This window comes from Gobio gobio (assembly GCF_949357685.1).
Source record: "Gobio gobio genome assembly, chromosome: 12".
In the NCBI taxonomy this organism is placed as follows: domain Eukaryota; kingdom Metazoa; phylum Chordata; class Actinopteri; order Cypriniformes; family Gobionidae; genus Gobio; species Gobio gobio.
In genome coordinates, this window is record NC_137105.1 from 14,528,892 (window position 1) to 14,670,083 (window position 141,192).

The 141,192-nt window shown below is 38.7% G+C and overlaps 5 protein-coding genes across 10 annotated transcripts; 3 read left to right on the forward strand and 2 right to left on the reverse strand.

The window, feature by feature from the left end:
• The first annotated feature begins 44,968 nt into the window (after nucleotides 1–44,968).
• Nucleotides 44,969–47,313, forward strand: cited2 (Cbp/p300-interacting transactivator, with Glu/Asp-rich carboxy-terminal domain, 2). Its single transcript, XM_079831015.1, has 2 exons — nucleotides 44,969–45,102; nucleotides 45,327–47,313. Exon 2 carries the CDS (start codon nucleotides 45,331–45,333, stop codon nucleotides 45,997–45,999), a length of 669 nt encoding a protein of 222 aa, XP_079687141.1. The 5' UTR covers nucleotides 44,969–45,102; nucleotides 45,327–45,330; the 3' UTR covers nucleotides 46,000–47,313.
• A 25,056-nt stretch (nucleotides 47,314–72,369) lies between these two features.
• txlnba (taxilin beta a) lies at nucleotides 72,370–101,058 on the forward strand. 4 transcript variants are annotated; one of them, XM_079831678.1, is made up of 10 exons: nucleotides 72,370–72,566; nucleotides 74,925–75,210; nucleotides 78,237–78,328; nucleotides 78,829–78,999; nucleotides 89,474–89,668; nucleotides 93,156–93,275; nucleotides 95,645–95,719; nucleotides 98,342–98,434; nucleotides 98,938–99,033; nucleotides 99,683–101,058. In XM_079831678.1, the coding sequence occupies exons 2-10, from the start codon at nucleotides 74,928–74,930 to the stop codon at nucleotides 100,841–100,843; spliced, it is 2,286 nt and encodes a 761-aa protein (XP_079687804.1). In that variant the 5' UTR covers nucleotides 72,370–72,566; nucleotides 74,925–74,927; the 3' UTR covers nucleotides 100,844–101,058. The 4 variants fall into 4 exon arrangements, with proteins under 4 accessions (XP_079687804.1, XP_079687806.1, XP_079687805.1 ...); XM_079831680.1 differs by lacking the exon at nucleotides 95,645–95,719 and adding an exon at nucleotides 95,775–95,849; XM_079831679.1 differs by lacking the exon at nucleotides 95,645–95,719 and adding an exon at nucleotides 95,775–95,849 and having other exon boundaries at nucleotides 72,380–72,566; nucleotides 74,928–75,210.
• An 11,525-nt stretch (nucleotides 101,059–112,583) lies between these two features.
• On the reverse strand, nucleotides 112,584–118,595 carry heca (hdc homolog, cell cycle regulator). 2 transcript variants are annotated; one of them, XM_079830344.1, is made up of 4 exons: nucleotides 118,214–118,595; nucleotides 115,454–116,563; nucleotides 113,197–113,351; nucleotides 112,584–113,108 (listed from the first exon to the last, which is right to left on the reverse strand). In XM_079830344.1, exons 1-4 carry the CDS (start codon nucleotides 118,368–118,370, stop codon nucleotides 112,944–112,946), a joined length of 1,587 nt encoding a protein of 528 aa, XP_079686470.1. In that variant the 5' UTR covers nucleotides 118,371–118,595; the 3' UTR covers nucleotides 112,584–112,943. The 2 variants fall into 2 exon arrangements, with proteins under 2 accessions (XP_079686470.1, XP_079686469.1); XM_079830343.1 differs by having other exon boundaries at nucleotides 118,178–118,591.
• Nucleotides 118,596–130,455: 11,860 nt separating this feature from the next.
• Nucleotides 130,456–135,024, reverse strand: abracl (ABRA C-terminal like). Its single transcript, XM_079830896.1, has 3 exons — nucleotides 134,933–135,024; nucleotides 133,313–133,381; nucleotides 130,456–131,893 (listed from the first exon to the last, which is right to left on the reverse strand). The coding sequence occupies exons 1-3, from the start codon at nucleotides 134,991–134,993 to the stop codon at nucleotides 131,709–131,711; spliced, it is 315 nt and encodes a 104-aa protein (XP_079687022.1). The 5' UTR covers nucleotides 134,994–135,024; the 3' UTR covers nucleotides 130,456–131,708.
• Nucleotides 135,025–135,944: 920 nt separating this feature from the next.
• Nucleotides 135,945–140,995, forward strand: slc25a27 (solute carrier family 25 member 27). Of its 2 annotated transcripts, XR_013817582.1 has the most exons (10): nucleotides 136,006–136,240; nucleotides 136,392–136,580; nucleotides 137,340–137,424; nucleotides 137,512–137,634; nucleotides 139,576–139,688; nucleotides 139,775–139,859; nucleotides 139,932–140,024; nucleotides 140,100–140,202; nucleotides 140,279–140,555; nucleotides 140,837–140,995. XR_013817582.1 is itself a non-coding variant. In XM_079830430.1 (9 exons), exons 1-9 carry the CDS (start codon nucleotides 136,156–136,158, stop codon nucleotides 140,348–140,350), a joined length of 948 nt encoding a protein of 315 aa, XP_079686556.1. In that variant the 5' UTR covers nucleotides 135,945–136,155; the 3' UTR covers nucleotides 140,351–140,995. The 2 variants fall into 2 exon arrangements, 1 of the variants encoding a protein (XP_079686556.1); XM_079830430.1 differs by having other exon boundaries at nucleotides 135,945–136,240; nucleotides 140,279–140,995.
• The last annotated feature ends 197 nt before the right edge of the window (nucleotides 140,996–141,192 follow it).

Genomic DNA, 141,192 nt, shown 5'->3' on the forward strand with positions numbered 1-141,192 from the left:
TTAGCCTAGATTATTTGGAATATATTACTTTCCCATTGAGAGGAGAGAGAGAGAATGTGCAAGAGCGAGAGGATAAGAGAGATTGTGAGATCTTCTATAAGCACATATTTTATAAAGGCAGCTTGTGGGTCATAAAAAAGAAACAATTATCTTTAAATGTATAGTTTTCTTATTAAAAATATATTTTACAGATTGGGCAGTTTAAAATGCATGGGTATTTTAGTTTTGAGGTGAACTCCCTTTAAAAGAAAACTAAATAGTTTTGTGTAAGCTTGAGGCCTATGTCATGTCAAACTGGCATTTTACAATTAGGCATACTCCCAGTAATTGGAAAATAGGCAACTGATATGACATTTTATACCTAACCTGGTTTAAAGGGGAACCATTATGAATGAAACTTACTTTACAACAACAGATCCTATATAAATATAACAAATAGAATACCCTCAAATAGTGTATAGTTGCCCGTACACGTCAAGCATTTCTTGCGATTTAGCCGCCTGTTATCATGTGTGCAGAGACTTTTCATACACAAAGTGCGTTCAAACATGCAAATGGTGGCAACACACAACAATAACTTGACGTGCTGATTTATGTTGGCTAACTTTTATTTAAGGAATTCTGTTTACAATAGTCTGTTGAGTTTGGACGTATTGGTTCTGCACTGACAATTGTTTTTAATAAATACGTCTAGGCCTATATTGGTTACCGTTGTCCATTATAGAAGTCAATCTACAATGATCATAATGCAAGGCAAGCACACTGCATATTTATTTCAGCAGCTCTAAGTATGGGATTTGAGTGTTTGATTCATACATTAAGTAGGCTATTCCAAATGGTTCACATATACATACTTTTCCTCTAGGGTGGTTGTTAGACTAGTCGACTATTTGATTACAAAATTACAGTTTAAACGTTAATGAAATTAGTTGTGTCACACATCCCTAGTCTGGAGGCAACAAAAGTGCAGCATACATATACTGCTACAGCATGGATGAGTGAATCCATTTGTACTTTAATCAGAGACTCACTGAAGCTGATACCGCTCTATGACAGAAAGACCACTTCAAAATCAGTGTCCGACACTGAGGGAGGAGTCTACAACTTTACTGTTCTAGACACTGTAGTGACTCTGAACATGAGGTTAATTTCAGTGCTAGCCAATTAGAGGAACTAAAATGTCTGAATTGTTAGCATGATGTTTGACTTAATGGTGATCAAATAGTTTGAGGCTGACTTTTTTTTCTCTACATGAGAAATGCGATGTCAAAAATATTGATATTTCGATATGTATTGATACTGAAATATCTGAAACAGTTCCAATACTCCTTTTCTGCAGTATTGATACACCAATAACAGATACCATTCTTTGCTATCAACAACATGAAGTGCACAACGCGTGTACACTCTGCTTATTACACACACAGGGATGCACAGCAGCACACAAACCAGTGGCGAAGCTACGGGTGGGCCCGGCCCGTTGAATTTGAAAATTGTGAGGAAAATCAATACTTTAAAAGCCTAATTTAGATTTGTACTAAAACGCGCAATTCCCACAACGCACAATAACAGAGACAATTGATTATGAGATCATCCCAGTGTTTAACCAGAAGCCTCTCCTCTCCTACTCTCCTAAATAGCCTTTGTGTAGCACTTCATCTTTAATAACATGAGATTTTGGCCAAATGTCAGAAAAAAAAACTGCCCGCATAGCTACAGTAAACTTAATAACCTGTAATGAAAACGTAATGTACTTACTGCCTCAGATGCAGCTGTTAAGGACGGACAAAGCATGCATCTCTGACATTAATTCTCAGAAATTCTCTGTTCAAAAACCTCACAACTCCATTTGAGCTTGATTTTGGTAAAATGTTAATAATATGGTGACACGCGCAAGTGTCTGACCATATACGTATACATTCATTCATTAATGTATGTTATTTCTTATTTGCTCTTTTGTAACTTTGAACTTGAAACTGCTGTGTTTATTTCTGATAATTTGGCATGCCATTTTCATACTTGATATACGATTTGCCCACCCTGTTTTATGAAGGCCCACCAGTCTGAACATTTCTGGCCTCGCCCCTAACACAAACTAGCCTGGTCTTACCAGACTCTTGTACGTTTAATTTGTACAGAGAGTCTGGCCACTCTCCATTGACAAGCGTTAACTTCCTTGAAGGCGGGTACTCTGTTGAAGTTTAAACCTATTGGATCTGCCCAGAGCCACTCTGGATCTGCCATAACCAATCGCTAACGTTTGGTCGTGACGTATGTCATCTCAAACTAGCGCATGACATCAACGTCATCGTTCTCAGCCACACCCTCTGTTTGCTGATTGGACCAGTTAAAATTTGACCGGAGAAAACCAGAGAATATACCACAATCTCAGACGGAGTACTGAAGAAAAAATGAAAATTGAGCAGAAGAACGTAGGAGGGCGGAGCCAGGCTAGACACAAACATGGCAAATATTAAAAATAAAAGGATTATAATGTAAAAGATTATTATTGTGTATAAAGATAAAAATGCCTATGTCATAATGGATAGTCATTGCATGTATCAGCATTACCTATTTGCAGTAATGACGCATGAAATTGGCTACTTATTTAACCAATCGTGGCAATACACACATGTATTTAAACTGACTCTTAAACTGACTTTTAAAGGGAATAGGAGATGAGACTCTGATTGGTTTATTGCACGTTACGGCCAAAACACACCCATGGCTCATTAAGACTAGATACAAACCTTTTGGACCATGTGTCTGGCGCGCCAACCATTTTGTCCATTGTTAAACTAGCAAAAGCGGATTTCGGACACGCCCTAAGTGCACTTGCGCCATGCCTGTCTGTCTGTCTGTCTATCTATCTATCGACACACATTTATACACACATTATTATATATTGGGCTGTGATGAATGAGTAAGTTAGTATTTCAGCTCTGTCAGTGAAAACAGCTAAATGAAGCCGTATGGATAACCAAATGCATTCTGACTTGTTAAATCCTCCATTTCAGTGCTTAAATTGTGTAGTTAAATCTAATCCTGCAATGAAGAGCAAATAAAATGCTTAAGCAACACAACAGTACAGCTGGCAATCTCTCTCCATTACTCTGCCAGCTTAGAGATTCAGCATTAAGTTGCTATATAGAGATGTTAACACCTCTCCTACTCTGCTATTCTGAACAGACAGGATGTAACAGTAGGACATATTTTGCATATCTAAAGTCCCCAAATGAATCTTTAAAAAAGTGCCAGCAAGCTATCAGAAGCCCATGTTTTATTAAACAGCTGTACAGTTTAAACTGGGACATCTTCATTCTATTCGGTTATTCAGACTCGTACATTATCTCCCTACAAGTTAGCATTTCATATTTTGGCTAATCCATTCATATCTATTTAGCGACTGTAAGATTACAAGGCTCCAAGATGCGTAAAATTACAAGGTTTTTCAATATTTCATTCTGACCCCATTCACTTTCATTGTATGGACAAAATAACACAGACATCTTGTTTTGTGTTCCACAGAAGGAATAGTAATAGGTTTGGAACAACACAAGGGCGAGTAAACAATTTTCTTTTTTTGGGTGAACTATCGCTTTAACTGTCAGTCGTCCTTGTACCCATGCTGAGCGGTAGGAATTTTTTAGGGGGGAAATGCATATTTTATGCACTCACAGTGGGTATCGATCCCAGCTCTACACATTGATTAACATTTGCAGAAACGCAGATCAATACCCAGTAGACTGGGGCCAGTAGTACTGTATCATAGAAAAATGAGTCTGGAGCCTAACTAGTTTATGGTGTATGTGGCATGGGGGAGAGACCTTTGGCCCCTCATCATAAGACAGCCTCCATTAGGTCCAAAGGTGGTCAACATCACATGGCCTGCCAGCCTGTGTTTGTTTACACCATGCTTTTCGTCCTAATTCCAAGCCATGGCAACACAGGAGCAATGGCACAGGGGAGTGCCGTCGTAGCGCAGGAATGTGGATTTTATAACAAGAGCTAGGTTCGCAAAAAAACACCATTGGAATGGGTTTGGAGTGCTGTGAAAACACTGCGGTGCTGCAGCGCTTTGGATACTGACACGCAGTTGTCACAAGGGCATTCCAGGCTGGAAAGGCAAGGGAAGGGGAAAAACAAAGTCAGCAGCATCAGCAGAACCCCCTCCCTCTCTCTTTTTCACCCTCATTCCCCACTCCAGATACAGACAGCTGTTAGAGTCCTTCTTTTAAAGACACAGCATCTTCAGGCAAAAGGGTGCAGGAACTCCAGGCCACACGGGACGGCGATGCCCTTGGGGCAGACTCAACAAGGGAGGAAAAATGGTTCCTTTTGAGGCCTGTTGAAGCTGGAAGATTGAGGGAATGTCAGCCAGGAATTCTGGAGCCAGAAAGGGGGGTTATTGGGTTGGATGAATAAAGCCTTTTCTTCATACACGGAGCAATGTAGACTTAAAAAAAAAGGGTGCTTGATTAGGGCTTGTTTTGCTTTTGTGACCTTTGTGCTTGCAAGGTCTCGATCCCCCTGCTGAGTCCGGCAGTGGCCTGGAGGAGTTAATTTCAACTTTGTTTGGTTGTTTCTCTTTCCAGCAGAGATGCAAAAACATGCAGTTTTGTCTTACGGGTGAGCAAGAAAAATTGCTGTTGCGCATTACAAGATACTTCACGGTATGTTGCAAGAGTAGGTTAGCTGTGTAATTGAAGACCTATTCCAAGCCTGCTGTTTTTTTTTAAGCTTAAAAACTCAGCTTTTTAATGCATCTTGATCGTTTTGATCAACTCTTAACGAGTGCTGAGTAGTCCCTCTAAGGGCGTTTTCACACCTGAAAGTCCACACCAAGGTCCGAACCGAAGTTCATGTTTTGATACATTTTATACATTCGGTTAGTTTTGGTTTCACATTGCAATTATGCGAGCGCACTAAAGAACTTTACATGACACACTTGCGTCCACTCGTCATCATCTATGTGGGCTGCATCTGGACATTGATTGGTTTGTAAACGGACGTGCGTCTGACGTCAGCGTCTTTGACAAGAATGAATGAACGGATGCATATCGTTGCCACTATTGAACAGTGCACATTGCTTGACTATTTTCTTTTCGTTAAGTTTAAAAGTGGACATTTCAAGCTTTATATACACATATTTCTCATGTTTGTGAGACAAGTAGCCTGGTTTATTTGAGACGCTGCTCCAGTTCATGTGCAAAGCATGTGATCGCTCCCGCGATTATTGTCTGCTATAGACTATTTGCTTCTTATTTATTAAATTCAGGCAATTATCTGATGAAACGTTGATTAAAATTGAGATACAATTTATACAAAACGAGATTCACATTAAAGAAAGGCTTTCTAAGCAAAATCATACAAAATTTCTTTCAAAATCATTTCTGACCTTCTGTCTTCTGACAGATTGCGCATCTTTTCACTTTTCATAATCAATGTAGCCTAGATGAAATTTTAAAATAACTTTATAATATTTAAAAATAAACAGGAACTTCCTGTAAATGGTCTGAAAGTACGAACCATACAGAAAATGCTTTCACACTAAAAACGAACCAAACCTTTGTTCAGTTTGATCCGGACCAAGACTACCTCTTTTCGTCGGACCAAATTTTGTCTGTTTGGTCCTAATCGTGGTACGGGGGAGGTTTCACACCTGCAATTATGATTCGGACCAAACTGAAAAGTCAGAAAATCCGGACCAAACAAGGTAGGTGTGAAAGCGCCCTAAGAGTATACAGCCGGCTTGTGCCACCTAGCTATGAAAAGTTTAATAATCATATTTTTTAAACAACTGCCTTGATCAACACAAAATTGGTGTCATATTTACTAACCAGGGAAAATTAGCGTGAGAGCGCAATCCAAAAAATGTTCCGATGGGAGTGGAAAGTTCTGTGCGTGATCTACTGACGATGAACAAATGAAAGAACACAGCACAACTGCATCATTTCCGTAATGACCAACGTAATCTACCAAGAGCAGCGTGCAAATTGTGTAGTTTCAGACATGCTTTTTTTGGATGGTAAATAATGGCGCAAACACCAGTAAATTGATGAGCGCAACCCTTAGTAAAATCACCATGCGTGATTCATGTAAATACTCTCCTCGCATAAATTTTGCATCTGAAAGGGAAACTCCTACAAATGCATATGCAATAAGGTCAGCCACAAAAATAACCGTCCACGCCTTTTCAGCGCGTGTCTTTAGTAAATCCTGACAGTAGTTTTTTAACACCAAAAGAGGGTTTGCGCTGGCGCAAGCTGTTCGTAAATCTGACCCCCTAGAGTCTAATTGTTCTAATTTAATCTAATTGCTAATTGTATTGACTAATCTTGAGCAAGTTTTTGTACACGAAGCCCCCCCAGACCAATATGATAATAACATACCGATGCGGCATTTATGTCACGTTTTCACTCGTAACACATCATTATTTACAACAGATTATCACGATTAAAAAGAGTTTAATTACCATAATCTGTCACTTAGATCTAAGATATTCTCTCATGGAGTTATAATAAAACCCCACAGGCGCACATATAGCCAAGTAAAAATCAAATGTAGCTTGCGCATGGCGTTTACGCTTGTAACTTCATGAAACATGCACAGATCGTAGAAAATGGCACATTAGTTGAAATGAGAAATGAGTCCAAACTCAACATAATCCATTGATCGATCACGAGATATTCCTCACAGAGGAACAACAACTAAAAAAATACCTTCAGAGTGTCAAGGGCTAAGCAAAAAGGCTACCTTGCTTCCAAATGCTGTAACTTTTGATTACTTTATGCTATCACCACAAAATTTGATGCAGCTCGCATGTAGGGGAACTTCAACAACAACAAAAGAATTGTCCTCCTTATTTCCTACCTAAGTTATTGCATGTCAAATAAGAAAGATATGTAAAAATTTCCCTTGAGCACCCTTTTTTTAATGTTTTTTTTTGTTTGGTTTTTTTGAAAAATGTAAAAAGTTTTCTAATCAAACGACACCTACCTTTTGACTCTCCTTGCTATATTTTTTGAGCTATGAGTCTTTACTTTTGTGTATGTCACTCAGAAAAAAACAACTCTAAAAATGCCTTCAGGGCTTTAAAGGGTTACAAATTATTGGCCAATGTGGTAATTTCAATTAAAACTCATTTAGGGAGGCTAAACATATTTGTACTGATTATGAACATGCAGTGTAATATCTAATTGACACAGGTGACATTTACAATCTGTATCATCTATTTACCTAGTTTAGTAGGCTACATAAAGTCTAAGATGGCAAATATGCATATGTAAAATACATGCAGATAAGGTCACGTCTAATAAAAAAAAGTGTTGAAAGCTCCATGTATGGATATAGTGAGGAGGACATGGGGAGAAATAGAGCTCATGCGTGTACACACAATCTATTCTGCCATATACGGTTTTATAAATCAAAAAACACACCAAAAAAATCTGCCGTTTGTAATCGGCATGCAATTTTATACACAAAGCCCCTCAATTTTATGTGGAAGCCATAAAGAATAATTACACAGAGCAATATAGAATTTGAAAGTCAAATGGTTATCGTCGGTGGTTAGCATCCATTTCTCTCAAATGAAGTTTGTCATACCTAATGCTGACAATTTTGTGAAGAGATCACTTTCATGAGCTCTGGCTTAAAGCTAAATTGTCTGAAAGTACTGTCTTTCACCTACTATTTGATGAGGGCGATAAATGACTCATCTGGTAAGTTTTGTTGCAGTAAACATTTGTCATGATGTTCTGCTGCAGTTGCCTGGCAACCTTTGCGAGATGAGAAAGATAAGTATGGCAGGGCAGCCCACACTGCTCTAATCAAGTTGCAGAGATGAAGCTAATTATTGCTCTGGTGAAATTTAAGGACAAAGACAAAGCTCTAATCTTCTCTCTAGCAAGCCAACGGAAATCCCATTTCGGGGTGATATTTCAGGGTATGGTGATATATTGTGAGAAAAACAGTTGGGTATTTAAGTTTTAACAATGTGGAATGTGTTCATTTGCAGCAGTGCTTACGGGCTAGCACAAATGAACGTTAGTTCAATTTGAGCCTGAACAGTTTCACAAATTTTCACAAAAAAAAATAATTTGGGCACTTGAAGGAGTATCATTGTACAGATTTGTAGACTTATACCATATAGATAATACGTTTGTATCATTCATAGTGCATCCCCAAAAATACTGAAAGCAAATCAACTGATTTCTGTAATGGCTTTTTAGAATCCATTTTGTTCATATGCAGATCAATGAGTGTTTGGAGACAGTGAACGTGATTTCACCTAGTAGAACGTGTTCCTCGATCCATGTTCTAGATGATCTTGGAAAAATATTCCAATCAACCAATCAAATTTGAGGGATAGGTTTACAGTTAATGTCAACTTTAAGCTTAAAACAAGGGTTATGGGCTTCTACGCATTTCAGGGCTTGACATTAACGCTTGTCCGCTTGTCCGCTTGTCCGGGACAAGTGGATTTTTTGAAGGGGCAAGTGAAAGAGAATTTTACTTGCCCGACCGGACAAGTAGCCTGATAAAATGTCATTAACAAAAAAATAAGTAGGGAATCACCAAAATGCAAGAATGATTCTGCATTCATTAGAGTAAGTGGCGATCGAAAAAGGAGAAATCGAAACAAATGTGCACCGCTCACACAGAGAAACTCAGTTAACACACTGCCGTAAAAATGTAGAAATGTGGAGTTTATTTATATTTATAACATATGATACAGTTGCAACGTCACATCATCAAGAGTGCTGTTTTCCTGAATAACATCACGACTGAAAATGACACTGATTTCATATGACAGTTCCATAAACTATTATTAACATTAAGTCACTTACATTTTAGATACAATGTTGAGTGTTCTATTTCAGCAGCGAAAATAGTTCCAAACAAAGATCACAGCAGAACTACAGCGTGTCACCGCAACAGCGTGTTAGTGAATGATTCAGCGTTTTGAATGAATCGGTTGAATCAAAGATTCAATTACCTATTCATAAACGACTGCCTCATTCTTAAATGAATTAGCCGTACGAATCGACTCAATGACTCACTCATTAAGACGGTCACGTGCCGCCACCTACTGGCGTTTTAGTTTCATATTTAAACATTCTTTCCAACTTTTCTTATTTGTATATTCAAAAAATATTTAAAACAATCTCATAACATTATTTAATGCAGTTGTAATTTTTCAGTGTAAATTATTTAATTTGACTGGTAACAGCCAGTGTTGTCTTCGAATTTAATTTATTGATCAAATTTAAGAATATAAACTGAAAGCTGAAGCATAGCCTATATTTAAAGGGGTCATAGAATGGTACATGCACTTTTACAAGTTGATTATACGGAAATGTGTGTTGGCAGTGCCTGTACACAACCATCCTATAATGATAAAAATACATCCAGTGTTTTTTTTAATCTCCTTATATATTTTCCCCTGTCTCAAATCGAGCCGTCTGACCGTGTGACGTTACACGGTGTACGCCCCTCCTAAGATTGTTGATTGACAGCAGCGTTTCAACACAGACCCGCCCTGAGCGAGCTGTCATCAGTCCGCCATTGTTGATACGCTGGAGCAGAATGGCGTCTAAGCTATTGTGGTGTTGTGTTGTTGGGTGTAATAACGAACACAGCAGTCATTTTGATGTTCCTAAATCCGAACCGCTGAAGACCCAGTGGCTGCTGAGTTTTGTTTTAGAAGGGAATATTCCCCCGATCAACGTCAATGTTTGCGCGAATCATTTCTCAGCAGACTGCTTTATAAACGAGCGTCAGTATAAAGCAGGTTTTGCTAATAAGCTGCTCTTGAAAAAAGGATCGTGTTCCTGCTGCACCTCAGGAAGATGTGAGTGTAACGTTTTAATAACCTTTATATTAATCTTTGCAAATCGCTTGCACGCTTCACGATGAATGAGGCTAAAGTTTACAGGGTAAGTTACATTACGGCATGCTTTCTGTGTTTATGACGTTCTCAATATAATTCATAATCCCACGTTTATAATGAACAACGCATTATGGTTGTTATTACAAACTGTGTACTCGGGTGATAAAGTTAAAGTGGTAACACTACACTAAGCTTACTTTTGTACATGGTTTATAACGGTGTCTGTTACTGATTAAGAAGTAATGTAAAAAAAAAAATCTTATAACATAACATCAATCTGTCAATGAACTAACACATCAGTAAACACATAGCAACTACACTACTCTGCCAGTACAAAGATAGATCAAAGTGACATGACGTTAACCAACCATTCAGAAACGTCCTGTTCGAACTTCGATGGGTTCGTCATCTGTTCCTGGTCCGACTCCGGTTCAAAATGATAAGGTTGCTCAGATGTGTCTTCAGAGACTCCCGTTGCCATTATTTCTCGAAAATATACCCTCAAATGTTGTCAAGAAAACACTCCACGTGTGTTGTGGTGTTGTGTCGGGTCGAACCGAACCGAACGCCCCACAGAGCAGAGGGGGCGGGGTGAGCAAAGCTCATTATCATTTAAAGTCACATACACTGAAATTACTTGCTGAAAACTGAGCTGGTTTTGACCAGGTAAAATGAGTGTTTTCTTACAATACTAATGAGAATTTTTAATTAAAGTATATTACAAACTTTTCATTTAGACACTAAAGAATCATATTAACTTGTACAAAAATGTCATTCTATGACCCCTTTAATAAGATTAGGGGGAAAATGCCCTTTATAAAAGGTAAACATATCACAAATATGCAGATTTAAATATGTCAAAGCTGATTGAACACTGGTGAGAATATTGCTTCAGAATAAATTTTATTTACAACACACAAAATTTTGTAATTTTTTTCCGGACAACCACATTTTTTACTCGGACAAGTGAATGACAGATTTAAATGTCCGAAGGACAAGCACGTGAACAAACTTAATGTCGAGCCCTGCTAACCTATCATTTTCCACTGGTTTTAGGGATAGGTTATTCGTAGGGTTAGGTTTAGGGGTAGGGATGGCGTTCTGACTATGTATTTAGACAGGAATGTTGTTCCAGGATCAACAAAAGAAGTTGATCCAAAAACATGTCTTGCTTGGCGAAATCACGCAACTTTTTGGGAGCACGCTAATCATGGAAGTGTGTAGTGGTAGTTGGTAGGAGGGTGTCAATATTGACAAAAAAAGGATATCTCTATATTTTCTGGGATTTTCTCGATAATGATAATTAGACGATATTTTGCTGAGTGTTATTGTGCTAGTACCTTGGCAGGTTTAGGACTGCCATGATCAGCTGACTCCTAAAGTTTATGGTATTCTGTGTGGTGGTCAGTTCACAGCAGTGACAGAAATCATCTTTTTTTACCTTTATACATTTATTTTTTAAACCTAATTACATGCATGCGTTATCTTTTGTATCAATTTCATAAATGTAATCAAAATTAATTATAATAATAAGACACAATAGGGCTGTTACCAATCAAATTAAATAAGTATCAACAAAATTCATCTTTGCAGCTGCATCTGAAGTGGCATTTAGATAAGTTACACAGACTGTTTAATGCAGCTCAGATGTGACAAATTAATAACCTGCAGTTATGCATAAATAATGTTTTGATGTTTAAAACATAAAAAGTTGAATAATATTGATATTTGAAGTCTTAAAACATGAAAAGATAGCCTAGAAATCTAGACGTACCCTAGAGGCAGCAAATATAATTTGCAGCCAGGGCGTCTAGCAACTCTCCATTGGCTTGCGAGCGGGAAAAACCAAACTCTAGTCAGGCTAATCACATCGTGTATAGAGTCAGTGGGCAGGCTTAACATAATGACGGCAGAGTTGCGGCGGTTCCGCGTCCTACTTAAAAAAAAAAGCTGGCGAACAGCGGTCTTTCGAATCGGCTTTGGCCGCGACTCTGGAAAACTTGGAGTTAAGCTTTTCTTTGAGAAAAGACAAAGAACGGCCCTGAAGTCATTCTTAAAAAAGGAAGATGTGTTCGGAGTTTTGCCGACTAGATACGGCAAAAGTTTAATCTATCAATTAGCTCCGCTTCACCTTCTTTGTTGCTCTGGTTGGTTGTAGCGCTATCCTATTGCGTGCAGAGGGAATTTGAATGACAACCGTTTATTCCGCCACTCGGATTGAGCCCTGCCAATTGTGTGTTCCCAGACCCAACATCTTAATCTATCTTAGTCATTGAATCATTGACTGAGTTGATTTGTTCAAAAAGCTGATTCATTCAGTATGAAAACACTTTGTCTTCGTTTTGAACTATTTTCGGTGGCAAAATAGAGCAAAAACAGGCAATATGGTGTCTAAACTGCAAATCTCTTAATATTAACTTCTTGTTTTGTAAACTTGCATAAAATCAATATCACATTTGAAAAACTGCTGTGATATTTTGTTAACTATATTATATGATATAAATAGAGTAAATCACGCAGTGAAAGCGTGCACGCTAATGCGCACTAGCACTAGTCTAATCAACAAGACTACTACGTAGGTCACATAGTGTTTGCGTGCAGTCTCTGAGTGTGTGTGAGGGATATACTCGATAATGTCAGATCGCACATGATTCAAACAAAAAATTACGGTATTATCGTAGACGATATATATTGCACACCCCTAGTCGGTCAGGTTTTCTGGTAATGGGGACCAAATATCTCCATGCAGATAAAAAACATGAAATCAGCAACATTGGGGACCAAACAAACAGTCAAAACACAAACCGTCACACCGTGGTGATTGTACGCGTTGAAGGGTTAATGGAGTGCATGTCAGCCAGAGACCAAAACAACCTGAACACTCGCACCAATGCAACCGTCTGAAATTTTCACTCGCACATTATCGGATCTCTGAGCTGGTGTGAGTGAGTGGAGGCAGGGACTAATTTGCATATTCATGCATATTCATTGATCCGCATATACTAAATGAACCATGGGTGTAGAGTTATATTCAAGCTATTTTAAGCCATGAATAAGTTTTCTTCACAGGAAAAAAAAACATGTATTTGTGTAATTTTGGTGATTGAAGATTAGTTTTAAGGGATAAAATTAACTAGAGGGGGACTTTAAGCGGGGGGAAAAACATACTAAATAATAGTCCTTATGAAAATTTGAAAATGCCAAAAAGGTTTCTGTGATGGTTTGGGAAAATAAAAAAATAAAATCAAGTATGTATAATATCAATAGAATTCAAAAGGAAAGTGTGTGCTGTGGGTGAATGTGTTAAAGACAAAGAGAGAGGCAAAATGTTAGCATCATTCAGGTAAGATCTGTCAATCTTACTTTAGTCATGTTTACTGGGAAGATGGCCACCAACCACCATCCAGGAAAGAAATATGGAAATAACAAAAAAAAATTAAGCTTTTCTACAAACAGCTCAGTTCAAGCTCAGACTGCTTAATTTAATAGCTTCAGGCTGCCAATTACATTCAGGGGAGCAAGCAGTACACTGTCAATTTCATCCTGTTGGGTTGAGTATTAATTTCCAATGACTCTTGTTGCTTGGAGACCAGCATAAAGTTGGATTGCTTCAATGTTTATTTATCAGAGTGCTTTCAGCCAGTGGAGGGGAATAATGCTAGACATACTTAAGATGGGAATAATGTCCTCAGTTCAGCGCAGTGAACTCACAGTCTGTACTGTGGCATTTCCAGATTACTGCAATGATGAATTGAATGTAAAAAAAAAGAAGCCAAAAAAGTACAAATCATCACAGGTGTCTCTTTTTTGATCTATGATCTTCTCTACAATAAATACAAATGTAATGTAATTTAAGTACTGGAATGAAAAAAAAAATGTAAATGCTCCATTTTAGGAGAAACGTCACATTTGAAAAATGTTGATGTTAACAGCAAATACTGTAACTTTCATGTCAACAGTAGTGACCAGACCTACAACCACATAACATTTAGTTGAAGGAATGTTCCAGGTTCAGTATATTAATGTTAGTAAGATTTATTAATGTTTGTTCCTCATTTGTAAGTTGCTTTGAATAAAGTCAGTTACACTTTATTTTAAGGTGACCTATACATTGTACTTTACGGTTAGTTACTTGTAACTATGTATAATTTACTGTTATTACTAAGTACATGTATGTAAATGTCACCTTTAGATAAAGTGTTACCTAAGTGTCTTCTATATGAATAAATGTAATGTAATGTTGAGCTTTAGCAACAATTGCGGCATAAAGTTGATTACCACAGAAGATTATTTTGAAAAAAAAAAAGGATTTCGACAAACTTATAGCCCAATTATCACATTGTTTTTAATGGAAAAGTGCTTTAACAAAAACATGAACTTTACTTTTCAGCTTTTAAACCCTCTGGTATTATGTACTTGCCTAACTGTGAATTTTTACTCAAGTTTAACAAGTTAACTTAAAAAAACTAAAGGGCAAGTAATTATGAAATTATATGTGTGTGGTAATCAATATGCCACAGATCCTGTTCATTAAGCTTCACTTGTATTGAAGCCAGAACATTCCTTTAACTTATACAGTAATCAATAAATGTTGGGGATGCAGGCATGATAAAATGCTGATATAACAGCAGCACACAATAAGTGTTGATTCAGAACCGTTTTACTAACACATTACACTTAGTTTCTAGCCTTGCAATCTAATTTGTTAGGCTCAGTGGAATTCTGTTGTTGACCCTGCATTTCTGTTACGGCAGTGTGAAATGAAGCAGAAGAGTGTATGCGCCAGGACGGCGGAATTCCACAATCATTTTGCCACGCTGAGCAGAAGCTCACCAGACAGGATGGCAACTACATAACAGAGAGCAAGACAATGTCATAATATTGAGCAAGTTTTCAAGTGTTAATGGCTAATACTGAGTTACCGTGGTATTTGCTTTGCCAGCTTCTTCCCAACAACGGTTTGTTGTTAACATGCCATTATCACTCCTGTCAATTAATGGCAGGGCCAGACCCAGAGAAAACTGCAGGAAACTGAAAGTACTGGATTAACATTCAGCGAACTTCTAACGTCCTGTATTAACATTCATCTCGGGTAAACTAATCACAAGTGGTGGTCATTTTAAAAAGAGGGTCTGTGATTTCATGACATCCATTACAATGTCAGCGACGTGTTATTGCTTTTTTTAAGTGCTATTTTCAACGTGTACTTCAAGTTACTTTAGCTCATCTCACCACAATATATATCAGAGGCGTGCAGTGGTGTTTTAAAATGAGGAAGCAAAGTCCTCACAGTTTTTTTAATGACACATGTACATTCAAGTCCCTGTTACACTTAATGTTGTCACATTTTCCTGATTGAATAAGCATTACATAAAGACGAAATGCAATTCTATTTAGTATTTTTACTCTATGCAGGGTTTTTCCTGCGGCCGCCTCCGTCAAATTTCGTGCCACCTCCGTCTGTCGACAAAATTCAGACAGGCAGTCACTTGCTCAGATTGCCTGTCGTGATAATTAAATAATCATCAGAAATATATATCGTCACATGATTCTTCAGCAGTCATTATTATATTTTGATTTGCTGGTACAAAGTCATCTAAAGCCATTCCATAGCTGAATGTGAGGGACAGAATAATATTTACATCGTTATGTTAAAGTTCACAGAATCTTCCCTCTGCTGTAGCTGTCAATCATTCTCCGTTCAGCATGCATTCAAACTGCCCGTCGCGTTCGGTTACAACAGTCAGCAGCACGGTAAAACTCTCCAAGATGATATATTCACTGTAATACTTGATCTGTAGATAAGTGGCTGTTTGCATAAAATGACTTTATCTTGCTGGAGTTAATCTAGCGCTTTCTGAACTATGTTGTACTCGCTACCGGGTGACAACACAAGGACTATTAATTAGCATCACAAGCACAATAACTGGAATTTAAAACTGTGAAGAAACAAATAATAAGTAAACTGTTGGACAGATATACATTATAGACTGGGATTTGTGCACTCAACATCTCTTCTCTATGTGCCGTGGACTTTTCAATGCCACTCGCGCTGCACTCAATATTAACCAACTGCAGAACCGCAGAACCCATTTACGTCACTCACAACAGTCTGAGGACAACAGTGCCACGCCACAGTCTCATGCCGGAAGTGGGTGGAGTAGCAGCCTCAGATCGGAAGTGGGCGGAGTTAATGAAAACTAAATAATCGGCATGGCAGAAGAAGAGAACACGGTAAACAGTTGTTTTTGTGTTGTGGTTTTAATCTTTCAAGTTTATTTGTGTTGTGTATTTGATCCATCGTTGTTGTATTAACACTTTATACGGCACGTGGCTCTAATATTTTTTTAAACAAGCTTTACGATGTCTCTTGCGTCTGTTATGGTCTTGCTTTAAGTTACATATTCATTTTTTTGTTTGTGATTTTACTTTGTTGTTGGAGCTGTATTTTTTATTTAATTACCTTTTCTGATACTGACCAATGTGTTTTATGTGGATTTTTTTTTTCTAATTTATAGAGGTATATTACGATTTGGAGAGGCTCAGCTTTACTTTGTTTTCATCAATGCAAGACATTCTGCAACAGTTTTCACTGCCCAGTGTTTTTAAACTGACCAGATGGCACTAGTTGAATGCACACCTTCAAATTCACTTCAAAAAGCAGCTGTCCATGAAGGTATGGATGTTTTGAGTTATTTGTTTATATACAGTGGCAATAAATAGTATTTATTTGTTATCCCTTTGGAATTAGTTGGTTTTCTGCATGATTTGGTCAAAAATGTCATCTCATCTTCAAAGTTTCAAGTATATCTATTTATATAAGCACAATGTGCTTAAGCTAACAAAATACAAATACTATTTCATGTGTTTGAATGTGTCCTATTAAAATCAAATACACAACCAAACATGTGATATGTATTGCCAAATATAGTGTAAACTTCCATCCATTTAGCCCAAAAACCGGATGCTAACGGCTTGGTCAAAAGGAATTCTGCGTGTAAGCCTTTTCAGCACTTTGGTGAAGTTCTCTTAATTTATTGATATCTCATTTTAAATCTGACTCCATTAATAATTTTATCTGACTCCAATTCTATGTGACTCCATAAAGTGCGTTACGTTTAGAGTTTTTCAGCTGATTTTAAGATTAGTTTGCGATTTAATTTAGATCGTTGATTTTCTTTGTATCTTCCTAGTTTTCAAATTCGTTCATCAAGAGACCCAATATCGCAGAGAAGCAGACGCGTCCGGAGCGCGCGTTCACAAGCACAAAATGTTTACTTCTGAGATTAGTCAGAGGATGTAGAGTGAATATCTTACCTTTAAGTGGTTGCACATGCTCACTCAACTTAATTTTAGTAATATCCACAGACTACAACTTGCCAATCCAGCGATAGTCAGAAATCGGAATATCGCGCACGCTGCGCCCCATGCATAACACTAGATTTCGCGGTAATAAAGGAGTCTACATCGATCCATACTAAAATAATGATTTCAGAATAATACAAGATAAGTCAAGATTAACATTTATTTTGGCCAGACAGGAAAAGTAAATAAGTAAACAAGAATCCATGGAACACAACTGATCAGCGTAAAAAACATAGAACACAATTGCAAAGCAATATGAAAATAATTTAAAAGAGTCATCTTGTCTGGCTCATAGGCTACATGCGGTGTGTGTGTGTGCCCCAAAGACACTGACACAGCACCACATGGGGGTTCTGGCTACAGAATTTTTCCCACTGAAAGCTATGTTACCCTCCCTTAAATACTCCAACTAGAACAAAAGGGTTGTAAATATTTAACTATAAACACAACAATATTAAATATAAACACAACCACCTGGTTTTGGGGGAGTGGATCAGATATCTTTGAAGAGACTCCTCAAAAGGAGAACAGAATTCTCATTAGTTTTCAATCTTTCTTATACTACTAGTGACTGCAGTGAAACTGAGACCATTGTACCATTCGCACCGAGACCTTTAAAAAGACACCAAACATGAAAGGGATAAAACAATAGATTTACAAGATACATCATCATTGGTATATCTGGATTTGGTGACTTGAAAACAGGGCAAGGAGAGGGCAAAATGGGGAGGGGGAGAAATGTTTCATCAGGGTGGTGTCCCACAGTTTCTGTGAGATCTTCTCTCAAGATTAGTGACTTTTATTGTTCTATTGCTGGGGTGTGGATCTAAGATTTTATCTTAGCAGCAAAACCGATCCTTACAATATAGATATTGTTAATTTGGATGATGTTCTGAAAGTTTTGTTTATATTCTGAATTTAAAATTTTGTTTTTGCAATGCAGTAAGTGGTAATTTTTGCTTGAGAACAATGAAACTTGGCTCTCTTGTACAATTTTTATGGTTACATTATATATAATATATTTGTTTGATTTTGTTGCAGTAAATTGACAAGCAGACTCACCCCAGAACAGGACAATGGAAGCTGATCAAAAACAAGGTTAGTTTTAAAAGGCTCTCATAAAGACATAAGCTACTTATACAGATAGTGTGTTGTTATATCTGTCACATCTTTTCCAGAAATAACTTAATAACGTTCTATTGTTTTAGACTGTTCCACAACAGTTGGACAGCTCTATTGAATGTGGGATATTCATGTTAATGGTAAGACATTCTTTTTAAAATAAGAGCTTCTCTTCATTAGGATGAAAAACATGAGGGCTTTTCACACTTGAAATAGTAAACCCCAGGTATACAGAATTCGGGTTATCTTGCTTCACGTTTCACACTGATCATCATTTACCCGAGATGAACAATTAATCCTGGGTATTCATATACTACCGTTCCACACTGTACTTTACTAAACCATGGGATAACATCCTTATTTGCAGTGTCACTGATTGGACGAAAACCGCACACAATATGTTTACATAAATGCTCAAGCTTTGCATGTCCTCGCATTACAAGTTTATCCTGAATGGACATTTCAGACTATAAAATAATTAAAATGGTCTTCGCTGCAATTGTTGCGTTTTCTGTCAGCATTTGACGTTTTTCCTCTCCAACGCTGAATTTATTATTTATATAGAATGCACAGTGTTTCAGTGACTGTCCAAAGCACGTAAATATAAAAGTGTGAAATGTTACTTTACCCAGGGTTAAAAGTGTGTTTAGAACGACGATAAGCTCAGTGTGAAAAGCTTGCCTTTGATTTCTGTATACATTTTGAACTGAAAATGGTTAATTAATTTGATTTGTGACAGGGTATGATTTATGTCACAAATATAAACGTGAGGGAAATTGAATTTCAAGACTTTATTATACATGCTACATCCTTCAACACACAAGATTGTTAAAACACTTCCAACATTTCATCCCATTTTTTGTACCCTTCTCTCATGAAGGAGCCACGGACCACAGAAGACCTCTGCACTGCAGTTGAAAGACTGTGGAACTACCAAAGTTTTCAGAGGTTTCGTGGAGGAGCAGTGATTTCTGGAATTGAAAGAGGAAGACCAAAAGCCCTTCAACTTTCACAGGCTGAAATGGTTGACCAACAACTGGCCAAAGAGCCTTTAGTGTTTTTTAAGTGTTTAGTGTTTGGACAAAAGGAGTCTCAGAATTAATTGCATGTTTATAGAGATTTCATTTGATTTAATTTGTCATGTACCTGTGCAATAACTTTTAACCTAGTTCAATTTATTCTCTTTGGTCTGATTGTGTATTTTTTTAAAGCAAACCACAGCTAGTATATGATGCCTTTGGGGAAGTACATTTATTAAAATTAAATAATTTTTGTGTGTTGTTTTGGGATTTGATTAATCTGAATCTGCTTGAATTATGCATTCCAGTGTAGAATTGTGTAATGTGTATTATGTACTATGAAAAAAGGTTCATTCTGACATGCTTGAGTAAAAAATATTTTGTCATATAAATAAATGTTCAAATGCTCAATCTTTGTTTTCATTTTTAGTGTTTTAAGCTTTATGTTCAATTGATCTAATATAATCTTTTAAGACATAATATAAATAGCAACTTTTTACTTTAAAAATCCTTAAAGCTACACTGTGTGATATTTTCCCCCATCTAGCGTTGAAAAGGTATATGACCATCCAGTGAATATTAGTTTCTGTTCCTCTCAATTCCGATTTCGTTTTAATTCCTACGGTGGCCGATTTAGTCCAAGATTAACATGGCTTCCAGCTCGACCTCGTCTACATTCGACACGGTGCCATCGAGTGTTAAAACGTAAAGGCAAAGCTTGAATTTACCGGTATGTCCCTCTTTGGCTAATGTACTTTCAAGATGGAGGGGCAACATGGCGACCTGCATTCGAACCCCTCACCCGTATGTATTTTCAATGGCATATTATAAACTTACGAGAATACTTTATTACTTGAAAGAAGTAAATATACATTAATGAGCACATATTTTTGAAAGAACTAAGTGTTTTTAGCTAAGAATAAACTAAAAAAGTTACACAGTGTAGCTTTAACAAAACTTTGCAATATATATATATATAAACTTGCATTATATATATATATATATATATATATATATATATATATATATATATATATATATATATATATATATATATATATTCAATGTGTAATGTGTGTATTTTTATGATTTAACTATGTACTATTAATGAAAAGTGAGTATATCTTTCTATCGATCGATATCTCTCTTCAATTAGAACGTATTAATAAATACTTGACATTATTAACATGGTTTTAAACTCCAAATGGAGCAATGTATACGAAGATAAATCAACTCCGCCCACTTCCGGCATGAGACCGTGGTGTGGCGCTGTTGTCCTCAGACTGTTGTGAGTGACTTATATGGGTTCTGCGGTTCTGCAGTTAGACCTATCTCGCTGCACTGCGTGCTCTGACTCCATGTTGCTTTAATGGCATCATTCTGCACCCGGGATGCGCATAAGCGCATTGTGCCGCACTGTTTTGAAGCGTTTCATATATTTTCATAGTTTTGTGCGCTAAAAGATTATTAAAAGCCTTAAATCTTGTTCTCTCGTATCTATCATATCTTTGTTGCCCCATTACAAAGCTGCACATTACGTTTACAATAAACATCTTGTAATTTGATATTATTTGTGTAATATAAATTGTTTTTCATAAATGTATTTTATAAGAACACAAAGTTTTTTACCTTTTTATTAACATGTTTAGATTTTATAAAATTAGCCCAAAGATTTTTTTCCAGAATTACTTTGTGTAATTGCAATTTTTTATATATGTTTTTGTCATACCTTATGATTATATATTTTTATTCATTTATTGTTTTCTCTATAATGAAGTAGTGTGTACTTATGTCACGAATTCCACTGAAGGCAAGTTGAAGAACCCAAGTGCAGTTTATTATATACAAAATCCAAACATAAAACAAAGACGTTACAGACTTGACTTGACTTAGAAACAGACTTGACAAAGGAAACACTCACCAACAGCAGGTAACAACATTCAATACTCAACAAAGACACATGGCAAACATGAGGGCTTAAATACACACAGACTAATGACAAGACAAGGGGCACCTGTGAACAATGATGAGACAATTAGCCAATGACATGACACAACACATGAGGGCATGGGAATCACATGACAAAGAACCACATGACAAGACCAGGAAGCAAGGTAATGGGAAAACATAAACGTGAAAACGGAACATGAACCAACTGTGACAACTTACTGTATTCTGGAATGTGTTTAACAAATAAAAGAGTGACCATTAGTTCCACAAACACAGACTTATAGATATTCTATAGTGATAGAAATATATGAATGATAAATTTATAACCCTTTTATTTTGTCAGTTTGTTGTGATTGTTTCAGTTATTTACTGAATTGAATAAATATTTAAAGGTGTTTGCTGTAATCTTACACTGCAAAGTGATAACTTAAAAGGGATTAAATTCATAATTATTATGCCTAATTCATAATTAGGTGGGACAAGTCTACTGGTAAATTTGCTGGCTTTACTGAGGATTTGATGGCTTTGAGCACTGATAACATCCCTGAGGATGCAGTGGGGTCCAAACTTCTGGACAGTACATCTGGGACTACGTTACACTGTCCCTTCCTATATTTAACGGTGAACTCAAAACCTTGTAAGCGTATGGTCCACCGTGTCACTCTTGAAGTTAGTTTGGGATGTTGAAACACCCAAGTCAAAGCAGAGTGATCAGTAATTACCTTAAAGGGTCGACCCTCCAGGTATGGTCTCCATTTTCCCACTGCCCAGATCACTGCAAGACATTCTTTTTCTGAAACGGAATAAGCTTTCTCTGCTCCTCGCAATAATCGGGAAGAATATGCTACTACATGCTCTTCTCCCTCTGCATCCTGTGTTAACACTGCTCCCAAACCAACTTCACTAGCGTCCGTTTGTACTTTGAATGGCTTGGTAAAATCAGGTGGAACTAGCACGGGTGCATTGGTTAGGTCACGCTTGATGTTATCAAAAGCTTTTTGGCAATCATCAGTCCAGGACCATTTAGATTTCTTCTGTTTTAAGGCATGTAGCGCAGCAGCCTTCTCTGAAAATTTGGGTATAAATCGATGATACCATCTTGACAAACCTAAAAAACGTTGCACGTCCTTGAGAGATTGAAGAACAGGAAACTCACATACTGCAGACACCTTGGATGGATCAGTCTTAACCCCTTCTCCGGATATAAGATGTCCCAAAAATGTAACAGATCTCTGAAAAAAATTACATTTCTTAAGATTCAGAGTAAGGCCTGCACTATAGAGACAGCTAAACACTAGATTAAGATGTTCTAAGTGTTTTTCTTCATTTTCTGAGTACACTACTACATCATCAATGTATACAAGACAACATTTTCCTCTCAATTCCCGAAGAACATGCTCCATCAGCGTCTGGAAGGAAGCAGCGGCATTTTTGAGTCTGAAAGGAAGACGTAAAAATTCAAAAAGACCTGCAGATGTAACAAAGGCTGTCTTCTGGATACTCTCTGGTTCCATTTCCATTTGCCAATAGCCAGACTTAAGGTCAAGTGTACTAAACACTGCCGCTCCATGTATTGATTCCAGAATATACTGGATTTGAGGTATTGGGTAAGCATCCAGGTAGGTTTTTGCATTTAAGCGACGGTAGTCTACACATAATCTTGTAATCCTTTTTGGGCACTACTACCACTGGTGAAGCCCATGGAGAAATTGACAGACGGATGATTTTCTTGTCTAACAGCTCTTTGATCTCTGCATCAACAAACTGTTGTTTTTCCCTTGACATTCTATAAGGTCTTTTTCTCTCCGGTACTTCATCAGTTGTAATGATTCGATGTTTGATTATGCTTGACTGACCTACCTCGGCTCTGCCAAGCAGGATTTTACCACCTCCGCCTCATTTTGAGCCAGGAAAAACCCTGACTATGTAATGTTCCATTTATTAAAACCAAGTATAAATCTCATCAAGTTATTGTTTTGCACATGTTTGCATTTATTCCAAAATAATAACTAAAGGCAGTAACAATTGAAACAATATATTTTATTTGTGAACTCATGTTCAACTGTTTTTTTTAATAGTCAACTCATTTCCATCAGTCATCAAGCTCGGTAAACACTGGTCACTGACACGAAAACGTACCTTTAATTTCACCTCGCTGATTGCTTACTAAAAAACCCCCACAGTCAAGTTTTCAGGCCATTTCAAGTTTGATTTTCATGTGACAATAGCCTGGATGCCAGACGAATTTAGCCCCGCCCACAAAATTTGAGCTCGGGAAATTCGGTCTGGACTTGATCAGGAGCTTTTCAGACCAATTAAATTGTCAGGGCGGGCTTTATACGATGATGGACAGATGATAAACAGTAACGTAAGCATTCACGCTTGGGTTGAATTCGTTCTAATGCTAAAAATGGAGAACTTGTTCGTATATGCATTCACCTTTACTATTTCTCTCAAAAAGGATGATCGTGTTGGTAAGTACTCTGTGTATCCTTAAATTATTTTTACAACACCGGTAAAGATAGTTTACACTCATCTTCTTCTTCTACTTCTTCCACCGTGCGTGCAGTTGAGTTCTACAGGAAAGACTCGGGAGAATTATATCGACAATAGTGCATTTATTAATAGCTCAGCAAGCTAATAATATACAAAGTCATTTGGCGTAGGCCCTGTCCGTAGGCATAATCCGAGGGTATCGGATCTGCAATTCCTGCCTGAAGACGAGGGCAGGGGCGCAGCCGACCCCCCGGGAGGTATGGACAGGACCATCCTGGTGGTGGTGGGGAGGATGGGGCTAATCGTCGCTTCAGTATCTGCGAACTCAAACATGTGTAAGTACCGGGCTTTTATACAGTGAGCATGAGAATATAATTGGGTTAGAATGAAGGCAATAAGTGATGTAGTAATTGAGTCTTCCCAGCAGAACTTATGCTAAAGCTTTCATTTCTGTTAACAACTATGCGTCGCTCCATTGCTCCGATTGGTTGTAGGTCTATCTCAATCCAATTGAGGTCTTTCCTGGTTTGGTTGAAACACGCCCCATAATCACAGCCCAATGGAGCAGAATTGTTCTGACTAGAAATGAGTATGACGACGTCAGGCTAATGTGACAAAGCAGTGATATCTAAGTGGGTCACTGTGGGTGAGTTGTTTACTTATTTTTAATTATTCTTCCCATTGACACCATCATTTTCTTCATTCAGGCTGATTTGCGAACACGCACGAAAACAAGAGGGGGGATTTATCGCACAAATCAATCATATCCTATCAAAGAGCGATGGAGGCATTGCCTCCTCTCACGTGACTTTCCCCCATTTATTCTCAATGATCCTGCAACAAACCCAGCGCACGCTTTAGGAGGTCTGTTAAAACTCAATGGGCTCAGGGGAGGCACGAAAGACGCAGACTCCCGTGTGGGTATCGTTGTTGATCTTTGTTACTTTAAAAAACGAAGTGATTTAAATTTAGGTTGTTTTTTAACATCTATTATTTTTTTAGGAGACACTGCCTCCTTTGCCTCCCCGGAGGAAACGCCCCTGATGTATATACACAGATCAAGCATAACATTATGATATTGTGTTGGTCCCCTTTTGCTGCCAAAACAGCCCTAACCCATCAAGGCATGGACTCTACTAGACCCCTGAAGGTGTACTGGCCCTGAAATGTTAGCAGCAGATCCTTAAGTTCTGTAAGTTGCAAGGTGGGGCCTCCATTGATCGGACTTGTTTGTTCAGCACATCCCACAGGTGCTCGATTGGATTGAGATCTGGGGAATTTGGAGGCCAAGTCAACATCTCAAACTCGTTGTTGTGCTCCTCAAACCATTCCTGAACCATTTTTGCTTTGTGGATGGGCACTTATCCTGCTGAAAGAGGCCACAGCCACCAGGGAATTTTCACGAAAGGGTTTAACTTTACATGGTCTGCAACAATGCTTAGGTAGGTGGTAAGTGTCAAGGTAACATCCACATGGATGACAGGACCCAAGGTTTCCCAGTAACATTGCCCAAAGCATCACACTGCCTCCACCGGCTTGCCTTCTTCCTATAGTGCATCCTGGTGCCATGTGTTCCCCAACACACACGCACCCGGCCATCCATGTGATGTAAAAGAAAACGTGATTCATCAGACCAGGCCACCTTCTTCCATTGGTCCAGTTCTGATGCTCAATGTGCCCACTGTTGGCACTTTCGGCGGTGGACAAGGGTCAGCATGGGCATCCTGACTGGTCTGCGGCTATGCAGCCTCATACTCAACAAACTGCGATGCACTATGTATTCTGACACCTTTCTATCAGAACCAGCATTAACTTCTTGAGCAATTTGAGATACAGTAGCTCGTCTGTTTGCTCAGACCACACGGACCAGCTTTCAGTCCCCACGTGCATCAATGAGCCATGACCCTGTCGCCAGTTCACCACTGGTACTTCCTTGGACCACTTTTGCTAGATACTGACCACTGCAGACCGGGAACACCCCACAAGAGCTGCAGTTTTAGAGATGCTCTGACCGAGCCTTCTAGCCATCACAATTTGGCTCTTGTCAAACTCGCTCAAATCCTTACGCTTGCCCATTTTTCCTGCTTCTAACACATCAACTCTGAGGACAAAATGTTCACTTGCTGCCTAATATATCCCACCCACTAACAGGTGCTGTGATAAAGAAATAATCCGTGTTATTCACTTCAGGTCATAATGTTATGCCTGATTGGTGCATATGTATAATATATACACTCAATGCCCAATTGGCACTAAGGGGCCTAAAGTGTGCCAAGAAAACATCTCCCACACCATTACACCACCACCAGCCTGCACAGTGGTAACAAGGCATGATGGATCCATGTTCTCATTCTGTTTACGCCAAATTCTGACTCTAACATCTGAATGTCTCAACAGAAATCGAGACTCATCAGACCAAGCAACATTTTTCCAGTCTTCAACTGTCCAATTTTGGTGAGCTCGTGCAAATTGTAGCCTCTTTTTCCTATTTGTAGTGGAGATGAGTGGTACCCGGTGGGGTCTTCTGCTGTTGTAGCCCATCCACCTCAAGGTTGTGCGTGTTGTGGCTTCACAAATGCTTTGCTGCATACCTCGGTTGTAACGTGTGGTTATTTCAGTCAAAGTTGCTCTTCTATCAGCTTGAATCAGTCGGCCCGTTCTCCTCTGACCTCTAGCATCAATAAGGCATTTTCGCCCGCAGGACTGCCGCATACTGGATGTTTTTCCCTTTTCGCACCATTCTTTGTAAACCCTAGAAAACGTTGTCCGTGAAAATCCCAGTAACTGAGCAGATTGTGAAATACTCAGACCGGCCCATCAGGCACCAACAACCATGCCACGCTCAAAATTGCTTAAATCACCTTTCTTTCCCATTCTGACATTCAGTTTGGAGTTCAGGAGATTGTCTTGACCAGGACCACACCCCTAAATGCATTGAAGCAACTGCCATGTGATTGGTTGATTAGATAATTGCATTAATGAGAAATTGAACAGGTGTTCCTAATAATCCTTTAGGTGAGTGTACATATACACATCCACCCACATTTTTTTAGTGTAAAGTTTTTCATCTAATATTTAGATTTTTAAATTACCAAAAATTACTTTTAATGGTTTTAGATTTAGTTAACAATATCAACACTGCCAAAAGGCCAATTATTTTCAATTATTCTAATAATAATAATAATAATAATGTTGTCTGCTCAGTACAATTTACACTGCAAATACAAACACACAAGTGATCTGATCATAACACATTTTAGACACCATTTAATATATTTAGCATTGCGCACGAAGATATTAATATCAAGTGTAAACATAGTCAGAGTCACTTTGTTTTCCAACCAATTCATTTGATTGTACCAAAAGGAAGTGAATTGGTTACAGACACACAACATGAGGCTGCTCATGTTTCAGTATTCAAGTCTCAAAAACATCTAACAGTTAATTGAGATGGCAGAAAACAGTTTTACAGCTTTGCCTGAGGAAACTGCGGTGAGGGGAATGTAACTAGTGACTCACATAAGCAGTTCATGCAAATAAAGCTAGATTAGATCTATATTCAACATCAGACATGGGTATCTAAACCGCTAAAGCAGGCTGGCTCTGACCTCACAGACAAGCTGGAAACAACAACAACACTTGCAACTCCATAAATCAATGGAAACCTTGATGAACTGTGGAGGCGTAATTGTTGCAAAAGTTGCCTTATGCCTCAGCACTTTCTAATTGACTGAACTTATCCCCACATCTGCCATGCGTACACACACCACTTAAAAGGCTAAATGAATTGATTTATGGCGACTTTGTCTGTAAACATCCTGTCTTTGCAAAATGAACAAATGAAGGCTTGAGAACCCGGTCTGCCTTCCCACTTCGGGATAGCTGGAATATGGCGATCACATACACACATTCTTTCTGCAGTCCATCGGAATCATCTTCCAGACCGCCTTGGAGTAGTTTGTTCAGTGGAAAAGACTCCCAAAAAAGAAACACCTTCTGAATGTGCAACACGCACCGTGAAAACCAGACTGACATAAAAGAAAATTGCACAAACGGGTTAAATAGCAGTTTAGACAAATTCTCCATGACTCCTATACAAAACACAAAACTGATGTTTAATATATGGGAATGACTTTTAAAAAAAAGCATGACCACTGGCCAAATGAAATGCGTCATTGTCAAGTATATTTTGTTCTAGAAAAACTGTGCTGGTAAATTGCTTCGCACATCAGTATAAATCAATACTTGGATTACACTGTAGATGAATCATTTGAAAATATTGACAGACGTGTCAAGCAATGGCAAAGCAATGCATGGCGTCCCCTCTCTAATGTGATGCCAGACTCTCATAGGGGATCTCAAATGAACACTTCTATCTTTAATACACACACAAACATGACTCATAGTTCAGTAGTTCATTAACAACAACCAATGGTCACATTTACTGGATAATTACATGCTTACTTACATATGATATGCATAATTAACATTTGACATACACCCTCTTGAAGTGGCCCTTAGCCCACCACAGAAAATCTAGTGAGGGAAAAACTCACAATCAAAAGACTTTACAAATCAATGGAATTTAACTAGTTGGGTCCACAAAAAACAAATGTTTGCTTTTTAACTTGAAATGTATATTTTAAAAAGGTTTCCTATGAACTATACTGTGATGGTAGCTAATTAAACTCAAAAAGTAAAGAAGAAAAACTTAAAAAGCAGACCACTTAGACAGCATGTTTTGTCATGTTTCAGAAACAGTTCATGGTGGCATTAGAATCTTCAAAAGCATGCAAACATCACATTTCATTATGTTTTTCCCTATATAAGCAAAAATATGACTCATAATTGGCACTTATACAGTTGGCTGGCTTTGAGATAAATGCACTACATCAAATATATAACTAATAGGCAAAAGAAAGAAAGAAAGAAAGAAAGAAAGAAAGAAAGAAAGAAAGAAAGAAAGAAAGAAAGAAAGAAAGAAAGAAAGAAAGAAAGAAAGAAAGAAAGAAAGAAAGAAAGAAAGAAAGACTGTCTGGGCTAAAACATGAAAGAAAAAATAGGTCAATGTCTATTCCTCAGACAGACAGACTTCATACCATAAAAGAAATGTCAGACATTACGTGTAGAAAGGCAGGCTGGTACATGCACTAGAGCTGACTGACCCCAAAAATGTTCACCTTCATTTGGCCTGCTTATGTGCTAAACTAAATGTTACAATCTTAAATATTGATATCTTCATTTGTAGAATATTTACTGAATAACATAAAAACTGAGGCTTGCTGCACTATCTATCTATGCTATAACATGCAATTTCACATCTATTCTACCACAAATTCTATAATAAAGGCTTACAAGGCACAAGGTTGTTTTACTTTTAATTTTGGGGGCTTTAACGGCTTCTGAAAATGTATGATTTAATTTTGGAATAGCCTATACTAAACAAAGGGGATTTAAGGACATTAGTATTAGTCTATTACAATTTTAATAGTCTTTAGTTATAAATAAGCAGTGTTTCCATAGTGTGCGCGACCAGTGTGTGACATCGTGAAACTGCGACAAATAAAAATAATTCAAATTCAAAATAGTATACAGTTATGGTACCACACAGTAATACCATGATACTTTGATACAGGATACCCTAACTAATATATTACTAAATACAGACCTACCATTTTTACCTGGAACTCCAATGTAGGCCTATTTCAAAGAATACCATGGTAATGTCACTGTACTTTTTATGGTTTGTTACTTCTTGTTAACGTTACTGTTTTAAACTTACTTGTGTTGGAAAGAGTGTTTAACTCCTTCAGAGTCGATCACAAGGTGCACTGACAGGTGTTTAACTTCGTCGCTGGAAAACGTCTCGGTTACAACTGTAACCTTAGTTCCCTGATAGGGAACGAGACGCTGCGTCACCGCTTTGGGGACGCCTCTGCGTGATTGCGTCGTGAAGCACGTATGTCATCAGTCCAATAGAGAGACGGAACGTCATAGGCGGGTGACGTCATAGACCCGGAAGCTATAAAGCACACCGGCAAACACACGCCGTTAGCTTCTGAAGAAGGCCTGAAACAAGGCGCTTGCGGGCATGCGAGGAGTATGGCCGGGTGACGCAGCGTCTCGTTCCCTATCAGGGAACTAAGGTTACAGTCGTAACCGAGACGTTCCCCTTCAAGGGAACTGTAGCTGCGTCACCGCTTTGGGAACGAGAATACCCACGTCCCCATGCGAGTCTGGATGCCCGCCTGTAACAGCTACGAGGCGAGCACCCGAGACCCCGGAGTAGCAGAAATATCTAGTTTATAGAACCTGACAAAAGTATGCGGCGAGGACCACCCCGCCGCATCACACACCTCCTGCAGGGAGGCCCCTGCCAAGAGAGCTTGAGAAGCAGCCATACTCCTAGTGGAGTGGGACCGAACAGCCAAAGGAGAGGGCTGTCCGGCCGCCACATAAGCCAGTGAGATAGCCTCGACTACCCACTTGCTCATCCTCTGCTTTGACACCGGACCCCCACGGGATGGAGGTCCGTAGCAAACAAATAACTGATCAGTTTTCCTCCACAGGGCAGCTCTGTGGACATAGGCGTCTAAAGCGCGAACGGGACAAAGCAGATTTAACTTTTCCTGGTCTGACGTCGTAAAGGGGGGAGGACAGAAGACCTGGAGCACAATAGGTCTCACAGGATTAGTGAGGACCTTAGGAATATACCCGGACCTCGGAGAGAGAGAGGCCTTAGCCATACCCGGGGCAAACTCCAAGCACGAGGGTGCAACAGAGAGGGCTTGCAAGTCCCCAATTCTTTTAAGAGAAGAAATAGCAAGAAGAAAAATAGTTTTGAAAGTGAGAAACTTCTCAGAAACTTCCTCAAGCGGCTTGAAGGGAGCCTCGGAAAGGCCTTGAAGGACGATAGATAAGTCCCAGGCCGGCACCCTGGTGCGTGTCACAGGTCTCAGTCTCAAGGTTCCACGGAGGAAACGGGTTACTAGCGGGTGTCGCCCTAATGAAACTCCACTCAAAGGAGTGTGGTAAGCTGCTATGGCCGCCACGTACACCTTTAGTGTGGAGGGGGCTAACCCAGCAGAGAATCTCTCCTGCAGGAACTCCAGCACCACGCTCGCAGGGCAGTTAACTGGATCCCGCAGGCGATCTCGACACCATAGGGTGAAGAGTCTCCACTTTAGGTAGTAAAGTTTCCTCGTAGAAGGAGCTCTGGAGTGTAGAATGGTCTCAACAACCTCAGTCGAGAGACCGGAACTTATGAGCTGGGCCCCCTCAGAGGCCAAGCCCACAGTTTCCACAACTCCGGGCGGGGGTGAACAAAAACTCGGCCCGCCTGAGAGAGAAGGTCCCTCCTGAACGGAATCTCCAGGGGAGAGCCGTCGAGGAGAGACACCAGATCCAAGAACCATACCCGGCCCGGCCAGAACGGGGCTACTAGAAGGAGACGGGCCCCGTCCCGGCGCACTCTCTCTAGAACTCCCGGAAGCAGAGCGATCGGGGGGAAAGCGTACAGGGGCAGCCTCGGCCACTCCTGTACCATCCCATCCAGTCCGAGAGGAGCTGGAGGCGACAGGGAGAACCACAGATGACAATGAGAGTTCTCGTGAGTGGCGAACAGGTCCACTTGGGCCCTGCCAAACTTCTCCCAAAGGAGCTCCACCACATCGGTGTGGAGTCTCCACTCCCCGGGCCTTGGCCCCTGCCTCGACAGGATGTCTGCTTCCACGTTCAACCGCCTAGGAATGTACATAGCCCTGACTGACAGCAATTTTCCCTGAGCCCAGAGGAGGATAAGGCGCGCCAGCTTGTATAAGCGACGGGACCTCAAACCCCCCTGATGGTTGATGTAGGAGACCACCGATGTGCTGTCTGTGCGCACAAGCACATGATGGCCCCTGAGATGCGGCAGGAAGTGCTTCAGAGCCTGAAACACCGCCAACATTTCTAGGCAATTTATATGCCACAAACGCTGGTGCTCCTGCCACAGACCCTGGGCCGAGCGACCACTCATGGTCGCCCCCCAGCCCGTCAGGGAGGCATCCGTGGTCAGAGAAGTACGCTGACACGGTGCCCCCAGCAACGGGCCCTGGGTCAGGAACTTGGGGTCCTTCCACATAACCAAGGTGCGGAGACACCGCCGCGTTGCCTTGATTACGCGAAAGGGGTTCCCCCTCGGGGAGAAACCCCTGGTCTTGAGCCACCACTGTAGCGGCCTCATGAACAGCAGGCCCGAAGGAATAACGTTGGACGCGGCTGCCATCAGACCCAACAGTCTCTGAAACTGCTTCACAGTGAGCGGCTGGTCTAGCTTCACCCCTTTTACGGCTGAGAGGATCGACCCCACGCGAGGCTCCGACAGACGAGCCTGCATAGCGACCGAATCCCAACTCACGCCGAGATAAGTGATCTTCTGCACAGGAGAAAGAACACTGTTCTTGGAGTTGAGCCTCAGCCCCAGCCTCCTCATATGTGCGAGAACAACATCTCGATGCTGAACCGCAAGACGCGCTGACTGAGCTAGTATCAGCCAGTCGTCGATGTAATTGAGAATGCGGATCCCCTGCAAACGCAAGGGGACCAGAGCAGCGTCCACACACTTTGTGAACGTGCTGGGTGAAAGGGCTAAACCGAAAGGAAGCACTCGATATTGGTACGCTTCTCCCCTGAAAGCGAACCTCAGGAACTTCCTGTGCTGCGGAAGGATGGAGATATGGAAATATGCATCTTTGAGATCTATCGTGACAAACCAGTCCTCGGATCTGATCTGAGACACGATCTGTTTGAGTGTCAGCATCCTGAACTTGAGCTTTGCCACGGCTCGGTTCAGGACGCGAAGATCCAAGATGGGGCGCAGCCCACCATCCTTCTTTGGCACTATGAAGTACCGGCTGTAAAAGCCTGACTCCCTGTCCGGGGGGGGGGCCCTCTCTATAGCCCCCTTTTGCAGCAGAGTCTGTACTTCTTGAGTCATCACCAGAGCCTGCACCGGGTCCACCACAGTGGAGAGGACCCCGTTGAACCTGGGGGGACGGCATCTGAACTGAATCGCGTACCCCAACTTTACGCATCGCAGGACCCAACAAGATATGTGAGGCAGATTTTCCCACTCTGACACAAAATCTACTAAGGGAACCAGCCTCTCGAGGCTGGTCTCTGATGTACTCTGCACCACAAGTGCAGCGCCCTGAAGCGGCGAACCGGCAGGGAACGACTGACTCGACGGCATAATTCTCCTCCGAAGAGGGTGCGGGCCATCCTCGGATGACCCGCGGGGCCCCTCCGCGCCCCGGCACTCGGGCGGGGTTGGCGGACTGACCCCGTGAGGGTACCGCGGACACACGGGTACCGTGTACAGCGGTAAGCACCGTGCGCCCGCGGAGGGGATCACCCTCACTGTCCTGGGCCCAGAGGCATCAGGACTTCTTTGACGCAGCCTTCCTCGCCACAATGACTGTCCTCAGATCAGCCCTGGGGTTAGAAGGCTGCGCCTGTGAGCGCCGCGCACCCGACGACCCTTTCTGCGGGGGTGTACGAGTGGCGACACTCACTCTCTGCTGCGCCCTGTGTGAGGAGCTCGTACTCGGCATCTGCTGCTCCCGCCCAGCAGCAGACGAGACCTGGGGCTTACGGGGAAGGAACTGCTTGAGCGCCGCTGCCTGTTTTTTCGCCTCCAGGAACCTGTCGGTAACCGTGGTGACAGCGTCACCGAACAGGCCCTCTGGAGACAGCGGCGCATCAAGCAAAAAGCTCTTGTCCCTTTCCTTGATGTAAGATTCAGCCATAAATGCCTCTCCGTGGCCACCAGGGCTGCCATAGAACGGCCGACGCATCGGGCCGTCTCCTTGGTGGCACGGAGAGCGAGATCGGCAGTCGATCGAAGTTCATTAATAGTATCGACTCCGATCTCGTGGCTTTCCCCCAGGTCCCTTAGCAGATCAGCCTGATATGCCTGCACAATAGACATCGTGTGCAGACACGCGGCGGCTTGACCTGCTGCCGAGTATGCTTTGCCCACAAAAGATGATGTCACTTTAAGAGGTTTTGTGGGCAAAGTCGGAGCCTTTACGGTCGACGCAGACTCGGGTGACAGATGGCTCGCAAGCGTCTGTTCAACCCGAGGCAGCTGACCATAACCGTGTCTCTTATACCCCGCGATATTGTTATAAACAGACGTTTGCGGGGTGAAAATGCGTGCAGACACGGGCCGCTTCCAAGACCTCGACACCTCGGTGTGGAGGTCCGGGAAAAACGGCAGACTCCTTCGAGGAGGCTGAACAGAGCGCGCGCACAACAAAAACAGTCTGAACTCAGACACAACACAAATCACATGGACAGAAACACAGAGCGCTTGTTGAAGGCAACAGAAGCTAACGGCATGTGTTTGCCGGTGTGCTTTATAGCTTCCGGGTCTATGACGTCACCCGCCTATGACGTTCCGTCTCTCTATTGGACTGATGACATACGTGCTTCACGACGCAATCACGCAGAGGCGTTCCCAAAGCGGTGACGCAGCTCGAGTTCCCTTGAAGGGGAACAACAATGTTTCAACGGATTGTGTGTAAACATCCGACTTTTGCGGTGATCTTTCTATTCCCCATGTTAAAAAGTAGTAATTTACTGTGTTTACACAGTGAGAAGTGTTTACACACTGCTTGGCTGACCGATTCATTGAAAAGAACCGAGTCAAAAGAGAGATGGTTCATTTACAAACGGACATCAATTCGCAAGTCGACAGAGAAAAAGCTACATTATATAATATTCTATATGTTTTGTATGTCATCTGCACTCTAAATCACCAGCTTTACATACATAATATTTATTTTATTTAGACTATTTTTATTTTAACTTTAGTTGCCATTTTTTAGCTATGGTATGCTGGCCAAAAGTAGCCTAAACGATCATGAGACTCTCAAATCCCATCCTACAATCTCTGAAGAATACATCAACTAAGCACACTAACTTGGGGTCGTATGAAGTACATTTTATTGATTGTTTATTGACCGTAATCATCGATATAAAATAAATGTTCATGATTGGTTCAGAATCACGCATGAGTAGAGTAAATATGGCACCCCAGTCCTGTCATACAGCTGGCCCTGTGCCAAATCTATAAAATCTAACCATCTTTTTTCCCTTGGGTAAACATAAGAGGGGTTTACTGTACTTTTAATAAAATGCTTTGTCATATGAAACAATGCTTCACAGAGACAATAGTCCAGAGAGTTTTCTGGTACTTCAGTTCACTGTTCAATTACTGCTGAAAAGAGGTAAATAAAACTAGCTTTTATTTTCTCCATATCTAAAATGGATATGTTTATCCATAGTATAATTAAAGTTGACACTTTTTTGCATATGTCAGGCTATATTAACACAAACAGATTTTATCCATGTATAGTTTAAACCAAATTAAGTAAACTACTATCTTACAAATGTAAATGTGTTGAATAATGCATATTGTATGTATGCACCGAAGTTAATGAATGAAATGACAAAATGTTCAAGAACGCTACATTAGTTTAATTTAGTAAACTGAGCAATCAGCTCAAAATTCTTTTTTGAATTGAATATAGATTTAATGTTACATTTAATCAAGACATGTAATATGCATTTAAATGTGTTTATGTTCACATATAAAGATATACAAATATGTAAACATTTTCAAAAATGAAATGAAAGTCAGGTTACCGATGTTAAATGCTGGACATGCATTTGAAAAGTAGACAGAGACAGAAACGTGATCCTGAGATAAGGAACACATGTCTGTTACCTGTTATGTTTTCAGTTGTTATTTAACTTGTCATTATCATCCACACACACCAGTATGACTGTTATTGACATTTCCAGAATTTATAAGGGTAAATAGGTATCATGCACCACTGCACTGCACCAGGTGCAAACATTTCAACACCCAGGAGTTCTCGGGTGAGAACGTATTTGAGGTTACCAACTCATTTATTTGTGCTTTAACACTGTCCTCATCTCATGTGATGCTTTCCAAGGATTTTGCCAAGTAAGACATGTTCCTGGATCCACATATTTTGTTGACCCTGGAACAACATTCCTGTCAGAAAATTTAGTCTCAACGCTATCCCCTAAACCTAACCCTATTCATAACGTATCCCTAAAATCAGAGGGAAATGATAAGCGAATAACAGAAGCACTGACTCTGGTTGTAGGCCTAAACTTGACATAAACTGCACTCAAAAAAAGTAAGTGACTGAACAAAACAAAAAAAAACGCAACAGTTTTTTTTTGGAGTTATGACAACTTTGAGTGAATTTACGTTCAACCAACAAGCTACGTTGGGTTAGAGGAACTTAATAATTTGTAGCATAAACACAGATTTTTAAGTTGATTTCCCCAAAAAATGTAGTTGAAGCCCTGGAACCAATTAATCTTATCTATTTCATTTAAAATGAACAGCTATCATAGCACATGCTAACATAACTTATTTAACATTACATAACTTGTATTTAATGAACAAGTAAGATATTACTTGTCACTGGCATTAGCTCAGTAATACTTATAGAGTCAATGTGTTTACCTTCATGTATCTATACTCTTCAGCTGCAGCACAAAGGTAACCACAAAAACTTCAACATTACAGAAATTGTTTTAAAGGTGCAGTGTGTAGTATTTATGAGGATCTTTTGACAGAAATGCAATATCCTCCTGGGACCCACGAATAGACTTTTGTCCACTGTAGTGGACATTATATTTTAGGGAATTTCTCTGACATCATACATATCACCATCTGGATGTCCTGTAAAGAGCACATTCGGGGCTTTGCAGAGATACCAAATGTTTGGAGGTTTCACCAGGATAACAACTTCTTCTTGGTCTTTAAAAACGGCTGACATTAATGTTTAGCACTCTTATGGAAATATGATAATATTCTTTAATTATAATTCAAATTGGATTAATTTTCAAAATGGTTGTTATAAATCAACATCTCAGGAAAATGTTATGGGGTTTCTAATCAAAATATGACTTTCTGTTACAAAACAGGGCATTGGTTTCATAAATGTCTACTGTAGTGGACGCCAGGATTTAAATTTAACATGTTTATCAGGCATTTTGGGGACATAACAAGTGAATAGGGAAAGAAATTACATATCAATATTCCTATGAAATATTAGATATTATTATGAAAATGTTGCCAATTATTACTCCCATTATTACACTTCTATTTTCATTACATGTTGCACCAAGAACACATTAATATGCAAATTAGATGCAGTGTATAGATACATTGTATTGAATGGGAAAATCCAAGAATGGCCAGTTTACCCACATATTTCATAAAGTAAAATGGTATATCAATGCATTTCGTTATATCTTTCATAACATAGTTCAGACTCATCTTTAAACAAAGTTTGTTAAAAAAAAATCCTGAAACCTAAAAATTGATTGGTGAATAAAAAATAAACCCCATTGTTTTTGCCTATACATGCAATTTCACGTCATTTTATTTTTTAAACACCTGAGTCCTATAGTGTCAACTACAGAGGACATATCATAACATATGAATAAAATACCATTTTTCAAAAATGTTTTTTTCCATTTGTTTCTTATGCTCTAAACAATGTAATGACATGAAAAAATACTTAATTCAAAACACTTTTTTTGTCTGGGTCCCAGGAGGATATAATATACATAACTATGTTTTCAGTGGTGTATAAAGACCTTACATAATGAACCATTGTTTTTATTATCTTAGAATGAGCTATTTCTACTTACACCTCTGCCCTTACAGTGAAGTCACCATTTTGCGCTGTCATGTTTCTACAGTAGCCCTAAACGGACAAACTGCTCCACAGAGTGCTAGCTAGTCTCTGCTGTCTCAGTCAATGACATCTTTGTCCTGTGTCGGCCACCGCTATTCGAAAGGGAGGGGTGAGCGGTGGGCGGTTGCAATTCACAACCTCACCACTAGATCCAGCTAAAACATTACACAGTACACCTTTATATGTTAAACATAACAACATTAAACACTAACAGGTCTTTCCCTTCACTAAAAACAAATTAACACTTAATTTCAATCACATACTGTCCTATGCAAAGCATGCTGGGAACTAGAACTTATCAAGAAGTTATCAAGACAATTTAATTAAGTTATTATACAACGTAATTTTTTTTAAAAAGCCAATAAATGCAGAAATTTGAGTTTAAATTACAGACGATATTAAATGATGTAATGATCAACATAACTGTCAACAGAATTCTACAAAATAATGTTTGCAACTTAAAAAGTTAAATTAATTTCACTTGCAACCATGCATTTATTTAAGTTGTGGTAACAGGTCCCCTGAATTACTTTGTTAGAGTGCGTAAACTTCCCCCTCAAATCTAATTGGTTGATTGGAATGTTGTTCCAGGATGTTGTTGATCAGGAACATACTTGGTGAAATCACATTCACCCTCCACTGAAGGGTGGAAAATACATTAGACAACATTATTTTTTATAACATGAAATAAATATACTCAAATGAAACCTGGAGTATAGCATGAATGTACCTGTAATTTATTGTCTATAAACCCAGTTCTCTTAAATAAAATCATATGGCCCTTGACGGTTTTATTGGAAGGTTACAATGCAGAGAGATTAAAAAATATCATTTTTACACCACATCTAATAAAAAACAGTGCTCCTTTTTTTCAAAGGCTAAGGCGATAAATTAGATCCAATAAACCAAACGGAAAAAGTCTATTAAAACACTAACAGAGCATGTTGCATTTGCGTCCAAAACAAAAGCTCCCAAATCAATGAGTGTCTTCTTGCGACACAAATGTGCAATAGGTTTCGAACACAAGGCTTAGAGGGTGTAAAGCTCATTAGTTAGTTTCCCTAGCGAGGCTGATTCAGGCATGACTTTGGGATTAAACGGCTTCTGGAATGCTATTGTCAAAGCAGCCTCTAAATCTGAAGGAACACTTGGATATGTCCAGGTCTTTCTATGCATACAAACTCTAAAGATATACTCTCGTTTGACAGAATAAGGAGAGTGTCTCAAAATTAATGAAGTACAAGCCGTTAATCGGATTCTCGATTATGCTTGCCTATATATAGATATTTCATTAAACATGGACATCATCCTTCTGGCTTTCTCTCTTCAAACAGTGTATCGTTTTAGATCATGTATTGAAATTAAGGGGGGAAAACCTATTTGCCATTTTTAGCACGCACAATTCACCCAAAAGCAACTTTCAACCAGTTGCTTTGAAGGAATGAGGTTATCTCAATAGCATAAAGCTCACGTTCACACATCACATGCTGGATGATTTGCTCAGACAAAACTTTTCAAACACACATGCATGCAAAGATGGCGACAATAGGATTATTTAATGACTGTGTTAATGGGCCCATTAAACAAATGATCATTTCAACCAATGGTGCCGCTTTCTTGTAAACAGACATTACAGTTGACCTAGAATGGCTTGTGTTTAGAGTTGAGATGTTCAAAATGCATGAAGCTCTGATCAAGACTGCAATTAATTTTGACATTATTACCAGGCTGTTGAATTTAAAGCAGGTGTTCTTTTCATGTTTATCTTCCAGAACATGTTTTTGCTTTCTTATCTACTTCTCCATCTATGGGCAGCATCTATTTATCAAGACTCACAATGAGATCATTCCTCAACTTACAAACTCAGAGAGATAAGAAAATATGCCTTCCTCGTCGGATAAGTAAACAACTCATGAAGTGGCATTGTTTCATGGATTGGTCATTTATTTATTTATCAGGGATAGTTCACCCAAAAATGAAAATTAGCCCATGATTTACCAACCCTCAAGTCGTAGATGTATATGACATTCTACTTTCAGGCGAGTACAATCGGAGTTATAGGCCTTTTTAAAAATGTCCTGGCTCTTCCAAGCTTTATAATGACAGTGAATGGCTGTTTCTGTTTTGAAGTCAATAAAAGTGCATCTATCCATCATATAACTGCTCCACACGGCTCCGGGGAGTTAATAAAGGTCTTCTGAAGCGAAGCGAAGATTTTTCTTTGTGTAAGAAAAATATCCATGTTTAAAACTTTACAAATTGTAATCTCTAACATTCAGGAGAGACTGGTGTTCCAACGTATGACGCTCCGCTGAAAATGAGCTAATTATCGTGAGAACCAAGTTTTGTTTTGCTCAATCCTCTGCGCTTCCGTGTTTGTCACCAGAACTTGCACTACGCCTGCGTCCTACTTCATACGCTGGAATGCCAGTCTCTTGTGAACGTGCGTATATGCATGGGTGGGACAAGACCCACCCACTTTTTACGATCAATGATATACCCACTCACTTTTATTGTCTCTAACATTCAGCACATGTCTGTTTACCTACCCCTAATCAATAAACACTTATTATTAAACACATGTTAGATGCTTTATTTCCACTTTTCTAATATTTTCTTCATTTTTATTGAAAATAAATGCCTTTCCGATCTGATATGTGATAGGAAAAGATTGAATTCGGCGAAAGCCGGACTCGAACCTTGGGTCGATTTGTGTCAAAACTAGATGCCGTGCGTCTTACCCCTACTACCACTCTCAATTCTATGGCGATTTCCGTAATTTTGTCTTTCCGAACTATACGTGTAGCAAGCAAAGCGGTATATTTGTACTTAATGTAATTGGCATCTACTCCAGTAAAAAAATTCTGAGGACCCACCCACATTTACGACAGTTAGCGGAAGTTAGAGATTACAGTTTGCACTTTTATGAACTTCTAAACAGAAACAACCATTCACTGCCATTAAAGCTTGGAAGAGCCAGGACATTTTTTAACATAACTCTTATTGTATTCCTCTGAAAGAAGAAGAATGTCATTAACACCTGACTTGAAGTGAGTAGATCATGTGCTAATTTAAATTTTTTGGTGAACTATCCCTTTAAGACAGTTATATGACTTTATGTTAGATGATTGCACGTTATAACTTTTACTCATCTCTTTGTTTTGGTTTGTTTACATGATTTCTTGAGATCAAACCCACTGTCAACTGTCTCTCAGCAGGCGAATTGGTTTGGACGTGCAGAACGTGAAGATTAGTTGGCAGTGGTGCAGACAGACTCGTCTTATCTGCACTCCTGGGATTTAATTGCTGCTCTCTTTTTTTTTCTTTGTCCTGTTTCATGTGCTTAAGTTTGACTGTGGACAAAACTGACAGTTTACATTAGTGTTCAAGTTACAGTGTGATCACGCAACAAAATTAACAAATACTAACATGATTGCAAATCATATGCAAATCAAGCTAACTCGCATGAATTTATGCTTTCTTAGTTTTTGTAGCCTAAATAGACTTTTACTGTCACCGACCTCAGGAGGATGATGTTCCTTTGATAGTCATTTCACAACATTGTAATTGGTTCAATTAATTTAGTCAATCCAAACTCAATACAAGTCATGTTATATAGCTAAGTGTTGGTAGAATGTGTGACACAGACAGTGTAAGTGTCACCAACCCTGTTTATCTCAATCAACTGATCGTGTTAATGGAGGTTCGAGCACACACACAGCCTTTAAAAACCTGTGAAACGTGATTCCATGTTTTGCTCACTCTTGCCGTGAACAGAAATAGCCGCAATGAGGTAATGTGTGCAGCGGTGTGCTCCATGCGCGCGGAAGGGGATTGGTCGCGCGCTTCAGGTCCACGTTTTGTACGAGCTCAGATCCATACTTTTGTGGCAAGCCGTTTTAACACTTATTCCAGTACAAAAGGACACAAAGTTTGAAACATTTTGTTGTTGTAGAAACAAAAATTCCCTCAGAAATTGCAGATAAACTTTACAAATAATTACAAAGAAACTGCAAGTAACACATTGAACTAAACATGAAGTATAACGACTGAAATAGCATTTAATTGTCAAACGCACTCCAATAGGCCTACTCCAATTTATTTTACAGTGTACTAGTGATCATGCACACGATTGTCTAATTTGTTCCCTCGATTTATAAATCATGCACACAATTTACTATTTCGTTCCCTTCATTTGCTAAATAGTATGGGCGATTTACTATTTAGTTCCCTTGATTTGCTAAACCGTCCACACGATTTACTAATTCATTCCCTTGATTTATAAATCGTGTGCACTTTGATGTCTTAAGACACGAAACGATCGGTTTCTGCGAGAAACCGAGCGGTATTTATGCTATTATTTCACCTCATATCAGACGAATGTCATCAGCTCTCCAGACCGCCATAACTTCCATAACAAGGTCGAAATACCAGCACGATCATAGAAATATATACGTAGATTCCTCATCTGCGCAGGCACTAATGAGGCATCTATGTATATATCTATGACCACGCCGGTATTTTGGCCTTAGTCGCAGGAAGTTATGGCGGTCTGGAGAGCTGATGACATTCGTCTGATAGTAGGTGAAATAATAGCATAAATACTGCTCGGTTTCTCGCAGAAACCGATCGTTTCGTGTCTTAAGGAATCAATGTGACGCCCCGAGCCGCAGGGTTTCATTTGAAGTTGTCTGTGCATGTTATTTTTACTCTAATAGAATTGGACCCCATTCACATGCATTATACGACTGACAGACGGCAACGGTTGGAGTTAAAAATCTTAATTTGTGTTCAACTGAAGAAACAAAGACACCTACATCTTGGATGCCTTGGGGGTAAGCAGAAAAACATAAAATTTTCGTTTTTGGGTGAACAATCCCTATGAGTAGGGTACAACATGGTAAAAGGCGCATTTTACAATATATTCTCATTACTAGATGGCACACAGATTTAGCACAGCACTTCCTTTTTTGACTATGCACATGTAAATTTGACCGTGGACAGCAAGGCAAAGTTAATTCTGTCTTAGTTTGATCTAATATTTGATGTTTTTTAAAATGTTGTAGATTTATGTAACAAATCGACAAAAGTATTGACTATTATTTCGACAAAAGTATTGACTAAAGTATTGACTATTATTTAAATAATGGTAGAATTTGTTCAAGTGTGGTATATGGGGTAAATAATTAACATGATAAGAAATAGCTGACTGACTTTTCCATTTGTTGACATGACATGGTTAGATTCATATGATAAATGTCAAATATTAAGTGGGTGTCCACCTAATAGACAATCACCATATTTATAATCATATCATATAATAAAATATCATATTTATTGTTACTATTGTAAAGCTATATTCAATTATTGTGAGATCTCATTCAATGCTTTCAGAATCTTTACTTTTTTTAATAACTCTGTTTAGGCTTTTTTTTTTTTTTACATATTTTAATGACAGTATATTTATTGGATAAAAACTGAATTAATTAAGGCTATTTATCAACATAAACAAATAATAGTACAAACTTTGCTAACCTTAGCCCCGTTGTACCCTTCTAGTGCCTAACAGTAAATCTGGGGCACGTTCAAAGCTCAAACCGGTGCGCAACGTTTTGCTACGGTTTCCGGCTGAACGTCATGTTTCCTGGAAACGGTGTGCAACGGTGTGCAACGGGTTTGAGATGCGTTTGATCTCGTTTGGTGGGTGTGTCAAAAATGACAGCCCAATCAGCGGCAAAATGTATATAAACCACGCAGTATTAAAGAGACAGCTCACACAATGGAAGTAAAGTTGTTTAATGTGTCCGCTGGTATTAGAAGACATGATTGTCGTAAGAGTTTAATATATATATATATATATATATATATATATATATATATATATATATATATATATATATATATATATATATATATATATATATATATATATATATATATATATATATATAATCAACATGATGATGTATTTATTTATATCTTTAGCTTAATTGCAAGGCAAGTTTATTTATAGACCAAATTTCATATATGGTAATTGCTTGACATAAAGTGAGAAAGAAAATACAAGCTATTAAAAAAGTAAGAACTAGAAATAAAATGATTTAAGTTAGAATTGATTACCAGGAGATGAAAAAGGTTCATTAAATGGGATTGGGATGTTGTCTTTTATTCTGGACGGCAAGGGCAGTGATTGCATGTATTTTGCAGTATTAAACACGTATTTATATCGATTTCATCAGGCTCCGAAAATTCCACAAAAAGAACACAAAGAAAGGCCTTCTCGGCTGCCATAAGGCTTGTTTGAGATGCGCCTCGCCTCGCTTGAAATTCAGCCGAGACTAGGCGGCTGCAGTGAGGGGAGGAGTGAAAAAAGTGCAGGCAAGCCGGACAGTTCTCTCTTCTCGTAGTGGATCCGACACCTGCGAGATCAAAGGCGGATATCGCGGGATTCACACTCGTGCGCTTTGTTGCTGATAAACTGGATGTAATTTAAGTTCTGTTACTTTTATATGAAAATAAATATTATGAACAAGACACCCAAAGTTTTTGTTATTTATTTCCATTCGAAAGACGTGTTTATCAATCATTTTTACTTTAATTGGGCCTACATACATGTTTGTATATATATATATTTTTTTATAAATATGACAACAATCACATAACCCACAGAGAGATCGCCTTTGTTAGAGAGTTTGGGAATATTCACACATAAAAACATGATATCAGAGTTTTAAAATCAAACATTTTGAAAAAGAACCATACATCACGGTTGTTTAAACCAATAAGCATTAAGCTGTGTCGTCAGCAAGTCGTTTCCCATCATGCTTTTGCTCCGCGCAGTCGGTGGAGAGCAACTGCGCTCAACTGCAGAATCCGACACATCCGCCTTTCGCTCGCGAGAGTTTTTTGTCATACGTCAGCATGACATCAGAGCAAGGCGGACCGCCCTCGGACACTTTTCTAACCGGAATGCATCTCGCGCTGATCACCGGTGATCGGTTCTGCGCAGATTTTGCTCATCTCAAACAAGCCTATAGTTACAACTCTTGCGTCAACAGAACAGGGTGTTCAACGCAGCACCGTTACCGTTTAATAAACGTTTTGCAACGTTTTGTCGGGGCTGAACGCAGCCCTGGTATATTTTAAGTAGTTTGTAGGAAGAGGAAAAGCCTGCATGATAAACCGGCTTGCCACAGTCTTGAGTGTAGTCAGATTGAAGGTTGGCTTTGCTCCGCCCATGGCTTGATTGTATATGAGTGCTGACCGAGAAGCATGCAGCAGTTTTTTTCGTAATGTTTTTGATGCGGAGGCTGGCGCTGAATGCGGTCTGTATTTGGAGAGCAAACGCTTTTTATTGACTTGGATTAGGAGGGATTGTAAACTCTTTCATCTCTGGGATTGTCAGTTACTTTTTGCTGTTGCCGACTGCGGTGGTGCGACGCACTCAGCAGATTCAAGCAGAGAGGTAAAGGTTACAAAGTTTAGCCTGCTTATGAATGTTTATGACACCGCTAGACGCGTGCGTGTTTACTCGTGCATGTTGCACACAAGCTTCGTTTAGCGTGGAACTATTTATAAACCAAATCATTACGCGCTTTGCAAGTTTGCAGATTTATCGGCTCTGCATGTTTAGGTACGCGAATTTTATATATTAACTTTTTTTATTAACTTTTGCTAACTGTTTTCCAGGGGAATGGTAGACCGAATGATGGCAATGAATCATGGACGTTTCCCAGATGCTGTGAATGGGCATCAGCACTCCGCGCGCAGGATGGGAATGGGACAGTTTTCCAACGCGCTTCCACAGCAACAACATTATAACGTTATCATGGGAGATCACATGCATTACGCGGGAGGGAATGTAAACGCAAACCACGGGATCCGGCATTCAATGCCCTCTGGGAATAATATAAACGCAGGGATCCCCAATGGCAACTTGCCTGCCCGCTTTAACTCCCAGTTTGTCGGACAAGGGCAGCAGCTCGCTGCCAGTATGCAGTTGCAGAAGCTCAACACGCCTTACTACAGTCACCACACGCATCCTTCCCATCATCACCATTACATGCACGAACTGCACCAAGCAAGCCACCAGTTAAACGGGACAGGACAGCAGTTCCGAGACAGTAACGCTAAGCAGAACACGTCTGGGGTTCCTCTGCCTGGCCACCACATGCCTGCAGCAATGCTGCCCCCCAACGTTATCGACACGGATTTTATTGACGAGGAGGTCTTGATGTCACTGGTGATAGAAATGGGCTTGGACCGAATAAAGGAGCTGCCAGAGCTTTGGCTGGGACAAAATGAGTTCGATTTCATGACAGACTTTGTTTGTAAGCAACAGCCCAGCCGAGTGAGCTGTTAATCTCACGACTTTTCCCTTTTTTGTTCATTCTCTGGCTTTGTCCTTTTTTTTTTATGAGACTGATATTACTGGTGTTTTCTTAGATCCGTAAAACACAGGGTTCCCACAGTTCTGGATATATCAGGGAATTTTAAAAAATGTTGATTTCCAGGCCTGAAAAAGTCATTAATAAAAATAGTAAATGGTCATGGAAATTTGTAGTCGATATAAAAAATTTTTTCTATTAATGCTCAAGTATTTCTTTGGCTTAAAATGAATGCAATCTCTATATTTACCTAATCCTTTAAATCACAAATGACTGGAAAAGCCATGGGCAAAATCGTGTAAATTCAGTGGTCAGAAACTGTGGGAACCCTGGAATCCTAACGATAACATAGCCATGGAATTAAATCATTCAAGAGTAAACTTTTATCAGCTGGTTCACGCCATTATGTAACACTAATGGATTTGTTTTGCATGAGGATGGTTTGGACACCCAAGAGTCATGCTATGCATCACACGCGCAGGGGCTGGAGAGTGAGAGAAGCAAAGAAAGCCCAGTCTGTTCAGTATTAATGTAGCAGACAAGAAAAAAAAAAAATCATGTTGTGTTCCTTCAGACCTCCAGTGATATCAAATGTCAGTGAATGCATATTCTAAATAATGTTGGTGGTTATGTGACATGATTGTAGATAATAGTGTGTAATTGTCTCAATCAGCAATGTACTATAAACTTTAGTGGCCATATTTACCAGAACCCTGTGCTGCTCAGAGATTCACTGAACTGTGAGCAGGTGCTTCAAGTTGTTCTTCTCTCCACCCTTTCGACATCTACTCAGGCCTACGTTGCCTCCATGATGCTTGTGTGTATATCAGAGCCTAAAAAACATCTATTGAAGTGATACGAATGTGAGCGAGAGTGCGCATTTACCGGGTTATGCTTAATTGAGTACAGTGTATCGAAAAGACATTCCTGATCCTGAATGTCATAGTCTGGAATGTTGTAAAGGAAGGGAATGTGGAAATATCCCAACACAGAAGAGTTTCATCTTCATCGGTTTTCAAAATAGATAGACCACTGTGCTTATTATATAGTATGCGGTACATGGCAATACTACTGTGTTGAGGCTTTCTAGGAAAGTTTTACAGTATTTTTGTATATTTTTAGAAAAAAAAATGTTAATTTATTATATTTTAATTTGCAAACATGAATAAAGCAGCAGAGGCTCATTACTGAAGTCAATGCCCTGTTCTTTTGGGTGTCAGCATCATTTATGATTCCGAATTTCAGTTATGATGTTCCTTTCATGTCAGTTTTACAATTAAAGTTCTGTTCTAATCAACATAATACTATATTTTTGTTGTAACATCATGAATTAACCATTTTTCATTGTATTCTTTATTAACACAAGTCAAGGTGAACATAAATATTCATAAGAACAGTCTTTTTTTTATTTCTCTTTAAAGGTGCTGTATGTAAGAATGACAGCTAGTGGTTGAAATGGGACCTGCAGTTCAAATTCAAAATATTATTTGTTCTTATATTATTTGTTGTTATATTATCCCCCCCCCCCACGCAACAGGAACGAGCGCAATTGACAATGGAAGGCGAGGAGATTCGCACATTGTAAGTTGATGAGTGGTTTATCCGCGTTTTAACGTGCTTCCGTTCATAGAGATTTTTAGATGGATGCCGAATCTTTTTAGGTCGGGTAGAATCAGCGATTTCTGAGCCAGTTTGTTTGCTGGCTTCCATGGCAGCAATACGCTGCGTTTTCCGCCAACTGACAACCTGTGGCGTCAAAATACTATTGGATAAATTTCCAATGTGCGTTATTGCACGGACCAAAACAAAAACAGACATTCCGACATGCACATTTCAAATTAGAATAACTGGCTGTAGCGTTGTTTTTCATAGAAACGAGTTTGTGAACTCAGCATTTTTACTAAATGTCGGCAAACATTATGATATGCTTATGCTTTAGTACAGTCAAAACTTACATACAGAACCTTTAAATTGTCATCTGACACTTAGGCAGCTTGTGCACTTTTTTTTTTTTTTTACCAGAACAAGAAATAAACATTTTAAAAAAGCTTACTGTAGATGTGCATTTAAATGCAAGACCAAGTGCTGGTTAAAGCGTCCAGTTTCACTGCATGAATAATTATCATGCAAATAGGTAGCATTCAGCAGACTTTGTCCTGCAGTGAAATTGAAGCTTCTCGGAGTTGTCAGCTTACTAATGCCAAGCACAGTCTGAAAACCATCAAGAGTTGATAGACTCTGTTACATGACTGAGCATTAGCATATTTTGGAAATCAAGATAGCTCATCCTCATTCCTTCAAGACAAGAACTGTATTTAACAAATGTTCTTTCGGAGTTATATGTAATGCAAATATGATTATGCAAATGATGATAAAAATACAAGTGCGGATAAGTGTCTTAGGAATCAGAGTATTTTAATCATAATCTGAAATGGTCTAATTTTTGTATTTAAAGGGATAGTTCACTGAAAAATCAAAGTCTTTCATCATATATTCCCCCTTGTGTCGTTCCAAACCCATAAGACTTTAGTTAATCTTCGAAACACAAATTAAGATGTTTTTAATGAAACCTGAGAGGTTTCTGTCCCTCCACTGAAAGTCCAGGTAAAATGGTAAAAATGAATCCATATGAATCAAGCAGTTTAATCCAAGTCTTGTGGAGAGATATGATCACTTTATATGATGAACAGATTTAATTTAGGCTTTAAACTGAAACCACTTGATTCACGGATTGATTTATATGATGCCTTTTTAGGTGTTTTAACATTTTGGTTACCTGGACTTTCAATGGAAGGACAGAAACGATTTCAAGTTTCATTAAAAATATCTTAATGTGTTTCGAAGATTAACCAAAGTCTTATGAGTTTGGAATGACATGAGTGTGAGTAAACGACAGAATTGTATTTTTCCTCACTTTAAGAACAAGAGACCATTCATTAACAGTATACATTTTCTACTGTCCAAAACATGCTGTCCAAACTCAAGATTTAAACATTTTAAAAGTACAATTCGAAAACTTAAAGGAGTAGTTCACTTCCGGATTAAAACTTCCTGATAATTTACCCCCCACATCATTACATTTACGTTTTTACATTTACTCATTATGCAGACGCTTTTATCCAAAGCGACTTACAACTGAGGAATACAGGAAGCGATCTGATCCATCATGAAGAGGTGAAAAATCACAAAAAGAGCCTGAAATACTACACTGTAAAAAAAAAAAAAATCAGGTCTCCAATTGCAAATTTTCTAGTGACTGATCACATCAAAAATTTTTAGTTGGCCAAATTGAATTTCTGTGAATTAAATTGCATCAATTCACAGAAATTCAATTTGGCCAACTGAAAAATTTAGATGTGATCGGTCATTAGAAAATGTTCAATTGGAAACCTGATTTTTTTTTACAGTGTATGTTTTGGACATTGCTTGGAGTAGTATAAGCTAGAATAGGGAGGGAATAGAGGAAAAATAGTGGGATTTTTTTAAAGAAGAGGTTAAGTGCTCACAGAAGAGATGAGTTTTCAGCTTTTTCGTTCTTAAGTTTTTAAGGAAATTAAGGTTTTTGTGGAAAACATTGCATGCTTTTTCTCCATATAGTGAACTTCAATGGGGTACAACAGTTCGCAGGTTCAAATTGCAGTTTCAATGCAGCTTCAACATGATCCCAGCTGAGGAATAAGAGTCTTATCTAGCGAAACGATTGGTCATTTTTGAAAAAATATATAAAAATGTATATCCTCCTGGGACCCAGAAAAAAATTTTTTTTTCAATTTACTATTTTTTCATGTCATTACATTGTTAAGAGCAACAAAAAAAAATATATTTTTGAAAAATTACATATTATTCATAATTATGTGATATGTCCTCTGTAGTTGACACCAGGATTTTTTTAAAACAAACTTTGTTTAAAGATGATTCTGAAGTATGTTATGAAAGATATAACGGAATGCACTGATATACCTTCACTTTATGCAATATGTGGGTAAAATGACCATACTTGGATTTTCCCATTCAATACAATGTATCTATACACCGCATCTAATTTGCATATTAATGTGTTCTTGGTGCAACATGTAATGAAAATAGAAGTGTAATAATGGGAGTAATAATTGGCAACATTTTCATAATAATATTTAATATTTCATAGGAATATTGATATGTAATTTCTTTCCCTATTCACTTGTGTCTCCAAAATGCCTGATAAACATGATTTAAATCCTGGCGTCCACTACAGTGGACATTTATGAAACCAATGCCCTGTTTTGTAACAGAAAGTCATATTTTGATTAGATACCCCATAACATTTTCCTGAGATGATGATTCATAACAAACAATTTGAAAATGTATCTGATTTAAATTATAATTACGAAATATTATCATATTTCCATAAGAGTGTTAAACATTAATGTCAGACGTTTTTAAAGACCAAGGAGAAGTTGCTGTCCTGGTGAAACCTCCAAACATTTGGTATCTCTGCAAAGCCCCAAATGTCCTCTTTACAGGACACCCAGGCTTAAAACTTGACTTAAGACATGTATGATGTCAGAGAAATTCACTAAAATATAATGTCCACTACAGTGGACAAAAGTCTATTCCTGGGTCCCAGGAGGATATACTTTTTAACCACAAATGCTCTTTTTTCTCTGATCTGCGATTCGCCGTTACGTCATCACGTTGGAAAGGTCACTCGTGGCGTAGGCAGAAGTACCGTGGTAGGGTCGAAAATTTCCATCCCATTTTCTCCTTCAACTTTAAATTCATCCAAAATCATTGCTTCACCTTTTTTTGTGAAGGGCGTTTGACTTAGTCTTACATAAACTTAGCATGTTCGCTGTGTAAACACTTGATCGGTACTTTCATATATGTCATGCGTGACCTTTGCAACGTGATGACGTAATGCGTGGCGCATCGCAGATCACAGCAAGAACAGCAATTGTGGTTAAAAAGTATATACATTTTTATATGTTTTAGAAAATCACCAATCGTTTCGCTAGACAAGATCCTTATTCTTATTACTGTGTTCCTTATTGAAGTAGTTATTTTGATACAAGTTTTGTTCAAATGATGCTACTTTAATTGTAGTTTTATGGCTTCCCCGTGGTGATATTGACTTATAATGGATGTTTCAATAATGGCATTTTTAATAGCAGAAACCAACAGGATATACAACCTCCTGCTCCCATGCTAAATGTGAAGGAGATCCTCATGTAAAGAGCCTGTGGAGTTAAACTGAGTGTGTTTGATGGCTAGGTTCTCAAGTTCCTTCATTCATTAGTTCTTGCAAAGGCAATTATTCAGAGCACCATTATGTATCCATTACAGCAAGTTAATTTGAAAAGAATTTTAAAGCTTATATCAATAATTGAGCCTAATAAAAAGGAAATGTCATAAGACTCCCCAATGAATTTTGCAGAGACTATGCGGCCACACGCTCTTCCTCAAGGTCTGCCGTCCTTCAGATTTTTGGCAGAGCTTCAAATTCTGACACTTCATTCAGAATTAAGTTTAAAAAAAGAGAGACAGACTCGTGGAAGTGGAGGAGAATTAAAACCATCTTATTTGCGACGAGGGAAATTACATTTACAGAGCAGGGCAGAGATAAGTAAGAATGGTAATTACGGAAACACATAGGCATCGTTACTGAGAAACGAGGAATGGAAGTGGAATGCTAAACGCTCCAGTGAATATCTGTCTTCAATAAGAAATCCATTTTTGGGGAAATAATTTGTCTGGGTCAGATATACCATGCTCACAATTGTAATGAATGATTGCATTTAATCAATGATCCATAGCATATCAATTAAAACTATTACATACATATTTCACATTGATAGAGACACTAAAGAGTAACAATATACTTAAATGGCTGCCTTGCTCAAGGATATCTTTGAACATGGGACCGCATTGAGCCAATCACCTGAGCCATAAATGTCATGTGACTAATCACTCTGGAAACAGTGACATTAAAGGCAGCAGACAAGGAAAAATATTACAAATTTCTAGGCATCTATTATAAAAAATATTTAATGAAAATACCCTATTGGTTAAAAGTTTTGGGTAAGTAAGACATATATATTTTATATATAGTGCTGGGAAATCGATTAATTGTGATTAAGCACATCAAAAATAAAAGTTTGTGTTTACATAATATTTGTGTGTACTGTGTATAACTATTATGTATATATAAATACACACTCCTTCATGTATATATTTAAGAAATATTGCATGTGTACACTTAAAAACAGTGTTCACTGTTAAAAAACAACCCAAGTTGGGTTGAAAATGGACTTACCCAGCAACTGGGTTGTTTTAACCCAGTGAATGGGTTGTTTTAACCCAGCAATTGGGTTGTTTTAACCCAGTGAATGGTTCGTTTTAACCCAGCGGTTGGGTTAAATGTTTGCTTAAAACAACCCAATCGCTAGGTTAAAACAACCATTTTTAGAGTGTTTGTATATTTATATAATTTATCTTATATTTAAATATTTTAAATATAAAAACTTTTTTCTTAAATATATTCATGCATGTGTGTGTCTTTTATATATACATAATAATTATACAAAGCACACACACATATTTTATGTAAACACAAACTTCTATTTTGGATGTGAGTAATCGCGATTAATCGTGATTAATCGATTGCCCAGCCCTAATTAATCTAAAGAAATTAATTCAGCAAGGATTATTTATTATTTAACTTATTATAGAATGATTTCTGAAGGATCATGTGACACTGAAGACTTGATTAATGGCTGCTGAAAATTCAGCTTTGCCATTACAGGAATAAATTACATTTAAAATTATATTACAATAGAAAAATAAAATGTAATAATATTTTTTTTTATCAAATAAATGCCACCTTGGGGAGGATTCTTTCAAAAACATTTTTTAAAAGTCTTACCAGCCTCAAACTTTTTAACAGTATAGTGTATGTAATGCAAATAAAAACGCTAAATTAACGGTTCCCCCTCCTTCAGGGAACGAGGGTTACATACGTAACTGAATTTTCATATTTTTTATTAATCATTATTCAATTGTTTGAAATTGTAATAATATTTCATGATATTTCTGTTGTATTTTTGTTATATATATATATATATATATGTGTGTGTGTGTGAGTGTGGGTGTGTGTTATATATTTATTGCACAAAAACTAATCAGAATGCACGGCTGCTTTTAAATGGTTGTTAAGAGACAGAGGCTTTTCTCAAATTGTAGTGTTAACTTTTTGTTCTTGATCATGTTCTAAATAATTTCCAGTGTCAAATAATCCCTTGTGTCCTTCTTTTGGTATATAAATCATCCTGCTAAAACAGTCATGACACTGAATCGGTGTGTAGAACATTCTGTAAACAGGGAAATAAAATACAGGATGACACTGATCTGGATTGTGACATTGTTTAATATACTAAGTGAGATCCATTATAGCAGTCTGTCAATGAAGGTTCTGCCCTGCTGCCCAGAGGTGAGTTTCATCACAGCATGTTTTTCCAGCTTAATGCACCGCAGATGCTGTCATTGCACTGCATGAAAGAGCATTGGACACTTACATGGGACCCATCAACATATCCATTAACATGACACGGCTATGAGTCAGTGTGTGATAATGCCATTCTAGGGGCTAAAGAGGTAGTTTTCATTTAATAAGGCTTCATAGCCATTGCTGCTGTTGATGTCTTCCTCTGAGATGTAATTGTTCCTTTTTGCTTGATCATTTCTGCTTGCTCATTTTCCATTTGCTTTCCCTCAAGGAAATAGGCCTAGTGATAACGAATAGTGTTCGTTTTTTCTTAGTGAAACGTTAAAAAAAAGAAGACGACAGGCAGCGTAATGGGAGACCCAGAAAATCACGAATGAGATCTCTTTAATATGTCATTTCTTTCTTCTGGTCAGTAATGAGATTAAATGGAGAACTTGGAGCGAATGGTTTAACCCCAATCATCTTGAAAACCCACAATTGAAACATTTTGAAAGTTAAAAGTCAAAGAACATTTCTCATTAAAATTCTGATGATCTTATGTCAACAGTTGTTCTAATTTAGTTTTTTTTAAATTTTAGTTCTAAAATTTCCGTAAATTCATACAAAGCCTTTCCTGTATCATGCTGATCAATTCGTCTTCACTTGCCTCGGTCCACACAGCCATATCTTTTTAAAATACTGACGTGTATCGGAATGAGAAATGTAAACAAATGAGACGAGCGTTCTGTGTGTTCCCTCTTGACTCCGACGTTTACTTGCTCTGCACTTCTGGGGTTTTTTTCTCGTGCACACGGTTCGCTAGCTGAACAGCCAATCCGAATGATCAGACGGCCCGACTGGCCGACGAGGACCGACTTCAGCCGACGGTGCGGAACACACCGAGAACACTTAGTCGGCCGATGCATGAAAACTGGCTTGGTGTGTTCTGTGCTCAAGGGGAAACATCTAAGGGACACGACACCGTTTTCAACTAAAAACATTTTTTTAATGCGTTTTGCCATTTATTTACACGACAACTGCGTTCTGGGTGCCTGAAAACACACGTCTTTGAAAACGGTCTCTGAGTAAACAACAAAAACGTGACTGTAAAAATGACATTGACGTCATGCACATGCGCATTACATGTTCAGCTTGTTTCATCGCCATCTAATGGCCAAGCAGCAAAATACAGCGTTTTTAGATTTTGCGGATCCGTGTGATTGGGGGTCGTTTTGACAGTGGTATCATTGGTAGGTTATATGCGCAAAACTCAAAGAAAAAAACGTGCCCATTTTAAGCATATTGTGTTAACCCACCCTGAGACAGACAACTAAAGTGCAAACGATTCAATGACTGTGTTATGTTCTGTGTAATTGCACTAGAGGGCACTAGTGAGTACAAGGGGGGAGAAGAGGAGAGAGAAAGAAGAAAGAAGCGAGATAGTCATGGTTAATGTGTACTCGTACAGTAGTGTGAAATAAAGAAGTTAAAATCAATATACTTACCTCGTCTTTATACTGAAGTACTTACATAGTCTTACGGGACACAACATTGGCGACGATGGCGAGTCTTCCCACACCTGCTCCGTTCCTGCCATGTGCTTCTGATCCACCGATACCCTTCTGCACGTGGAAACGAATTTTCGAGAACTACATGCTGGCTATTAACGCGTCAGGAGATTCCTGGACACCTGCCCGAAGACGCGCAGTCCTTTTACATTGCTTGGGGACAGAAGGACAACGTATTTTTTACACCTTGCAAAATACGGGTACGACTTATGACGACGCAATGTCCGCTTTGGAAGCGCATTTCGTTCCGAAAGTCAACGTTGTTGTTGCACGTCACCAGTTCAGACAGAGAGCTCAACGTGCGGATGAAACGATTGCACAATACACTTCAGCGCTACGAGAATTGGCAGTCAATTGTGCTTATGGTACAGTAGAGGAAGAAATGATCCGGGATCAGCTCATCGAGAAAGCGTACGCTACAACAGTGCGCGAGAAACTTCTAATGGATCAGCCCGCTTCGTTGGAGGCTGCTGTAACTGTTGCATGCCAGATTGAACAAGCCTTACACAACGCGAATTTACTTCGAGATATTGCTCCGGTACAGGCGGTGAGTTCAAAGACTTCTCATTACCGATCGACTACAAAGGACAGACCTAAAACTACTACTAAGCCTACTGCGTCACAGCGTACTTGTTACAGATGTGGCTCTAATAAGCACTTGGCAAATGCATCGGATTGTCCAGCATCTAAAGCTAAATGCAATTCATGTGGCAAACCAGGACATTTTGCGAAAGTATGCCGTTCGACAACTTCCGTGCGTGCAGTTCTGCCCGAAGTACAAATATGCAATATGAACTGTGTAAATTCTGATGACAGGATTAAGTGTTGTGTGCACATTTCTACTGACACAGGCCAGTATAGGGAGATCGAGTTTGTCGTGGATACAGGCTCTGCAGTTTCGATTTTGCCAGAGACTTTGTACAGGCATTATTTCAGTACATCTCCACTGTCTGCGCCGAGTGTTCAATTGGTCACGTACATGAGAGGACACATTCCAGTTATAGGATGTCTCACAGCTAATGTGTCATTACATGGAGTATCTGCTACCGTTTCACTCTACGTTGTGGAAAACGGAACTGCCTTATTAGGCATGGATGTTCTTAAAGCACTGAAATGTACAATTAGCCATGACTGTACTGTTACTGTTTCTACTACCTCTGCTTCAGTACACAGTGTTGCAAACGCTGACCCCGTGGGGTGTGTGAAGGGCTTCGTGCACAAGGTCAAAGCTCGTGATGATGCAGTTCCAGTTCAACAAAAACTCAGACGACTTCCCTTTTCTGTGCGTAATGCAGTTTCAGAGGAACTACAATCTCTGCTGAATCAAGGGATTATTGAGCGAATCGATGCTTCCCCCTGGGTTTCACCAATAGTAGTCACTACAAAGAAAGGAGGGAAAATCAGACTGTGTGTTGACCTTCGAGAACCGAACAAAGCACTAATAGTTGACACACATCCATTACCCCACATGGATGAGCTGTTGAGTGAGTTAAGGGGTGCAGCTATATTTTCAACTATTGATCTAACATGCGCGTACCATCAACTACCCTTACATGCTGACAGCCGTGACTACACTGCCTTTATTACGCATGAGGGTCTTTTCAGATTCTGTCGTGTTCCTTACGGATTAGCTTCGGCTCCTTCAGCATTCCAGAAAATGATGGAGACGGTGCTAAAAGGCGTTCCAGGCGTGAGAAACTATTTGGACGATATAATAGTCTATGCCACTTCACAGATTGAACATGACAAAACTCTCCACACTGTCATTCAGAAACTGACAGATGCTGGTCTGACACTGAATATGCAGAAATGCACATTCAACCGAACGTCCCTCAAATTCCTGGGTCACGTGATCTCAAAGGAAGGAATTCTACCAGACACTGCTCACATCGAAGCTATAGTCGATGCTCCTACCCCACATGATGTCTCGTCTCTTCGTTCATTCCTTGGATTGATCTCGTGGTATAGTAAATTCTTCCCAAACTTTGCCACGGAGGTGGAACCGTTACGTGCTCTCCTGAGAAATGCTCCTGAAACTTTGTTTGAATGGACTGCAGAAGCAGACCGCTGTTTTAACAAACTGAAAGCTGTGTTGGTGGAGAGCCCAGTGCTTGCACTTTTTGACCCTTTACTTCCTACTATTGTGTCAACTGATGCTTCGGACTATGGTCTTGGGGGAGTACTGACACAACTCCATGCAGATGGTGTAGAACGCACGGTTGCTTTCGCTTCACGTACGCTTAGCGCGGCCGAGAGAAAATACTCTACAGTGGAAAAAGAGGCTTTAGCTTGCGTGTTTGCTGTTGAGAAATGGCGCCCGTACTTATGGGGTCATCACTTTACGTTACGTACGGACCACAAAGCATTAACTACCTTGCTGGCTACAAAAGGAATCGGACGTGCTGGAATGAGAGTAGCCAGGTGGTCAGCCCGGCTGCTGTGTTTTTCGTATGACATTGAATACCGCCCTGGCGCTCAAAACCAGGCCGCAGATTGCTTATCAAGAATACCCTTACCAGTAACGACTGAACTCACGGAAGAACCAGAAATGGTTGCCGCGGTCTTTTCCGGGTTACGTTCTGTGTCCATGGAGGACTTTACAAAAGCTTCTGAATCTTGTCCTGAGCTGAGTGTACTTAGAACGCAAATACTGAAGGGCTGGCCGCACAAAAAGAAGGATGTAGATCCAGCTCTATCATCATTTTTTTTCATTCGTGATGAACTGTCCACATACAACGGATTGATCATGCGAGGTGAACATCGAGTCATTGTTCCTGTCGCTCTTCGTTCAAATCTGGTGAAACTGGCTCACGAAACACACCAAGGTTTGGTCAGAACCAAACAAAGGTTACGTGAACTGTACTGGTGGCCGAAAATGGATTCGTTGGTTCACTCAGTGATTTCAACCTGCCTTACTTGTCAACTCAATGACAAATCTGCAAAAACTGCGCCTGCTCCATTACAACCTGTAGATTTGCCGGATGGACCTTGGCAAAAACTGGGTCTTGATATCGTCGGACCTTTTGAACATGCTGCATCAGGCTGTCGTTTCGCAATTTCAGTGGTGGACTATTACAGCAAATGGCCAGAAGTAGCTTTTTCTTCACATGTCACTACTGAGGTTGTTACTTCTTTCTTACACTCTGTGTTTGCACGAGAAGGAAACCCTTTGTTTATCGTTACAGACAATGGACCTCAGTTCCTATCTTCAGCTTTTTCGGATTTCCTTTCTGAACGTGGTATCAAACACCTACGTACAAGTGTGTATCATCCACAAGGAAATGGTGCAGTTGAACGCTGGAACAGAGTGCTGAAAGAGTGTATCTTATCTGCGGAGCAAATGAGAAAAGCGTGGAGACCGTCAGTAGTCGAGTTTCTTCAGAGTTACCGTGCTACTCCTCATGCTACTACCGGTGTATCCCCATCTGAACTTTTGCATAACCGGAAAATGAGAACGAAGGTAGACATTTTTCCTGTGAGGGGGAAAAGTGACAAATGTGCTGGTGTACGAGATGCTGTCAAGGAAAGACAGGAAAAAAGTAAGAAATACACAGACAGGAAGAGGAGAGCCAAACCTGTTTCTTTCAAGGTGGGGGAACAAGTAAGAATCAGAAAGCCAGAGCATGTTCCTAAAGGAAGTCCTAAGTATACTTTACCGTTGTCGATTCGAGAAAAGATTGGACCAAGTTCATTCTTGCTTAGCGATGGAAAGAAATGGAATGGACTGAGACTGACTAAATTTCCAGATCAAACTGAGAAAACTGTCCAGGGATCAAAACCGCCTGCTCAAAGCTGTCCAATCACTCCCAGGAGGAGTGAAAGAGTCGTTAAACCACCAGTGTGGATGAAAGACTTCATAAAGTAGAAGTCTAAAGACAACATGATTGTGAAAAAGTATTGTGAAAAAAAAAAAAAAAAGGTGAAAATCACATGTACTTGTTCTATTCTGTTAAAGTACTGGATTGGTATTTAGAGTGATATGTCTAATTAATGCTGTTTAGGTTAATCAAGAGATTTGAAGTTTTACAATTGTTATGCTGATGTCTTAAACAACATATTGCCTTAAGGGTTACATACTGAATAAGTCACCTACTGACTTTATGTAAGGGGGGAATGTTATGTTCTGTGTAATTGCACTAGAGGGCACTAGTGAGTACAAGGGGGGAGAAGAGGAGAGAGAAAGAAGAAAGAAGCGAGATAGTCATGGTTAATGTGTACTCGTACAGTAGTGTGAAATAAAGAAGTTAAAATCAATATACTTACCTCGTCTTTATACTGAAGTACTTACATAGTCTTACGGGACACAACAGACTGATTCATAAAGACGCTAGTTTTGATCTTGAATTAATCAACATTTTGAATCAGCACCATCACTAGTGTTATTTTTCTTTCACACAACTGTTCAATAAACAAGAAATTAAAATAGACTAACTTACATATACACTCTAAAAAAAAAGGTTCTATATGGCACCAAAAATGGTTCTTCGTCGTAATCATAGAGGAACCACTTTTGGTGCTATATTGCACCATTTCTTAACATGTTCTGTATATGGTAGCGGTGCTATATAGCACCTTAGTCAAAGAACCGGTGAAGAACCTCAGAACCGCTGCAGAACCACTGAAGCACAAAAATTTGTGCTATTTATCACTTAAAAAGGTTCCCCTATGATTACGAGCCAAGAACCATTTTTGGTGCCATATAGAACCTTTTTTTTTTTGGAGTGTAGACACAATATTTGGCAGTTTGACAGTTACTTTATCTTCATTGTAGATTTGCTTGGAAAGCCACGTTCCGTCTCCAAACAAACAGGCAGTGGCGTTCCTGAAAAAATCAGCGTCTTTGAAATCTTCTTCTTCTGTGGATTTATGGGTGGCTTTGAATTTGAATTTGTTGAATGAATGATTTAAAATGACTCTGTCTCAAAACACATAAAAGGACCTGTCCCAAATGGCACACTTCATGCAGTTTCAGTCTTGTAGACTTATAATGGCTTCCACGTGAGTGTGTCCCGTGTCCGTTAAGTCCATGAGACTGTAGGGTGTCCCATTTGTGATTTTTAAGTTTGAGAAGGCTGCTCGCGAGCTGATTTGTGGTCGTTATGCGCATATTGCAGGGCCCGCACTGGCGCGAGCTCCGCAGCAGACTTCTACCTGACAGTCTAAGGCTGAATCCAAAATGGCACCCTAAACCCTCACGGTTTTCTTCACTTTCATGACGTAATGCCACTTTGACTGCCGGGTAAAGTCCTCTACGTAGCTCGCAAACTTGCAGGCTCAGCCGAAGTGCGCATCGAGGGTGGACTTAACGGATACACGCACGCTCAGCCATGTTAAGTCCACTAGACAGAAAGTGCATAGAAGTGTGCCATTTGGGAATTCAGCCAAAGCGGTGTTACGAAAGTGCGGACTCATAGGGAGACTGCGAGAGTTTAGTGTGCCATTTTGGACAGGGCCTCACTCATATAAAGACAATCTCTTGTCGCCACCTATTGGCGGAACTAACAAACTACTAAAAGCTGTGACCTAATGCAGCCTATTGCGCGATGACACAGGGTGCGTCTCAATCAGCTCCCTAGTTCAGTAGTCAGGGCACTGGTCAGGGAGTCGTCCCATTTTAAGGGCTGTCTCAATCGCAGAATCCTTCCAGTGTACTGAAACGTTCGCACCCTAAAAAGTCCCACATTGCACCGCAAAACCCAGGGTGCATCGATGCTCACTATGCTATGCTAATTCTGAAGTGCGAAACTTAAATCGCGCAAGCCAACACACTAAACATAACGCAGATAACGACACGCAATATGTTTTTAAAAATAAAAACGATTATTTTATTATATTTCAGCATAAACATACATTGTTGGACAGGTAATGAACACAGTCTAGCAAACATTTATAATTTATTTAAGGCTGAAATGTTGCACATATATGTAACAAGTACTTTAAATAACATTACAAGTAATGTCAGAAAGATATCAGCTCTTCTGTTGTTCATAAATACCAGTTATGATGTTGTACTATGAGGATGTTGCCGAAAATAGAGTCTTCAGTGTCCCAATGTGTAGTGAGACAGTGTCCTTTACTGACCTTACCAGTGCCCGAATTTCTGTGCACGATATACACTGATTCACAAGCTCAGGAACTAGGGAACTGAATGAGATGCACCCATACATTGTGTGATTTATCGTGATGAAAATGAGTGACCAAATTCGGACACTGAGTGTGCATAGTTTTTGCTTGTTTTTATAATTATTTGAAACTTAGTAAACTGGTAGTAAACTCAATCTCCAGTAATAATGAAAAGATTTATCTTGAACTGCCATGGAAACTATGTATAAACCTTAATTAAACAATTGAATAATCAATTAAAAAGGAACTTATACTTGTATGATAGCCACATTGGACCAGCGGTTTGGAAAATGGATGGATGATTCAGCTGCGGGCAAATGACTCTCACAGTGCATTAAGGGTATTCTCTAGCCATTGAGAGTATGGCCCTGTCCCAAATGGCACCCTAAACCCTCACGGTCTTCCTCTGAGTGCGCACTTTCACAACGTAATGTCGCTTTGACTGCCGGGAAGAAGTCCGCTGCGGAACCCACACCAGTGCCGGCTCGGCAGAAGTGCGCATCGAGGGCGCATATCGACCTCAAATGGGGCGCTCGCGAGCACCCTTCTGAGACCAAATATGACAAATGGGACACACTGCGGTCTCGTGGACTTAATGGACACGCGCATGCAGCGGCCATTGTAAGTCCACAAGACCAAAAGTGCACATGAAGTGCGCCATTTGGGACAGGGCCTGAATCAGTTGTACACTCGTTATTGCGGTGCATTGTGGGATTGAATGAGTGCACTCGATAACGTCCATTATGGTTTCAGACAGTACAACATATGGCTGTCCCTTCAAATAGTGCCCTATTTAAGGTTATTTAAGGTTATTTAAGGAGAAAATTTCGGACACAGCCCATAACTTTAACCAATGAAATTAGCTGCAGGGCGGGATTTTCTCTGAACTGGTTTGAGAAAAATAATCACACGATTAAATCCAAAATGTAGCCTCCTGGACGCGTGATTTTTTCCCCCGCCAAACTATTATTGCACAAACTCCGCCCCGTAGTTAATTCAAAAGATGTCCATACTGATGTCAATCACATTGCTGGTTGCCTACACAATGCTACAACAAAGATAAATCCCTACACCCTAACCTTAACTTGCTTTGGGTGAAAAAATCACGCGTCCAGTACGTATTGGATTTAATACAGCACGTCATCGCATAACAGGAAGCAGCGGGGACATCTTGGTCTGTCTGGAATGAGTGATACAAACAGTGAAAAATGGAAGCTTGTTTCCTCCACTAAATAAAAAAGATAATTGCCACTTTTATTTTGCAAGATATAAACTCGCAATTCTGAGATTAAAAAGTTGTGAGAAAATCATTGTGAGATAAAATGGCACGATTTTATTTATCTATTCATTCTGTGGAAACAAGCTTCCATAGAAAAGTCGTAATGCTGTTAAACTGCTATATGATGCTCTTGCTATTCCGTATAACACATAGTCTATATATAACATAACTGACACTCCAAGTCTAATAAAATGTTCATGACTTGCAAGCTGGGAATGCGGTCTTGTCCCACTCAGAATTGACTTCTGTACAGTAGCCTAACGCACTCCTTTGCTCTTGGACCGGGTGCAAATTGCATTAAAGTCAACGCAGAGGGAAGTTGACTATTATAATTGCCTTCACTGTGGGAATGTTGGTTGTGTTCATACCTAACAGCTAGCTCTGAGCCCCCCTCTGCTACTGTGAATCCAGACACCTCCTCCAGCCTGCATCGCAAGGAGATATTGTAGCTTACAAACAAGTCAGTGACATACAATGTCAGGAGAGTGTGTCTTCTTGAGAGCATGAGAAGAAATCCTCTCTGTTAACTTAAGATACACACATACGTGACTCATCTTCCCATCAAATGCTGCTCCTCCTCATAAAACACAAGCTGAAATAAGATATTCACATGCCTCAGAGAGATCTGTATTCCTCTTCCATTTTTCATTCGGCATTCTTTGATTCACCAACATGATAGGCAAGATTCATTTTCATTATCAGAGTTCTCTGATATTAAAAATCTAAATCTAAAACAATTTAATCTCTAATCAATATGAGTATTCATGTCATCAAAATATTTTTACAGAAATAAGAATTTATAATCATTTATAGCCCTCATTTTGCCATGTGTCTTTGGTCTAGCTTTGTCATCGTTTGATGTAGTACAATATTGTGTTTCATGTCCATGCCATGCTTTATCTAGTCAAGGGTAACACTTTACAATACGGGTGCACTAATATGCATTAATTCATGCTTAAATAATGCACAGATAATCACGAGTTAATGTATGACTCATGAAGAACTAAACCATTTATTAATGATTACTGCATCAGCAACTAATGAAGATTCTATATGATTAATAGATTAAGTAATATATGAATTGTTATTAATTAAACGTGTCATAATGTGTTAATTCCCTAATAACATATTATATTAACTAATAGTGTAAATTAATGTTTTAATTATCGCAACGGGTCGAAGCCATGCATTTCATCTTTCAGCTGTCTGCTTTAATTAATCATTAGCTAATGATTTTCAAAGGTATTATGTTATGACTTCACTTGTTGAGGCACATGACTGTTAACTAATTCAAAATGAATTAAAAACCCATAACCACAATGACATATTACTTAACAATTATTTAATAGTCATTAAGTCATAGCACAATGATACCTTTGCAAATCATTAGCTAATAATTAATTAAAGCGGACAACTGGAAGTTGAACTACATAGCTTTGACCAGGAAGTTGAACTACATAGCTTTGACCATTTTGGTAAATAATTTATGAATTTACATTATTAGTTAATATGTTATTAGGGAATTAATATATGATGACACATTTAATTAATAGCAATTCATATATTACTTAATCTTTTAATCATATTGAATGTTCATTATTTGCTGATGCAGTAATCATTAATAAATGGTTTAGTTCTTCATGAGTCATACATTAACACATGATTATCTGTGCATTAGTTAAGCATGAATTAATGCATATTAGTGCACCCGTTTATTTTCAAATTATTGCTTTGTTTGTACACTTTCTGAATCATGGAATGAACTGCATTTGGGCTCAGAAATCCGACTCAACTTCAGTGAAACATTATATATTTTTAAAAAGAAAGAAATGTACTCTTTTGAATTTATTTTGAATTAACTCAGTTAAAAGCCTAATTCACCCTTCCACGCAAGTTTTAATTAACAGGCAATTCTGACCAATCACGTCACCGAATCTGCCGGTTTGCCCGACAAAGCAGTCAGGAGAGTTAGTAGATTAACGTCGGTGGACTTGAACTTCAAAAACGGTGTTTACTGACGTCTTTCCGCAGTTGAAACAACATTTCTTTTAGTGTTCATTCATGTTAATGTGATGCTTATCAATGAACTAGAAGGAAGAGATAATCGGTTCACGAGCAGCTGCAGCGATCACGACACATTAAAGAGTCACAAAACGGTATTTGTTGTTTACATTTCTTTAAAAAAAATGACAACATTTTAAATTTGAGACTTTTTCATATCAAAAGTAACTTGCTCTGCCCTGTCTGTCGGCGTGCTGTCAGTATCCTCTTTGCTCCGTGATGTATTTTCTCTGAGTGAGAACGTGTGTGGTGTGAGAGCACCATGGCTTGTCGGACATAGCAACAGTAACTAAAGGGGGCGGGTCATTGCGAACGGTCAATTGCATAAACTATTAATGTCTCCCAGTAATCAATCATTTTATCCCTTAAACTCATCTTTGATCACCAAAATGACATATTTAAAAAATCATGTTTTTCACCCGCCTCCACTCAATCTGAAAAGCTCAGAATACCTGATCTACTTGGTCAACTTTACTGTAGTAAATGCTGCACTATGGCAAATGGAAATACTGGTTTAATTCAGCCATATATTAGGGGTGTAACAATATACACTCACCTAAAGGATTATTAGGGATACCTGTTCAATTTCTCATTAATGCAATTATCTAATCAACCAATCACATGGTAGTTGCTTCAATGCATTTAGGGGTGTGGTCCTGGTCAAGACAATCTCCTGAACTCCAAACTGAATGTCAGAATGGGAAAGAAAGGTGATTTAAGCAATTTTGAGCGTGGCATGGTTGTTGGTGCCAGACGGGCCGGTCTGAGTATTTCACAATCTGCTCAGTTACTGGGATTTCCGCACACAACCATTTCTAGGGTTTACAAAGAATGGTGTGAAAAGGGAAAAACATCCAGTATGCGGCAGTCCTGTGGGCGAAAATGCCTTGTTGATGCTAGAGGTCAGAGGAGAATGGGCCGACTGATTCAAGCTGATAGAAGAGCAACTTTGACTGAAATAACCACTCGTTACAACCGAGGTATGCAGCAAAGCATTTGTGAAGCCACAACACGCACAACCTTGAGGCGGTTGGGCTACAACAGCAGAAGACCCCACCGGGTACCACTCATCTCAACTACAAATAGGAAAAAGAGGCTACAATTTGCACGAGCTCACCAAAATTGGACAGCTGAAGACTGGAAAAATGTTGCCTGGTCGGATGAGTCTCGATTTCTGTTGAGACATTCAGATGGTAGAGTCAGAATAAACAGAATGAGAACATGGATCCATCATGCCTTGTTCCCACTGTGCAGGCTGGTGGTGGTGGTGTAATGGTGTGGGGGATGTTTTCTTGGCACACTTTAGGCCCCTTAGTGCCAATTGGGCATCGTTTAAATGCCACGGCCTACCTGAGCATTGTTTCTGACCATGTCCATCCCTTTATGACCACCATGTACCCATCCTCTGATGGCTACTTCCAGCAGGATAATGCACCATGTCACAAAGCTCCAAACATTTCAAATTAGTTTCTTGAACATGACAATGAGTTTATTGTACTAAAATGGCCCCCACAGTCACCAGATCTCAACCCAATAGAGCATCTTTAGGATGTGGTGGAACGGGAGCTTCCTGCCCTGGATGTGCATCCCACAAATCTCCATCAACTGCAAGATGCTATCCTATCAATATGGGCCAACATTTCTAAAGAATGCTTTCAGCACCTTGTTGAATCAATGACACATAGAATTAAGGCAGTTCTGAAGGCGAAAGAGGGTCAAACACAGTATTAGTATGGTGTTCCTAATAATCCTTTAGGTGAGTGTATAGTGTCACAATATCACAATACAAAAATGCAACAATAAGTATCATGATTAGTGACAATATGTATTGTGATTAGTTCTTTTTTTTTATCCAAGTTAACTGAGTTTTAGTGACAGTACTACTATTTTTTCACTAGTTTGTTTACCCATATACTCTTTAAGCTAATAAGGTTAAGGGTATTTGGCTTGCTGTCCGCAGTGGAGGATCTCAAGGAAGCAGCTTCAACTCGAGCTTAGATTTACCCCCCAAGGGACTAGTGCTAGGAAGAAGAGCATGGTAAACGAGATGCCTAAATTTATGTTGGTGGAGTTGGAGAGGTGGAGGGATGCCAAAACAGCTGATGTCAGAAAAAGGTGGGTGGCTGCTTATATGCAGCTCTGGCAGTTAATTGAAAGATTAGATGGGTTCACTCCTCCCAAACTTGCGATTGTGAACTTCACATGTTGAATATAATGTATAATAATGCTAAATGACTTATGTTACCAGTAAAAAGTGGCCTGCATTAGAATAAACATATCTAGTCAGTGACAGTGCAAGCATATCCGTCTAAAATAATTCTGTATTTTCAGCTTCAGAATCATGGATATTTTTATTCTCGTGTCACCATTGTCCTGTGCGTTAGGTTACCAACACCGGGTCCAAGCCTATTCATTCCACCCCCAATGTAATACCAAATTTAGCATTTTAATCAACAGTACATTTTTTGTTAACCTGGCTTATACCATATGTCTTGGTGTATCGCGCAACAATATCGTATTGTGAGTTCCGTATCGTGATATGTATCGAATCGTGACATGAGGGTATTGTTACACCCCTACCATATATATTTGAACCAAAAACTGATTCAGAAGAAGTGGAATCGTGAATTATACTGGCTCATCTACAAGTCGATGGATCAGAATGGAAATGCATTTTATGTATCGCTCTCTACAACGTCGGACGCATAACGGTAATTAATATGATTAGCCTTTTGCTTGACTACGTTATCAAGCAGCTAATAATGTGTTGCTAATGTTGCACAACCATGTTCCCATCCGACATCCCAGTCTGCCTTCTAAAAATCAGTATCCTTTGAAATGCTTTGAACGACTTAGAAAGGCATATAGTTCATCATAACATTGTATATACATAATTCACTCGTTATATTGCTAAATGTACCCGATTTTTCATATCAACAGAAAAATATACCAGGATAACCTTGCTTCTCTTGAGACCATGCTTCAGAGAATAGTTAATGATATCCTAAAGCCCGCCCTCACATTGATGGGATTGGTTGCAGCATGTTTGTGACGTAGAGAACAACTGTTATTTCAAACCGCGTTTTTTAGATTTTTGAATTTGCACATGGTTAAAGGTACAATATGTAACTTTTGGATTCTGCATTTTGCAGAAGAACATGGTTTTGGTTGTGCTTCGGCTCTACATGACCGTGCGGATGAATATGGTTATCCTACTGCTCATACAACATTCATTGCTAGACTTAAAGGGGGGGGGGGGGGGGGGGGTTAACACACACAGTTTCAGCCAATCGCATGTTAATCTTGAGAGTGGCATTGCATCCTTCAAATCTCAAAAAAGTATTCAGTTTTATTAGATATATAGAAGAGCTCTTTCTGAAAACAGCCGAACTTGTGGAGGAGTTCAGTGGGCGGAGCTAAAGAGAGACACACACACACACACACACACCTATGACAAACACACGCACACACAATACATTTGTGGCATTATCCCTCCCTGGATTTGTTTTATTCACTAAACGTTGTTTACATTACATGCACTTGCATGCCGATTGCCAACAAAACACAGACATTTGATGCAGTTTCGACTCAGAACAAACCAAGAACAAACAAACACACTTGCAGAACTCCGTTGCTGCTCTGGAAAAACAAACTACATCCAATGTTTGCTTAACACTGGGTTATTTGGGAAGCTGAACAAGGTCATTTTTTCCTCACAACCAGAAACACACTACTTTAGTGACATTGTTGATGTTGAGGTCTAAAAACAAAGCGCTGCCGACAGCTCCGATAACCCGAACGAGGCACGTTGATGGGCACGGATAAGTGCCCATACAAGGAATTCCACCCATTTTGACGGAAAAAAAACTTTCCAAAACTTTAAGTGTATTTGGCACAGAAATACTCTGTCATACACGTCCAACAATTTTTTTTTTTATCTTGGCCATGTTTAGCATGAGAATCCAACTCTTTAACAGTGTAAATAAGTCAGAATGATTGAAATTAGACCCCCCGCTTTAAGAGATATAACCAGTTTAGATGGAAAGGATCTCAAGCTGACTAGCCGAAGACATTATACCCATTAATAGACACAGTACTTGAAAATAATTTCCAGCCCATGGCTACAACAACCACAATGAAATGACCCTTCACAATAAATAATGCTTTACAATTAACTCTGCATGAGAGCTACAAATGACAATTTATCTGTTCAATAAAATACCTTATTCACCTGTTGAGTAATAAAAATGCCATTTCCACTTCGCTTTTACAACATTTCAAAACCTTGAGTTCTCGCCATCTCAGAAAAGCCAAAATGTTTTATCTTGGATGTTTTATTACGAGCTCTTGTCGCGTTTTCTTTTTGTCAGCAGACTCTCCTATGTTATTCTCTCCTGTGATTCCCCAGAGGTTCAAGATTTAGAGTTCCCCAAGTCAACCTTTCTCTCTCGTTGTGACAACGAACCTATGCCACTCCCACACCATCAAAGTAGCCGGAGCAACTCTGTTTATGGATATGACGAGATACACACAGTCAAGTGACTTGTACGCAATTTCCCGTGAAAATGATCCTGACAGGTCTAAAATATAAACACTTATAATAGGCTTATCATAGTGAATCAGGGTAAGACAAAAACACATTTTGGCTTGATGATGTTTTGACTACTGTTAATTTGGAACAAAACAATGTTACATAGTGTACCTTTAAATATGATATAAACCACCATCAGATTTTCCAGCATCTGCCATCAACTTTAACACTACAGTCTGCGACTTAAAAATGACAAATGGCAGAAATCGTAGAATACAGCAAGCCTCATTATCAACCATTAAATACAACGTGTCACAGAGCAAATGATATATGCAGGATATATGGATGTCCCTGTCTCTGCAACACAGTCCAAGGATCAGTGCTTTTGACAGCACCTGGAGAGATAGGAGAGCGAGGCGGGAGACGTGGACAAATCTGACTTAATTTGACTGCATGAGTCAGCAGCTCATTTAGAGGAGCCCTCGAGCCAAAAATAAAACGGAGCAAGATTCTGTTGCGACTTTGTCATGGAAAACAGGAAGTGAGCAGTTCGGAGCAGTATTGCTCATTTCATGCCAGTCCATCTGTGCATATAACCGTAAAAACCTACAAGGCCAGAAACATTGGTCCCAGTCCTTGCCTCGGCAGCTCTGTAACACGCTGACAGTTGCGGCAAAATACCATTCAAGGTTAAAGAGACATTTATCAAAACACCCAAGCAAGAGAGAAAAAAAACGCAATTCTATCTAGTGTCTCCTCTCAAAGAACAAGGACGTTACAATCATTAATTGAGATGCAGGGGCTGAGAGAAATAATTAAGCCTGGAGCCAATGTCAGAATCATTTCTATCTGGTGATTAAAAGATTCACTATTAAAAGCCAAAGAGGGTGAGGATTATCAGAGAGAAGGCCCGTGGTAAAGACTATCGCCCACCACTCTTTACAAATCCTTAACATGACCCGCAAACACTTTAGACTCATTTAGTCTTTTACTAAGTGCCACCGCAAATAGCAAAATAATGATTCCGATGCTCCAAATTGATAATATCAGTGTGTAAAAGCGCACTACATAGGTCATACATTAAAGACCCCATGATATTGTTTGATGAATGGGTGGGTGGGTGTCCGTGTTTTGCAGTTGCATGCCAAATATTTTCAAATATTTAGAAATGTGCCGACAAAAACACTTATGGAGTGAGTTGCATTGGAGATGCTAATCACTTCACAATTCTCCATTTGCATGATTTGGAGTGATTAGAGCGCAATTGACTGGAATTATGGTGGACAAATGTGATATAAATGCTAATAGGGTCCATGAAAACTAAATACTAAGCAGATTGTTATAAGAAATTGGTCCTCAGGAATCCAGTACACAAGTCAATAACTGTGAGGGCCAGCCAGATTTGCATGTTAACCTCATAAATCTATATCATTTTTCATAAACACATTCCTCTTAATTAGAGGGCTCTAAATTATTAACATGATACAATTTTTTTATGAAAAACCTGTTATACACAATCTACTACATGCCTTTTGCCATCTGATTGATCGTTTTTTTTTAATAAGTAAAATACCTCTTGAAGACACGTCTTTTTTCTGTGAAATCTTTACTGATTTTTATCAAATAGATGCAAGAATAAATGTTAATATTGTTAGTAATATTTCGAGATGAACACTTATAACTTTACTTGATTATCCATTCATAATTTTTTCAATTTGTTACAATGTGAGTACCAAATACGATACATCAGGCTCATTCTATTGAACTGCATTATATGTTTTGCCCTCACAATAAAAATGACAGAGCTTTGATCATAAAACTAAGCATTTCAATTTCATCTTATATAATATTGGGAGATACACCGATCAGGTGAAGTAAATAACACTGATTATCTCTTCATCACGGCACCTGTTAGTGGGGGGATATATTAGGCAGCACGTGAATATTTTGTCCTCATAAGCAGGAAAAATGTGCAAGCATAAGGATTTGAGCGAGTTTGACAAGGGCCAAATTGTGATGGCTAGACGACTGGGTCAGAGCATCTCCAAAATTGCAGCTCTTGTGGGGTTTTCCCGGTCTGCATTGGTCAGTATCTATCAAAAGTGGTCCAACAGTGGTGAACCGGCGACAGGTTCATGGGCGGCCGAGGCTCATTGATGCCCGTGGGAATCAAACAGACGAGCTGTATGGAGGCCCCACCTCGCAACTTACAGGACTTAAAGGATATGCTGCTAACATCTTGGTGCCAGATACCACAGCACACCTTCAGGGGTCTAGTGGAGTCCATGCCTCGACGGGTCAGGGCTGTTTTGGCAGCAAAAGGGGAAGCAACACATTAGGATCGGTGTATATGCATATGCATTTTATGTAAGTATGCTATACTGTTATAAAGATCTCATTGATTTACATTACAAGCTATCCGAATAAAATTTTACTTGTGCCCATATAAATAGTATCTGCACCAAATTGGTCCTCTGAATTTCCTTTTTCCTTTTTGTATGAGCTCCATATGTGTCATAAGGATCCATTTTTTTAAATTGAGATGTATACAACACCTGAAAGCTGAATAAATAAGCTTTCCATTGGTTTATGGTTGATTGTTAGGAAAGTACAATATTTGGTTGAGATACAACTATTTGAAAATCTGGAATCTGAAGGTACAAAAAAATCGAAATATTGAGAAAAATCGCCTTTAGCAAGTCCTTAGTAACGCATATTACTACTAATAATACATTTTTGATATATTTACGGTAGGAAATTTACAAAATATCTTCATGCAACATGATCTTTACTTAATATACTGAAAAATTTATCATTTTGACCCATACAATGTATTGTTGGCTATTGCCACAAATATACCCATGCGACTTATGACTGGTTTTGTGGTCCAGGGTCACATATATGAGCCATAAAAGCCTCATGTATCAAATATCATACTCAACAAAAACACGGTAGCACTTTATTTTACAGTCCTGTTCCCCATATACATACTTTGTACGTAGTATAGTAATTACATGGTTACTAACTAGGCACTAACCCTGATCCTATACCTTTAAACCAAACCCATAGTTACCTTATAGTATCCAGTACTTTCTTAGGTAAGTACACTGTATAAATTGCAACCAGTAACACATATGCAAACTTTCTTTTATTAGATTTTCTTTTATAGTTTGTCTAAAGATTCTATAAACTTTTCCATTAGAGAATTGGATTAGTAGATCTATGATAACTCGTGAAAAGGTCTGATTTGAAAGGCTTTAAGGGATACTGCAAAATTAGCCCCTCAGCTGTCTTCCTGAAAAGCCTGAGTAGAAAGATCTTGACAGGCCGATTCATTCAGAGAGTTTGGACAACGTTTCCATTGGTGTTACATGGAGGTTATTTTGAGGGGCTCGTGTTGTCAGCTGTTGTCTTGAGTCCTGTTGGACCCTCCTCGCGTTTCTCTGTCACTCTGTTAAAACTGTGGACTGGCTGGTTCATTGTCTTCCTTTTCTATTCGAACCTGAACAGAGACGTGTAGGGTAAGTCTTGAGCTTCACTATTTTTTTGTTTTGTACTGTTGAGCTGAATGTCACACGTGTGTCTTTGAGAAACATAGTTAGTTGGTTTTATTTGGCTGTACATTGCGCTTCAGTCCTTATAGTGTGGTTCCATTATTGTGATTTTGTAATGACGATAATATGAAGACTAAGTCTCCAATGCAATAATTCTCTCATTTTCAATTCAACCATATGAGGAAAGTAATCTTGTCTTTTGCATTTCCCAAAGTTGGTCCTAACTATCTGCTTCACTCTTAGCCTCTTGTTTTAAAGGTATGCTGATGAGAATAGTCATTGTTTTTTCCACTTTGCGTAAAACTGCCATCATTGACATCAGAAGCTACGTGTCTAGAATAAGAAATAGCTTGTCCATATTTAGAGGGTCCAAAAATAGCATGTGGTTTCACAACAGGTGCCGTGTTGCTGAAGGAGGAGGGGTGATGGGATAGGAGGAGGAGTGGATAACATGCACACGGGGTGGAAAGAGGGCTATAATTTTAACCTGATAAGCAACAGAGCTGGGACATAAACAACCTCTGGAATCTCAGAGTTCATTCCACATGAAATCAGCCGTGTAGAGCTGAAGGGCTTCAGGTCTGGCGCTATCTGTGACACATCAGATTTAGAGGCTCAGCGATATTCTGCCACTGTGATTTGTGCTATTTTCTCTGCGCCCCCTCCCATAGCCTTGTGTGTCACATGCGGCTCATTGCCTCTCTTCAGATGTCCACTCGACATGGAGGCAATTTACAGATCACATGTGATTCTTTTTTATGGCTTGCATCAAAAATGTTTAAGAACTAACTAGATCACTAACTATAGACATTAAGAGACAGACTTTTGAATTAAAAGTATTTAAATATTACTTAACTACATCACTAACTATAGATATTAAGAGACAGACTTTTGAAATATTATATAGCCTATATATTAGTGCTGGGAAATCGATTAATCAGGATTTATCGCATTCGAAAGAAAAGTTTGTGTTTACATAATGCGTGTACTGTATATAATTACACATGTATATATTTAAGAAACAGATATATATTCAACACTTTGTTTAGGGTCAGTCCTTTGTGGAAACTGATGCAAAAATGTATCAGTTTCCACAAAAATATTAATCAGCACACCTGTTTTCAACATTGATAATAATAAATATTTCTTGAGCACCAAATCAGCATATTAGAAAGATTTCTATATAATGATTTTGTAATGGCTGCTGAAAATTCAGCTTTGACATTATAGGAATAAATTACATTTGTAAAACATATTAAAATAGAAAACAGATATTTTAAATTGTAATAATATGGTAATAATAATATTTCTGTTTTTATTGTATATTGATCAAATAAATGCAGCCTTGGTGAGCATAAGAGAGACTGACCCCAAACTTATGTATAGTATCTATATCTATATCTAATCTATAGATAGATAGATAGATAGATAGATAGATAGATAGATAGATAGATAGATAGAGAGAGAGAGAGAGAGAGAGAGAGAGAGAGAGAGAGAGAGAGAGAGAGAGAGAGAGAGAGAGAGAGAGAGAGAGAGAGAGAGAGAGAGAGAGACAGACAGACAGACAGACAGACAGACAGACAGACAGACAGACAGACAGACAGACAGACAGACAGACAGACAGACAGACAGACAGACAGACAGACAGACAGACAGACAGACAGACAGACAGACAGACAGACAGACAGACAGACAGACAGACAGACAGACAGACAGATAGATAGATAGATAGATAGATAGATAGATAGATAGATAGATAGATAGATAGATAGATAGATAGATAGATAGATAGATAGATAGATAGATAGATAGATAGATAGATAGATAGATAGATAGATAGATAGATAGATAGATAGATAGATAGATAGATAGATAGATAGATAGATAGATAGATAGATAGATAGATTGGCCGTCATTACTGTATAGACAAATTACATTTCCCTCCAGTTATTTCCCGTTCTCAGTTTCTGCAAGTCACTTCTCTATTATTAGGATTGTTTCTGCCTGAGGCAAATGCGTTAATCAAATGTAATTTCCTCAAATTTGAATTCACATTTCTTAGAAACAACCTCATGCATTTCAAACACAACATACCACAGACTGGCCAAAAGCAATCCGTCTTCAGTTTAGTGGCTGGTGATTTCAGGGAGCCATATCAAACCTTTCTACAAGTAATGCATAATCACTTCTCATTAATTTCAACAGTCTCATTTCAGCATCAAGCCAAGAGTGTAATCAAGGAATTGGCTGTTCTACCTCTGCTAATCAATCTGCTTTCTCATGAAGCACTTTTATGATATATTTAACTTGATTTTTTTTTCACAGCAGATGATGGAGGGCAGCGACCAGACCTCTGAGAGCGCCAACGAACAAGTCAATGGCAACGAGGAGCAGCTAGTGGACCCCATGGAGGACTTCAGCAGGCAGTTAGAGGATATAATCAACACGTATGGAGCGGCATCCAGCCTGATGCAGGAGCAGATCTCCATCCTGGAGTCTGAGGAGAAAAGGGAAGAGGAGCTGAAGGCTGATGAAGAGCCAGAGCCCAAAGAAGCTGCTGCCAGCCCAGAGAAAAAACAGAAAGCTGATAAGAAACTTATCAAGGGCCTGGGTGAGGAATCTGCACTTGTTCTCTTTTTAGTTAGACAAATGTGTTGAGATTAAACAGACAAACTAAAAGACTGAACCTTACAAAGAGATTGCCATTTGGTCGAGCATCAAAAATGGCATCCGACCTCACGATGAAAGAAAAACAAACGGAAAAAGTCTATATTAACACATTAAGTAAACTTTATACGTACACCGTTCAAAAGTTTGGGGTCAGTTGGATTTGTAAATGTTTTTGAAAAAAGTCTCTTATGCACATCAAGGCTGCATTTATTTGATCATGAATACAGTTTAAACAATAATATTGTGAAATATTATTACAATTTAAAAGAAATCATATGCTGATTTGGTGCTCAAGAAACAATTCTTATTATTATTATTATTATTATTATTTTTATTATTATTATTATTATTGTTGTTGTTGTTGTTGTTGTTAATGTTGAAAACCGTTTAATATTTTCCTGGAAACAATAAAAAAATGTTCAGAATCCTTTGATGAATACAAATTAAAAATACAACATTTATTTGAAATAGAAATAAAGTCTTTACTGTCACTTTTGATCAGTTTAATGCATCCTTGCTAAATTAAAGTTCTTTTTTTTTATTTTAAACACTCCAAACTTTTGAACTGTAATGTATGAATGAGTGACATAAATGGCATCCATTTTGTAGAATGACCCACATAGCAGAGATTTCAGTGAGAATACTGATTACTGTTTTATGTTTGAAAAATAACGTTACAGCACCTCTCAATCACAGATGGAGATGGAGCCATAAACAGTGATTGGGTTTTTCTATCAGCAGGATGGTCGAGTGCCATAAGTGCAGTAATCAACTCTTTGGAAAATTTCCATTCTCAAGAAAAGGGTCCTCACGTCAATACTAAAGCCCACTTCACCATCAAAATGCTCACAGACACAGTTGCTTGACTTATTTTTCTGCCGCACTCTTGGGCTTAAAGGAAAACATTTGAGACAAGAATGACAATTCTGTCATCATTTACTTACGCTCATGTTGTTCTGTATGACCTGTGTTACTTTCCTATGTGGAACACAAAAAGAAAACATTTGAATAACGTACAGTACTGTATCTGGTCACTCATTTCAGTTCAATTACTATAAACAGGGCTGCATTTCCCAAAAGCATCGTAAGCCTAAGCTGATCATAGAACAATTGCCACCAATGGTCAACCTACGATCAACTTAGGTTTACAATAATTTTGGGAAATGCAGCCCAGGTACATAAGCCTTCAATATTCAACACAGAAGTACCATAATAAATAATAATAAATGTATCATAAAATATCATAAAAGCTATGGTTCTTATGACTCATGCTCTATATTTCAAGTCTTCTAAAGTCACAAATAGTTTGGTTTGAGAATATTCAAAGAAAAAAATGTAGCAGTTAGCCATTGTGACTGAATCATTCAAGGAGTCAGTGAGCCAAACTTGAGAACTGGACTAGCTTGATTTGTGAACAAAACATTCAGACTGGTTTTGTGAACTGGATCAACAATTCATTCAACGATCAGTGAACAAAATTTTAGTTTGTTACTAACACAGCTTTCCCAGCTAACATGGAATGTTCTCAGAACTTTGTTTGAAAGTTATGAACAAACATTCTTCCAATAATGTTACTAGAATGTTCATTCAAAGTGATATTATGTTCTCAAAACGTTTTAGCACAAAAAAACATTATTTATACATTGTTTATGGAACGTTTTTTCCTGAAACGTTTGAATTGGATGTTCGTTTAACGGTTTTATGTTACTACTTGTTTCAGAATGTTCAGAGAACATTTAAAAGTAACATTCCCATAATGTGTGAAAAATACTAAAATGAAATGTTCCCTTAATGTTTTTTTAAAAACATTTAATTTTGACCATTCAGAGAACATTCAGAACCGTGAACAGTAGCAAAATGTTCTTAGAACGTATTCTAAAGGGATAGTTCACCAAAAAATGAAATTTATCCCATAATTTACTCACCCTCAAGTCATATAGGTGTCTATGACATTCTTCTTTCAGATGAATACAATTGGATTTATATTAAAAAATATCCTAGCCAATCCAAGCTTTATAATGGCAGTGAATGGTAGCCCAAAATTTGAAGCCCAAAAAAGTGCATCCATCCATTATAAAAGTAATCCATATACGGCTCTGCGGGGTTAATAAAAGCCTTCTGAAGTGAATCGATGGGTTTGTGTAAGAAAAATATCCATATTTAAAACTTAATAAAGTAAAATATCTAGCTTCCGGCGGACTGCCTTCCGTATTCAACTTACGAAGAAAGTGTAACGCCTCTCTCAGTTCATATAAATACACTATATAAATACACGCTTAAACTATGTCCGACGTCTTCTTCGAGCCAGTTACGCTTTTTTCCTTAAGTTGAATTGGGACTGTGGTCCACCAGAGGCTAGATATTTTACTTTATAATGTGTTAAATATGGATATGTTTCTTACAAAAACACATTGCTTCACTTTAGAAGGCCTTTATTAACCCCCAGAGCCGTGTGGATTACTTTTATAATGGATGGATGCACTTTTTTGGTCTTCAAATTTTGGTATGCCATTTACTGCCATTATAATGCTTGGAGGAGCATTTTGTATTCGTCTGAAAAAGAATGTCATGTACACCTATGATGACTTGAGGGTGAGTAAATCATAGGGTAATTTTCAATTTTGGATTAACTATCCCTTTAACAGTGCTTTAATGATGTTTTTTGTCATTTTGAAGCTTTCTATAGAAAAAAGACAATCATAAAGTTTTTTGGAACATGATGATGAATAAATAATGACAGAATTGTCATTTTTGGATAATCTATCCCTTTAAGGCTGAGTGGCTCTTGAGCCTTGTTTGCTTTTCTCAACCATTTTATCGCATAGTAAAAAGGATCACGCTGTGATGACACTACTTCTGCCATTGATTTATTTTGAAGCTTGCGTGCAGAACTCTCCCTTGTGGGCTTCTGCTCATCTCCTTTATCTTTTAATTCTCTGATCTGAACGGAAAACGCTTGTCTCGTAGGTAAAGAGGCCTCATCCTTATTGCAAAGTCTGAACAAGCTCGGCTCACCAGAAGAGAAAGTGGAAATGGTGTTGAGGAAATACACTGAGCTGGTGAGTATCCAGACCTATGAGAGCGGCGCTCTCTGAACAGATTTCACCACCGGCAACAACAATGCATAGAGGACAGTTAAGAGGAAACAAATAGAACACAAACCGGATTGACACAGAAAGAAAATAAAAGAACTCCTGGTGTGATGTTAAGAGTGGTTTCACTGATACTGCGATGACCTAAATATACGGCGCCCCGGGCTGGATGAGCGAGTCTGAAAACAAGGCCATATGCCACACAAGAAAGCCACAACACTTTCTTCAATTTCAGAACACAGAGATAACGGCAGGGAAATATAAAGTAGAACGTACAACAAGTTATTCTTCCAGTACTGACAAAACCAGATCTTTGGGCCCTGGGAAAACTGAAAAAACTCTGTATCCTGTCATTCCAAAACCAGACAGACATTATTTAAAGCAGCTTTAGACCATGCAGCCAGAGGTGTTAATGCGGTGCATGATGTATGGATCACACCTGTGTGTGTTTTGTGCACATTGGGCAGGTGGAGGAACACAGGACTGAGGAGAAACAGCTGGGGCATCTTCAGCAGAAACAGGGTCTTCTGGTCAAGCAGAGAGATCAGCTTCAGTTCGAGCACAGTCGTGCCATCCTGGCCCGCAGCAAGCTAGAGATGCTCTGCAGGGAGCTTCAGAGACATAACAGGACACTGAAGGTAAGAACACTATCTACTGACAGTTTAAGAAATCGAAGTTGTGAAGTAAAGTTAGGCTATGTTACATTGGTAATATTATTTTTACCAACCTAAAACCCAGCTTAAAAGTTGTTTCTGAGAACGTTATTGCATTTAGATTATAAAAATGAAACAAACCAATAAGATAAGAAACATACTTATTATTTCTTGTTGAATGTAAAAATAAACATGCATATTTCCATAAATCAACAACTAATTATTGATAAAAATGTATCAAAAGAGACAGTGAAGATATTTAGAATCTTACAAAAGATTTCTATTTCAAATAAATGCTGTTATTTTAAGTTGTAATACTATTTCACAATATTACCATTTTTACTGTATTTTGATCAAATAAATGCAGCCTTGGTGGGCATAAAAATGTAATTATTTGAATATTTTTCTTAGAATTTTTATTTTATTTTATTTAATAGGCTGTGCTGTATGAATTTGCCCACTGTTGAATTTTTGCAACAAAAACTATCCTCTCTTTATTAAATTGTCTCTTATTTGGATGGTAACACTTTACAATAAGGTTCATTAGTTAACATTAGTTAACTACATTAGTTAACATGAACTAATAATGAACTGCACTTATAAAGCTGCACTGCACTATCTATCTATCTATCTATCTATCTATCTATCTATCTATCTATCTATCTATCTATCTATCTATCTATCTATCTATCTATCTATCTATCTATCTATCTATCTATCTATCTATCTATCTATCTATCTATCTATCTATCTATCTATCTATCTATCTATCTATCTATTTATCTTTGTTAAAGGGATAGTTCACCCAAAAACAAAATGTGTATGTTTATCTGCTTACCCCCAGGGCATCCAAGATGTAGGTGTCTTTGTTTCTTCAGTAGAACACAAATGAAGATTTTTAACTCCAACCGTTGCAGTGTGATAGTCGTATAATGCATGTCAATGGGGATATTTTAGAGTATGAGAGCAATGAGAGTAAAGACACATAGACATACGAATCCTTATTATGTGGCGACGTGGCGACACATTGATGTCTTAAGACACAAAACGATCGGTTTCTGCAAGAATCTGAACAGTTTATATGTTTTTTTTTACCTCTTATCAGACGAATGTCATCTAGTATTCCCAGCGCCATAACTTCCGGCGAATAAGGTCAAAATACTGCAAAACTCCAGCCTACTAACTATTCCACAACAACTCTTCTTCTCAGCAATAAAAAATGGCCTCGCCCCTCTTTTTCTCGGAGGAGGGGTTTATGTAAATATTGGGGCTGGTGATGTCAGCAGCCCTGTAGGAATGTCTGTAGTCCGTTTGCTGCAGTCCTTAGAAATTGATTTCTTTAAAAGCAAATATCTCCCTCTGCTTCAAACTTTGAACGTTGTAACTTTGCAGATGTTGTTTATGCTCAAACAGCAACATTACACACTAGCTAAAGTTAGAAAAGTGAAATCGTGGTTTTACCACCCCTTTAACTAATGCTGAACAGAGGTGTTGTTCGTGGTTAGTTCATGTTATCTAATGCATTAACTAATGTTAACTAATACAACCTTATTGTAAAGTGTTACCATTTGGATTATATTATACTGTATTTTAGGAGGATTTTTTCATTTCCATTCAACTAAAAAAATATCACAAGTCAAATACTTGAAACAGAAATGAGATAAGAACCATTCACTGACACTGACATGTAAAGCGTTTTGTTTTATGTGCCATTCAGGGATGTTTTCATCTGAATTAGGTAACGCCACCATAACAGACCTTAAAGCAACTTCTTGTTTGACATGTTGAAGATTGTTGAGCTTGACTTGTTGTCCTGTTATCTTGTTACTCAGTGTTTTGATTGCTGAGATTGAGTCGACTCTATTTCCTTCAGAGGAAACGGTGTGTTTGAGCCCAGTGGGATGTTACTGCAGTGGCTCTGTGTCTCTGTTGATCAGACACTGACTTCTCAGACTCAAAGCGCTGCTGACAGGTCACTATGACAAGAGAGATAGTGTTACCAAGCTTCAGTGGCGTTTGCCCTTCTTTTATAAATCAAAAGTCAAAGAGAATGTCTCACTGGCTCAAATCACTGCAGAGGCCATGGCCTCCTGTTCTACCATTCTGTAGGTGCTATACTACATCTACATCCCAAGACAAAAGATGCAGAGTTTTTTGAGGTGAAATCTGCTCAATTCGGAATAATGGATTTAGTGCAATCAACTCCTTAAAACGATTTCCATATTTATTTATAAATGAGTACTTTTATTAAAAAATAAATAAATTACATGAGATGAAGACTCCAGTCATATTAGTGGGCTAAAAGAAGCTGTTTTATTTTACAGGGAGCAGTTGAGATCACATGTTAAGATCATGCAATTCCTTAAAAAGTGTCGTTTTTAAAGGAACACTCCACTTTTTTTGAAAATAGGCTCATTTTACTAGTCCCCTAGAGTTAAATAGTTGAGTTTTACCGATTTTTAATCCATTCAGCCGATCTTTGTATCTGGTGGTAGCACTTTTAGCATAGCTTAGCATACATCATTGATTCTGGTCAGTCCATTAGCATCTCATTCAAAAAATGACCAAAGACACTTTCAATATTTTTCCTATTTAAAACTTGACTCTTCTACAGTTACATCGTGTGCTAAGACCAACTGAAAATGAAAAGTTGCGATTTTCTACACCTATATGGCTACTTTCTCATTCCTGCGTAATAGTCGCGGATCTTCGCGGTCGTACCATGGCTGCAGCAGCACAATGATATTACGCAGCGTCTGAAAGTAGCCCCCAGCTAGGTAACTTTCAATGTGACCGGCACTAAGTTTGTGTAGTTGCAGAGAAAGTTTCAGGCTTGCAGCCGACAAATTGTGTTGTGGATTTACCTGTGTGATTAGCCATGGTTCTGTGTGTTGTAAAGGGTTGTGATAGTAAGTCGAAGGTGTATACTACCACCATGTTTCACAGAATACCAACGAATCATTGCGCCGCTGCAGCCATGGTACGGCCGCGAAGATCCGCGACTATTACGCAGGAATGAGAAAGTAGTTCCTAGCCATATAGGTGTAGAAAATCGCAACTTTTCATTTTCAGTTGGTCTTAGCACACGATGTAACTGTAGAAGAGTCAAGTTTTAAATAGGAAAAATATTGAAAGTGTCTTTGGTCATTTTTTGAATGAGATGCTAATGGACTGACCAGAATCAATGATGTATGCTAAGCTATGCTAAAAGTGCTACCGCCAGATACAAAGATCGGCTGAATGGATTCAAAAATGGTAAAACTCAACTATTTAACTCTAGGGGACTTGTAAAATGAGCCTATTTTCAAAAAAAGTGGAGTGTTCCTTTAAGAGTCATTAGCTCTGGAATCGGACTTGGTCGTGTTGTATGCTTTTGATTCACTAAGGCTGGTCACACACTTGAAGATTCGGGAACACTTTATTTTGAAGGTCCCTTTTGAACATTCTGTTGACTATAAGTAAGTTTGCAACTACATGTCAACTAACTCTCATTAGGGTATTAGTAAACTGTCTGCTGGTCGTTCAAACATGTTTGATATTTATGACTCTTGATTGGGCTGCCTCTGACGTGATACACGTGATAGCCAATGAGAGCGAGCAAACTTTACCAACCGGATATTGCGTTCTTCCCAAATGGCACCCTAAACACTGTCCCAAATGGCATCTAATCAATTGCGGTCTTCCTACGTGTCCACATAACGCTTTGACTGTTAGGAAGAAGTCTGCTGCGGAGCTCACACCAGTGTGAAAGTACGCATCAAGGACGGATATCGACTTGCGAGCACCCTTCTGAAACCTAAAACTTACAAATGGGACACCCTACGGTCTCATGGACTTAACGGACACTTTCACGCGGCAGTTATTGTAAGTCCACAAGACCAAAACTGGCCACTTGGGACAGGGCCTTTGACTTACTAAAAAGAACCGACTCATAAGAGTCTTACGTTTGCGAATCAAACTGTTCTGTGTGCGCATATAAATGCCAAAATTAAGTGTTATTAATTGTGTTTATTTTGCAAGATTAATGTTAAGGTGGAGATTTAGTAGCGTTTAATGTTTTGTTATGCTAGTTTAGAAGAGTTTATGTTGTGTTGGGTTTTTTGCCATAATGGTGATGTTAAATGTATTATATTGCTGTCCTCAAGTGCTATGCTATGCTAATGCTACCAGAGCATTGTGTAACCAATTAGCAAGGCATTTATTGAATTAACTAAAGCTAGTCAAGTATCCACTACTAAAAATGTGAGATTACATTATATTTTTAAGTTAAATGTATGAATTAGCTTACTCAAATATTTCATGTTCAGAGCAATTAAAATGTATCATTACAAAATAAAAATCTGATTACTTAAACTTTACATTTCCTAACTAAAAAAAAATTGAGACAACTGTTTGCCTCAATTTTTTTAAGTTTTGCCATCTTATTCAGGTTTACAGTGCTGTATAGTCTCAAACTCCGCTCCTGCAGGGCCACTGTCCTGCAGAGTTTAGCTCTAACCCTAATTAAACACTTGATCCAGCTAATCTTCAGGATGCATGCTTTCCCCCCCAAACCATTTCAGCAGAAATCCCACCCTGCAGCTAATTTCATTGGTTAAGGTTAGGGTGAAGGGTAGGGTTAGGGATTAGTGTTTAGTGTTTGGTGTAGGCAATCAGCTCTGGGATTGACATGACAAATGAAATATTTAGAATCGGCTGCGGGGCGGAGTTTCCTCTGAACTGGTTTGGGGAGGAAAATCCGCCTTCCGGATTACTAGAGACTTACAGGCAGGTGAGTTGGAGCTGGTTGGAGCTCAACTCCGGGACAGTGACCCTCTCTCAGCTGAGCTTCTATATTTGTTATTTTACAAAAGCTGTTATTCAGCACATGAAATGCTCCCAGTTGTCGGATATAGTGGTCCACTCATGCCTTTTCACTCTGCCAAACAATTATGTTGCCTTCCAAGAGACAATTTCACCTCCATTCTGTGAATGTTTACGTAATATGAAAGATGTTATGAATATGTGCAAAGCACCTGGAGTCATTTTCTCTGCAGTTCAGGAACTGATTTCAGTCTATTTGTACTATTCAATGAACAGGTGCTGGAGGACTTTGTAAGAAAAGGGAGTGGTTTTAGCAATTGCAACTTTTGGCAACTCTAATGAAAGTTCATTTTATGAAGCATACAGTACTTAAGTAATATTCAAGTATATTTATGAGTATACTTTTTGTAGTAAGTATACTAATAACAATGTACTAGTAGTAAACTTCTAAGTGTACTATTTCAATACTCCTTGGGACTAAATTGGCCCCTTTTTTAGTATATAAAAGTATGCTTACATATAAGTGTAACAGTAGTAAACTAGTTCACAACTACATTATTGTGATTATTACTTATTTACTGCATCTGTACTACAAGAGAATTTATAAGTATAATTGTAGTTTACTATTTTACTATTTTACTCTACATTTTTTTAGTTTAAGGAAGTACACTTTGAAGTGTACTCGCAGTATAAAATTACTAAACTAGTAGTTTACTGAACGTTTACTTGTAAGTTTTCTTTAAGTGAACATAACTTCATACTTATAGTTTACTATATTATTTTTGCACATGAAGTATTCTACTATGTTCCTATTTATGTATACTTTTTTTTAATACTTGAAATATACCTTTAACTTTACTTTAACTGTTTCAATTTTAAATAAATTTTATTCAAGCTTCAGTCATCCTTTTTTATCAACACTTTTCATAAAAAAAGCAACATTTTAAACAAAATCAAATTTTTATTAAAGACTACATCCAGATCGGATTCAGAATGATGATCAAAACAGATGGAGTAGATCAAGTCCATCAACAACCACAAAGCTTCACAGTCATTTCCTTTTCATGGTTATTAGGCAGGTTTAAATTAATATGCTATTTAATCACGTTGTTTTACATTTGTGTAAGCAATCTTCTATCACTTGTTTCTACTTCATTTTCACCAGTGTTTTGATCAGGATATTCTGTACTAGAAGTTACGTTATGGCGCCCCCACCGCATAACAGTGAAAACATGGATAGCGGAAAAATTCAGTCAGTGGAGGGCAAAGAGTAAAGTAGATTTAGCAAATTCCTATGTACACTACCAGTGGACTAGCCTACACAATAATATTTTTTATATATATATAAATCAATATTTTCAAACAATATACAATTTATAAGACAGTATGTAAAACTATATGAACGAAGTATTTAATCAAAAGAGTAAACACAACTACAGGCCAAGTTTACTTAGAATACTTAATTATACTTTTAAGTATATAGCGATCAAAAGATTGAGTACATTAGCCCAAATATACTAGGGTCCTATCATACACCCGGCGTAATGTGATGCCAGGCAAAACGCAAGTGTTTTTTGCTAGTTTCAGCCCGACGCAGTTATCATTTTCACGTCCAGCGCCACATTGTTTAAATAGCAAATGCACTCGTGCCCATCTGTTCGCCCATGGGCGTGCTGGTCTGAAAACGAGGTGTGTTCAGGCGCGTTGCTATTTTGAGGCAACTGAAAACGATTGCGCCATGAACTAACCAAAACCTGGTCTAAAGTCAATAGCGCAGTATTTTCTGTGTTAATTAAAGGGCGCATTAGTAATATGCGCCTATAGGTGGGTGCACAAAGCGCATACACTCACAGGGGCGCGCATCACACAAACATTTTTAAAAATTACAAATAAAAGGATTCCTCTCTGGAGAAGCAGTTAGTCTTTCCGCTCGCAATTTCCGCCATGTAAATAGAGAATCTGCCATGGTGCAAGCACAACTGGCTTTTAAAGGGAATGGGAGATGAGACTCTGATTGGTTTATTGCATGTTACGCCTAAAAAACACCCATGACTCATTAAGAGACACTAGGTACAACCCTTTTGAACCATGAGCCGGGCACGCCATCCGTTTGTGGATTCAGACACGCCCTAAGTGCACCTGTGCCATGCGCTTCAGACCATGTGCTCAGATCGTTAAAATAGGGCCCTTAGACTTATTTCTGAGACTGAAAGTATACTTTCTTATTTTGAATTAGTATACTCATAGCACACTTGAATAAACTTCTTTTTCTTAAGAGAATTCAGACTTTTTTCCTCACAATTGTGAGTTTATATCTTGCAATTGCAAGTTCTGCTTTTTTTTTACGATATACCAATTGACGAAGAAAAATTGTGAAAATGACGTGATCTAGGACCTTTATATAGTGCGTGCCATTGTAAAGACTGTAAGTCTATCCCTCACAGCCTCGTTTTCATTCATTTTAAATTCATTAAGGTGTCTGAACTGACTAAGGTTTATGGAAGCTTGATTCCGTGCAGAATTAAAAAGAAATAAAGACTTTTTTTCGTCATTTCAATTCTTCTGATGTTTCTTCAGAACATCTGGGTTTATCTCTCACAATTCTGAATTCATGAAAATTCGCAATTACCTTTTTAATTTTTATGTATTCCATGCCGGAAACCAGCTTCCATAGTAAGGTGACTCAGAGAGGAGCTTTCTAATCAGGTTTGTGTTGTTTTTTTCTCCTCCGGGCATTGAAGATATTAAATTCTTGCACTAATATAAACTCTGCATGTCTTTGGAAGTTGATGCTGTCCCTCCCTAGAGGCTGGCTTTGACCTTGTTCACTCCCCAATCAATTTTATTCAAGTATAGAAGCCATTAATGAGCAGGTCAGAGCAGAACATCTAAGCCCCGTGTGTAGGTGCGACTCTCAGCTATGATGAAGGTAAATTAGATTTAATCTGGGGTCGTTTCCCTTGTGCTTATGCGAGTATGATTCACCTCCCTGATGAGCTTGCGTAGCGGTAGAACAGCTTCACCTTTCCCAGATGGGAGCTTCAGACTCATGCCATGTGTAAACACAGGCAAGCAAACAGCTTCAGCCCTTGAGAGGAACGCTCCATGCTTGGATTCCTTACGATTAGCTGAGTCAGGAAGCCAGCGTATCTGAAACAGGAGCTCATGTTTACAGAGCGCACACATGGAATGGCAGACCTGTTTAGCATTCACACGTCCAATCCGAGATACTAAAAAAAGATGATATTGTTTATCTCGTTCCACAAATCTAGAGCAGAGCATGGTATGCCATTAACACCATTTGATTATTAATATGCTCATAAGCTGGTCTTCACCACTCAGCCCATGTAAGGTATAGTGCAGTTAAAAGTGGAGTAACAGTTAGTGCACCTGCTTTGGACATGGTACTCAAGTGGGCCACTCAGGTGTCCATTCCCTCCATCACTTCAATGTCCTGTCATTCTCCACTACACTCTAAAAAAAAAGATTCTATATGGCACCAAAAATGGTTCTTCGTCGTAATCATAGAGGAACCACTTTTGGTGCTATATATCACCATATCTTTACATGTTCTGTATATGGTAGCGGTGCTGTATAGAACCTTAGTTAGCGGTGCTATATAGCACCTTAGTCAAAGAACCGGTGAAGAACCGCTGAAGAACCACTGACGCACAAAAAAAGCAAAATTGGTGCTATATAGCACTTAAAAAGGTTCCCCTATGATTACGAGCCAAGAACCATTTTTGGTGCCATATAGAACCTTTTTTTTTATGAGTGTATATCTATCAAATAATGAGGTGAAAGTATTTTACAAAAGGTTGCCCTTATTCACATACTACATAAAAATAATACATTTGAATCACACATTTTGTATATGAAGTTCACATTACAACTGTCTTAAACTTTTTTGCTATAGTTATCAAATGCCTTTTATATAGATATCAATGTTTTATTGTTAAAACAATCCCAGACAAAGACTTAATCTATGCTAATATGAAAATATAAAATGCCATCGTGGAAATATTAGAACATATAATATATTATGCTTTTCTCTTATTGAAATAAACATAGTCCACTAGGCATATATCAATAATTTTCACACAATAAATAATAAAAATGTAAACTTATAAATAATTTAAATTATATATAAATATTTAATATATAAATATAACACATTTTTCTTAAATATATACATGCATGTGTGTGTATTCAAAATATACATAATAATTATACACTCTTAAAAAAAAAAGGTTCTATATTGCACCAAAAATGGTTCTTGGCTCGTAATCATAGGGGAACCTTTTTTAGTGCTATATAGCACCAATTTTGGTGCTTCAGTGGTTCTTCAGCGGTTCTTCAGCGGTTCTTCAGAGGTTCTTCAGAGGTTCTTCAGCGGTTCTTCAGAGGTTCTTCACCGGTTCTTTGACTAAGGTGCTATATAGCACCTCTGAAGAACCGCTGAAGAACCACTGAAGCACCAAAATTGGTGCTATATAGCACTAAAAAAGGTTCCCCTATGATTACGAGCCTTTTTTTTTAGAGTGTACACACTACACACACATATGTTATGTAAACACAAACCTTTATTTTGGATACGATTAATCATGATTAATCGATTTGACAGCACTACACTAATTAAATTTGATAGTTTTTTAGTTTTAGTTTCAGTAATTATAATACTTCAACTTTAACTTTATTTCAGTTTTTCATCTAATGTTTATATTTGATAGTATTTCAGCTTTATTTAAATTAACAACAAAAAAGACAACACTGTAAGTGAAGAACATGATTGAGATACTAAGGCTTATTTCATAGCTGGCATTTTATGTAGCTTAAACACACACAAAGGGATATTTCACCCAAAACTGAAAATTGAGTTTAAAAATGTCCTGGCTCTTCCAAGCTTTATAATGACAGTGAATGGCTGTTTCTGTTTTGAAGTCCATAAAAGTGCATCTATCCATCATAAAAGTAATCCATACGGCTCCGGGGGGTTAATAAAGGCCTTCTGAAGCAAAGGCAGAGTTCACAAGAGACTGTCGTAAGTTCTGGTGACGAACGCAGAATCGCAGAGGAGCAAAAACAAAACAAAACTAGCATTTTCTCACCGGAGCGTCCTACGTCATACGCTGGAACACCACTCTCTCGTGAACACACATACGACAGTTAGCGGAAGTTAGAGATTACAGTTTGTAAAGTTTCATATATGGATATTTTTCATACACAAATGCTTCGCTTCGCTTCAGAAGGCCTTTATTAACCCCCCGGAGCCGTATGGAGCACTTTTATGATGGATAGATGCACTTTTATGGACATTTTTAATATAACTCCGATTGTATTCGTCTGAAAGAAGAATGTTATATACACCAAGGATGACTTGAGGGTGAGAACCATGGGCTAATCTTCATTTTTGGGTGAACGATCCCTTTAATTGTATGTATTTAAGCTACATAAAATGCCAGCTATGAAATAAGCCTTTAGTACGAGTCAACCATTTTATTCCACAAATGTTTATAATGTAATTTCCACCACAGAATGCTATCAAACACAATACATAATTTGCCCATCGCACATTAGATCTAGATTGCTTTCATCACTTAAGGCTACATATTCCCAGGTTTTCCCCACACGTTTCCGTCTCTCTTTCTCCCTGCAGGAGGAGAGTCTGCAAAGGACGCGGGAGGATGAAATGAAGCGGAAGGAGATCAGCGCTCATTTCCAGAGCACGCTGGTGGACATTCAGGCTCAGATCGAGCAGCACAGTAACCGCAACAACAAGCTGTGCCAAGAGAACAGCGAGCTGGCCAGCAAACTCAAGACCATCATAGAGCAGTATGAGCGGAGAGAGGAGGTACCGACAGAAATCAACACGCGTTACATTAAACACACAAGGCTATACAAATCTGTACACGCATTAAATCCACAAAACAAATGTTACAGCACGTCCACCTTTCAAACAGCGTTTCTGCTGCATAACAGAAGCTACACTTCTGCTGTGCTCCTGCCACACACCACTGTGCCGTTTACACAGGCAGTGCGAATACTGTAACCTGTTAATATGAGCCCAAAAATAAATATGTGCTTGTGGTGTGAAGCAGACCGAAGACCTGTGCAGCCAGCGTACAGCGAAAGCCAGCAAAATGAATTGACTATTTCAAACACACCAATATCTAACACATCTGTCAAAGCGATTCAGCCACAAATCCATTTAAAGCTGCACCCCCAAGGCATAGTCGAGATTAGGTTTTGGTTAGGCTACAAGTATGTGTGCACCATATAAGTGATTGTAATACATTCGAAAATGCATCTGATTGGATTTTGTTCTGGTCTATCTGAAACCTTTAATGAGCCATTACTGGGATTTCAAAGTTATTTCAAACTCAGCCACACTGCACTACCGGTTAAAAGTGTGGAATAATTAACATTTTGTTGTCATATTAAGAAGTTTCTTATACTCACCAAGGCTGTATTTATTTAATCAAAATTACAGTAAAAAAAAACTGTAATACTGTGAAATATTATAAAAGTTTTTTCTATTTTAATATATTTTAAAATGTAATGTATTCCTGTGATGGCAAAGCTGAATTACTCCAGTCTTCAGTGTCACATGATCCTTCAGGTGAATTATCATCAATTATTATTGTTGCTCAATTGTTAATAATGGTTCCTTGATATCATCAGTTTAAAACAGTTTTACTGTTTAATATTTTTGTTTAAACCTTGATAAGTAATTTTTTTCAGGATACTTTTATGAATAAAGTTCAGCATTCATTTGAAACTGAAATCTTTTGTAACATTAAATGTCTTTGCTGACACTTTTGATCAATTTAATGCATCCTTGCTGAATAAAATTATTTTTCTTTTAAATGGTAGCGTATCACAGTTTTCATAAAAATATGAAGCAGCACTGTTTTCAACATTGATAATAATAAGAAAGGTTTCTTGAGCACCAAATCAGCATATTAGAATGATTTACTGTATTTTTGATCAAATAAATGCATTCTTGGTAAGAAACTTCTATCAAAAACATTTTAGAAATCATAACTGTTCCATACTTTTGACAGGTAGTGACAGAAGTCTTTACAGTTACTATATATAAAAAGGTTAACGCCTTTTAGAGCTTGAATCTGCCAGAGCTGTAATTTCACAAGACGAGGCAGAGGAAACTACATCCTCACACTTTCTAAACCTGCTATATGCCACGCAGATACTTGCATTTTTTGACTTTGACTCAATGATTCACGCCCGCTTTGACAGTGAATATTGCACCTTGTAGAACACTCTTGTATTCTGTATCTAATCACATGAGGATCGGCCTGTGGAATGACAAGCCTGATGTGAGGGGAAGTTAAGCTCAATCTGTCATCCTGATGGGTACCACAGAGACTGCTCGCACACAGCTGTGTGTTGGGCTAAAACAGCCCCCTTCTTTCGGGCAAGAATTCAAATGACTCAAGATCAAATTGTGCTGTGTGTCTCTACTGTCCTCTGCTGGCTGGAGTAGAGACACACATCATATGAAGAAGGCGCATTATGCTCAATGTGATTTACGCAGAAAGAACATGTTCCTGTAACAACATCCACCAATCTCCACCCTCTGATTTTATCTGTAAAGCAATGATTGACAACGAAAGCTGTTCCAAGAACAACAAAGGATGTTGATCCTGGAATATATTCTGGTTGTGAATACCACACAGTGAGGTACACTATATTGCCAAAAGTTTTGGGTCGCCTGCCTTTACATGCACATGAACTTCAATGACATCCCATTCTTAATCCGTATAGGGTTTAATATGGAGTTGGCCCACCCTTTGCAGCTATAACAGCTTCAATTCTTCCGGGAAGGCTTTCCACAAGGTTTAAGAGTGTGGGAATTTTTGACCATTCTTCTAGAAGCGGATTTGTGAGGTCTCCGCTCTAATTCATCCCAAAGGTGTTCTATCGGGTTGAGGTCAGGACTCTGTGCAGGCCAGTCAAGTTCCTCCACACCAAACTTCCTCATCCATGTCTTTATGGACCTTGCTTTGTGCACTGGTGTGCATTCATGTTGGAACAGGAAGGGGCAATCCCCAAATTGTTCCCACAAAGTTGGGAGCATTAAATTGTCCAAAATGTCTTGGTATGCTGAAGCATTAAGAGTTCCTTTCACTGGAACTAAGGGGCCAAGCCCAACCCCTGAAAAACAACCCCACAGCATAATCCCCCCTCCACCAAACTTTACACTTTGCACAATGCAGTCAGGCAAGCACCGTTCTCCTGGCAACTGCCAAACCCAGACTTGTCCATCGGATTGCCAGACATGGGAAGTGTGATTCTTCACTCCAGAGAACACGTCTCCACTGCTCCAGTGGCGACGTGCTTTACACCACTGCATCTGACGCTTTGCATTGCTCTTGGTGATGTAAGGCTTGGATGCAGCTGCTCGGCCATGGAAACCCATTCCATGAAGCTCTCTATGCACTGTTTTTGAGCTAATCTGAAGGCCACATGAAGTTTGGAGGTCTGTAGCTATTGACTCTGCAGAAAGTTGGCGACTTCTGCGCACTGTGCGCCTCAGCATGCACTAACCCCGCAGTGATTTTACGTGGCCTACGTCAGTTGATGTTGTTCCCAATTGCTTCCACTTTGTTATAACACCACTAACAGTTGACCGTGGAATATTTAGTAGTGAGGAAATTTCAAGAATGGATTTATTGCACAGGTGGCAACTTATCACGGTACCACATTTGAATTTACTGAGCTCCTGAGAGCGACCCATTCTTTCACAAATGTTTGTAGAAGCAGTCTGCATGCCTAGGTGCTTGACTTTACACACCTTTGGCCATGGAAGTGATTGGAACACCTGAATTCAATGATTTGGAGGGATGTCCCAATACTTTTGTCAATATAGTGTATATCATGATAGCGACAAAAAATGTTTTCATAAAATGTTGCACTGTGTTGGTTGATGCAGATAAAAGTTTATTTCTAAGAACTACTGACCAAAGCTGGAAAAACAAACACTCTATGATACAATTCCATAGATCTGTTTGCAATTGCAGATAATATCTATTTAAAAGGTTCCACATGCATGTGGTTTCAGACAAAAAGATGTTAAAATGGGTCAACCATCCTTCTTTTGAAAATAGTTGTTAGTTTTAGAATTCAAAACTTTACTAAATTGAATAGTTTTTTTCAGGGGGGGTTTTTTCCGTCTTTTGGTACAAAACATTACTTTCATTATAAGAAGAAGTGAGGGGTAAATAAAAATAAATAAATAAAATAAATATATATATATGATCTGCCCCCTTTAAGTCTAAATAAATATTCTTCCCTGTGTGTGTTTTTTTTTAATGCAGACTTTAGAGAAGATCTTCAAACACAGAGATCTACAGCAGAAAGTGTCTGATGCCAAACTGGAAGAAGCCAACCTGCTCCTCAGTCAAGCTGAAGAGAAGCACAAGAGAGAGAAAGAATATGTAAGACACACTGGCTCTTCAGATTTGCCTCGAGTAAAATGAAGAGCAGACAGATTCATTTGCATGTGCTTACAATGAGTTCCTTTACAAGCAGGGTCTAAAATTAACAATCATCAAGAGCAAAATATAAATAATTATCGGCTTGTGGATGGTAATTTTATAAGGAACTGCAGCATAATATATTAAGTCGATCTATACGAATGATCGTCTGACCTTTGCTGGTAACTGACGTGATGATTGGGTTATTCAAATTAGGTGGTCAGCTAAAGAAAACATTTTTGACTTGTATGTCTTCTCAGTGGAAAATTTTTCCAATATTCCTACAACTCCATGTGGCAGCACATATGTGAAATATTCAAACAAAAGCATTTGTTTATCTGAAGTTACTATATATATATATATATATATATATATATAGTAACTTCAGATAAACAAATGCTTTTGTTAAACAAATGCTATATATATATCAAGTCATTGATGTGCATCGAATCGCCATTACAAAAAGTAGCTTTAGAAAAAATATATATTCAACATAATTATTTATTGCACATAAACCTTTAAGGCTACAATGTGGTTTTTCAGAAGTTGCATCTGAAGTGGCATTTAGATATATTTACATGGACTGTTTAATGCAGCTCAGAGGGGGTGTGAATATGTGTGAAAATGATACTCTAAATATAAAACTAAGAATTAGAAGTTTATTCAACTATTTAACATGAAAAAAGTTGAGATAACTCAAACAAATAAGTTGAGAAAACTCAAAAATGTTCTGCAGCTGGTTGCCTTAAACTTTTAAGTTTTCTCAACTCTTTTTTTTTTTTTACAGTAGGTGGCGGCCAGTCACTGTCTTAATGATTGAGTCATTCAGTCATTCAAATTTGTTCATTTAGGAATGAAGCAAGTGATCTTCCTATATGGGTTATGGAAACATTGCTCACTCGATTTATTAAATGTTGCGGATTCATTAATGTAACAAAACACAGCTGTGTGTTTCTCAGAGACGCACAACGGTTCTGCTGTGGCTTTGTTTTTGGAACTATTCATTTCATTTGCGAAATTGAGCAAAAACAGACAATATTGCATCTAAAATGTAACACAATATTAACTTCTTGTTAATTGAACTATAGTATAAAATCCATATCTGGAGAATTTTCTCAAGTGTAGGCTGTAAAAAAAGAAGTTCAACTAACCTAAAACCAACTTATTGCATTCAACTTTTTAAATGAACACAACTCATTTGCTCCAGTTAAAATCAACTTGTCATGTTTGGCTGATTAAAACGAACCCTGGTGCGATTGCTCGGTTAGTGTGGTTCATTTGAACATATGTGAATGCTGCCATCCGAACCCTGGTGCACACCAAACAAGCGGACCGAGACCGTTAAAAAGATGGGTCTCGTCCACTTCCAAACGAACTCTGGTGCGGTTTGATTGATATATGAACGCAATATGGACCAAAGACATGTAAATGAACCAAAAACAGGACGCGATGTCACAAGATGCGACGCTACAAGTCAGCTGATTTGACTTGACTTTGACTGATTTGATTTGTAATGCAGATCTTCGTTTCTGCATACAACGGAGGAAATCCTGGTGCTGTTTTGAATGTTTTGAACATTTTATGAGCTCTTCGTGAGTTCTCAGCTGGTAAAAATAAAACCATATGTACACGCATAAAATGATCGCATTTAATCCAGCACACAGCATTGTTTTGAATGTTCGGTAAGCAAGCCATAAAAGCCAACCAATCAGGTTGTGATAACGTTAGGTTCGCTGTTAAAAATGCCAGTGTGAACGCTAAGCGGACCAGGACTATATGTCCAAACGAACCAAATGAACCGAACTACAAGTGTGAACGCACCCTTAAATACTTTTGTTCATCTAATGAGTACCAGGTAATTTTTTGAACTTAAAACTTCTTGTCAAGACAACTAAAAAAAACAAGTTGAGCCAACTTTAAAAAATATAAGTTGTTTTGTTGACCTTAATTGACTTGGATTCTCAAATATTTGTCCAAAACTTGTCCCAACTATCCAAATTGAGTTCTGAGGACAAACAATTTTACATTCAACAATGTTGTGCCAGTTCCCAGCAGATTTATGTGACTATTATATAAAAAATAATTATTGCTTTGCATTAACCAGCTTGATTTGTGCTGCTGTTGCTGTCACTGTTATTTAGATGTCATAAGGTTCAGAGTTCCTGTTTTTCTGAATTACAATTGTTGATCTTCACCATGTTTGATATTTGTGTTGACATGAGACATGTTCCACATGCATTTAACAGTGTAGCAAAAAGTTCCTGATTATAACAATGTTTTAATGAAACTGAAAATGCCACATGTTAACATCTCACTATTTATGTTATTAGTTGCTTAAAGAGGCAATTGACAAAACAAAGAAATGCTACACAATGAGGGAGCAGGAGTTACAGATGAAGAAACAGGTAATGGCAAGTTCTTGGTCTCACCTGTTTGTGTGTGTGTCTTGTGTTTAACCAGTTACTCACTCAGGCTGCAGAGTGGAAACTACAGGCTAAAGAGCTGAAAGAGCAGCACACAGTCATGCAGGCCCAGGTGAATATCTACCGCTGTGGCATTACCCACAATCCCGCACTCTCTCTTCTCTAGCTGTTCCTGAGGCGTTCCTCTCGTTGAGACAAACCACAAACAAATTTATATTTAAAAAGCACAGTGCTGCTCATGCAGGTATAATCGCATTAAATGCACTGTCTGAATACATTTCAGTTGACATGGATAGATCAGTTACAGATGGATGTTGATGGACTTTCTTTCTTCGGTCGAACACAAAAGGAAAAATTAAGAATATATTTGTCGTATTTTTTTTTTTCATGCAATGATAACGCATAAGGACTGTAGGTTTTCCAACTACAAAAGTATCATAAAAGTGCCGCAAATCAGTATGATGAGAAATATTTTAATTTTGTCCTCGAATAGAGAAATCGTGCAGATACTGATTCATTCTGTAGTGAAATGAACGTGATAACATCTCACTGTCTCTGAATCACCACAAAGATGAGCTAATTATGGAGATGGCTGTGTGAAGACTTCCTCCATCGCACCGCTCTATTGCGACAACACAAACAGAAATATATTTTGTCAGTAAATTATTATGGTTCACAAGTGCCTAAGTGCTAAACACTAAATTAGACCTGGATGAATTGATTTACCACTGCAGGTGGATTGCATAAAGTGCACACTGCATACTCAAAACATTTACATAAAACAACATGCAGTGTAAATATAGCCTTGAAGTTTTGCAGCCCATCCTCGACCTAACCACAGGCTCTACTCTTCACCACAGTGTTAACCCTATAAAACTTCAACATAACAGAAACCCCTGTAAATCCAACATAACAGAACGTTAAACACTAACGCATCTCCCCCTATATTAATCTTGTGCAAAAACATACAAAATAACGCATAATAATTTCAACATTTGTTCCACTTTGTTCCAACATTTGTACATTCTTGCCTGACACAATGCTGCTGGGGAACTAGAAATCTGCTGCAACTCAGTTTAAGTTTACAAAGTGTACAATCAGATTTTGAGTTCATGTAACTTTTTTCTATTAAGTACAGTGAACTTCCAGAAATATTTGAGAATTAACTCATTTCATTCATTTAAACAGTTTACAATGTTTTAAAGAATGAATGAATGAATGAATGAATGAATGAATGAACGAATGAATGAACGAATGAATGAATGAACGAATGAATGAATGAATGAATGAATGAATGAATGAATGAATGAATGAATGAATGAATGAATGAATGAATGAATGAATGAATGAATGAATGAATTTTAAACAGCAAAGAACACAAAATTTGGATTGTTAGATTCTAGATCTGTGAAAACCTTGACTCAGTGTAGTGTGAAAAATAAGATTAATATACACAGATCAGGCATAACATTATGACAAATAATGTTATTAAAACTACATTGAAGTGAATTCACTGAAGTGAATAACACTGATTATCTCTTCATCACGGCACCTGTTAGTGGGTGGGTTATATTAGGCAGCAAGTGAACATATTGTCCTCAGAGTTGATGTGTTAGAAGCAGGAAAAATGGCCAACCGTAAGGATTTGAGCGAGTTTGACAAGGGCCAAATTGTGATGCCTAGACGATTGTGTCAGAGCATCTCCAAAACTGCAGCTCTTGTGGGGTGTTCCTGGTCTGCAGTGGTCAGTATCTATCAAAAGTGGTCCACGGAAGGAACAGTGATGAACCGGTGACAGGGTCATTGTTGTGTATGGGGCTGCATAGCCGCAGACCAGTCAGGTTGCCCATGCTGACCCCTGTCCACTGCCGAAAACGCCAACAGTGGACACGTGAGCATTAGAAATTAGACCATGGAGCAATGGAAGAAGGTGGCCTTGTCTGATGAATCCCGTTTTCTTTTACATGGCACCAGGATGCATAGGGGAAGAAGGCAAGCCGGCGGAGGCAGTGTGATGCTTTGGGCAATGTTCTGCTGGGAAACCTTGGGTCCTGCCATCCATGTGGATGTTACTTTGACACGTACCACCTACCTAAGCATTGTTGCAGACCATGTACACCCTTTCATGGAAACGGTATTTCCTGGTGACTGGGGCCTCTTTCAGCAGGATAATGCGCCCTGCCACAAAGCAAAAATGGTTCAGGAATGGTTTGAGGAGCACAACAACGAGTTTGAGGTGTTGACTTGGCCTCCAAATTCCCCAGATCTCAATCCAATCGAGCATCTGTGGGATGTGCTGAACAAACAAGTCCGATCCATGGAGACCCCACCTCGAAACTCGCTAACATCTTGGTGCCAGATACCACAGCACACCTTCAGGGGTCTAGTGGAGTCCATGCCTCGATGGGTCAGGGCTGTTTTGGCAGAAAAAGGTCATATTAGGTCAATATTATGACCAATATTAGGTCATAATGTTATGCCTGCCTGATCAGTGTATATTAATTGAATGAAAAAGCTGCAAAAAAATGTTAACATTCATTATCGTGCACGTTTCTCTTACTGTACATGGATTAAAGGATGCCAATTCTAATTCTTTTTTTACAGATTGTGTTGTACTCCCAGAAGTTTGATGAGTTCCAGAACACATTAGCGAAAAGCAATGAGATTTACGCCACTTTCAAACAGGAGATGGATAAGGTTTGTTGTGTTGATTGGAACAATTGATAGGAAAACAATGCAGTAAATGACACCTTAGTTTTAATTAGTCATTTGTTTTCCAGTAAAAATATAAAAAAATCCTTAAAACAAGAGAATTTTACTTAAGCAACACTGCATAAGATATTAAGACTTGTTTCCAGAGAATGTTTCTTTAAATGTGTACATTTTGTATATTATATCCCCAACTTGTTTATACTTAAAACAAGTGAACAAATCTGCCAGTGCAGTAAGACAAAATACACTCACATTAAAGATACATCGTCTGAAAACAGTCTTAATATTCTATGTAGTGTTGTTTCTAGCTCATGTATCTTGCTTCAGGGATTTTTAGATATTTCAACAAGAAATATTAGACAAAAATACTTGTTAGGAATAGGATTTTTTTTGTTTGTTTAGTTTTTACTGTGAACAACTTTATGTCTTTGACTATTTTAAGGCATATACGTATTATAAAATGCTTGATCACATTTCCATTTGAATAGATGACAAAGAAGATGAAGAAGCTGGAAAAGGAGTCAAACACATGGAAAACGCGATTTGAAAGCTGCAATAAGGCTCTTGTTGAAATGATTGACGAGGTAACTTACACACAAGACTTGTCAGTATTTGACCATAAGGCCCTGTTTACACGTTTTTAGCTTGTCCACTTTCGACCACTTCCAGAGGTAATTGAAATCACATTAGATCGGATTGCTTTCGTAGTGTAGACGCTCATGTGGTGAAATGTGTTCGAACGGCCACAAAAGATTGCATTACTTTCCGCCTACTGACCTAATGTGTGAACATTATGGGAAGCGCGCTGGCCAGACGGGATTTAAACTTTGTTGGCTGGAGACCCAAGATTGGTTGGAAGACAAAAAACTTACCAAGCACAATGTTCTCTTACCATTCCTGATTTCTAACACACACTCAGAGCGTTCTGCATGGTCTTGCGGCTATTAGAGCAGAAACGAAAGCAGATGCTCCCTATATGTGTTCATATGTAAATTGTGCAAGCTTATTTTGTCCATTAGATCGAAATATACATTTACCCGCCCATAGACCCTCCCCTCAAAGAAATCAGGTTGTTGTTGAAAGTGGACAAAGGAGACGGATTAAAATACCTGGTGTAAATGGGAATGTTCCCCTGGTCTACTTGTGATCCGATCGACCAAAACGCATCTTAAAACCAGGTGTAAACAGGGCCTGAGCGTTGCACTTAGTAACTGATTAACTCCACTTCAACAGAGATCAGAAAAGGCCAAAGAGTTTGAGCTCTTCACTTTGAAAATTGATCGTCTGGAGACTCTGTGCCGAGCCCTCCAGGAGGAAAGAAAAGGTTTGTACAACAAGATTAAAGAAATACGGCATTCAGATAAGGAGACCTTAGCACCTGCGGTGGACATGCCCCAAGTAGATGAGCTTTCAGAGCTCGTTCAACTTCCTATGCCGGCTCTCAACCCCATGCTGACCGCAGAGATGGAGAGGCTCCGAGTGGAACAGGCCCGCCTGGAGGATTTTGCAGCCTCCTTGGCGAGGCCCATAACAGATGATGCTGGAGAATCAGATAGCGAGGAAGAGGAGAAAGCACAAGAGGAGACGGCAAAGGAGAAGACAGCACAAGAGAAGACAGCACAAGAGGAGACGGCAAAGGAGAAGACAGCACAAGAGAAGACAGCACAAGAGGAGACGGCAAAGGAGAAGACAGCACAAGAGAAGACAGCACAAGAGGAGACGGCAAAGGAGAAGACAGCACAAGAGAAGACAGCACAAGAGGAGACGGCAAAGGAGAAGACAGCACAAGAGAAGACCGCACAAGAGGAGACAGCAAAAGAGATTCCAGTGATCACTGAGGCTCCCCAACTTGAGTCCATCAAACCAGCGGATAAACTGGAATCAACACAAGAAGAACCCTCTACCACAGAAGAAAACAAGCCCGTGGTTGTTACTGTAACTGAGGAGAAGCCATTAGAAGAACCAACAAATCCTGAACCCGCCAAACCTGAGACAGAATACAAACTTCCTCAAGAGCCTCTACAACAAGAGATCACAGAACAACAGACAGGAAAACAAGAGTCTGCCAAAGAGGAACCAAGCCAGGAAGAGGTGACAAAAGCAGAAGAGGCAGTCGAACAGGATTCCACTCAGGCAAAGCCTGTTATGAAAGAAGAGGTCAAAGATGAAGCTGTTAAACCTGAGCTACCTAAACCAGAGCCGCCCATACAAGAGCCCCTCAAAGAGGAGCAGGATCAGAGAGACGCAGCTGCATCTGAGGGAACCAAAGCACCGCCGACAAAACCTAAGGCCCAAAAATCCCAAGAGGCCAAAGCGAAGGCCAGCAAAGCACAGCCTAAAAAACAAGGTTCTGCCAAGAAGAAAGTTTCTGCAAAGGGGCAGAATAAAAGCTAAGCTAAGCAGAAACTTCTAGATCAGTTTGTTTGTGTAGTTAGACAAGTGTCTTGCCGTTGATGAGTTAAAAGTTACATACAGAAGATGACAGACACGTTCCTTTAAGAAAGTTTACATCAAGGATGAATTTCTAGCTTACCAAGTGTAATATGGACTTTTTTTTCAACTTGTAATTCTTTCTCAAATACCCTCAAATAAACGTCTACTGTTCCTAATCCTACATAATGTTCTCTTTCACAAAGACTAATATAAGTTAAATGCAAAGCAATGTGTTAAAAAAAAAGGCAACAGATAAACGCTAGGTTTTCAACTTTTCTGGAGAAAATGGCTGCCAGGGCGTTGCTGAAAAAGATTTACGGTACAATCGAACAGGAGATGGAAAAGGTTTGTGGTGTTGCACACTTTGGAGTCTGGAGCTGACAAAACAAATTCTTGACTAATTTTTTTTTAAATCCAGTTAAATCCTTGAACCATTTTTACATTTTAAATTTGAGATCAAGGCTGGAGCCATTCCTTTAATGCAAGAGAAGACTATGGAATTTTTGTGTGTGTTTTATTGTTAGGCAGCGCACATCCAATCAACGTAAAAGCACACCTGTTTTCAATAAATTCATGTCTGCAGCACAAATCCAGCAGGATAGAGTATGTGTTTAGATTAGAACAAACCTAAGGAGGGTAGAGTGCTGTTTTTCCATAATAACCACTAGATAAAGTCAAGATACGTTTCTGTTGCTCATGGACTACGTTGACTGTGATGTAGAATTATTCACCATGAAGCTTACACTGGCGACGTACCGGAGAGAAAATGGATTTCTCGTTAAGGGATATAATTTTTAACAGTAAGAAAAATTAAAAGGGTATTTTAAAGCTTGTTGTTTTGCAGAACCTCACAGTTATATATGATATGTGAATAGTAAGGCCTGTAGTGTGGGAGAACATGTTTAAGGAAAATATAGCCTAATTATATTTTTTCAAACCTAGTTTGTGGGGTAAAACGCCATGTTCTGAACATCAAATCCTTTGTTTTTCCATCAAAAGTAATGTAGATGGTTGAATAAAGATATATGGACTTTATATAAAAAAATCACCCCAAGTTAGCACCAGCTGTCTAGTTAGCTAGCCAGTTAGCATCGGCTAGCAATTTTTTTTCAAATAGGTTGATTTTCAGCATGGTTAATTAATAATTATTTGTATTTTGTTTTATCTTGTATTTTTAAGTTTGATTTTGGTGTAAATGTATAAAGCAAATTGCTTTGTCAGAGTGGGGGCATTTTACCCCACCTGTGGGTCAAAGCACCCCCTTGGTTTTTGTTGTTAAAATCCATTAACATAGAAACTAAAAAATTTTCATACTTGGTTTATAATTTATGCCATTGTCACTGAAAACAAGGATAACTATTCTAGACGCATTTAACTTCTGTTTCACAGAAGAAAAAAAAATTACACAGTAACTTAAGGGGGGCGTTTTCCCCCATCCTATGAGCAATAACGTACTGGGTTACTTAACGTAACCTCGGTTCCCTGAGATAAAGGAATGAGTACTGCGTCGAAAGACGCACTGAGAACGTCTTTGACGCAGTACGAACTGACCGTTCGAAAGGGAACAAATTTTTCTCCGATTCTGAAGCCTTTACAATCACGCAGTGTGAACAGCACGTCTATTGGTTTTAAAAGTTAAAGAAAAAGAACCAATGACGGCGCAGAACGCGCGAGCCAATGGTGAGCGAGCCCGCCAAAGGGGGCCGTTGACTAGGGCTATATAAGCGGCCAATTCTTTCAGTGACGCAGATACACTCACCTAAAGGATTATTAGCAACACCTGTTCAATTTCTCATTAATGCAATTATCTAATCAACCAATCACATGGCAGTTGCTTCAATTCATTTAGGGGTGTGGTCCTGGTCAAGACAATCTCCTGAACTCCAAACTGAATGTCAGAATGGGAAAGAAAGGTGATTTAAGCAATTTTGAGCGTGGCATGGTTGTTGGTGCCAGACGGGCCGGTCTGAGTATTTCACAATCTGCTCAGTTACTGGGATTTTCACGCACAACCATTTCTAGGGTTTACAAAGAATAGTGTGAAAAGGGAAAAACATCCAGTATGCAGCAGTCCTGAGGGGCGAAAATGCCTTGTTGATGCTAGAGGTCAGAGGAGAATGGGCCGACTGATTCAAGCTGATAGAAGAGCAACTTTGACTGAAATAACCACTCGTTACAACCGAGGTATGCAGTAAAGCATTTGTGAAGCCACAACACGAACAACCTTGAGGCGGATGGGCTACAACAGCAGAAGACCCCACCGGGTACCCCTCATCTCCACTACAAATAGGAAAAAGAGGCTACAATTTGCACAAGCTCACCAAAATTGGACAGTTAAAGACTGGAAAAATGTTGCCTGGTCTGATAAGTCTCGATTTCTGTTGAGACATTCAGATGGTAGAGTCAGAATTTGGCATAAACAGAATGAGAACATGGATCCATCATGCCTTGTTACCACTGTGCAGGCTGGTGGTGGTGGTGTAATGGTGTGGGGATGTTTTCTTGGCACACTTTAGGCCCCTTAGTGCCAATTGGGCATCGTTTAAATGCCACGGCCTACCTGAGCATTGTTTCTGACCATGTCCATCCCTTTATGACCACCATGTACCCATCCTCTGATGGCTACTTCCAGCAGGATAATGCACCATGTCACAAAACTCGAATCATTTCAAATTGGTTTCTTGAACATGACAATGAGTTCACTGTACTAAAATGGCCCCCAGAGTCACCAGATCTCAACCCAATAGAGCATCTTTGGGATGTGGTGGAACGGGAGCTTCGTGCCCTGAATGTGCATCCCACAAATCTCCATCAACTGCAAGATGCTATCCTATCAATATGGGCCAAATTTTCTCAATAATTTTTTTTTTAGCACCTTGTTGAATCAATGCCACGTAGAATTAAGGCAGTTCTGAAGGCGAAAGTGTGTCAAACACGGTATTAGTTTCACCTGCAAGCAGCTGGATTCAATGCTGAATCTCCTTGCTGCCGCGCAGTTGATCAGCTTGCCTTCCTGCTCTCTGTTCTCTGCGGCCGCCGCTTCGAGCAGCCTGAGCAGTACTCTCCGCTCTTCAAGCTTGCTGCTCAGATCGCCGCTCTCGTTCAGCGCTGATCTTCTCGGGGTTCTCTGCAGCCGCCGCTTCAAGCGATAGGCTACTCTCCGCTCTCGTGCAACGCTGATCGACCGCCGCTTGGCAGCAGCAGATCAGCTCACTGCTCTCAAGCAGTCCTTTTCTCACACCGCTGTGTAGAAGTCCAAGATTTCAAATTCGATCCATTTTATTTAAAAATTCAAACAATACGTTTTGGCGCTCTTTAATGTGGCGTGCAGATCGCTTGCTGTTGCCTCAGATCAAGTGAATGAAAGCGGATGTGAACGGATCATATCGCTTCACTAATAATAGGGCTTGGGTGCCGCGTTGCATTCTGGGACGTGGCGGCCATGTTGATGGCCTCGCGAATGTAAACATACAGCAAATCGAACGAGGAGAAGCAGATTTGGGAGAAAGAAAAACTATGTTCAAATCCGAAAAGGATGTGGAATTTACCGGGATACGTTAAATAGGGAAGCCAGGGACCGGTATATGGACAAAATCGGAACTATTAACGGTTTGGATCCATATGAAATGTGCAGTTCACAAATGGATGGGTTCAGGAGCTGCAGATCATAAAGCCTATGTAACGTTAACCTTTTACCTTGAAGCATTCCAACTGCACTGCACCGTTCTGTGTTCTCAGGCTGCACTACATGCAAATAAACACTGAAAAACATCTGATTGTGTGACACTTATTGCTTTTGCACATTATACTGTTATTGCGTCTTGTTTATAAGACACATGCATTTAATTTAAGTATATGTTTTGTGAAGATTGTGGGTATGGATGCAACAGACACTTATGGCTGTATTTAATGCACATTTATTTCAGCACAACACTAGGGCTCATGTTTGTCAGAGCACAACATACAGACACAATCTTATCAAGGAATGTCATGTCTCCATCCTTGCTTGGCAACACCATGTGAATCAGTACTTAATCTGACAAAATAGTGTACTTGTTGCGGACGGTTCCAATCACCCTTTCCACGTGAATTCGGAGGTGGCTTTTTTTTCTTGTGCTCTCCACATCTCTTGCATCCAGCTGACAGCGTCCTTTTGTGAAAGCCGACGACTCTTTGTTACCTCGGATACTTGGTCTCCCTGGTTGCGCCTCCAAGCAGGAAAGCAGTGGAAAGTTAATTATAGCCAAATTAATCAAATTAAGACACGACTGAAAGGGAGTAAGACTATAAACAGTGCGTGCACTGTAAAAAAATCCCCGTAAAATTTACGGTAAAAAAACGGCAGCTGTGGTTGCCAGAACTTTACTGTAAAAAATACGGCAGTAACGTTTTAGGTTTTTAGGGACAGCACCATATAATTTCAAGGTTTATAATGTAATAATTACGGTTAAAAAATGTTTTAGTTTACAGTTCAAAACCATATAATTTAAAGGTTTATATTGTAATGATTATGTTTACACTGTAAACTATTTACGGTAAAAAAAAAACTTATTTCTTTAACTGAAATAATGTTAAATTACCAACCTATTGAAATACTAATATCTGGTATGTACCTTGGATATATACGGACAACCACCAATCACAGTGGAGATGAGAATCACATGATGAATCAAAGCTCATCACAAGCAGCTTTTAAGAGAACAATACTAATATATAGAAGGTGCTCAGTGTCATTCACACAAACACTAAATTATGTTTTATAAACATAGTTCGGGAGGAGCACGTTCAGATAATTGACACAGGTGGAGAGCACTCAGCTAATCAACAGTAAGAGGGATATATACACGCAGCAGTCTTACCTCCATTCATTGACAGTTTTCTAGCATCCCTCCACCACCCCTTCTCCACACTTTTATTTTATCAGCCACTTACATATACGGGGGGTACTCTGGGTTCGGGCCAAATTCCGAGCTCGAAGCCCTCCCCCCGGACAGCACGCCAAATACGCAGTTAAATTACTCTCCATAAATTATATGTAAGTGTGAACTCGTGAAACACCATCATGGTAAAACATATGAAATTTAAAAAATGCAATAAACATTAATTTAACAACATCAGATGTAACATAAAACCCTAATGTACATAACTGATTAGAAAAAAAACAAAGAAGAGACATAGTTATAGCAATGAAAATACATCAAATGCAAAGTGTCATGCAAGGAATTCTGGGAATGTCAATTTACGGTTTTTCACTGTAAATTGCACGACTTGTTCTTTTTCACTTCCAAAAACTGTAAATTGAACTGTATTTTACTGTAAAATTAAATGAAATTAGGTTAGATCTATTACAGTTATTCACTGTATATAGTACGGAAACTTTCTGTTAACCAATTAACTGTTTTTCACCGTAGCATTTTTACAGTAAAATACCGTTAAAATCACAATCATTTTTTACAGTGTAGTAGTCCGAGTAGCAGTAAAGGAGGCCATCAACATGGCCGCCACGCCAAGTAATGACGTCACAACGCCCAAGCCCTATTACAGCGTGAAAAAAAAAACATGAATTAATATCAGAAGGTATGTTAAAAGAGTCCAACTTACCGAAAAGTATCATGTCTCTTGTAATCGCTCAGTGTTTCAACTGCAGAAAATTTTCAATAAAACGCAAGAACATGTCAGGTAACATTTAGCTTAATTAATCCATTAACTCTAAAACCCCCATAGTCAGCTAAAAGAAAATAACTCTAGAGAAGTGTTTTGCTGAATATATGCACCATATTATTTATTACTGTTCTTCAAAAGGCCTATTTTTGTATTTTTGAATAAATTCGTTAAAAAATGACAGCCACCATTTGTCAATATTTATTAAAAAAAAAAAAATTAAAAAAAAAAAAATAAGTAGAATGTAATTATAAAGTTTGTATTATATCATTATTGTTACATCGAAAATAATATAATACAAATTAACTGATAACGTCGCAAGCTTGTGAATCGAATCATAACATTTGTGTTAATACCCAACCCTATAACCATAATAAAGAACCTTGAATTTATATTCTGGAATATATTTTAAAGAAAAGAGTTAGATTCATGCTAAATAATGTTAACTGCTGTCCACTAGCATACAATAACTCTTATTGCACACCATGATTTTTACCCAAGCAGCAGTTTCCATGGCAACAGCCTAAAAAGGCAAGCAGCTTTCATGCTTATACTGTTCTGAATGATTCGGTGTCTATACCTGCGAGTAGATGTATTGACCTGTATTTATTTGTACAAGTGCTGTCTCATCCTTTTCTGTTCTGGGTTACACATCCTGTACTTCGCAGACCTTGTACACACCCTAGAGCAGGTTTGATTAGATATATCATTTAGGCATATTTTGGCAGCTTCCCTCAAAGTGCACAAAGAAGCCACCCTTGTCCTAAATAAATATAAATAAAAGCAGACACAAACGCATTTCTTTTCTGGATTTAACAAACTAGACTGATAAATGTAAGATTCAGAGCAAGTCAGAGAATAGCGAATTATACCTGCAGGCAATCCCAGCTTCTAACAGAATGTGAATTTGTATCAGAAGCTGCGGTTATGGTCATGAGTGGGAATGAGGAAGCCAGCGGGTCTGTGCTTAACTTGACCTTTAGCCTGAAGTATAAAATATAGATGCATTAAAAAATACACACATTCAAAATTAGGCTTTATTTATTTATAGGGTTAGTTATTCTGACGATGTAAACTGCTCTCAAAACTGTTAATACGCCAACACAAAATGTTTTCAACTGAAAATGGGAAACTTTTTATGCATTTTGGCCATTCGTTTACACAACAACTTTTTGGGGCCTGGAAACGTACGTAAAAAAAAAAAAAAGGGGTATCAGAGTACAAGGTTTTTAAAAACAGATTTCTGGGGACATTTCCTATTTGAGTGGTCAAAATATCACTAAAATCTCATGTTATTATCTTTCATCAACATACATTTACAAAAACAATACATTTGTTTTTGTTGTTGTGGGCTCCCTATATTATTATTAACATTAATAATTATTAGGCTATGATTTAGTTTATTATTAGGATTTTTGCTCTGGATTTAATACAATTCAATGCACCCGCAAAACCAACAATGAAAACAGTCAATAGTAACCATTGTAAATAAGCCGTTCAAAACAATATAACATGACTTAACAAAAACACATTACAAAAATGAAAAACAGAAATATGATCAATAAAACTAACAAATATTTTATAATTGTATTTCATTTCCACAAGTTTATAAAATATATATTTATAAAAAATGTTTTACTTAAAATGTTTTACGTTTGTGCTCGGAAATAACTTTTACTATCCTGGGGCCTGTACCATGATGGTAGTTTAACAAACTCAGGGTCACAGGATTAGTTTCTAGTTGACAAAACCAAACCAATCTATTCAGGCTTTGTTGGTCCCATGATGCTGATCATCAGCTTTCTCTGTCAACTCAGGCTTTGATCCTGAGTTTAGAAGTTTAGCTGTGACATCAGTAGTGAACAGCCAATCACACGCTGTGGGTCAGTGAAACTGAGATTCACTTCTCGCGAGAGAAGCAGCGAGATTCATTTCTTTCTTCTGCAGAATATTACATGATTGAAAAATATTAGGAATTTAAACAAATTTACACAGCAAGAAGAAAAGAGCTGTTTATAATAGAGTACAGCTTAAAGAAAAATCTATACATCAATGCAAGTCAAAGTTATGAAGTTAGTTTAGTTGATATGTAGAGAGAATTGAACATTTAAGCTCACATGTAGTCATTTGTATAGCTTTATTTATTGATTTTAAATTACCTTATTTGTATGACCTTTATATCGGCTATTTATATTAATTTCAACTAATTGTCTGTTAATGATTGATTAACTAAAATGATACATGTGTAATTGATTAAGGGTATAATAATTACATAAATTATATCTAAATCATTCAAAATTATTATTATTATAAATAAGCATTGTTAAAAGCCAGTCTTTAATAGCTATTTACTATGTAGTGACCTTTAATTTGGAGTAGAAACAGGGGGAGTGGCTTTATTGCATCAGAGGTGTGTTACTTTGCTCACAACTGATTGGTCCAATTTCAGTTTGATCTCTTATCCAGAAAATAACCTGCCCTGGAGCAGGTTAGCCGTGGAGCGTAAGTAACTATGGAGATGAACACTGCTAAAAGCCAAACCACTTTAATGGTACCTAAAACCCAGGATTAGCACAAACTAAGCTTAAACATATCTGGCTAGCCAGCTAAACCGGCTTCATGGCACAGGCCCCAGGTCTAGTTATGTTGCATTTTAGGCTTATTTTAAGCATAAAGTATGTGTATTCTGCACATGTATTTGTTGCAAGTGTAATTGTTTAGTTTAGTTTTTTTTTTTTTTTCTTACATAGTTCAGATGTGTGGTAATCACTGCTCTGTGACTGGAACTTTTAGGGACAAAACAATCCCGCACCCTGTTGAGACTCATATTCTTATATTCTTATAAAGCGCATACAAACACTTTTACTTTAATTTAACATGAGTAGTTAGTATATTATTACCTTGAAAGCAATAACAATGTTTCTTTTGATATTTGACGATATCTGCTGATGAAAATAATCACTACACGATTGCTCCCACAACCAGCAGCTGCTGCTGAATGTTGGTTGGGCGCTTTTTTTGCAATATATCTGCAGGTTGTTTTGAACGAGTTGTAAAACAGGGACAGCCGCAGTCGGGGACAGAGCACCAAAAACGGGGACGTCTGCTCACCCTACTTTACTGTCTCCATGCAAACAACAAAAAAGCGAATTTGTGACAACTTGTTCATGCATGCGTATTACATGTCGGCGGGGTGTTTCTTGACAAAGTGACATCGCCAACCACTGACCTGGCATGCATAATACAGTCTTTTTCACTCTTTCCCCGCCAGTGTTTTTATATAAAGTTGCCAGCCACCGCCAGTGGTTTTGGTCTTTTTCACAATTTCATGGCCCCCAGAATATTTTCTTATCTGAGTATCTGATCATGCAATATATCAATGGAAATAACAGACCCTCTGTTTAAGCTTGATACATTCTTTTTTTATCAACACATGAATGTGGGTAAGTTATAAAAATAGCAAAAGGTTTTTTGTAAAACACTATGTCTGGATCAGATTCAGTACAATGAGCAAAACAGTAGAGTAGAGCGCAGTCTCGTGGGTACCCCCCGCCCTGCGAGGGCCGAGGGGGGTATGTGACAAGCAGGGCGGACGACAAGAGCCATGAGAGAATGGCGCCAGGCCGGTGGCGTGATTGCAAATGAGCGTCACCTGCGTGTCACACCGGTCTTGTATCATGGAGGAGCTACGGAAGCATAAAAGGAGGAGTGGCGACAGTGAAGGAAGAGAGAGAACCAGGCCTGGACTTTTACGTTGTGTTTTGTTCGTTTTATTATGCGTTTTATCATGTCTGCGTTTTTACTTTCATTATGTGTTTAGTTTTGATTAAAGATTTTGAACGTTCGCTGGTTGAACATTATTTTAATCAAACTATACCTCACCAGAACTCTATAACAAAACTACTAACGTTATATACTGTATAAACCAAACGCTCGAGCAAACCCCCACACTCAGTGATTGCATTTCACAGGTAACGTTAGATAAAGACAACAGCAGTGCTTTTTCAATCTGGTCGTTCAAGCTAACTAAAAATAATAATGTTATACGTACAGCCATGGGTGGTGATACACTTGGTACTGTCTGTCCTCTGAATATTGTTCGGAGGGCCATATCCTTCAGACGCCGTACCGTGGTACGGGTAACTGTCCATGTTTTCCAAATAGTCATCTGGTCCAAAATGCTTTGAGCAAACACGCACTTTCTTGATTGAATCTATGTTCAGAGCAGCCAAGTCCCGGTCACATTGGAAGTTACCTAGCTGGGGACTACTTTCAGGCGCTGTGTAATATCATTGCGCCGCTGCACTCATGGTACGGCACAACGTTCCTTGATCATTACGCAGCAATGAGAGAATAGTTCCTAGCCATTTCAGCCTAGAAAATCACAACTTTTCCATTTTCTGTCGGTCTTAGTACACAATGTAACTACAGAAGAGTCAAGTTTTAAATAGGAAAAATATTGAAAGTCTTTGGTCATTTTTGAGCGAGATGCTAACGGTCTAATCAGATTCAATGATCTATGCTAAGCTATGCTAAAAATGCTACTGCCAGATACAGAGATCCGCTGAATAGATTAAAAACGGTAAAACTCAACTGTTTAACTCTAAGGGACTTGGAAAATGAGCCTATTTTCCAAAAAAAAGTGGAGTGTTCCTTTAAGTCAAATGATAGTCTTAGGGCGTTTTCACACCTACCTTGTTTGGTCCGGATTTTCTGACTTTTCAGTTTGGTCCGAATCAAAATCACAGGTGTCAAACCTCCCCCGTACCACGGTCCGGACCAAACAGACGAAATTTGGTCCGACAAAAAGAGGTAGTCTCGGTCCGGATCAAACTGAACAAAGGTTCGGTTCGTTTCTAGTGTGAAAGCATTTTCTGTATGGTTCGGACTTTCAGACCATTTACAGGAAGTTCCTGTTTATGTTTAAATATTATAATGTTATTTTTAAATTCAATCTAGGCTACATTGATTATGAAAAGTGAAAAGATGCGCAATATGTCAGAAGACAGAAGGTCAGAAATGATTTTGAAAGAAATTTTGTATGATTTTGCTTAGAAAGCCTTTCTTTAATGTGAATTTCGTTTCGTATAAATTGTAACTTAATTTTAATCAACGTTTAATCAGATAATTGCCTGGATTTAATAAATAAGAAGCAAATAGTCTATAGCAGACAATAATCGCGGGAGCGATCACATGCTTTGCACATGAACTGGAGCGCGTCTCAAATAAACCCAAACTCAGCAGCTACTTGTCTCACAAAAATGAGAAATATGTGTATATAAAGCTTGAAATGTCCACTTTTAAACGTAACGAAAAGAAAATAGTCAAGCAATGCGCACTGTTCAATAGTGGCAACGATATGCGTCCGTTCATTCATTCTTGTCAAAGACGCTGACGGCAGACGCACGTCCGTTTACAAACCAATCAATGTCCAGATGCAGCCCACATAGATGATGACGAGTGGACGCAAGTGTGTCATGTAAAGTTCTTTAGTGCGCTCGCATCAAAACATGAACTTCGGTTCGGACCTTGGTGCGGACTTTCAGGTGTGAAAACGGCCTTAAAGACCTTTTTGTCAACTTTGTCAACATATATAATCATCATGAGATATATTATCTCTAGGAGGCTTTAAAATGTAAATTTTTTGCAGAAATATGACCAACAACAGGCCAGCAGATCTAATGGTCTGGGAAACATTATACAAATATTTATATGGTTGCTTTATCATACAATAAAACACGTGCCTTAGTTCCCGTTTCCACAAGAGTTGTCTTTCAAAAATTGCTCTAGCACATTTCAATTGTATCTAAAAACAAAATGTATTTCTCTCACTCTCAACGCCTTTGTCTTCCAAGATTCACAAACCAAAGGTTGTCCACATAAGAGCGCCTCTTCATTACTTTATCAAAGAAGCTGCTTCATCTGCAATAATGACGTTCTTTGAGCATTGCTATTTGATATGGAAAACAGGAATTATGTAGACAGGCTCTGGGCGTAATGAGATTAAAAAAACTGACCACGCCATGGAATAATGAATTACTCTGTGAAAAAGGAAGGATCCTTTTATGTATTTTATTGTTTTCTTGTTTTTTGTACAAAAAGAGCAAATTTGGCATACAGAGATACATTCACTTGTCACAGTATTGTTGTTGCTTTGTTTTTTTTTAATGCAAGCTCAAACATTTCGAGGATGGCGTTAGAATATACGCAAAAAGCACACCCTCTTTCTCTTAATAAAAGACGCGCTCTCCCGACGTAACGTTGTATGCTTTTGATTCTTTCTATTTTGTTCCTAAAGAGAACTAATCCCGCACAAAGTGTTGACAAGAGCCCAAAATAAGTAATTCTATGAATAGAAAAAAACAGGGAAAAAAATACTAGCATGCAAACACAACTTTTGTCAATAAGCTTCGAGGACTTTGAACGAGGAGAATGGCTTTACAAAGTGATAGTCCAGATTGCCACAGTGAGGACACTGCTGTACATTGCTGTACTCGGAGAAATACTGCATGCCCACACGTACATCTATGACCGGTTTCCCACAATGCTTGCAGTTGAGCCGTGCCTAGGCAGACAGAGAGTAGTGACATTTTAGTAATATATACATCGTAATATTGAATTATATGCTACATGAGCACAAACAGATTCATTACCTGGCAGCATGGGGATGCAGCCAGTATGTCGTATGTGTACATTGTGCCCAGCTGGTGCCAGCTTCCATCCCACCTAGATTTGCACTTTATACACACGATTTTGTGTACTCCTTCCAGGCAGTCCACACAGATGGCATAAAGGTGCATCAGCCTCCCTTTAGAACATAAACAGAAAGCCCTTTTAAACTACAATTAGCCTCTAATTCATGAAAATGTATTCTAATAGGGATTTAATGATATGCTGTGATCAAAGCATTATTATCTGTCACAGCTGCTTTGCTTCTTTATTACAAGAAGAAAAGGGTTCGTTTTATTCCCAATCAAGTTGGCACTTTGCCTCAAAACGTCCTTGCTTTAGTCTTTAGCAACAGTCATATTTCATTCTCAAACGCTATACTTGAATTGTTTTTCTATGGTAAAACTGTTATCATGCAGAGTTTGTCAACTGACTCGGCTCAATTCATAAAAATGGTGAAGCTGGAAATGGAAAGGTTTTTGCTGTTCTTGCTATTTTATCAGAAATTAACGGTGTGCCTGCGATGCATTCTCTCTAACCAGGGAAAAAGAGACAGATTCAACAAAAAGGAATGTGAACTAATACCAAAAGCAAGACGATAATTGATATTTTGTGATAATATCATTACTACAAATACACCAATACAACAAATTTGTCCCATAATTATTTTCATGTTATAGCTGCAAACAAATAAATGGCCAATATTAAAATTCTATATTTTTACACACTTTTGCGATGCCTGATTTTAATGTTTTATTTTTAACTTATGAATATTCATTATGAGATTTACTAGAGATTACATTTAGCGGTGTTACTAAATTATTATTGTTTTTAAAAATTAACTTTAAATATTAGATGATGGCAAAGTTAATCTTAATGTAAAAATAGGGGAAATGAGCATGATTTATTAAATAACAGCCAATACTGTTAAAAAAAAAAAAAACTCCACATATCATCCCCTAACTGATATGGTACTCATATATCATGCGTCTCTAAATTATATATATATATATATATGTGTGTGAAATATAAAAAATGTACATTAAACAAATATATAGGGCTGCACAATATATTGAAATATCGCAAATGTACATATCGCGATATGCATATCGCAACAGCACGCAATATCTGAATGATTTTAATATGCTACTTCAACAATGTGAAAAGTGTACGTTTTAGGTCGATGCATATCGCAGAGAGTAGACGGAGCACACGACTGTTATTTATGTGACTTGCTTGATGTTAAAAATAGTTATTAAAAGCAATAACTTGCGGAAAACAACTCCTTGCCGTCTCGCGCTGTCTGCTGTCTGACACACACCGAAACGTGCGCACAAGCCGCCTCCCTGAAAGTGTGTGATCCCTTCAGTTCTGTTTCGTGCCTTGTTACACACTCGAACTGTCCAATACACACACAGTTACGTCAAAATGGCTGCTTTGTAGCTTTATTATGTATCAGTGTATATTTAATTCATGTGAAGACTGCTGTTTTAAGTTTTTATTTTTAATAAGAAAGATAAATTAAAATAACAAAAATAATCATCCACCCCTAGTGCAGGTGTCTTTGTTTACCTGGATGTTCTTGAAGTTAAGTTTTAGAGTTTTTGGTATTTAAATATTGGCATTACATTTTTTGTTTGTTTACATTGGTGTTAAAATTTTATTGTCAGATTTGTGACATAAATTTTCAGAAGTTGTAGCGATGCTTTCTTTTCCCAAATTTACACACTTAAAGCAATATTGTATCGCATATCGAATATCGCATTATTTATAAGGTATTGCATATCGCATTTTTCTTCAATATCGCACAGCCCTACAAATATATATATATATCTTTTTTTAAAATCACAAAAATCGAACCTTTCATCGAAGTAAAACAATTGATAGTGTGGGAGGCGACCCCATTATGAAATAAATGTTTTTCTCCAAAACACATTAAATTATATTTTTATCAGAAATTTAAAATGTCATAAATGCATTGGTGATATTGAAGTGACTGCACAACAAAGTTTGGAGACACTGAAAATGTGAAGAGAAACTTTTATTGAATATAAACAGAATTACAGTTAAAATTAATTCTGTAAAACTCTTTATGAGTGAATCCATTTCGATTTCTACAGCTATTCTTTGCTGTTAGGGTATTGGACACTAATGAAGAATAACTTTCCACTCTAATATTTTCAAGAGAAAATCTTTCATGAGAAACAGCCCCTTTTGAGTGTGAATAGTGGATTCGCTCACCTTGTAAGTGGCAAGGTACATCATACTCAATCTCATCGTGGCGTGAAGGGCTCAGGAACAGCGTCCCATCCACTAAAGGGAACTGCTCAAAGATGGGCAGGGTGTGATGGCAAAGGGCACAGTTCACCACATTGCGGTGACTCGCACTGAGCGCAGAGAGGATGAACTTCCTGAGATCCTCTCCCTGCCCGGCTTGGGCATCGTCCTCCATTCGCACATGATAAGTGTTAAGCTTGTGGCGGGGAATGTGTGTGAGCAGCTCGGAAAGATCCAGCCTCCTCAGGAACTGCACAGGGTTGTCTCCGGGAGAAAGCCGAGGGAGGCACATGTTGCCGGCTCCCTGCTCAAGGTGAACCCCACGTGCCATCACACCTCCGGAAAGGAAATGCTTCCTGTGGCCTTCCGTGTGAACCGCGTTCTTTAGAAACTCGCCCAGGTGCCTCGAGCTACGCGGGCCACCGAGGGACTGGGGGGGAAAGGGGGCGAAGCCCGACGGAGGGGACTGAGCGGGGGATTCGCATGGGGAGCGGAGCCCATGGGGAACCCCGCCGATGGCATTGGGAGGACCGACGTGACATCTCTCCTGAGAGTTCTGCCAATCTACCGATTGTCTGCGAGACAGTTCCTGACTGGAGCCACGGTGAGCTAGCTTATGGCTTGCGGATGATTTCCCTTTCTTGGGCTCATCGGCAACTTCCGGCCCACCTCCGCCGCAAGCGCCACCTACGGAGGCACCACTGCAGGGCTTCCCGCTGCCTTTCTCTGGCAGCTTTTTCTTGCGTTCGTCATGCATGCGCTTCACCTGGTACCAGTCAGTGTCTTTTTTCAGGTGTCCCTGGCCGCAGCGACAGGAGCAGAAGCGGAAGGCTAGATCGTAGCCCTTTTTGGTCCACATGTTCTGTCGGCACTGCTTCTCGTTCCAGCTGCGGGCCCGGCCGATGCAGTTGAACTGCACCAGGATACTGCTCTCCCACTCATAGAAGCACTGCAGGTGCATCCAATTGCCGTAGGGGCAGAGTTCACTGTTGCACACCACACGCTGGTAGTCGTCCTTCTCAAGGTCAACGGGGCGGCCCAGACTGCACACCAATGGGGTGGCACATGTGGCCTCTGCCAAACACAATGAAGATTATATTAACTTAGGCTAAATGGAATAGCTCACATAAAAACGACACTTCTTTCATCCTTTACTCTCTCTCATGCTGTTCCAAACCTGTGTGACTTTCTTTCATCGGTGGAACAGAAAAAGAGGTTAGAATAATTCCCTTTCATTGCAGGTGAAGAGAAGATGGTGACAGAGCGTAACATTGTTTTTTTTTTTTTTTTTTTCGTGCTTCAGGAAAGTCCTATGAGCTTGGAACAACATGAGATGAAATAATGCCAGAATTTACATTTCTGAATGAACTGTTGCTTTAAGGGAAAATATATGTAATGCAGATTACAATGGCTTATACCAGAGTTCCTCAAATCCAGCCCTGGAGGGCCACTGACCTGCAGAGTTTAGTTCTAACCCTAATCACACCTCAACCAGTTAGTCAGGGTCTTCAGAGTTACTAAAAAATTGCTAAATTGCTAAATAGGGTTTGAACTAAACTCTGCATGGCAGCGTCCCTCCAGGCCTGATTTGAGGAACCCTGTCTTATATTATATACACTAAATAAATATTATATTTGGTCAAATGTATTGTACTGAATGCTGCTGTAATGACTGAATTAATAAATACAAAAATAAAGTATAATAAAACAATAAGAATAAAGCACACAAATTAATTAAGAGACATCTATTTATAGACAGTGTGATTCAAGCAGCTTCACTGGAAGAATGTTCAATGTCAGTACACATTCATTTCTATTTATAATAACTCTGTGGGTGCAAATCCCACTCAAAAGGAAAAAAAATATTACGCAACACTCCTGTGAATGAAGTTGAAGTGTGTATGTGTGTCATGAGAGACGGAGAAAGACAATTGTACAACAGAGCTCCAGTCTTCAAATTTGATTGGAAGAGTGTTGGAATCTCCACTTTGAGTTTGAAGCGTTCACTAACTTTCAAACCAGACTAGTTAAGCATAAAGTGAAAGAACTGTTTTTTTCTCGTGAGATGAAACAAAGTTGTTTAAATATGGCTGTAGCAAAGAGCATGTTAGTGTTGTCAGTTATCGCTCTGAGTGTGCAGGCCATGTTAAAATGAAGCTGGGTAATTAAAGAACGTGCTGCTCCTCTCATAAGTGGTTCCAATACAGATTTCAGTCCATGCATATGCATAAATATCACAAAAGTTTTGTTTTTAGCTATTTTATTTTTGTGGTGAAGACTAACTGAACAATTTGTCTGAAATGTACTTGAATTATGAATAAATAAATAATGTTTGATTACCTGCGCCCTGACAGTCCATTATTCATAGCTGCCTGCCACTCAAAGATAGAACAGCACTTCCATTACCTCAGGAGCCAAAGCTCTTCAATACATTATTAAACACTCGTTACGGTGATATGACATGCCATTACACAACATACACACAACATTTTCTCTCCAAATCACATGCAACTCCATGCCAAGTGCAACTACCCTTGAACAAGGCCTACATAACCTTACAGTACAGCCAGGGCGATAAGTGAGAGTGGTAACAATTCTGAGGGTGATGACACGCACACAAAACAAGTTGCTGCAAGTGAGAGAACATTAGGAAGGAAGGTAACGCGGGCGCACTTTCGGGGAAACGTACCGTCTGATAGAACATTCACTGAAGTGACGTTCTTACCGCTTATGTTGTCGCTCGGCGGACCCGCTGTCGCTCCAGTCAACACCGCGGCAGTTCCTCCTGTAACCGCAGACGCAGAGGCTCCATTTTCTTGCTCGTCCCCGCTACTATTCGTGCGTTTATTTCTCTTCCCCTTGTTGCTTTTTTGGTTGGGCATAATGGAGCGCTCAGTATGAATGCAGCCTGTCAGCGACCGCCACCGAGCATTTCCGCGGATATCATGTCGAGGGTGCTTGACGAATCCACTGCGAATCTTAATGCACGGTAGATGCAGATGTTACAGTTCGATTATTATCCTCCAGATTTGTGCAGGCAGTCTTGACAGCATAGGTACACCATGAAGAAGGCGTGTCCCTCTCTTGTTTTGATTCCTGCTCTGAAGAGAGAATGTTCCTCTGGCCCCGCCTCCATCTCTGATTCAGACCCGGACCTCAGAGTTATTAATAGCACAGACTGAAGGGAGTCCCGAACATAATCGACACACTGCTAAAATGATTAGAAAACCAAAAATGCATGTGATGAACATGCTATTTGAGCAGTCATCTTAATTTTGCTGATCAAGTTTACTTTTTTTTTTTTAATCAAGGTTCTAATAACAGCTAGATTCCATTGGAAAAGTTCTACAAAGAATCTTTAGAGAACCATCTATAGAGATGCCCAAACTAGGACCCACAGGGGCCAACGTTGGCCCATGATGTATTTTGACAGGTTCACAAAGTCTTTTCAACCACACAGTATCGTTATTTCTGTCTTAATATTCAGATTATCACAGAAGTACTGGGATACAACTTAATAGTTCAGATATAAACACTGTAGCGATCAAAATAGAGTTAAATGAATCACCTTTTAAAGGTGCAGTGTGTACATTTTAGAGGCATCTAGCGGTGAGTTTGTGAATTTCAATCACCCACCGCTCACCCCTCCCTTTCGAAGCACATAGAGAAGCTAAGGTGGCCGACAAAGGACAAAGATGTCGTCATCGGAGAGCGCAGAGTGTGACTTGCGCTGTAGAGATGTTTGTCTGTTTAGGGCTACTGTAGAAACATGGCGCCGCAAAAATGATGACTTCACTGTAATGCTGCTGTTATATCCTTAGTAAGAAGGGATGAAAGGCATTCTTAATTAAGGAATTCTTTAATGAACAATAGAAGTAGCAAAATAGAACAGCGCAGACAGCAGCTGATGCAATAACTCAGACTCTCTTATTTTCTGTTTTCAATCTCACATATCACAACCCTCTATTGCCACCTACTGGCCAATATGCACAGAAGAACACAACATATTCCCCCATCACTTAAAGCAAACTGTCTACCCAGATATTTAAGAACAAAAGGAAACAGAATAACAAAGTTACAAAATTACCAAAGCATTAACTTGGTTATGTAACATAATTACTTGACTCAATCAGACTAAAGAACAAAATAAGTTTCACGACAACCACAAGAATGTAGTATTCATATTAAAATCAACAACAAGGTGACTTAATGAATTACTCATCCTTTATATTCACGCAATGCAAGCGACTAAGTAACACAGTCTTCCAGCCAACGAGGAGGACGTCTCACACGGGAAGAACCCCTTTGAAAAGCTTCAGGAGCTTCAGGAGCCTGAGGCGCCGGAGGAGGAGGTAACTGAAATGACAAGTCCACAGCATCCATATCAGTAGCCTCTGATACAGGTGCAACAGAACGAGCCAGGTGAGAAGCATGCCAGTTCTTCCCGTCTGATAACAGGTAAGTACACGCACCCAGTTTACGCACAATTTGACGTGGGTTGGTAAATCTTGGATGCGCTTTCGGAACGTGAGTTGGAATGCACACACGCACCCAATCTCCCACTTTGAAATCCGGAGTGCGAGCCACACGTCTGGAGTCAGTGTAAGCTTTCATTTTCTGTTGTTTCAAAGAAACTCGCTGAAGAAGCGAAGGAGCATCCTGGCGTGTGGTGAGAAGAGGAAGAACATTAAGACGCGTTCGCATCCTTCTGCCATGAAGCAACTCAAACGGGGATAGTCCTGTGGCAGAATGCGGTGTGGCACGATACACTTGGAGAAATTCCGTGACGGTAGATTTCCACGGTTTTGTTCCCAGAACAGCAGACTGAATGCAGCTTTTCAGCACGCGATGAAAACGTTCCACAGCTCCATTCGCGGCTGGATGGTAGACCGAAGTACGTATGTGTTGAATGTTTCTCTCTTTTAGGAATGTAGCAAATTCCGCTGACGTGAATTGGGTTCCATTATCAGACACGATAGAACATGGGTTGCCATATCTACTAAACACAGATGACAAGAAGGCGATAACATTTTGAGTTGTGATGGAAGCGGTGAAAGCGACTTCAGGCCACTTACTGTGATAATCAACTAATGTCAGCGCATAACGACAGTCCCACACAGCGGTTTCAAATGGACCCACCACATCTACAGCTACCTTGTCCCACGGTACAGACGGAAAAGGCACTGGCTGCAGCGGAGCAGCAGAGGTGTTGGCAGTTTTGTCAGAGGACAGACACATTTGACAGGTTTGTATGTGCTCTTTAACCAGACAATCTATGCCTGGCCACCAGTACAGTTCACGAAGGCGTTGTTTTGTGCGCACAATTCCCTGGTGGCCTTCATGAGCTAACTTCACCATCGTGTGCCTTAGCGCAACAGGCACAACCAGACGTGATCCTCTGAACACATAATCGTGCTGCACACTCAATTCGTCACGTAGTTTGAAGTATGGACGTAGAATATTATCCACAGAAGTTGAAGAGGAAGGCCAACCGCGAGCTATTTGTGTGCGTAATGCACTCAGTTCCGAGCACGTCGCGGAGGCAGAAGCAAACTCAGCAGGTGACAGAGCTGACAGTGCAGGAGACATAAACGCCACAAACTCAGGTTCAGCGTCCATGCAGTCTTCATCCGAAGCAGGCAAAGGCAGACGAGAAAGACAGTCGGCAGTGCAATTTTGAGCCCCAGGCCGGTAAATCACATCATAGTTAAAGCACAGTAACCGTGCTGCCCAGCGCGCAATGCGCATTCCGGCACGGTCAGTACCTTTGGATGAGAGGAGCACAGTTAATGCCTGGTGGTCCGTCCGCAGGAGGAATTTACGACCCCACAAGTAAGTTCGCCACTTTTCAACTGCCCAGACACACGCAAGTGCTTCCTTTTCAATGGTCGAGTACTTGCGTTCAGCAGGCGACAATGTCCGGGATGCAAAAGCAACGACGCGCTCAGTCTTATTCTCGTGAACTTGAGCAAGAACAGCGCCCAGACCATAGTCAGAGGCATCTGTAGATACCACCGTAGGCAAATCGGGGTCGAACAATGAAAGTGCAGGACTGTCAATGAGCAACTTTTTTACAGCATCAAAGCATTGCTGAGCTTCCTCCGACCAGACGAAATCTGAGCCCTGCCTGATGCACGCACGCAGAGGTTCAACTACCGTGGCAAAGTTAGGAATAAACTTATTGTACCAGGATAGGAGACCGATGAAAGAGCGAAGTTGAGGTGCATCTTTTGGAGCGGGTGCATGAAGAATGGCAGAAAGGTGATCCTCATCAGGTTGAATTCCTTGCGCATTCACCAGATGGCCCAGGAAACGCAGACTGGTTTTGTTGAACTGACATTTCGATTGATTCAGTTTCAGTCCAGCATCCTGTAAGCGCTGAACAACGGCTTTGAGCGTGTGATCATGTTCAGTTTGCGTACGTCCCCAGAGAATGATATCATCAAGGTAATTGGCAACATTCGGAAGTCCCTGCAAAACTGTTACCAACATTCTCTGAAAAGCAGAAGGTGCTGAAGCAAGTCCGTACGGTACGCGGCAAAATCTGAAAAGTCCTTCGTGAGTAATGAAGGCGGTCAGATCGCGGCTCTCCTCATGTAAGGGCAACTGAAAATAAGCACTCTCCAAATCGATAGTGGAAAATATAGTTGCTCCCCTTAACAAAGACAGCAGTTCCTCAATGTGTGGCAATGGGTAGCTATCCGTAATTACAGCCTTGTTGGGTTCTCTCAGGTCCACGCACATTCGAATGGCACCCGACTTTTTCTGTACTACTACTATCGGGGAGACCCACGGCGAAGCGTCCACTCTCTCTATAATGTCAGACTCGAGAAGGCGATGAATTTCCTCACTGACTGCAGCTCTAACAGACAACGGTAAGCGGCGGAGTTTCTGCCGCACAGGAGCAACAGCTGGAGAAGTCTTTACTCTGTGCACAAAGCCTTTTGCACATCCCAATGCAGCTGAAGGCGTCAACGCAGACAATCGCAGCACAGGTGTTGATGACTGCGCTGGCAAAATTGAATTGCCTTCAAAACGAAGATGTAAGCCATTAATAAGATCCATCCCAAGCAGCGCTGTGCCAGATTCCACCACAAAGAATGACGTGGAGCAGGTAACGTCATCCATAGATACAGTGGCAGGTAAGCAGCCAAGTACAGGAATCGGAGCACGAGAATACGTCACCAGTTTCAATGAAGGAGGCAGCAGAGCATCTTTCTGGAAGTGTGTATCATACACAATTTTAGGCAGTATAGAAACAGATGACCCAGAATCCACGGTAAGCTCGATAGGCACAGACGTAGTTGCGGTCGCAATGAGAGCAGTGCATTGAATTTTGTCAGTTAGTGAGTCATGCATATAAAGGATCTGAACTTCAGGCAAGTCAATTTCACGCACTGAGCAAGCTTGTCCTGAACGACACACCCGCGAATAATGTCCCATTTTTTGACAGTTATTACACTGTGCCGATGCAGCAGGACAACTACGATCATTCGCGAGGTGTTTCTTAGATCCACAACGATAGCATTCACGGGAGGACGAAGCAGGTGCAGTAGTTGACGAAGGCTTTGAAGAACGCATTGGAGACGGTGGCTTTAAAGGTGGTCTACGACGGAAACGTCCAGCTGCAGGTGGAGGCTTTCCATGTATCACTTGCACAGGAACTGAACGAGTATTCGATAATAATTTGGCTTGTTCACCAGCAGCTTCTGTTTGGGTGGCTATAGTAATGGCTTTTTCTAGAGTCAATTCAGATTCCAGTCTCTCACGAATCCGATGACTGGACACATTCTCCACGAGCTGATCACGCAACATGTCATCCAAAGTAGCTGCAAAGTCACAAGTAACTGCTAAATCCCGTAGAGCAGCTACGTACTGAATTATAGTTTCTCCTGGTGCCTGAACACGTTTCCTGAAAGCATGGCGCTCAGCTACTATGTTCCGTCGAGGGGTAAAATGCTCTTTCAAGGCAGCAATCGCATCTTCCATCGTATTACCTTGATTCGGCAAGGAATAGAACAGTCTTTGTCCTTCAGTCCCCAGACAATGTAGCAGTAGTGCTCGTTTGCGCTCAACTGGCCATGCATCTCCAGAAGCTCCAACAACAAGCAAATAATTCTGGAACATCCGTAGCCACGTGTCGAAAGGAATAGTTGGTTCACCAGGACATGGCAAAAATGGCGTGGAAAAAGTAGAAACAGCTGCCATCTCCAAAAAAAGAAAAGTACCTCGTCGCCAATTTGTTATATCCTTAGTAAGAAGGGATGAAAGGCATTCTTAATTAAGGAATTCTTTAATGAACAATAGAAGTAGCAAAATAGAACAGTGCAGACAGCAGCTGATGCAATAACTCAGACTCTCTTATTTTCTGTTTTCAATCTCACATATCACAACCCTCTATTGCCACCTACTGGCCAATATGCACAGAAGAACACAACAGCTGCGTTCACACCAAATGCGAATAGAGCGTCAGGAGCGAGTGATTTCAATGTTAAGTCAATGGAAAGGCGCGTTGACGCGCGTCTGGAGGTCCTGCGGCGTGATAGACGCATTTCGCGCGCATTTCCGTCTCATTCGTGCAAATGACGCAAATTGTGCGTCTTGCGCGAGTGGTGCTTTTTGTGCATTCACGCGTTTGAAGCGAATTTGCTTCTGACGCCCAAGTTGAAAAATTTGAACTTTGGCGTCAATTTGCGCCGCGTTAACCAATCAGGAGCCTGCTTGCTGCTGTCACGTGGTAAAGTGAGATGAGAAACCCTGCATAATTGAAAAATACTACTATTGTGTCAAAAAGTAGTTTTAAGACTTTTTCAGGTGAGAATGTAGTTGTTTAAAGCTCAAATCTGTGGTTTATTTATAAAGAGAGCGCCTATTTAAAAAAATATATATATATTGCGTTTTTGGAGTTGTGAGATCCAGGTGATCACTGGGCGCTCAGCGCTCATTAACCCCGGCGAGAGCAGCCTTTCCTCGGCTAGTCCTTCTGACGTTTGCCGCTGGCTGGCTCTGATGTCTCTGTAGTGGTTAAACATGAGATAGAATTCCTCTTGTGCAGATCTTTGGTGTCATGAATCTATAATTTGTTGTCTGCCAAATCGTTTTGACTGAGGGCAAAGAGAAGTTTCATAACTAAATTTTTTTTAGGATATTTAAATATGCATGCAGTGAAGATAAGTAGGTGGTGTGTTGCCTGGACCACATTTGTGTGGCTATTAATGTTTAATATTTATTTTTAATGAAAATGAAGAGGCAGAGTGGTGTTTTATGACATATTTCTCTTGGAGCGCCTTGAACAAGCGTCTATTTAGCTTCAAACGCTCGATTTATATGCTTGAACAATTTGAATCCCTTCGCACGTCCAATTCACTGTGGACGCGTGAATGGATTCAAATTGTTCAAGCATATAAATCGAGCAAAATGTTCAAGTGTCCAACTAGACGCGGTGGACATGATTCTGACGCTCTATTCGCGTTTGGTGTGAACGCAGCATAAGGGGACCCGCGGTGTATGTAGATTGAAATGGCTCATTCTAAGGTAATAAAAACAACAGTTCATTATGTAAGGTCTTTATACACCACTGAAAACATAGTTATGTATATTATATTGCCTTTCTGTCAATAGATCCTCATAAATATTACACACTGCACCTTTAAAAGTAACAACGCTTAAAATAAAGATAATATAAATTATAAAAATTGTAAAAAATATTGAATCATTTAAGACATTTGTTCAAAAACGCTGATTCATCCAGTAATGAAACAAGTGAAGTCTTTATAAGAGAGGCCTTGAATAATTCATTCAAATGGATTACAAAAAAAATATTCATTCAAATTGATTAAACATACTCTGCAGCAATTAACATTTTGTCAGAACCTCTAGTAAATTGCATTTTATTTTGTTTAGTTGTCTGTTCGGAATCATGGAAGAATTGTGATCTCTGTTTGGAACAAAAAAAATGGTGATTCTCAAATTATCCAGAATCATGCAGCTCAATACTGTAACTTGTCTTTTGTTTATTATGCGTTATGTTCGAGATAATGTGCAATCAGCAAAAAAATAAATAAACACTGACAGGTGCAAAAATATTACAGTAATATTAATACTGAACTGAAGCTCTCTAATATCGTTTTTCAACATAATCAATAAATTAAACATGAGATGGCACGTTCAAGATTCTTTTGCTTTTTATTTAATTTTTCTAAAATACCAGTTGGCGTAACTAAATATTAAAAACAGCAATAAAGTTTCATTGTATTATAAAACTTTAAAAATCAAACTGGAGTAGTTAAGCAGATTGCTTCATGTTTTAAAGTTATGAAATCATAAATCAGGGGAACTAAGGCTAACCACTTAAAAAGAATATAAAATTTTGATATAATGCAACTCTTAGTTTCACCCCACAGACTTCAATCAAGTTTGATTTCTGGCCCTTCGTTGTAAAAAGTTTGGGCACCTCTGATCTATGTTCTTTGACTTTTAATTGCACCATTCAGTTCTATAAATCAGTAGGCCTACTTGTCAAGAATTTGAGTGTTTTAAATCCAGTTCATGTAGCCTATTTATATGACTGAGTTTATTGCACTTTTAAATAAACTGTCTCCAGCCATCCCGAAAGCAGATGAACCATCACAAGACAGAAATCAAAGAGCAACACAGAAATCCATATACACACTACAAATTGGAAATTTCAAGTCGGATTAAAATGTTGAGGTACGGATGCTGTAGATTCATATATTTATCTATAAAAAAGAAAATCGGTTTTTATTATTTATCCCCATAATCCAGTACATATTTTTAAACATTATCTCTATTTAATGGCTGCATCCGAAATCGCATTCTTCCCTACTATATAGCAGGCGAAAAAACGGCATGTGACAAAACAAGTAGGCCAATGTCCTTACTTACAGTACTCAAAAGAGTAGGCTATTAACCGGATGACCTCTTCCGGCGAGATTCTGAAGTGTGCATCCAGTGGAAACTCTACTATCCCATGAGGCCATAGCAGAGGATTTGTGAATGGCAGTGAAGCAACATAACTGACACTGTGATATGGCCAATGTTGAATGTCCAGATTACATTCATGCTATATAGAACATACTTTTTTTTTAACTGTTGCAAAGTAATTAATTATTCAAAAAATGACATACTCAAGAGAGCATGCGATTTTGGACAGCCTCCATTTCCTATTGCTGCTCATGTTAAAGGTGCTGTATGTAATGACAGCTAGTGGTTGGAATGGGTACTGCAGTCCAAATTCAAAATATTGTTTGCCCCGCTCCTCCTCCTCCTCCTCAGACTCTACGCTCACGCGAGTTGCCAGTTTGAGCACACACAACAAGAGTAAGCGCAATTGACCTATCGGTAAGCCCCTCCCCTCGAACGCAGATGAGCCAATAGCAGTTGAGTATCACTTGCGCTGGGACCGGAACTCTGACATCTTTAGGTGTCAGCGCCATAGAGAAACATTGGAAAATCCGAAGCTCTCATCGGTTTGATGGTGTTTATGCTACAAAAATGCTAAAATGACGTGCCTTTGGTACTGTAACACTGATTCCAGGGATCCTGAGAGGATTTTCTGTTTGTCAAACTCTCATTAAGTTACGATTAAAGTTGGTGAGTCCCTGCTAACATACAAACCGAAATAACTAACTGTTCTCACATCATGTAATGGTGTAGGTCAAAAACACGATGGTCTACATTTCAGTGCCTCTCCATATTTAACTGGTTAAATGTAAATTAATTCAATTTTAGATATGTTTAAGGTCTACATTATCTGTCCTACTAAGGAGGACTCCTATTTTGATGGGTATTATAGTCTACGGGTAGTGAAAGGGAAAGCTTGCACGCAGTTTATCGGAGTTGTTTTGCAGCTACAAAGTTTACCAGTTATCAGTGTTGGGAATAACGGCGTTATAGATAAACGGCGTTACTAACGGAATTACTTTTTTCAGTAACGAGTAATGAAACGAATTACTGTTTCTTCCGTTACAACGCCGTTAGCGTTACTGAGGGAAAAAATGCAGCGTTACTATAATTGAGCTCATTGAAGCGGTTTTCATCCGAACAGGCTCTCTGTCAGTCGGACCTGCAACGTGTGTGTGTGTGCAGGGCCGGCCCGTGGCATAGGCGGAATAGGCAAATGCTAGGGGCGCCACTCATCCATAGGGGCGCCAAAATGTTTTACTGATACTATTTTATTCATATTAATTTGAAATATGACCAAATAAAGCGCAAAAAACCGCGTCTTCCCGGTCCGCCTCATCAATCTCCCCCGCCGAGCTACTTGAAGTGCGTCAGAAATATAACGCGCGATCAGTTTAACTTATGGAATTTGTTGTGTCGCGTCGCCTCTCGCCGCATCTAATGTAGACAGGATTGCTTTCATATTTTAGGGTGCTTGCCGCTCGCTACAGGTGTAGACACGGTGAAAGTTGCCTGATTATTTATGACGGATTGCCGAATTGTAGTGTCATAAAAAACAGAAGCCCTCTGATGCAGGCAAGATAAGGGAAACACTGCAAAAATGCTTTTCTTATGTAGTATTTTTGTCTTGTTTCTAGTCTAAATATCTAAAAATTCTTAAACCAAGATGCATTTACTAGATATGTAAAATAATATTTTTTCCTAAGTGAGTTTATGCTTAAAACAAGCTAAATTATCTGCCAATGGGGTGAGAAAAATAATCTTGTTTCTGATTAAAATCTTATTTCTGTCCCAAACAGAAATAAGATAATTCTTCTCACCCCATTTGGCAGATAATTGTGCTAGTTTTAAGCTAAAACTCACTTCATTTAGATTTTTTCCCCCAGAAAACAAGGAAAAAATTATCTGTCATTTTACTAGTAAATACATTTTGATTTAATAATTTTTTGATGTTTGGACTGGACACAAGAAAAAAAATACTAAATAAGAAGAGCATTTTTTTGCAGTGTAAAGACAGAGGTAAAGTGGTGTAATGAATGAACAGTTTATTTAAATGCATTGTAGTAAAATACTAATGTATGCTAATTAATTCCAGTTTTACCTTAAACTATATGCAAGCAGCTGTTCTGGGTTCTCCAGTGGCCACAGATAGTGTATTTTGTCCAAAAAAAAAATCATATCTAATTTTAAACGCATGTAATATCACTTTTTTAATAGCCTAATGTTTTTATTCTACAGTTGTGCAGTTTTAAGGGGACATATGGACATTTTTAAAAGTATTTGCCGAAATTAGTAATGATATTTATATACAGGTTTATTTAAAATAGCAACATTTTATGTAAATTTCACATGAAATCTCAGTTTAATTCATGGTGAAAACATGAATGTGCATATTAGTGGAAGTTTGCTGCCATCTATTGGAAAACAAACACTTTTGCTAGTTCTCAATAGTTTGTGCATGAATGCTAGATGCAATTACTTGTTATTTGTGTTTAGGCTGTAATGTGGCGTAGGTGCTATTTTTGTATAGTTTAACTCTCATCAGCCTTTTAAAAATGTTTTATAATAATAATATCATGAACATAATGACGGGGTAGAATGGACTGGACATCATATAAAACAACAACAATAAAAATTAAAAAACATCAATGCATTAAAAAAATAAAACAGTACCAGTGTTTCCGCAACTTAGACTGAAAACATGTAGTGCTAAACCTTGATACAAGGGGCACCAAGTAAAATCTTGCCTAGGGCAGCAAATTGGTCAGGGCCGGCCCTGTGTGTGTGTGTGTGTGCGCGCGCCAGCCATGCGTGTTGGGGGTTGGGTTTGGTGGTACACATAACTGATGATGATTGGTGGGTGGGATACAAGGTTGAGGTTGATAGGTTGAGTTCACACACACACCTATGACGCACACGCATATGCACAGTCAGCGATGGCAGTCCAACGACTTCAAAGGTCGCTTTCGCAAACTGAAAGTATAAGCGCTACTTTTCCCTCATTGAGGTGAAAGGTAAGAATGTTTATGTAACGTGCAGCTTATGCCCAGGAAGAAAGAGTCTCTCCACGTCGGTGGCCAGTCATTCTATTTCTAATCTAATGAAGCCTCACGTCATCACAGCCACAACATTAGTGGCTAAAAACCCAAGTGATAACGTGAGCTCCACTACCAGAGGAGTAGTAAAGAAGTACTGATACTATTTACACAATATTTACACTATAGTAGGTCTACTGATAATATTTACACAATATGTACACTATAGTAGGTCTACTGATAATATTTACAATAATATATTGAATTTGATAGGTGTCTCTCACATTGTCCCACAGCAACATTACAACAGTGTACATTAATGTACAATGTTTTATATTAATAATTTATTCTATTTAGTGTCCAATTCATTAATTTAACATATTTAATATTGGGGGCATCCAAGTTATTTGACATATTTGAACATTTGAAGAAAAAAAAAAGTAACAGTTATTTTCCCTGGTAATTAATTACTTTTATAATGATGTAACTCAGTTACTAACTCACTTACTATTTGTAAGAAGTAACTAGTAACTATAACTAATTACTTTTTTAAAGTAACGTGCCCAACACTGCCAGTTATTAACTGCACCTCCGAAAAGTCTTAAGCTCTGTGTATATGTTTGTTTACTGTTAGTTGTATGAGTGTTTTTGTGTGATTTGCTGTGTATGTTAATGGTAATGCCACGGAGAGAGAGAGTTTGTGAATGAGACGTTAATGCGCATTTCTTATGCGTTGTTCGTTCAGCTCTTACGATGATTTTTTGGTGTAAAAAAGGACATAATAAACTTGATAAACCATCAGTTAAGTTTGGCCATCATTTGGACGGGGTATACGCTACATTCTGTGTCCAAAAACATCTTGGGATAAGATTTTCACACTGACAACTGTCATTGTAAGATATAGCAACTCCGTTTGTTTGTCCGAGTCAGCAACAGTAACTAAGGGGGGCGGGGCTTACCGATAGGTCAATTGACAATGGAAGGTGAGGAGACTCACACACTGTAAGTTGATGAGTTGGTTTATCCACGTTTTAATGTGTTTTTTTGTTGTTGTTGTTTTTAGAGCCGAGGCTCTTTAGGTCGGGTAGAATCTGCGATCTCTGACCCAGTTTGTTTGCTGGCTTCCATGGCAGCAAAATGCTGTTTTCCACCAACTGGCAACCTGTGGTGTCGAAATAGAATTGGGTAAATTGGCAACATGTTGTATCGCACAGACCAAAACAAAAACAGACATTCCGACATGCACGTTTCATAGTAGAATAACTGTCTGTTTGTAAACTTATGTTTCCTAAATATCTGCAAATATATGGGATTTTTATGCTTTACTACAGTCAAAAACTTACATACAGCACCTTTAAGGACTTCCTGAGCTTACGAACTGCACCATTAGGAGTCCTATGTAACATCTGAGTACACATAGAACAAGAATAGCACAGGTACAATGTGGGGATGTTTTCACAAGAGCTTTATAAAACAGAATATCCCCCTAGAACAGTTCTGATGAGGTGTCAAACTTGGTTCATTTATATAACATTTCATACAGCAGATAAATGTTACTTACTAGTCATATTTATCAGCCTTTGACATACTTTGGCACATAACTTGAATGACTATGCATGAAATTAATAATTTCACAGTAATGAGACTGCAAAACAATCGCATGATACTGTTGAAAGAGCAATTATGCAGTCATTATACACTCTTAAAAATAAAGGTTTATTATTGGCATTGATGGTTTCATGAAGAACCTTTAACATCCATGGGAACTTTCCATTTGTTCTTCACACTAAGAAAAAATGGTTCTTTTTAAGTGCTGTTTACTGGGTTCTTTGGGGAATCAAAATAAGTTCTTCTATGGCATCGGTGCAACCGTAACCTTTGTTTTTAAGAGTGTAGGCAGAATTGGACATCAGAGGTATGATCTATAAAATGTATATTAACTAGTGAGGATATTCATTTCCATAAGGTTTTAAACAATGTTTGATGAATTCATTCAAAGTCCCAAAAATCCATTAACATGATCATGCACACTATAACTGTTGATATATGAGATGTTGAGATGTTTGAACAGGGAAAATTGCTACTTTCAAGAATCGTGTGCAAATCACTCCCCTGAGAGAAAAAAAATTAGCTGTATAAAAATATTCCAATGCAGTATACAAAAATGTTACATTCTCAAGTATATTTCCATATCAAAATGTAGCAATGACACGTCAAAAACGTTTGTACTTTTTCACCCAGGTTTAGAAAAGACTGTCAAATTCAGTCCTGCAGCAATATGACATCCACGTTGTCGTGAACTCCTTGCAGTAGCAGCTCCCCTTCAAAAGCGATGATCTTCTTTCGCTTGGCCGCTTTCAGCGTCCCGACCAGAGCTTCAAAGAGGTTGGCGCATTGGTCATCATTAAACAAGACTCCAAATTTGACGCTGATCTTTCCATCGGCGTCTGCGAGACAGTAAGAGTGGTCAGGGTTCGCTCGAAATCCTTCATTATCAACCCTGAAAGTCTCCCATTAACGTCTATATACTTGATTGACAATACAGAATCAGTCTCAAAAGAACAGCGAGCAGTATGAGGAATCTTCAGCCTGGTTTGAGTGAATAGGAAAGCCAAACGCCTGCATTTGTATGCTGACTAACAGAAACTAAATGCGCACCTGAAGACTTTCTGATCATAAAAGAACTTGTATTAGAATGTTGTAGTTCAACCCTCTATGGTATGCATTATGTTCTAACCCTGAAATATTTTTTCAAATAAGTTATTTCATGAAATAGCTTCAATCAAACAAACCAAAAAAAAAATTTTGTACCATATATGGCAACGCTATACCACAATGGAAAATGGTCCAAAAAAAATTCTATTAAATTATGCTTCTCTTTTCTATTTAAATGCACATTTCTTTTAGAATTTGATGGATTTATATACTTGGGACTCATGGAAACCAAAAATAAGTTTAATCCCTATCGTTCCGTATAATTTGGCTAACTCATCTTCACTCTCATCACATGGAAGAGCTAACATTGGCTACCTTAAAGGGATAGTTCACCCGAAAATGAAAATTTTATGTTTATCTGCTTACCCCCAGGGCATCCAAGACTTACCGGAAGTAATCGCGCGCTGAAGGCTGTTGGACATAGTGGTGTATTAGAGGTAAAAAATTATATAAACACTGTTCGGTTTCGGATCGTTTCATGTCTTAAGACATCAATGTGTCGTCACGAGCCGCAGGGTGTAATATGGATTTGTGTGTGCATGTTTTTTTTCCCTCTCGTAGATTTTGCTACCATTCACATGCATCATACGACTGGCAGTCTGCAACGGTTGGAGTTGAAAATCTTCATTTGTGTTCTACTGAAGAAACAAAGTCACCTATATCTTGGATGCCCTGGGGGTAAGAAGATAAACATCAAATTTGCATTTTTGGGTGAACTATCCCTTTAAGGCCTGCCCTTTATATTCCCATAGTGCAATTTGTTGCATTTTTTCTGAATAACAAGGAAATGAGTAGAAGTTAATTGTTGCCATATACCAACGCTATACCATTAAGGCAAACCAATATGCAAATTTGTGACATTGATCACCTAAACACTTTTATACAGTCGGTCAGATGTTTTTCCATCTAAGCACAAGCTGCTCTTTGGTTCATTTTCTAATCATGCTGCTGACATTAATGCAAAAAGGAGGCAGCAAATGCAAAGACATTTTAAAATGAATACAAGTTTTCAAATCAACGTTTCATAGAAATTGCAAATAATATCATTTATAATAGAAAAAAGGCAAAAAGACGCATTTTCTCTAGTGGTCTTATACTTTATCCCTAACAATTGTGTTAATAAAATAAAATAAAAATAGTACCAGACTTACTTTTACTGCCCAGTCGACGAATCTCTTCAATGAGCAGCGTAACTTCATGTTCCACATTCATTTTTGCCGCTGAAATTATACATGCATGGGTCAGTGACAAGACCATGTCTAAGTGCATTATTTCCTTTTAAAATAATTTGATAAATTCATGACATATATCACATTATTCTATAAAACCTATTTAGTTTTCATTCATTTCTAGCACATTTAAATAATACATTTTATATTATGTTTTGTTATCTTAAACCCACAAAATGTCAGGTGGCGCAACTGTCTGGACAAATAAACTAATAAGAAAACTATTTAAAATGGTGTCTTAATAATAGAAATTAAAAATAAAATGCTATGGCATCATTTTAGGTTTGAAACCTAAAATGAAGAAATATCAGTAGTTTTAAAGCTGCTGAGATAATTGAAAAACTTTTGTCCAGCCATTTGTATAGTCTCAAATGTCAGGATGGCACAACTTCAGTGCAAACATGGCTCTTTCATTATGAACTCATCTTTATGTAATGACTGTAAACATGATAATCAATCATCCAGACGAGCCCAACTTATCATTGTGGCAGAGTGAAAAGGTTTGTACATCTCTCACACATACTGGTAAAAACTGCTAATTTCAAGTATGGGTAGGCTGGTTCACATTCCATGTCAGGTGGTACAACTATAGTATATACACACTATTTGGTTGTACCCACCTGACATAAAACCAGTCAAAAATTCATGTAAACACTTTGAAATGTTATTTAACAACTGAAACTTGTTTAAACACATTGTTCATGACAAAAATATGCATTACATCAATTCTGTAAATACATTTTTTTAAATCCCTTTTTTGATGCTTTATTTGTCAATGTTTTTACTCAATCTATACTGTATTACCCACAAATTGGTATTAAGTAGGCTAATTGAAATAATTTATTAAGAGATAAGCCTACGAAGATTCCTGTGACCTATCTTAGAGTCTAGAATAATACATAATAGTTCATTTATTGCGTCCTGACCATTCTTACGTGGATCACAAAAACAAACATGATGCTGAATAAAAATATTAAACTGATTTATGCACGTTCTATTCACTATTTATTTTGCGCCCTCTCTGGACGAGTAGAGAGTTGCAACGCCGCACCCTGCCGGCTTATTGCAGATGCTGAATATATAACGACTATAATTACATATTTTGATTAAGAAAATAATACGTGTGTGATTGATACCATACCGTGGCGTGGGTTAAACATAATAAAGCATAATAAATAAACGTCTGGACGGCTTTCACAGCTGAGCACGAGGATTATCATTAGATCAAGCAATGCGGAAGTGAGAATCTTAACACGGAAAGTGAAGAAATGTGTGAAACATTGTATTGAAGCAATTTGTGAATCACACGGAATTTGAATGCGACCATCACATGGATTTAATTCCCTGAAATACACATAAATAAAGAAAGAAACAAACACTTTGTGTGCGCAAAAGGCACTCTCACACCGCATTAAAGAGGCTTGTACATGTACTCTGGGTCATTAATCCATAACTCCACTGGTAAAACATATATTCGTTCAAATAATTCATTTACATTTTAAAACCTTTCAAAGTAGTTATATGTTCAAGCTCCGACCTTACCTCTGTGGTGGTTCGCCGCTCTGCAGACTATAGGCTGATTGAAATGAGAAAGCACAACCATAGATGGCTTTGTGTGTGACGTCACATTAAACGGCCCCCTTTAGATTAACCTAGTTACAAAGTTATTTGTAAACCGTGAATTATTGGATACATTTGGAATGGCAGTCTCCCTAATAGTGTGCCTCTTGGATGCAATACCTCAACAAGCTGTACAATTTTTAAGAGTTTCTGATACTACATGTTTATGTAAAACATGTTGACATTAAAAGTAGGCTACATATAATAGACTGCTAACAGACATCTATCATTTTAATAAGCTAATTATTTGTTCAATAGCTTGTTTTGACCATTGAAAAGCAACTATACAAACTAAATGCAAATTTTTATTAAATTAAGAAATGATGAGGCTATTATTATAGATAATTTAGAAGAATAAAAATACAAGAAATACTATCATTTATTTTAACATAATCAATTTATATCATCAATGTTTATCCATAAATGTCGAACTTGTATGAAATTTCATTTGCAACACTAGATGGCAGTAAAAAGCTATTTATTGTTTATACTGCTATACAAGTGATGATTGGTTTGTAGCCAAAGAGCTTAAGCATTATTGTTGTGTATTCGACAATTCGACTTTAATATTAAAATATATACAAAAAGATGATTGACAGACAGACAGACAGACAGACAGACAGACAGACAGACAGACAGACAGATAGACAGATAGATAGATAGATAGATAGATAGATAGATAGATAGATAGATAGATAGATAGATAGATAGATAGATAGATAGATAGATAGATAGATAGATAGATAGATAGATAGATAGATAGATAGATAGATAGATAGATAGATAGATAGATAGATAGATAGATAGATAGATAGATAGATAGATAGATTATTCATTCCGTGGAAAAGCAAGGAGCTTGTCTTACGTATGTTTGTCGTCGCCCCTTTGCTTTGGGAAATGTAGTTTTAGGTGCATGACGCTTCTTTTGTAGTTTAGAACGTATTGCGTAGGAGGGTCGTTAACCACACCGACCAACCGGCTTGGTTAAAAAAAACGCCCTCGCCTCTTATTAAAGGTCGTAGCCTATACTGTTTTGAACAGTGTAAACATTTCAAGAGCATGCAGTCCAGGTTCGTAATTCTTTTAGAAAAATTTATATAGAATTACGTTCATATTATTTTAGTGGGAATCAGAGGACACCTGCCATGCATCCTGTACGAGAAAATTCGCGGTGGCCCCGAGTATCAAAGTTCACTCTGTCAGCATGTGCAGCAACTGTTGCAGAATTAGGTAGATACACATCTTTTCTAGTTTTTTAAATAATACTTTTTTAAAAATATTATATATTTATATAGCTTGATATCTAGGCTACCTACTGTATTTTAATAATTAATTGTGAGTGCACTTTTCTGAGTGATTTTTATACCATTTTTAATTTTAGTCACATTCCCTCTGGACCTTACCAAAACCAGACTTCAGATACAGGGTGAAGGTGGTTCCCGACAGCATGGTGGAAGTGTTCAGCCTCCAAAATACAGGGGCATGCTGAGCACAGCTTTGGGTATAGTGCGAGAAGAGGGGGCCTTGAAGTTGTGGCAAGGGGTCACACCAGCCATCTACAGACATATAGGTGAAATGTTAAAGTCAGCAGAAGTTGTGAGAGTCTTCTATTCTCTATTGTGGTTACACCGATTATGACAGGTTAAGTGAACAACACTGATTATCTCTTCATCAAGGCACCTGTTATTGGGTGGGATATATTAGGCAGCAAGTGAACATTTTGGGATGTGCTGAACAGACAAGTATGATCCATGGAGGCCCTACCTCGCAACTTACAGGACTTAAAGGATCTGCTGCTAACATATTGGTGCCAGATACCACAGCACACCTTCAGGGGTCTAGTGGAGTCCATGCCTTGACGGGTCAGGGCTGTTTTTGCAGCAAAAGGGGGACCAACACAATATTAGGAAAATGGTCATAATGCCTGATCGGTGTATATATGCATCTACAACATCTTGAACAAGAAAAATATAGGGCAGGACTTGACTAGATCATTGTGGTTTGCTATTGGGGTTAGGGTTATCCTGCCAGTAAACACGTCACCAGAGAAGAGATGTCATTGCAAGAGGGAGGGGAAGTTATTTTGATTAAACATTATGAAGGCACATTCATAAAAAAAAAAGAAGATACACAAGGATAAATGATTTATTATAAATACGACAATATTCCATAAAAATAAGGATTGTCCACTTTGATTCTGAACTTTATTAACAGCCTACTTTATAAATGATATGCATGTACAGAATCAAATCATAATGCATTGCCTGGCAAAATAAGTGATTTGATGTCCAACTGCATGACTTTGAACTTTGAAATTCTTCATCCATAGTGTATTCAGGCGGCAGGATGTTGGCCTATGAACAGCTCAGAGAATCTGTCTTGGGAAGATCTGAAGATGGCAATTTTCCAGTTTGGTGAGGGAAACATCTGTGAAATTTGAAACAGCACCGTGATTAAAGTCTAAATAGATGGGATCAGCATGTGTCCTGTGATGTCCATAGGAAAGCAGTGATCGGCAGTATGATTTCAGGTGCCTTGGGCCAGTTCATCGCTAGTCCAACAGATCTAGTGAAAGTTCAAATGCAAATGGAGGGCAGGCGCCGACTAGAAGGGAAACCGCCAAGGTGAGGCACAGCCGTAATTCTTGTTAAAGGGATATTGGGGTGGGGTAGCATAATGAGGGTCCCTACATGCAAACCGAAGCATTGAGAACTTTGTAAGTGTACAAACAGTTTAACAAGAAGATACTTTATAAAGACAGAACATTACGCGTATACAGACAGGAGCCATCTTGGAAAACAGTCTCGACAAGTCGAGCCACGATTGAATAATCCGCCATCTCTTTAGTGTGTATCCTTTGGAAGCACTAGTCTCTGTTGCGTTCAGTTTTTTTTTTTTTATTATTTTTATTTATTTATTTTCTCTGTTGCGTTCAGTGCTTTCTTCCGGAAACAACGGACCATGTGAGATTCCAAGTCACAGTTCATCACTTAGCACAGTGTTCGTGGTTTTCCAAGATGGCTCCTGCCTGTGTACGCGTAATGTTCTGTCTTTATAAAGTCTCTTCTCATTAAACTGTTTGTACACTTACAAAGTTCTCAATGCTTTGGTTTGCATGTAGGGACCCTCATCATGCTACTGTGTTAGTGTGAGGCTATTTTGAGCCTTGTTAGTGGTATTAACTAGCGATTTAATTTGACTTATTCTGTGCCCCATATACTAGCGTTATGAGCTAATCTGTTTTTAGAGATAAAACTCTTTACGTTCGATTTTCATGAAAACGCATCCCAGTGAACGATCTACTCGGTAACCATGTGTTAATTACCCCTAGGTTCATTTTTCACCGGAGTTGTCCTTTATGAGTGAGTAAATGATGACAGAATTTTCATTTGTGGGTAAACTGTCCTTTGAAATTGCTAAACTAAAGGTTCATTATTAGCATTGATGGTTCTATGAAGAAACTTTAATATCCATATAACCTTTCCATTGCACAAAAGGTGCTTTATAGTGGAAAAAAGTTCTTCAGATTATTAAAATGTTCTTCACAGTAAGAAAACAAGTTGATCACTGAAAGGAGGGGAAACCAAAATGGTTCTTCTATGCTTGGCATTGCTGCGAAAACACACATTTGGAACCTTTATTGTATGAGTATATCATCTAAACCAGGGGTTTTCAAACTTTATGATGCCAAGGACCCCCAAATATGATCAACCTTTTATGAGGGACCCCCTTCCTAAAAATCTATTTATATTTTTTATGTATGAAAAACTGTTAGATAAATAGTAAGTGTGACATTATAAATACTACATATTGTTTCCAAACTTAAATTGGCTATATTTAAAGGGATAGTTCACCCAAAAATGAAAATTATCCCATAATTGACTCACTCTCAAGTCATCCTAGGTGTATATGATATTGTTCTTTCAGGCAAATACAATCAGTTATATAAAAAAATGTCCTGGCTCTTCCAAGCTTTATAATGGCAGTGAATGGCAGCCCAAAATTTGAAGCCCCAAAAAGTGCATCCATCCATCATAAAAGTGCCCCACACGGCTCCGGGGGTTAATAAAGGCCTTCTGAAGTGAATCGATGGGTGTGTGTAAGAAAAATATCCATATTTAAAACTTTATGAAGGAAAATCTAGCTTCCCTTCTGTATTCAACTTACGAAGGAAGTGTAACACCTCTCGCAGTTCAAACATTTTTCCGTAAGTTGAAGGCGGTCTGGGAGAAGCTAGATATTTTACTTTACAACCCCAGTGAGCAAGATAAAGAAAGATAGAAAGTTACAAAGCAAACATACAATTCTGGAAAGTATGTATACAGCAAGACACATTTAGAAATGAAGCAGTTAGAATGTTCGGTTGACTTTAACTAAACTTAATTAACTTAACTTAATTTTTGCTTTGTCTTTTTTATTCTCTGAAATTTTCAAACCTTCTGAAGGACCCCTGAGGGTCCCTGGACCCCAGTTTGAAAACCCCCGATCTAAACTCTAGATAAATCTGCATGCACCTAATACGTAAATCTAAATGTATATATGTTGTTGTTTTTTTAAACTGACAGAGTACATGGGGTATACCATGCTTTTACAAAGATCATAGCGGAGGCAGGAATAAGAGGCCTTTGGGCAGGATGGGTTCCCAACGTCCAGAGAGCTGCCCTAGTCAATTTAGGAGGTACGGTTGTCAAAGACTTCTAGAAATCTGTTGACAGCTACATTTTTCTAATATGTCAAATATTTTTTATTTTGTTTCACGTTTAGACCTCATGACATACGACACAGTCAAGCATTTTCTACTGAGAAACACCTCTGTACCGGACAACAGCATTTGTCATGGATTGGCAAGGTGAAATTCTGTTATTCTACTAATGTTGACACATAATAACGTCATGTTCAACCAATATTTTTTTTTTCATAGCATATGCTCAGGATTGGTTGCAGCTATTATGGGAACACCGGCTGATGTTGTGAAAACTAGAGTAATGAACCAGCCACGGGATTCAAATGGAAGGTTAGTTTTGTGTATTAACCAAAGTACATTATTTAGCGTTGATATAACCGCATATTTTTATCGTTCTGTTTGCAGGGGTCTTCTCTACAAGTCTTCTACTGACTGTCTTGTTCAGTCGGTGAGAAGAGAAGGATTTGTTTCCCTCTATAAAGGATTTCTACCAACTTGGTTTAGAATGGTACTATGATTTCAAATGTGTTTGTTAAAGATTTATTCACTTTTGTTCTTATTCTAACTCTGTGTTTTGTTCACAGGCTCCCTGGTCTTTGACTTTCTGGCTTACATTTGAGCAAATGAGACGAGCAATGGGCATCAGCTCGTTTTAATGATTTTTTTTTTTTACTTTGTCCCTTTAAAGCTTCTGAGCGGAACATTCCAGTCCTCTTTTATTAGGTCAGAATTGAGTTGTATTCAGGACAGGTACACATTGCAGGGCACAAATATGAGGAAGACTTAACAAAGTTGTTTGATCATTGTATGTTTAGGAGCAGAGGCATGCAGTATAGTGAAGTATTTTTATTTTCTACATGAGTAAATTTTTCAAGTATATACTTTATCAGTATTTTTCTTTGAAAAACTTTTACTTCACTACATTCAAAACCATCATTTATAATGTCATAATTTTTTACTGCACTACGTTTCATTAAAAAAATGTGTTTCTTTACCTTTAATACTTAATTACATTGAAAATGTAGATACTTGAGTAAAAGTATACAGTACTACATTTTTAATGTAATTAAGTATTAAATTATATTCAATATGGAACGTAGTGCAGTAAAAAGTATGACATTATGCTTTGAAATGTTGTGAAGTAAAAGTTTTCCAAAGAAAAAAAACACTAATAAAGTAAAGACACTTGAAAAATGTCCTTAAGCAGAGTAAAAATACTCCACTACTGTCCGCCTCTGTTTAGGAGAAAATAATGTGGCATGATAATCTGTAAGGCTGTTTATAAAAATTTGAAATTGTTCATTTTTCTCTTCTTTTTTAATTCACACTACTAGACAGCTGTTAGTTCATTGTTGCCAGTTTATTACCTCTCATAATCTTGCAGAAAAAGATACATTTAAACCATTAGAATCATTGAGATACTTTTTTCAGTTAACGTTTATTTAGGATTATTATTGAAGATTATGCCAACAAGAAATTGATTTTTGAAAACATAAAG

What these genes read in the sequence shown, in the direction of transcription:
- heca (XM_079830343.1), bottom strand. Translation starts at nt 118,370, where the DNA reads ATGCCCAACCAAAAAAGCAACAAGGGGAAGAGAAATAAACGCACGAAT. An exon ending in AGTGAATGTTCTATCAGACG is followed by an intron (nt 116,564 to 118,177) that starts GTACGTTTCCCC and finishes TGTGTTTGGCAG; the next exon opens with AGGCCACATGTGCCACCCCA. An exon ending in TGTACCTTGCCACTTACAAG is followed by an intron (nt 113,352 to 115,453) that starts GTGAGCGAATCC and finishes TATGTTCTAAAG; the next exon opens with GGAGGCTGATGCACCTTTAT.
- slc25a27 (XM_079830430.1), top strand. Translation starts at nt 136,156, where the DNA reads ATGCATCCTGTACGAGAAAATTCGCGGTGGCCCCGAGTATCAAAGTTC. An exon ending in GATGGCAATTTTCCAGTTTG is followed by an intron (nt 137,425 to 137,511) that starts GTGAGGGAAACA and finishes TGATGTCCATAG; the next exon opens with GAAAGCAGTGATCGGCAGTA. An exon ending in CTAGAAGGGAAACCGCCAAG is followed by an intron (nt 137,635 to 139,575) that starts GTGAGGCACAGC and finishes TTAAACTGACAG; the next exon opens with AGTACATGGGGTATACCATG.
- txlnba (XM_079831678.1), top strand. Translation starts at nt 74,928, where the DNA reads ATGATGGAGGGCAGCGACCAGACCTCTGAGAGCGCCAACGAACAAGTC. An exon ending in GACATAACAGGACACTGAAG is followed by an intron (nt 79,000 to 89,473) that starts GTAAGAACACTA and finishes TTCTCCCTGCAG; the next exon opens with GAGGAGAGTCTGCAAAGGAC. An exon ending in TTGTTGAAATGATTGACGAG is followed by an intron (nt 99,034 to 99,682) that starts GTAACTTACACA and finishes CCACTTCAACAG; the next exon opens with AGATCAGAAAAGGCCAAAGA.
- cited2 (XM_079831015.1), top strand. Translation starts at nt 45,331, where the DNA reads ATGGTAGACCGAATGATGGCAATGAATCATGGACGTTTCCCAGATGCT.
- abracl (XM_079830896.1), bottom strand. Translation starts at nt 134,993, where the DNA reads ATGGTTGTGCTTTCTCATTTCAATCAGCCTATAGTCTGCAGAGCGGCG. An exon ending in AGCGGCGAACCACCACAGAG is followed by an intron (nt 133,382 to 134,932) that starts GTAAGGTCGGAG and finishes GTATAATTTCAG; the next exon opens with CGGCAAAAATGAATGTGGAA. An exon ending in TCGTCGACTGGGCAGTAAAA is followed by an intron (nt 131,894 to 133,312) that starts GTAAGTCTGGTA and finishes ACTGTCTCGCAG; the next exon opens with ACGCCGATGGAAAGATCAGC.